General features: G+C 39.3%; 8 protein-coding genes, 1 long non-coding RNA gene and 4 other non-coding genes across 23 annotated transcripts in view; 8 read left to right on the top strand and 5 right to left on the bottom strand.

Moving 5' to 3' along the window:
* The first annotated feature begins 16160 nt into the window (after positions 1-16160).
* On the top strand, positions 16161-48052 carry LOC101167292 (Na(+)/H(+) exchange regulatory cofactor NHE-RF2). Its single transcript, XM_011478281.3, has 6 exons — positions 16161-16821; positions 18351-18632; positions 38678-38893; positions 45060-45213; positions 45400-45518; positions 45615-48052. Exons 1-6 carry the CDS (start codon positions 16615-16617, stop codon positions 45777-45779), a joined length of 1143 nt encoding a protein of 380 aa, XP_011476583.1. The 5' UTR covers positions 16161-16614; the 3' UTR covers positions 45780-48052.
* Positions 48053-63473: 15421 nt separating this feature from the next.
* Positions 63474-63570, top strand: mir23a-1 (microRNA 23a-1). Its single transcript, NR_107126.1, has one exon. It is a non-coding gene; the product is annotated as a microRNA 23a-1 (primary transcript).
* Positions 63571-63694: 124 nt separating this feature from the next.
* Positions 63695-63801, top strand: mir27c (microRNA 27c). Its single transcript, NR_107125.1, has one exon. It is a non-coding gene; the product is annotated as a microRNA 27c (primary transcript).
* A 763-nt stretch (positions 63802-64564) lies between these two features.
* Positions 64565-64653, top strand: mir24a-2 (microRNA 24a-2). The gene has a single exon (NR_107124.1). It is a non-coding gene; the product is annotated as a microRNA 24a-2 (primary transcript).
* Positions 64654-66101: 1448 nt separating this feature from the next.
* LOC110015485 lies at positions 66102-68862 on the top strand. The gene is made up of 2 exons (XR_002290693.1): positions 66102-66912; positions 67027-68862. It is a non-coding gene; the product is annotated as an uncharacterized LOC110015485 (long non-coding RNA).
* A 1133-nt stretch (positions 68863-69995) lies between these two features.
* Positions 69996-74281, bottom strand: dhps (deoxyhypusine synthase). The gene is made up of 10 exons (XM_004071493.4): positions 74150-74281; positions 73545-73744; positions 73156-73302; positions 72952-73073; positions 72522-72618; positions 72325-72411; positions 72096-72201; positions 71920-72023; positions 71119-71244; positions 69996-70714 (listed from the first exon to the last, which is right to left on the bottom strand). Exons 2-10 carry the CDS (start codon positions 73737-73739, stop codon positions 70619-70621), a joined length of 1080 nt encoding a protein of 359 aa, XP_004071541.1. The 5' UTR covers positions 73740-73744; positions 74150-74281; the 3' UTR covers positions 69996-70618.
* Positions 74282-75044: 763 nt separating this feature from the next.
* Positions 75045-76687, top strand: LOC110015484 (guanine nucleotide-binding protein G(I)/G(S)/G(O) subunit gamma-12-like). The gene is made up of 2 exons (XM_023957616.1): positions 75045-75415; positions 75623-76687. The coding sequence occupies exons 1-2, from the start codon at positions 75317-75319 to the stop codon at positions 75746-75748; spliced, it is 225 nt and encodes a 74-aa protein (XP_023813384.1). The 5' UTR covers positions 75045-75316; the 3' UTR covers positions 75749-76687.
* Positions 76688-77708: 1021 nt separating this feature from the next.
* LOC101170763 (transportin-2-like) lies at positions 77709-90237 on the bottom strand. Of its 4 annotated transcripts, none has more exons than XM_023957612.1 (25): positions 90123-90237; positions 88809-88908; positions 88594-88669; positions 87300-87449; positions 87002-87108; positions 85694-85827; positions 85131-85212; positions 84919-85041; positions 84563-84681; positions 84360-84420; positions 84076-84247; positions 83761-83913; positions 83437-83662; positions 83085-83256; positions 82771-82857; positions 82555-82662; positions 82308-82466; positions 82115-82202; positions 81882-81980; positions 81602-81697; positions 81439-81514; positions 81174-81273; positions 81021-81095; positions 80654-80795; positions 77709-80450 (listed from the first exon to the last, which is right to left on the bottom strand). In XM_023957612.1, exons 2-24 carry the CDS (start codon positions 88905-88907, stop codon positions 80688-80690), a joined length of 2670 nt encoding a protein of 889 aa, XP_023813380.1. In that variant the 5' UTR covers position 88908; positions 90123-90237; the 3' UTR covers positions 77709-80450; positions 80654-80687. The 4 variants fall into 4 exon arrangements, with proteins under 4 accessions (XP_023813380.1, XP_023813381.1, XP_023813382.1 ...); XM_023957613.1 differs by having other exon boundaries at positions 90113-90200; XM_023957614.1 differs by having other exon boundaries at positions 88809-88959; positions 90123-90179.
* On the bottom strand, positions 88996-89063 carry LOC111947845. The gene has a single exon (XR_002873795.1). It is a non-coding gene; the product is annotated as a small nucleolar RNA SNORD41 (small nucleolar RNA).
* A 2225-nt stretch (positions 90238-92462) lies between the features above and the next one.
* LOC101167043 (interleukin-12 receptor subunit beta-2) lies at positions 92463-100722 on the bottom strand. Of its 5 annotated transcripts, none has more exons than XM_023957607.1 (14): positions 100608-100722; positions 100375-100473; positions 97673-97817; positions 97428-97573; positions 96985-97278; positions 96582-96658; positions 96272-96509; positions 95625-95813; positions 95433-95534; positions 95190-95324; positions 94732-94893; positions 93379-93451; positions 93181-93277; positions 92463-93006 (listed from the first exon to the last, which is right to left on the bottom strand). In XM_023957607.1, the coding sequence occupies exons 2-14, from the start codon at positions 100445-100447 to the stop codon at positions 92671-92673; spliced, it is 2067 nt and encodes a 688-aa protein (XP_023813375.1). In that variant the 5' UTR covers positions 100448-100473; positions 100608-100722; the 3' UTR covers positions 92463-92670. The 5 variants fall into 5 exon arrangements, with proteins under 5 accessions (XP_023813375.1, XP_023813376.1, XP_023813379.1 ...); XM_023957608.1 differs by having other exon boundaries at positions 93379-93448; XM_023957611.1 differs by lacking the exon at positions 100608-100722 and adding an exon at positions 100145-100242.
* A 1508-nt stretch (positions 100723-102230) lies between these two features.
* rln3a (relaxin 3b) lies at positions 102231-103049 on the bottom strand. Its single transcript, NM_001104818.1, is given in 2 exon segments — positions 102231-102526; positions 102859-103049. Coding segments are annotated over 2 exon segments (444 nt in total). The 5' UTR covers positions 103019-103049; the 3' UTR covers positions 102231-102242.
* A 1602-nt stretch (positions 103050-104651) lies between these two features.
* On the top strand, positions 104652-116173 carry LOC101166798 (MHC class II regulatory factor RFX1). 4 transcript variants are annotated; one of them, XM_023957604.1, is made up of 20 exons: positions 104652-104809; positions 106995-107369; positions 108354-108463; positions 108544-108639; positions 108794-108916; positions 109097-109194; positions 109305-109375; positions 109439-109731; positions 110370-110551; positions 111452-111571; positions 111748-111881; positions 111985-112103; positions 112857-112963; positions 113098-113249; positions 113797-113894; positions 114172-114321; positions 114724-114932; positions 115582-115735; positions 115818-115863; positions 115946-116173. In XM_023957604.1, exons 2-20 carry the CDS (start codon positions 107015-107017, stop codon positions 116104-116106), a joined length of 2778 nt encoding a protein of 925 aa, XP_023813372.1. In that variant the 5' UTR covers positions 104652-104809; positions 106995-107014; the 3' UTR covers positions 116107-116173. The 4 variants fall into 4 exon arrangements, with proteins under 4 accessions (XP_023813372.1, XP_023813371.1, XP_023813370.1 ...); XM_023957603.1 differs by having other exon boundaries at positions 109305-109680; positions 110376-110551; XM_023957602.1 differs by having other exon boundaries at positions 109305-109680.
* An 8629-nt stretch (positions 116174-124802) lies between these two features.
* The window catches only part of LOC101166554 (ATPase family AAA domain-containing protein 5), a 10896-nt gene continuing 5289 nt past the window's right edge, over positions 124803-130409 (top strand). The window contains exons 1-11 of the mRNA XM_011478275.3: positions 124803-125114; positions 125536-125599; positions 125974-127550; positions 127673-127757; positions 127832-127990; positions 128302-128443; positions 128522-128782; positions 128895-129043; positions 129167-129317; positions 129506-129814; positions 129983-130076. Coding sequence (XP_011476577.1) covers positions 125549-125599; positions 125974-127550; positions 127673-127757; positions 127832-127990; positions 128302-128443; positions 128522-128782; positions 128895-129043; positions 129167-129317; positions 129506-129814; positions 129983-130076 — 2978 coding nt within the window. The 5' untranslated portion in view covers positions 124803-125114; positions 125536-125548. The remainder of the gene's footprint in view (positions 125115-125535; positions 125600-125973; positions 127551-127672; positions 127758-127831; positions 127991-128301; positions 128444-128521; positions 128783-128894; positions 129044-129166; positions 129318-129505; positions 129815-129982; positions 130077-130409) is intronic.

Here is a 130409-nt window from a genome sequence, read left to right as displayed (position 1 = left end):
ACCCTTTTCACATAAAAAGATTTTTTTTTTTAGTGGTTTTTTTTTTAACTTGAGCACAGTGACAAGTACTAATTCTATTTTTATTTTAACAAAAATATATTTCACATTTGAATGTCACAGTATAAAGCTGTTCACTTATTCTTATTGTTTTTCGGCACACCCCATCTGGGGTCGCCATGGCGAATCAGTGGTTTGGCAGATATTTTTACTCTAGATGCCCTTCCTGACACAACCCTGTATTCCTTTAATTGTGCTTTTTTAAAGATAAAAAACAGCTTTTTAATAGAGTAAAAAGTGCTTAAAAATAAACAGTGATGCAACATGACATGGTGCAGAACCCCTTGAAGACCTGTGACTGATTTATTTACTTTAGTATTTTATTGTGCGGAAGGTGTCCAGGTGTCTGTCTTCCGTCCTTATCAGCTTGTTAATTTTCTTTGACAGACCGCCTGCATATAAAACTGCACTCACCACGGGTCTGTAGAAGAAAAGCAAACATCTCACTTCAAGCAATTAGCTTTTCTCAACAAGAGCGCTCTGCTCTGTCCTTTTTAGGAAACAGCTGTAGGGTCGTGGGTTTAGTGTTCCGTCTAGCCGAGCGACCAGGTATTTATTGTCTTCCTCCACGTCTTCCCCCAGGAAGGAAGATGAGTGTAATAGATGCTCTTAAATCTGTTATTGTCTTGTTCACCAGTTCTGTGCTCAGCATCCCATCCAACTCTGATGCAACAAATGCAGACTAACCTTCATATTTCTGCTGAAGAAAAACATCGGATCCAGTTGTTGTTCTTCAGGTGAAATACATTTTCTTCTGATCCCGACCATTAACCCTTGTGCTATCTTAGATGACCCCACCCTTACATTGACGTGTTCTCCCTACCATGACAAAGGTGGATAAAGGTGGAAAGATTTCATGTAATTCATGGACACCAGTGAAGATCACAAATCATTGAAGAAAAAAGATACAGCGCACTGTCTAATGGGTCTAGATGACCCAACTCCCAATGTTAAAGTGCCTAGGATAGCACAAGGGTTAAGTCTTTCAGTCTTCAGAAAAACTGCAGTTTGACAGGTGTCAATTAATACATTCAGTAGAAGCATTTATAATGTTTGCCTCTGGTATGTTAGTGCTGGATCATGTTTAAAGGACTTACCAAAAATATTGACACAAAATAGTTGGGATAGGCTTTAGTGATCCCCATGATCCCTCACAAGAGACAGCGACTTAAGACAACGAATGGAAAGGTGAGCCTCAAAGTTCTGGACGTTTGTTCAAATTAAATGAGGCTTTACTTAAAACTTTAAGCAGCAGCTAAATTAAACCCCGTCCAGAGGGGTTTTACTTTCTCCCATGTGTAAACTCTCTAAGTTCCTCCAGGACCTTTATGATATGGGATGCATATGTGATTGAGTGATTTTTATTTTAAAATACAGCTCAAATCATCCTTTCTAAACTGTAAAACTTATAAATTCTTAAGAAAAAATAGAGGACAAAAGGTACCTGACAAGACTATTTCTAATTGTGTCAGCCCTATTAAAAGTGATGTGAGGTGACGCTATCTTTGACAAACTGTGATAGAGAGATTCCAGTGGAATCATAGCATCTGGACTTTATGTCTTCTTTCTTCCAATCATCCAAGTGGCTTCATCAGTACATCAAACCTCTGCGATTTTGGGTAAAACATTTCACTGCACGTCACACTGCATTTGTCTATGAATGTGACTGAGAACATCTGAATTTAAATTTGTATCATCAATTTTAATGGCAAATGGAATTGAAACTTATATTTGAATTTGAACGTTATTTTCAATTTCATTGGAAGTTGAAATTTAAATTTGATTTTAAATTTTTGAGTGGGAATCAGCATAGAAATTTGAAATTGCATGTAAATTTTATTTTCAATTTCAAAGGAATCTGAATTTGAATTTGAATTTCAGTGCCCCAACTACTGAAAAAAACATAACTGAGGTTGTCACTGAAGGAGAAACATCTTCAACCTAAGAGGATGTGAATAGGCCAAAGATCAACTGAATAATATGCAGAAACAGTTTTATTAAAAAAATAAATTAAAAAAATATAGTAACAATATGTTAGGACCCACACAAAAACAGAAAATTAATAGCGTAACTTAATGAATTAAATATTGACTGGAAGTATTCATCGTTCTTTTATTTTAAAAAATTATTATGCTTGAGTGTATGACCCACATTCCAAACCTAAATCAGTTTTGTTGGCAATCTTAAAGTAATGTTAAGTGTCACGTGTTTAAAAGACAACTTCATCTGGACAATGGCGTAGCTGACATCTGCACAACACTAACCCCCCCCCTTGCTGTAATCTGACAAAGCGGGTCTGGTGTTACTCACTTCACTCTGCCAGCCCCCAAACACTAAAGTTGGGTTCATGAGCTAACAAAACATGACGATGTAACTCACAGTTGGATTTGAAAAGAGTAATCCCCAGAGTAATCCTCAATTAGCTCAAGAGTAGGAATAATGTCCTTAATGTCATTTTTGACCATTTTCTTGTTTCGTTCCCTTCATGTATTTCCATTTTTCTGGCCCACAACAATCATTGTGGTTGATGGATAGTGTCAAATCTTTCCATTAATTTCACTTCCTGTGGGACAGAACGGTCAAGCAATTTTGACAAATACAAAGCACAGCTTATCATTGCTGCTTCTGTCAGCTTGACCGTGTTTATTTTTAATTGTCTTGGGAATTTAGCAAACACATGAGACAGCTGCAGCCCACAGATAAAGACAAGTAATTTTAATTCCTCTACATAAGGGCTGAAGATAAGAGTTTGGGGCCCATTAGTGGCTATGGAGCGCCAGCGTTCTCAACATTTAGAGGCCTGCAGCCTCGTTCCTGTTCAGTTTCTCCAGCAGCCTTTTCACTTCAATGTGGACAAGCTGGAGAGGGGTCTATTTTTACAGCTTTGAAAGGGGAGCAGACAATTAAAGGTATTTTTAAAATCCTTGACCAAGATGCAAAATGAGGCCCGAAGGGAGTCCTGCTGGCTCCAACGGCTGGAGGCTCCAATGTTCATCCCCTTTGACCACACATCCTTTGCACTTTTCCGATGGAGTTTTTGTTCCAGCTGGCTTTCTTTAGATTTTCCCAAACCTCTTTCTGCACATTTATTAGAAACATAAGACAGCTTATTGGGAAAAAAAGTGATGGAAAAACGTTTTTTAAGTGGATTTTTACTTTCTCAGTGGGGAATTGAGCAACAGTGCTGTGGATTTTGTTTTTTTATTCATTTTCATCAACCTTTGTCCAGAAAAGGATGGAACAGAAAATATTTTTACTGGTTTTTGACAAACTCAAGAAGAAACAATGGAACCATTAATAACACCAGTGAATAAAGAGTAAAATCAATTAAAAGGCCTATATCATGCTTTTCTTAAGGTTTTCAGAGTAAACTATATCCATGTGTATGATAATATATTACCTTTGGTACACTAAAGAACAGTCATTTAAATGAAATACCCTGTATAAATTGTTAACGCAGCCCTTTTTCAACGTGGAAGTGAGACGACTGGATCTCTTAGACACTGGCACATTTTAATGTCTTTACCCTAGAGTCGGGTGAAGCAGCATGTCTATGTTTCGCCCACGAAAGCAAACAACATCCAAACTTTTGCAAAGACAGATGAGAATATTTTGGAGCCTTACAAAAGTGTTTTTAACCCTTATGCTATCTTAGGCACTTTGACATTGCGAGTGAGGTCATCTAGACCCACTAGACAGTGCGCTGAACTTTTTGCTTCATGATTTATGATTTTGACTGGTTTCCATGGATTACATGAAATGCTCTCCACCTTTGTCATGGCAGGACTTGTCAATGGTCATCTTGACCCTATAGGATAGCACAAGGGTTACAATCGATCACCTCTAGCTCCATGGAGAAAGTGGGTGTGTGTGTTAGCCTGGGGGCAGAGCTCACAACTCAGACTCTTCCTGGAAGGGGCTGTTTCTCACTTATCTACGTCACAATGTGAGGACCGCTCGTTTTCATGGGTTGGGAGGGGCTGCTGCTCAGAGCACAGGTTTTGAGAGGAATACTCAGAAATGCATGAATGGATCAAAATACCTCCTTGGGCTTGTTTATAGTGAGGAATTAACATTATAACTACATTGAACCATTTGAAAAATCTGGAAATCCCTGAATATATTTGAACTTTCTTATTTCTGCCTCTAAGATAAAAACCAAACTGTACCAAATACTTTTTTGAAGAGATTTTAAAAGTGACACGCCCTTCCTTCATCTTCTTTACTGCTCCAGAAACATTTACATCTTTTTTTTTTTAAATCTTAAGTGCCTTGTTCATGCGTGTTGCAAAACAAAGAAAGCATGTTGGATCAAGTCCTCTTGATTAAACCTTCATGTCACATGCACCCCTACAAGGGTTGACCCGTAAAGGTGCAAAGGCTTTTTGGGTTGTCCCGTCCCATAGAGGGTTGTATAGAGGAGGGGCTCATCATAAGTGGAGGCATACCTTCCAGTTCCTTTGAGGCTCATTTTTGCCTCATGAGCTCTTTGAGTGGTCTACGACCTTGATGTTTTGTGTTGGCTGCCTGCGTGCCCCATAAAAGGTTTGCCCATTTTTCGCCTATATGAGTTTGCATTTCAAAGACGGGTTGAAGAACAGTGTTCCCAGGATGTAGCTACCAAAAACGTTTCAACAACAGATTTCAAAATGTAGAATTATTTTTTCTAGTCTGTAGTTCAACTCAAATTTAATTCATTTTTAGTTGTTAATGTATTTGTGTTTTGATTTTCCCCTTATTGGGAAATTTTACCTCAGAGTGTAAAATAAAAACATAGTAAAAATCTGAAATATTTGAATGCCATCATTGTTTTCTTCACTTTATTTCAACAGATTTGTGCGATATGTGAAAATAATAACAACACACTTGTGTTTCTTTTTCACCAGGCTCCTGTCATGCCTTCTTCAGGCATTTCTCAACAGTTGTGTATTATTCTCCCTTGTTCAGCCCTTATTGCGAACATGTTTACTGAAAACCTGTTTTTTGCGTTGGCTTGTATAGGTGAAAACACACACTGCGCATTCTACAGGGTCTCCTTGCCTTGTTTTGTTTGTGGTCATGCCACTGTTGTTCCATCAACCTCAATGTCAAAAGGAAAGAGAAAACAGTACAGAACAGAAGACAGATCAAGTTAGACCAGAGTTTAGGCTCCGTTCTCAGAACGGATGGTTCTAGGAAGATCAGTCATGTGGCAAATGTAGGGTTTTCAAAGTATTTGTTTAAGAGGAAATAAAAACACTTTGGTTGCTTTTGGAATAAAACGGTGTGTGCACAGATGCGGCTGTTCTGGCATTTACCTGCTTAGAGAGAAAAAAATGATATAACTAAGTACATAAATCATAAATTAGTCAAAATTTAGGAACTGTTTTGCGCTTCACAGAATCTCATTTGTGTCACACAAACTTCTTCTTTCATCTGAAAGTGTAGCTGGAGACAAACTGCTTCCAGCCATAAAGGTATTATGGGAAACTCTGTCTGGGTCAGCTTCTGGTGACCTTGTGAGCTTTGATGTTTGAGTTAGAGAGAAGGTTGAGCAGATGCAAAAGTACACAACACACCTGTTCCTAGAAAATAATAAAAGTCTCCAAAGCAAAGAGAGATATGCAGTAAAAGCTTGTTAATTAACCTGTCACAAGTGGATTAGGGGTTTCAGTCCGGCCCTGAGGGCTTTCCAAAGAAAGTCAGTTCCTTTTTTTTTATTCCCAAACTGTAAAGTGTTTTCCAAAATCCAATGACAAGTCCATTCCAAAGGAAAAAAAATAAAAATGGTACAGGGTGTAGCTCTGAATTTTGCCTTCATCCTGATCATTTTTGCTATTTTTTTATTTAATTTTTTGGTAGGCTTCAACATGATTACACAGGCTGATGCATTTCAGTAGAATCCTTATACATAGTACTAAACACACAGCTTCTAATGTTTAACTTTTTCTGCAAACCTGGTCCAGGGTCCCTGTTCTTCAGTTTTGATGACACACGCTCTATGGACCCTAAATTGTTATATACCCACAACAAATCATCGACAATCTATGTTTTTTTCCCCTAAAAAGGACTATTTTACTCTCCACACTCAAAACTCATTTGTTTCCTCTCCCACATCTGAAATTCCAATAATGATAAGTTTCTTAATATTAAATGTGACATTCTTTCCTCCTTGTCTCATGCTCGTATCGTCAGAGAATTGTGTTCCATGGCCAAACAACAGCAACAGTTGGGTTAATTATTATAAAGGTCATGCATCTATTAAAGGCTGCTGCGGCTGTGAGGTTAGTCAGGACATTTTTCCAGGTTTATCATAGATGGATCTGATTGTAAACATGCTTGTGACTAGTTGATATGATATTAAAAATCAGCTATTTTAAATGTTCTCATGCTTTTTGTGCGTGGTTAACCTGACACCCCTCAGAAGTCATTTTTACAAGTCAGGTCTCAGACAGAAAGTACAACTCAAGGTCAAAGTAACAGTCTCAAACAACTGAAAGGGGAAAAAGATTTGTTTTATGTGCCAAAAATGTACAGTGAGGGGACGAAAACATGACCACATTAGGATGTTTTAGTCTAAAAGCAAGAAAACTTGTTTGAATAACTAACAGGGGCTTTTTGTGTGTCTCCTTTTCAAAAATTTTGTGCATTTTTGGCTGTTCTCCAGTAACTTTCTCTCACAGAAACACAGGGCTAAGTTGACTGGCAGTCCCAAGTTGCTACTGAGTGATTGCGTCGCTCTCTAAGTCTCTGTTAGTGTGTCCGGGTCAACATCTCCCCACGCCTAAAAAACTGAATATGTTGAGTTTAGATAATTTATAGAAAAAAACAGTCCATTAATTTAGCCTAAAAGAACAACCAAGTGACAGATCAAAAACCTTGGAGTCGCACGTGTGCACGTTCAGCCCTGTTAACTTTGGAATAGAAGTGCTGTTTTAGCCAAAAATCACAGTCAGCACCCTGACCTGCTGACACTGCTGTCATACAGGTATGTAGCAGGGAGACTGTTTACAGTATTCACCCTTTCTCTGTCCATCATGTGAAAATGAAAAATGTGGGAAAATATGGCAGACATCTTAGCAGACAGTAAACATGATGTTTTTGAGATGTTCAAGTTCTCATTGGTTGGACAATTAAAGTTCTCAGAGATGTCAACTGGTAGTAAGGGCTTATATTGTCCCTTCTACTACTAAAATACAGAAGACAGAGCTCAAAAATATCTGATTATTAATGACTTGATGGTTAACTTAAAATGAGAAGACAACAACCCTGTTTATTTGCAAATTAAATATCTAATACAAAAAAATATATGATGAGGATTGTAAAAGTTCACCTTCAGTTCAATTGCTATGCATGCAGTAAAAAAAAAGGTTTCTCCACTATAATGGAAATGGGCGACCTTGGTCGCTTTTCAGGCAGATTACTCAGCAGTGTTTTATGCAGTTACTCCCCTAGGGCGGTCCAGTTAATCAACTCACCTGTTCGGCGTCCTATTTAAGTCCAGGTGTGTAAGTTGTTCATTCTCTTTCTTTACCGCAGCGCTGCGTTCATCACCCCACCCTCCTCCACCTGTGAGCTCCATTAGGGGTAGTTATTACCCTAAAGATTTATGGAAAAAAATTTCCAAGGAATTGTACGGAGCCTTATGCCAAACTAAAAGAATGTGAAATAAAAGAATGGGAATGCAAAGCTAAAGAGTAGGAATGCCAAGTTAAAGTATGGGAATGCCAAGCTAATGAAAGTGAATGCCAAGCTAAAAGATGTAAATGCCAAACTAAAAGAATGTGAAAATAAATATATTTACTGCATGAGTTGTCTGACTGATATATGCTTATTTCTGTTAGAATGTTGGACTGCTAAACATGGGAGTTAATGGAGATTACCTTGCTTGACTAACAACGTCCCCTCCCTACTGGGTGAACTGTACCCTTTTTTATAAAATGTTTTAAGCAGGAATACAAAAGCAATGTCTGGAAAGATAAAAAAATAAAAAAACAAAAACACTGATAGAGGGGGATTACAAACAAAAAACAGCCTTTTATCTCATTCCACCTTTTTTTTACTCATGTATTATGAGGTTTTTTTTAAACGAAATTTTTATTTTCCCTAAAGTAAAAATGGAAGTCAGAAAGGAGCGTAAAGTTAGCCGAATATGAAGAGCACCAGTTATTATTCTTTCATTCCAAGAAATTCATCAATATGTGTGTCAAAGCCAGACGTTTCTAATTCCAACTAAAAGCTCAAGACTTCAAAAAATGTCACAATTTTGATTTGGAACACATCAGAGACATGGCAGCTTAATAAATTTAGCCAGGACCACATGCTGGTGTGATTTCCAAAATGAAAACTCATGATTGCTGTGTAAAAATATGTTGTTTTTATTGTAACTCGTTGGTAAATGGCTCAAACGTTTTTTTTAAGTCTAAAATTTGGAGTATATTCAGGATTATTGAAATTATTATTGTTGAATTTAAGATGCATTACTAAGCTTTTGCGATGGTCTACTGCAAAATGAACATCCAACCCCAGAGTTTGGGCTGTTTTGGATATCATTTGAGTTCTTTGTCGAGTTAGGCTGTCGGTTACTTTTAACTTTAGACATTCTCTTATCCCGGGTCCTCTTACAAAGAAAAGTGTTTAATTCCTTCCTCCATCAGTGCACTTGAATAAATCCCATCCCTGCGCATCTCTAAGAATAACACGCCAACAAGTGACTGACATCCAAATGGCTGCAGCATCGCCACAGCTGACATTTTCCAGCTGTCACTCTTTAAATCACATGCAGCTTACTCCTCAGGCTGCAGTCACAGGCTGCCTCAAGTTGATTAGTCTCATATTAATAACACTATGTAACAAATTTTCACTTTTGTTCTGTTCCTGGGTTGAAAGTGTGTTTTCCTAAACCTCTATGTCTAGAACAGAAAGGAAATCGCTGTTATTCCAGAAAAACTTTGCTTCTCTGACGGGGACAGTGACATTTTGAAAATCGCGTGTCTTCGAGAAAATTCTCGATTTGCTTTCAATCCCGAGCTTCCTCCTAGAATATCCCTTAACTGCTAGTTGTACATATGTTTCTGCAATTCTCCTGAACACTCTAGAACGTTCAAGAAACTTCCAGAACTTTCGAAAAACTCTCAGAAATTTCTAGAACGTTCTCGAACGTTCCAAAAGTAGCTATACAAGTATAAAAGCACAGGTGTCTCGAACCAAGATTCCAATTCGTGTTATTGCTGACTGAAAGGATAACGATTCTTAGTTGAAGAGAAGTTATTTATTTGATATGGCATCAAGAGGTTGTTTGCATCCAGCTGATTCATTCTGCTATGTGTGCGGACAATTCCTAAAGACAAGAGACAGTACCACACAGCCCCGATCTGCCTGTTCAGACTCCTCCTGGGCAGCATCGGCCATCTTCAGGAGACAGCAGCAAGTCAGATAGTGAGGCAGATACTGGAGAGATGGACTACGACTCCGCAGATGAAGTTGGAGAGAGAAAGCTTCCCTAACCAGAAAGACGTGAACGATTTAATTAGAGACCTCGGGCTTACGAAATCGAATTCTGAGCTTCTGATATCCAGGCTCAAACAGTGGAACTTGGTTGATGATAGTGTACATGTCACGGATCAGAGGAAGCGGCATCAAATATTCTCAAACTTCTTCAGTCACCGTGATGGGCTGTGCTTCTGCAACGATGTACGATAGAACTTCCGGTTAACTTCCTTGTTTCGAGTGTAAGGCCGACAACTTCCTGTTGGTCGTGTTATTGTTGTGGGGAGTTTTGTTGAGTTGCTAGTTTTGAGTAAATAGGAGGGGATTTCGGGTAAAAGACAGGCGTTTGCTGTTTCAACGCATGACAAAGACATCACAACATTGTTGTGTACCCGTGTGCGAATTTGTCAAAGTACAACAGTACTAAAAGCTTTCATAGCTTTCCAGTATATGTGTCGGTGAGAGCCGAATGGATGGTGAACACGGCGGGAGGACCGCCCCAAGCAAGACGAGTCGTGTTTCGTATTTGCAGCAATCGGAAAGAACATGCGTCATGTAAACACACCGTTCGGAATACTCTGCCCCGGTCAGACTCGTTCGGATCAAAATTTCTTTCCGATCGAGATAGCTGGGTTATACCGATCGTTGTTCATGTAAACGGTCATTCCGATCGTGTGTCACTACTGCTCTGGTTTACGTCATGCATAGACGGTGTTTCGCTGAGAGAAAGCTTTGGAGCGCATACGGGACCAACCAGCCGCTCTGTTCTCGCCCCGCTGGCTCTCCCCTCTCTTTCACCCCTCACGAGGGAGATGCGGGGGGGATCCGTGCCCACTGACGTCTGGACCCGGCATCAACCGAGCTCTGCATTCGGGCTCCGGTGCCAGTGGACCGAGTGAACCTCTCTGAGCAGAGCAGCTGGATTTATTAATGTGTTTGAGGGGAGGGTGCTTTGTTACGTGTGCGTTTTGTTGTTTTGTTATGTGTGAGAATTCGGACTGCGAGCCGAACCGCCGCTCTGGGTTAGCGGCTGCCGGACTCGCGAGGATAGAGCAGAGCATACAGTGTGTGAGCTTTTCCGGGCAGAAATGCCGCTCAGTCCTTAGAAACTGTTCAAAAAATCACACGGAACTGTGTTTCCAGTTGTGCCCCGACAAAATAAAGGCTGATGTTATTCCCAGACATTTACGTGCAGCCAGGATGCAGATTGCAGCGTTTCCCACATGGTTTGTCCTGGATTTTTTGTCCATCAAAAGGCTAATGTTGTTAGCCTATCCTAATACTGGGTTCTTCTTCCAGCTCCGTACTTCTTCCACAAAAAAAGCACTGACCACTAGGATTAAATATAAAATGATGAGCGAACATGCACTTCACAATATTCATAACATTAATAAAAGCACGTTTGGAAGATCGCCTCGTATATTACCGAGCTGCTGCATAAATATATGTCACAGCAAAGGTTTGTTTACAACGGGACACATTTCCCTTCCGGTATTTTCGACACTATATTTTTTCGACACGATATTTTGCCCATGTAACCACGCACTGGTCGACAATCCTGTAGATGTCGTTCACGTCGATTTTCGGGAGACCTTGCAGACAACGGGTGAAATATGCCATCTTTCGCAAACAAAATCTGCCGTGTCGCTGCTATAGAAGTCGCAAACCGGAAATGGTCGGCCTCACACTCAAGGCGGTGGAAGTAGAACTCCTTAGTTACGTGCACGGAGCCTATTCCAGGCTATAGGTATCACACGTAATCCTATTGAATGGGGCCTATTCATAGACAGTTCATCCCAGAGCCTCATAGCCTTGATGCTTCACAATGGAAACAACTATCCGTCTCTCCCGATGGCCCACTCTGTGCATCTCAAAGAGGACTACACCAGTGTCAAGATGTTGCTGAATGCATTAAAGTGTGACGACTATGGATGGGAGGTCATCGGTGACATCAAAATGGTATCATTCCTCATGGGTCTTCAAGGAGGTTTCACGAAATTTCCTTGTTTCCTCTGTCCCTGGGACAGCCGTGACACTAAGGCGCATTATTGCAAAAAGGACTGGCCACCGAGTTTTCTGTTGGGAAGAGCAATGTGAAGAACCTCATAAAGCGCTTATGCCACCGCTGCACATCAAGTTAGGCCTCCTTAACCAATTTGTCACTGCTCTTGACAAGGAGTCAGCAGCATTTAAATACCTCCAAGATCTTTTTCCAAAACTGTCCGAGGCTAAGGTCAGGGCTGGTATCTTCGTCGGACCACAGATCAAGAAGATCATAGAATGTGAGGATTTCGCAAAGATGTTGAAGAAGACGGAGAGAGCGGCTTGGAGCAGTTTCGTTGCAGTTGTTCATGGCTTCCTAGGAAATCACAAAGCTGAAAACTATGTGGAGTTGGTGCAGACTCTCATAAAGAATTACGCCAAAATGGGATGCAGAATGTCTCTGAAAGTCCAAATCCTTGATTCGCATCTCGACAAATTCAAGGAGAACATGGGAGCTTACTCTGACGAGCAAGGAGAGCGCTTTCATCAAGATATATTGGACCTTGAACGTCGTTACCAAGGACAGTATAATGAAAACATGATGGGGGACTACATTTGGGGGCTACTTCAAGAAAGTGATTCACAGTACAATGGTAAATCAAGAAAATCGACACGTTTCTAAACCTTGTTGAGTGGTTTCCAACTGTGTTTGTCTATTCCTTGTGCAATTTTTGTTGTTACCTGATCATAATGACCAAATTTTAAAAAAATCGTCTTATTTTCACAAATTTCTAGTTTTCTTCGTGCTGTTGTCATGAAAGCAAAGTTTGTGCTTATTTGTGCTCATTTTTTCACATACTTTCGACATACGCTATTGAATTTAACACTTAGAAGCCAGGTACAAAAATTATGTTACGTAGTGAATGGACGGCTACTTAGTTTAGATTTTTGAAACGTAATCTTTATTGTTTTGTTAGTGAATGGTTTCCTTTGCTGCCAAATACTTGTGCTATGATGTCAAGGAAAAAGATAAACACGCCTTTTGCAAAACATATTTTTTAAGGTTCAGCTAATCATAAGAAGTCTTTTCTTAGCTATAAACCAAGTGTCATTCAATGTTTTCTGTAAAAAAAAAGTATTTTGTTGTTGCTGTGTGGTTTTAAAACAGCACATTTGAGAAAAGGAAGCATCTTTGTCCTCTTTTTTTTGTTTGCAGTCAATTTCTACAAGGTTCAGTAAAATGAAAAGTCTCAAAACTGTGGTTTTATTTTTTTCCTATAAGGATAAATCAAACTGTTTCAAAAAACAGTAAATGTCTCAGAATCAAATAATGCAAAACAAGAGGTCTGTCCCTGTGTTCCCTCTGCTGCAATTAAATCCATTGAATTGCCTCCTGAAAACCACTACACCAGCAGGCCTGATTGACAGGAAAACTGTGTATTAAACAGAACGGTCATGGAGCTCACATGATCCATGAATGAGTAGGCGTTCGGTTGAAACAGAAATGAACAACGGAGGATCATTTTGTGTGTTTGGATCTTCTAGTGTGTTCTCCTGTGGGAGCTGGGAAGGGGAAAGGATGTTCAGAGTCACTGGAACCATCGTGGAGAGCAGGAAGATGTGTGGCTCCGTGTAACAACTCAGACACATTTATACAAATGGCAGCAGCAAACGGCCATCTGTTTTTCCATGCATGGGGTTTGGCGCTCTAACTAGATCTTACTGGGTGAATGTTGATGTTTATGGTCTGACACAGATGAGGATTTAAAAAAATACTAATAACCAACATCAGATGGTCAAAAACAGACAAAAAAACAACTTTCACTAAAACAACATTAATTTAAAAAATCTGTTTGAATTTGAAGATTTTCTAGTGAGCAGTCAAACCTGTTCCTGCTCCAGAGTCAGGGTATAAATAATTGTGCGCAAACAGTTCCTGTGAATGCATTCACAATAAATGTGGGCTGTCAAATTAAAACAGTTCCTAGAAGGACCAGGAGTTCACAAAGCCACAGTCGTGGTCTCTTCACAGTGATAAAAACTGCACTCAGTACAATTTATTTCACATTTACACATCTTAAGCAATAAATTACCTATCATAGAAAGGCAATCAAAGATGATAGGAAAAAATATAACTACCTAATCCAAAATAAAGTGAACTACAAAGAGATTAAATGAAAAGGTTTTAAATGGGTATTTACATACGCCTATTTGTTAAATATTTACATGTTTATATATGTAAATATCCTGATTTATGTCCAATTTGATCATTTATGTAGCTTTACTTTAAAAGCAAATTATAAAATAAGGGTGTTTTCTGCCCTCCAGTGGTATGAAAATGAGAACTACAACGTAGGGATTAGTGAAACTTTCAACAAATTAATTTACCGTAACATAGAGTTGGTACATATTATTTATTTATTTATTTAATCGTAGACAAGAAACGTTTATTTTTTTTACTCTGGTAATTCCTTTAAACACTTAATAACAACCACTTCTAACTCTTTCATACTAGTGTTGAAGCATTTTTTGTATGCCATAAAATTGAATTTTTAGAAAATGTATGCTTTTTGGTATTTCGTGATATTTGGGAGTTGCTCGAATTCATAGAAGACTGTCAGGCATTAACCTCTTAAGACCCGAGCTCATCTGATCTAACCAGGCACATTAAAAACTGTAGTCACAAGGCCCCTGTCACAAAAGCAGGCAGACGGACGGTTCCAATTGCAGCAGGTTTATTAGATCAGCTAAAGGTCTACAAAGCTAAATCAGGGTCAGGCAGGCAGAGGTCAATAATGAGCATGGGAGCATCAGAGAAGAGACGTGAATAGTCATGATCCAGGAGAGATTCGGGGCAGGCGGCAGGCAAACAGAGTCAAACATAATATTTTTCCAAAAATAATTTTTATTTTTATTTCCCATAATGTGATGTCACAAAAAAAAGCTTCAGATGGAAAGCTCAACAAGCTCAACAGGGTCTTTTTTCCCCGCTGATTCTGCCAAACCCGTTCCCTTGGCTGTGGTTTCGCTAGATAGGAGGTAGGGACAGTGGGAATCTCGTTCATCCATTCATGCGCGTCACTAATTAGATGACGAGGCATTTGACTACCTTAAAAGAATGAGTTACTCCCGCTGTTTAGCCGCGCTTCATTGAATTTCTTCACTTTGACATTCAGAGCACTGTGTAGAAAAAAAAACTCCTAGTTTCCACAGAGTCATTTCACTTCTCACTTATAGTGTCCCTTATGGTGATGTCACAAAAAAAGTTTCAGATGTATCTGATGTGTAATTTCAAAATAAAACCCAACAGAAATTTGGTATAAATATGTAATTGCCATATTCACACCAGATTTCAATTGGTTTTTATTTTGAAATTCCACATCATATCCGTCTGAAACTTATTTTGTGACATCACCAAGTGGGACCTAATCAGTGAAATAAATGACGCTGTGGAAACTAGGAGGGTTTTTTTCTACACCTTTGTCAACATAAAATTTAATTGGGTCTTGTTTTGAAATTTCACATTAGTGATAAATATATAACTATAATCATATATCGGGGGGGGGGCGGTTTATACATATAAATTGAATGACAGTTCTTACACTTTGCTTTCAATTGAAAAATAAGTCCGTCTTGCTGTTTCCGCATGGAAATCAGAAGATCAAGACTGAATGTAACACTCTGTAATGCAGGCAGAGTGGCACAAACAATACGTCGCATTGAGTGAGGTTCAATGCAGTGTTTAAGTATGATGTAAGTGATTGCAAATGAAAGTCAGTTGTGTGGCATCCAGAAAATGTTCGCTGGGGTTGCTGGGTGATGAAATGTGTCTAGAACTCTGGAGACGGTTCCGGCTGGTGATCAGAGGGGGAGACCGAGCTCTGACTTCTGACTGCCCCAATTAAGGAAAATATAACCCAAAATGTGATGTCCAGGTGTGCGATCACCTGCTGCTTAAGGTTAAGACTGAGGTGATTTAGATATCCAGTAAATCTTTGTAGTCTATAGTCCGTTAATACTAAGGATAAAGTAGACCTCAGGACATCCTGATTCAATGAGGCATAGAAAAACAGTGTTGGAAAATTCCTCTAAGATCTTGGAGCATTGAAGTGTTCCATGGTTCAGACCAAATGGAAAGAGGCAAATGGATGAGTCCATCATTTTTTTGTTATGGAAAATAAAACGATCAGGATGTTCCAGCAGAAAATCAGACTTTTTTTATACACATTTAGGTATGGTCATGGTGATCCATGTGATCCAGGTGCTGAATTTCTAGATAATGTAAAATTGTTTAAATTAGCTGATTGCTGACTTTTGACATTAAATAAATGTATAGAAGTGTTTTTGTTGAAATCCCAACTCCAAACATCAGGGAGGGACCGTTAATCTATCAAATAATTAATGAGTTTTAACAGTTAATTGATTATTTAACGCATACCAATCCTCTTACTGAAAACGTGTGCGCTTTGGATGTTATTTTATTTATCAGAAAACATAAACGTCACGGTCCACTTGCATCTTGGCTTCGAAATTGCTCTTGAACCAATGTCTGCCGCGAGGTGGCGATATTGCCTGCTGTTTCACGTCCAATTTCTTGATCGGACTTTCAGTTTTCCTACAGGTAGACTGTCGGAAGGAAGGTGGTGCTGTTGCGCACACGTTCCAGACTCTGCACCAGCGACAGCTCTTTGATTCGTCGCTCTTTGGGGAGTTTTTAATGGATAAATGTGCAGAGACAAAGAGCATGCTGATTATCCTTACTTGAAAGAAAACTTATGGAGCAGCTTTAAAGTCGCCCTGTTGCGGTTGCGCACTGCCACGGATCCGTTTTGGAGTTGCCAGCCGCGCGCCCCAGTTTGGACACTCGATCTGCTGGACTGGCTGCATTATTTTGGCCATGAAGTATCTTTTCTGCGTCTCTGTTGGGTTTCTTCTATAACTGTGCATTTGGACCTACTGTCTGGATGCATTGCGCACTGCTCTGAAGGGATTACATTTTCTGCAGATATGGTTTCTCAAACTGGAAGTTTGGTCCCGCAGCTGCGCTTCTAAACTCCCATCATCAAGTAACTGAACATTACAGGGGCTTTGGTGCAGCAGGAAGACATGGCCAAGGAGCTGAAGCCGCGGCTGTGCGTCATGGCAAAAAGCCAGGGCGGCTACGGATTTCACTTGCACGGGGAGAAGGGCAAAAGTGGGCAATACATCCGAAAAGTGGAGCCAGGTTCCCCCGCAGAGGCGTCGGGGCTGCGGGCTGGGGACCGAGTGGTGGCCGTGAATGGAGTGAACGTGGAGAGAGAAACGCACCACCAGGCAAGTTGGAGAGGTGCATTCATATATTTATGATTTGAACTTATGTTACAGGACAAGCTGCCCGCAAAGGTGCATCAACAGGTCACACCGGCTGGGTATGATGTGAACTGCAACCCCCATGCCATAACGCTTCCTGTGGAACTAGTAGATTTTTGGATTGATAGTCGTTATTCAGACACCAAAAACATTTTTAATCCTTTTCTTTTGTTTTGTGTCTTTTCTGAGACTTTAAGTGTCATGATCCATTAAATGACTTAAAGGGGATTTAAAGAAATGATTAAAACTTCACTCAGAAACATCTTTTGTTGTCAGTTTTAGTGTGTACCAGGGCATCATTTCAGTTTGGACAGCAAGCTGTCATTGTGAACAACAACAAAAGTTTCTCCAGCTTTGTCTGCTTTGTGTTGTTTCATTTTAAAAACTGTCAAGTTGTCAGACATTGTCATCATGAAGTTTTCCCCCACAGCTAATCTGAACCATTACAGGCTCTCAGGTAGAACTTGTCATTTTATGGATCAAATGAAAGCTGGTAAAATGATGCCTGATTATGTCTAGACTAATATTGCTACAAAACGGGTGGAAAAGTACAAAAATATATGTTTATTTACATTCAAAAACATAAAAAGGACCAATAAACACATGCTGCTTTCCATTCCTCATGTTCATTTTGATCATTTCTCAGAGCAAAAACAACCGTTCGTTATAAAATGATGACAACGTAAAGAAAAACTCAAGATTCGATTCAACAAATAAGTCAAAAATGCAGAGAGCAGCTTTGTTATGATATCATTGCAGTATGTGTCTTACCGGTTTAAAAAAGTCAATCAGGTCTTACTTATAACTCTACTCTTATTTAAAGGCCCACACTAATAAAAAATAGTGTTTTTGCTGTTTTTAACATGTTCTTGTGGCCTTTTTCTTATGATGGGGACATATGTAAAAAAAAGAATAAGCTTAAAATGACATTTCTGACAATTTCTTTATTCAGATTGCTGTGAATCAGGAGCAGACGGAAAAAAGATTGTATTTCTGACATAGGTGCTACAAGCTCTCTGCTCCGCTCCATTCTGCTGCATCCACTTGCAGACAAATAGATCCATGTATGTCTTTGTTTTCCTTGTCTGAGCTGGAATCTGGTTCATAACTGAACAGCTGGATAGCTCCAATCTTGCTTTTTTTGTTGCATCACTAATGTTAGGTTGGGGTTGTGAGGGTCTGTAAGCTAGCAGCAGAGAATGTAAACAAATGGATGACAGGAAGTGGGGGTGGACTTACTCCACACCAACAGTCCGGACCACAACTCAGGGGTGAATTGCTAATGAACTACTGCCGCTCTGCAGAAACTGTCCTTGAAAACGACTCTTTTTCCCCCCAATTTTACCTAAATTAAAAGACCACTGGGAAGTTTTTTTAAATCAATCAAAGGATGATCAGAAAGGGACCTTAAGGCAAATTTCAGGGTTTTCTAAACCCATCAGAGTTTATTTTATTGTTTAAAACTTGTGTCTGCTTTAATTGCTTTCTCCTAGGTGGTGCAGCGGATCAAAGCAGTGGACCACGAGACCAGGCTGCTGGTGGTCGACAACGAAACACACGAAAATCTCCGCAGCTTGCGCCTCACGGCCACAGAGGAGATGGCCATTCTAGGGAGCAGTGCTCCCACCTCCTCCACTCCTCAAGCCTCCCCCTCCCCAGCACCATCATCAACCCCTTCGTCCCCCGCAAAAAAACGAGAGAATGGCTCAGTGTCTAAGCAGAGCGGCCAGGTGCAGAAGCCCACCAGGAGGTCGCCATCAAAGGCTGCAAAGAAGGTAAGCTGGATATTGGATTCAGATGGAGCGCTGGCTGGCAGTGGGTCACCTGCCTTCACGCATTCTCTCCTCAGAGACATGTTATCAGGCTGCTGTGCCTGTTTCAGATTAGGAATCATGCAGGTTTTAATGCATGTGAGCTGTGCATTTCACAAGTGTGTGCTAACAGATAACTTATAGTTGGAAGCATTTTTAATGTGTTGAAGGTGCAAAAAGGAACTTGAAATTCAGAAGAATCATATTTGTGCACTAATAGTATTAGGGAAAAATTGACTGGTACCAATATCCTATACTGATAAAGTCTAAACAAATCACATATCTTTGTGTGGTTTGTTTGTTTTATTCAGTTATTCCATGATGACATGGAAAACAGGATGTGTTTCCATCCACTCTGTGATCGGATTCGGTTTCACGCGGCCTCAATCTCAAAGTTGAGACTGCTCAACTTCCACTTTCTGCTTTTAAAGGACACGTGTTTTCACTTAGGTTTATTCTGCCAGTGTGCAAACAGCACTCTGGGACTTTTCCTCCACCAGCAGTGAAAATGTGTGTGTCCTTGTGCAGCTCTTAGATTGGGTCCTGTGGAGAGCCAAAGCATTGCCTAAAATGAGCTGATTGCCTGACAAAGGCTAGAATGCACTCATATTAAAAAAAAAACAGTCTGTTTTGTCTGCAAAGACAGTGTGACTGAACACCAGCTGCCTTTAGTTTGAACTAGTGAAATAAATGTGCCTAGTCAGCAGTGACACAGCACACAAGTCAATTTTCCATGAAAATTAAACTAAAGAAAATTTGTCTGCTCTGAAAAAAAATGCCTGACTTCTTCTGCAAAATGCTGGGTTCAGCAGATTTCCTGTCGTACCTTTTTTTTATAAGAGAAGATGTATGGGGGTGGGGGGGTGCAGAGATAGCCCATGTAATTTAGGCTGGAGAACCAGAAAGTGGGAGCAGATTTGCTAGAGGTTTCAGGAAGTAGGCCACCAGTGGGGGTGTGGGAGAAGTGGAGGTCTGCAGAGTGTAAGGGAGGGCTGTGGAAACCCACCATCATCCAGCTGTCAAGTAGCACAAATGAGCAGCATTTGTTGTGTCTGTTGTCATATTAGACTAGAAAAGTATATCAAGGTAGCAATGGTTGCAGGGAAAAAAGCAGTGTCTGACTCTGCAACCTATGAGTGAGATGCTGCTGGAAACTGTATCAGAAAGTCTCCTTAACCCTGTTCAACTAGATCACATTTAGATAATATATTATTAAAAACTTTAATTGTGTGCATTACTCCCCTATGGACAATATGCATCAGAAAAGGCTTGGCTGGGTTGTTTAAGGGTTAATTTTTGTTATTTTTTTTCCGTCTAAATCTTTCCTTGCAACCAGTGGAAAACTAAAATGAATGTATACTTTTAGCTGGAAGACAAACAGCTGACATCCTCGAAAAAAAACAAGAATTAATACTTTCATTTGATGCTATTAGGAAGGGACAAAGTCACTTGCAAAAAATAAAAAATTCTGACCTAAAATGTCATTTATGAAGTAAAAGAATGAAAATAAAAGCAGCTTAGCCATATTTCTAAACTCATGTCAACTGCAGTGTTGCCTGGCATACTGAGAACAATTGTTCCTTATGCGAAACACAATATCCCACAGACTCCTATTGGAGATCATTAATTCTTCACGTGAAAAATTAAAGCTGCAAGTTGTCTCCAGACACTTAACACAGCCATTGGCTGAGTGGCTGCTACACGCCCCTTATTCTCTCTCTTTCTCCCCTAGCCACCCTGGCCAGAGTTGCGGAACAAATTCATAAAAATAAAATAAAAACAATGGAAGTCTACAGATTTTTGGCTTTTTGGTGCCAACCGGTACTTCCTGTTTGGAACACAAGGGAGGAGGGATCACTCTGTCAGGAGTCAATGGTTTTATCTCCATAGCAACCATTTTATTTCTTTAGTCAATTGGCAAACAGGTTGATGTAATTTTCCAAAGAATTTGCAAAAGTAAGTTTTTGGATTTCATTGGCAACTATGGTTTTCTGTTAACCACAGCCACATTCCAAATATGTTCATATCATATGTCATATTGTTTGGTACTGCTTTGTACCAACATTCCAGTAAAAAATATCTGAGCAAAAGGGGAACGTCACTTCTGTGAGCTCGTTATGCCAACTACAAACTTTATTTCTGACAGTTTCTCTCAAGTAGCTTCTAAATGATGTTAGAGAAGTGAGAAGCCAAATGATCAAAGTCCCTATCGAAGAAGTTTAAATTTGTAACTGGCACTACAGGGGATTTTTTTCTGTTGTACACTTAAGAGGGTGGTATGTGTGTAATAACTTTGCGAAGATTGCTCAAACAAGTTTTTTTCCCATTTGTTTAAAATGTGAAAATTAGAAAAACTTAGCTATTTCCTGGAAAATGGCTGCCAAGCCATGGGTCCTGTGACCATCCCGTAATCAGTTTTGACATCCTTTGGATATTGTCAACATGTTTGGTTTAGTTTCGTTACTTGATTTTTAGTTTTTTGGGGGGTTTTTTTGAGTCCAATGAGATTTTAGCCCTATTCATTTTTTGACAGTTTCTCTTGCTGTGAGGTCATCATCTTCCTACTCTTAAACATTAACAGTTTTGTTCATTTTTCCAATCAAACAACTGCATAACTGCGGCTGTAATTTTAATTTTGGCTTTTCATGGGACCCACAGACTTTACACACAGGCGGGTTTTTGTTCCGCCACAACCGCCTGCACACTAATCTAATAAAACTTCACATTTCAGATTGAATGAATTTCTGTTTCCCCAAAGCGACACAACACTTTTTCTTCTGTTTTACAGCCGTTTTGTTTGTCACATGTTTAGGAAGGATTTATATTCCCTTCATGACTGCCTGTTTGAGGCTGAATGTGCACATTTATCCACACCAGTGTTCTTGATCCAACCCCAGATGTGGACTTGGACCTCCTAACAGAGACATATGGAACATATTATAGAGGCGAACCCCCATTTTTGTCAGCAAAGTGAGATCTAATTTGAAATTCTTTCTCTATTTTTTTAAGAAACCAGTTTTTTTTAGCCCAAGGCCCAGTGACAAACAGATAAAAGACATCCAAGGAAAAGACTGATGTTTGAGCTAAAGTGTGCCAGCCCTGCTATTCCCCCTCGTTCACACACACATCCATGCCAAAGCGTATTACAGTAATGCATCATTAACACGCTTCAGATAAGGTGTCAGGTGCCACTTTCTCACCAGAATCTTTTTTGAACTCACACAGGTACAAGCGCACACACACTTAGCTGTGTATGTCCACACACACACACACACCTCCCTCAGCAAAAGGTCGACTTGCTTCACTGGCTGCATCACATATCTGCAGCATAATTGCAGTTTTTCATAATTTTCCTATCCTGGAAACCTGATTGAGGAAAGTACAGTATGATGACCTGAGGTATTCTGAGTTAATTCAGCTTTTCACGACCACCTGGCTACAGACATCAAAATCCAGAACCAGAAGTCCCCAATATCGCTTAAAAAACATAATTTTAACTGGCAACCTTTACAGGTACCGTTTTTCCCGCTTTCCGTTTCAATAAACGTTTTTTCGTACAATTCTCATGACTTTTTGGTTAGGATTAGGGTAAATTGTATAAGTTCTGCTTCTGGACAGTAATGTCAGGTGCCATCTTGTCTGCAAATTTTACCTAGTTTAAAGACAGTTTGCCCTGCCTATCATCTGTAGATGGGGACAAACCTTACACATTTAGGCAAACTTTTTTATTTGTTATTTTCTTGTGTGTGCTTAACTTTCTCAGTTTCTCTTTTGGAATGAGGTGCAAGTGTTTTAACCTTTACAAGCACATTATAAATATGCATGAATTAGCTCAGAGGCTTTCATTTAAGATTGTCTAATAAGTTTAGAGTCAGGCATATGCCAAATCTTTTCCACTTCTCAGGCACAAACTGCCATATTCTCCCTTAATTTATGTAAAATGTTGTTTTTTAACAGGAATTTTTGTTTGTTTGTTTCTCTCCTTCCATTGTGGTCCTGATCAGAAATTTCATTTTTTTGTTTGTTTTTGACTCGTCCGCACATAACAGACAGAGATGATTTTTTTTTTGTTCTTTATGCTGTTGTTCTTTCCCGCGCTGCTCCTCACAAGCTCTGGCTGCTTTAGCGCAGAGCCTGTGAGGAGGAACACAGAAAGTCATCACTATGGTTACAGCAAGGATTGGGACTGAGTGACCACTTTGTGTTTTAGGAAAAAAAATCTTGACAAAATGATTGAAAAAACCTCACAATGAGGTTAAGTGCATCTTTTTTCTCCACAAAAATTTCTAGTACTTGAATTCCAGATGGATAATTCTGTTACCTGCATATTTTGGAGTTGTAATATGTCTACATAAACGTCTTTTTGTGAGGATGCACATGAGATAGAAGCGTTCTAATCCTGATGGATTATGAACACGTGTAAAAGTACTTACAGAAGAGGGGATGGAGCTAGAAGCCTGCAAAAAAGTTTTTGAGTTTAACCCAAACTAATCGATTTTTTTACAGATTATTTTATAACTGACATAAAAACAAATATTTGTGACAGTGTTTATAGTCTCTATTTATTAACAAAGTCTTTCCTATGTCTCATTTAGTACTCCTTTTGCATGCGGCTTTGATGCTGTCTCCTAGAAGAAGAAAAAAACGATCCTCTCTGTTTATTGGTTTGTGATTGTAAAAAAAAAGGTATGTCAGGACTCTGACTCTGTGGGAGTCCCGTGTTGTTTTCTTCCTGTTCCCCGGCTCAGTTTCTTGTTTTCCCTGGGATAATCGAGAAAAGATGTTGACTGTCAGCTCAAATGCGGAACACACTTCCCAGGAAGTGTCTGGAAAGAGTCAGAACTCCAGTCAGCTTGATCGGTCATAAAGGAGGTGGCTTTTTGTTAAAGATAAAAGCATTTTACCTGTTTGTTTTTTCAGACTTATGTCTGTTTATTCATTTGATCTCATTTGAAATTTGACTAATGAGTAAAAAGCTCATTGTTTATTGTGGACAAATATCTTCTAATATAGAAAGTTTTCAAACATTTGAATGAAAGGAAAAAATATGTGAGAGTATAGCTCTGTAATGACTGATGGGGGTGAGAAAACACTCCTTTTAAAAAACATCTGGAGTTGTACTAGAATTTTTACTCTACACCCCCCAGCTTTGAATACCAATGCTGTGACATCAGGGGGCTTTCATTCAGTTTGTGTGTGAGGCAGGAAGAGTCAACCACATTCCTGATGGGAAAACATGGAGGATGTGGAAAGGGTCAAATCTTGGAGAATGTGTGTTCTACAAATTAATGTATGTGGACTTTGGTGGAGATAATACGATGCAAAAAACAGGAACAACTGCATGTATTGTGCTAATGGTGTGTGGGTTGGTATGTGAGAGCGAGCACAGCTGAACATTTATGTATTATCTCCCCGTGCAGAGCTTGAATGTATTTAAATGTTACCCTTGGTAACCCAGAGGAAGCTGACCTCACTGGTTCTCTGCAGACATTCAAAATACTAAATCAGAAGAAATATTATTGTAGGAGGGCTCCAGTCGTGGTCACTGGCACGCTGCAATTTCATGATGATTCAGAAATACTCCAGAAGTACTTATAAGTTAGCTGTCTTGGGTAATCAGGAGATGTAGTCATAAAAAGATAGAAAAACAGAAGGGAAGAAAAAATATGAAGAAAAGCAGGTTTGACGTCCAGCTCATTTGCATGCAAGCCACATATCCAATCATAATCAAGGTTCTCAAGTTATCAAATTATTCAAGTGACCTTGTAAATAGAATAACTGTTACTGATTATTAAACTATTTTATCAAACAAAAACCAAGTCACAGTTGGGTTTAACTTTTTAGTGCATAAAAGGACAAAAATTGGTGGATGTATGACACAAAATGTAATTCCTAGTTTACATTTCCTTGTTAAAGTTGTCATCACTATGTAATAATGTTCTTTGGATGAGAAACATTCATTAAGAGCCCTTTTTGTAATTAATTTAGAGACATTTTAACAGGTTTGGGTGTTTATAGATGTTCTAAAAGGATAATGAAGAACGAAACAGCTCATATGCAGAAAAAATACTGACGTTTTTATCCGTGTTGTTGCTTAAGAGCATCATTACGGAATATCAAGGAGATCTAAACAAAATTGTTATACATTTTTTTGAAGAAATAAAAAAATATGTTTTAGTAAAAAAACAATCATATAAATTCAGAATAACCAATAATTCTGAGTGTTAATGTGGTCATTCTGAGGAGAAACGTTTGAGTTTATGCCCCACTTTTTAATGTAGACTTCTGAAATGTTGCTCTTGTTCAGTCTTCATGCACCAAACTAACATCGCCTCATTTTATGGTTGCAACAGCAACTATGTGCTTTCTTAAATTTCAGCTTTGCCAAAAACAACTTCACCTTTGGTTTTGCTCTTTTGCTACTTGCATAAAGAACAAAATCTAGAATTATATCAGTTGAAAGGAGATAAATATTTACATAAATATTTCTCCTGAACAATTTTGACCACTTTCTATTATTTATTTTCCGTTTTAATTTGACTTTATTTTTATATTTTTTAAACTGTCATAATCCTGCTTGTTAGGTGGGATTTGGATGACAGCAGAAGCATCTTTAACATCTCAAATGCTTGACCCAAATGACAGCAATATTTATAGTTTGCACTACTTTTGTGGAGCCTTTACTGGGTCAGAAAAACTTCTGCCTTTCAGTCATCAAGAAGTCTATCAGTTCCTTGGTAAAAAGCTTTGAGGTTTATTCTTGTAAATAGAATCTTTCTCTTTGATTTTCTTGGTCTGGTTTTCTGAATGTCACTTGTTAGATATGGAAATAGCCGAGGAGTGTGGGTCGGCTTCAGCCAAACTGAGGATTGATCGATGTGCTGCCCACGCAGAAGCTCTGCCAGCGAATCTGTAAAACCGGGAAAGAAAAAGAGAAACTCTAAACACATAAACAACAACATAAGTTGTACAAAAATGCATTAGAACAAGGCAAAACTGCGTAAACTAAACCCCTGCAGTCTGCGGGTTGTGATCATGGGGTGGCGTGCTGAAGCACTCGCCACTTCAGCTTGCTTTTGAAAATGCGTAGTTACACTCAGTCACTTGTTCCCCTCCAAGACTCACCATACTCAGCCCCTTTGGTGCCTGCTACTCTCACACTCAACGAGTCGTTTTCTTCCAAAAAAACGTCAACCTACATGAATTAGATCTGTCCCTGAAGGTGATGGGAGGGGCTTTTAATCAGTTAGTTTTCTTTATTTTCTGGTAAATCCTCCCAAATCCCCCAAATAAGTTTTTTTGTTTGTTTTTTATAATTGTGTTTCCATATGGGGCCTGACCTTTTGTGGGGGGGGGGTTTTGTTACCATGACATGCTCCTATTTTTTAAGACATTGGTTGTGTCCGAATTCCCACCCTAACCCCTAACTATTAAAAAACGATATAGTGCGGCACTATGTAGTGCCGTGAATTTTAGAATCAATTCGGACACCGTTCTCACTACATCTTTTTTTTTTTTTTTACGGCAGATATGACGTCAACGATTTCACAGAGTTAAAATAAAAGTAAAATGAGCCTTTTGCGACGATTATTTATGAGTCCACTGTCTTCTGAAGATAAAAACGTTGATAGTTTATCAAAAAAAATACATTTAAATACATGTTTTTGGTCAAAGTTTGTTCCAACGCAATGCATCGTGGTCTATATTTCGCCGATCTGGTGAGCATCGATGCACCTCTGGAAAATTTCCAGAGCACTGGATTTTGGAATTGTAGATTCGGACAGCACTACAAAATGGCGAAAGCACTATAAAGTGCACTATATAGAGGTTAGACTGGGAATTCAGACATACCTATTTTCTTTCATTTTAATAAATATTTTTGCTGCCTTTAATTATTATAGTCTAGATTTTTTCCCGACTACTTTACAGAGGATTGCAACTATATTTAGACACCTAAATCTTATTTAAAATCTTTGAGCACAATTGATACGCAGGAGAGAGCTGAAATATCTAACATTTCTACCATTTCTTTTTTACATTTCAGTCAAACTATAAAAAACTTGTTTTGGTGAAATAATTTGATGAATGAAAAATAATTGGTTTCCAATGCGTCTGGGCAAAGATGCAAAAGGCCGTTCTGCATCCTGAACAAAATGAGAACTTTTGCCAGTTCTCCACCACGTGTACCAGAGGATATCTGCCACTCACTGATAACACGGGTGTGGACGCACACACACCCAGAACATGGTATCACCGTCATCTGCCAGGTTTCCCATCCCTTATGAAAAACAGGCAGCATATTAAAAAAAAAAACAGACATACTTTTCTCTAGGGAGTAGTTAGGCTGCACAACAGCCTGCTCAGAAAGTAATCAGTGCAGACAGGTTAGCAGGCCTTCAAATGCAAATGAACTAATGTGTTTTTGAGCCATTGAAAGACTAAAAAGAAGTGAAAAAATAAGGGGCGGGGAGTGTAAAGGCTCGGATGAACGTTGGCCGTATGGCTTTAAATCACCTGTCTGCTTTTCTTTTTCTGTTTTTGCATGATATCACTAATACTAAAACCGGAAAACCGGCAGCGTACTGATGTGGCTGCTTCTAAGTGACACCCATCATGCACTCTGAGGAAACAATGCTGCTGTCGACAGACAGATGTGTCAGCACAAAAAGCTGTCCACTAAAAGCTGTTTTTTAGGCAATCTGAACTTTGAAGGACTGAATGGAGCACTGATGTCCTGGTTAGCACCAGATCTGGAGTTCATACAAAAGGAAAAATTTTAAAACTTAAGCACACTTTTAAAACTCTCAAGTGGCATATGAACCTCTTTTAATTTGACTTTTGGCTTAGTTACAGCAGCATTTTTAGTAAAAGAGAGAGTGACACAATCATCTGTGTAGCTAATTAAAAATGTATTTTCTTTACTCAGTGATGGTTTGGTCTCTAGATCAGTGGTCCCAAACCCCTGGGTCACCGACCTGTGCAGGTCCTTGGGTCGTTTGGTACTGGGCTGCAGATAAAAAAATAAACATGTCACTCTTTTTTACCGGTCCACGGTTTGGGACCACTGCTCTCTAGACTACACAGATCTCGTTAGAAATGAAATGGTGCAGGAATCTTAACCGTGCATGAAATGACAACCAAAATCTGCTTTAGCAACTCCTCCAACACACATTCAGGTCATGCAAGCTGCCTGTGACTTTTTCTTTATCCTATTTGCAAGATGACATGTGTTTTTGTTTTAATTGTTTGTTATCCATTTTAATTTGAATTTACCATGACTATTTGTTGTCCACTAGCATGCATTTATCCGTTTTAGAAAATGAGACAATTACTAATAGACATTCAAACAAAAAACTACGATATTTGAAGTTCTGTTGAGGTTTCTGTAGCTCAAGAACGAGGAAGCATTTGTTTGAACACAAACTCAAAACCAAGAGACTTTGTTCGTTAATGATAAGCTTTTTTGTTACCCAAATATCTGCATTCAATCAATAATCAAAAGACATGCAGCCTGGTTTTGAATGCCGTTTATCTGGACTCCACAGATCCAGGGATAAACCACAAACAGCTTTTAGAGGCAAACCTGTTATGTTGGAGCAGTCTTCCTTTTAGCAGAAGATCTATATGTCATCTTAGCTCAGAGCATGTTTACCCTTACCTAAACATTGCAACTGAGTGTTCAAATGCAGCACAGCTAGCATAATACTACCTCATTTATTCAAATATTCAAAAGCATCACGTGTTGTTCACAAAAAAACACAAGTATGCCTTTTTTTAATGAACTTTTCAGCAAATCTGGTCAGCTTTCAGAGATAAAATTCAAACAAATGTTTTTTTAGGCACAATTGTAAGTATTGTAAGAATTTATAAGATACTTTGTGAACTTGTCAAGATATTGTTTTTGCAGGATTCCTTTTTTTATGCCTTCTTATTGTATGACAATGGAGCAAACACAGCTGTCCAAAATTTGAAACTTAAGTTCAAGTCTTAATTCTATAACTTTCTGGATCCATCATGCTCAAATTCTTGGTTTGAGTTCATGTAATAACCTCAAAAAACCATTAAGCAAACATTTATAAGAGCTGTTGTGCATCTGTTTTGGCTCCTGCTTCGTCTTTCCATCTTTTGTTCTGGTACATCCATTTACTCTGCTTTTTTTCTTTCTACTTCAGCATTCCTTCCTCTGACCCGGCAGGTAGATGCACACATGCTGCAGAGGAGCATGGGACTTTGTTAACAGATCCCCACTTTAGCTCTGTCCTGGTAGAGCAGTACTCAAGCAGCTGTTTGTCTTATCACAAAGCTGTTATGCAATGCAGAACAACACACGTGGGAAAAAGTGCTGGTTTTTGGGATCTGTACCCAGACTTTGGTGTTCTATTAATTCTGCCATATTTTTTTGTACCTGGTACACCCTTCTCCTCTCTAAAGAGTTTTAAACCCTTTTTTTTTTCAAATCTCACTTTTCTTATATTTGTTTTTCTGCCTCTGTCCAGCTGTTTGTCAATTCCTCTCTGTGTCTTTCTCGCTCACTGTGAGATCTGAGTTTTTCCCTCCTTCAGATTGAGAAATAATGAAGCAGCTGCATGTAGGATCGAGACTTACCGTTTAGGTTCAAGGTCAGAAATCTTAAGATATCAATTTTCTAAATTTGATAAAGCTGTTTTGAACCATCTGCTTTTGGGTTCTGCACTTTTTGAAGACGGATAGTGTATCTAATAGGGTTGAAAATAAAGAAATTAGTCTTTACACACACATTATTTTATTTAATAACTATGACTCAATGTAAAACGACAGTGAAGCCCTAAATATGAATCCCAATGCTGAGACTATGAAAACCGCCTCTCTCAAGTAAAAGGTTCATCTATAAAAAGGGAAAGCCTATTTTATTAATTATTTATTATTAACTTTATTTTAAGTTTTTTTTTTTTTTTAAGTTATGGCCTAGGTATATATTTAGTAATCACACTGCTGAAGATCGGAAAATGGTCGTAATTTTAACATTAATGCTGTTTTTCAACTTTTTTTATATATTTTGCAGTTTCTCCATCATAAACTCAGTTGGAAAACAAGTCGTTTTTGTAGCCAGCCAGGGTGTTTTCCTGTCACAGTCCTGATTACGGCTGGGATAGGCTCCAGCACCCACATGAGCCTGTACAGGAAGACGGTAGCAAAGAAAAAAGATTATGTTAGTTTTCAGAGCTAAGTTTTTACATGCAGAACAACTTTGCTTTATTATGAATTGATTGAAGTTATAGTCAAATTTGCCAAATGATCGACTCATCTTTTATATTTGATACATTATAAGTCTTTTCTTTAGCTATTATTTACATTTTTGACATTTTATCTTTTATTTGCCTCATAAAGTAATAAAGTAAAAATCAAAGGGGTTCAGCAGACTTTTTCCTGTGTCTTCTTAGAAAATCAAGGGTAGGCATCAGAGGAACACACATGCTCTCATGCATGGTCAAGCAAACTTCATGGCATGGTGAGCCAATAGTGAGTGAGTGATCCTTGGCTGTGAAAGGGTTAACAGCGGTCACGATCTATCCATCACAGTAGGCCACCGTTTAATTATTCAGCCACCTGAGATCTGGTTTCATCACCTGTCAAAGCTCCTGGCAGCAGCTGCTTTCAGGAGAGGAAATGAAAACATTGCATGAGTGCAGACACACAAACTAACTTCAATGCTTTTTGTTTTATTTTGTTGTCCTTTTATTAAACTTTTTACTGATGGAGTTTTAAAACTACACATTGTTCTCTTGCAGGCAAACAGATTTACAGTTACGCAAATTACTGTTTGACTTTAGACACATCAGTCTGTTTACAGAAAGTCTGTAGAAGAAGGCAGAGACTCTGACCCACCTGAACACATAGAGGTTTCTGAGCTGCTCTTTGTTGACTTTAGTTTTGCAGTCAGTACCATCCTCTCTAAGGCTGGTATCTCACTTGACTGCGTTACCCATCCATCCATTTTCCAAACCGGCTCTAACCCTTTCAGGGTCACAGGGTTGCTGGAGCCTATTCCAGCTACTGTTGGGTACACCCTGAATAGGTAGCCAGTCTGTCGCAGGGCCACATGCTCACATTCACATCCAGGGACAATTTAGAATAACTAGTTAACCTATGCAGTATGTTTTTGGACTGTGGGAGGAAGCTGGAGTGCCAGGAAAAAAAACACAAAAATATCCCAGCTGGGATTCAACCCTTTGTGGCTGCGAAGCAAGACGGCTAACCACTACACTACTGTGCATCCCTACAATAAATTAGAAAAGACAACTTTATTACTATATATGCTGAGTTTGTTTTGTTAAAAATGTTACATTGACTCTCAGATTTGACCTTATTGTGCAAGACTAAGCGTCAAATTCTCCTTTTTTTTATCTCCAACTTGTCACAAACAACCCTTTACAAACCTATAATATGCTTTCACACTGGTCTAAAAGTTCATCCGACCTGTGACACAAGCCAAACAGGCACAGTTCGATTCAGATTGCGGACCTCCCGAACCAAAGGTCTTGTTGAGAAAACTAAGCCTGGTTCAGTTCAGTAAACGAAATGGTCTTCATAAAGCAAAGCAAACTAAGGTGATGAGGTGATTCAAATTCATGATTAGGAAGAAAAGAACAGTGCACAATGTGAATTCAATAAACTATTAAATAAGAAAAAGTCAGAAAATATCTAACTGGCAGTTTTGGTGAAAATGTTTATTAAATGATGGTCAGAGGACTACCAGGACTAACTGGTTTTTCTTCTTCAAGCTGTTTTACTTGTTTTCAATCCCAACCGAGCAGCTGTTGCAGCTGCATGACGTTTCAATTTGGTTTTTATTTGCCAAAGATGTCCTCTTTTCAGCATCACCTCAACACTTCATACTCCTGTGTTTCAGCCTTGTCATGTTTACTGATTACATAGATGTAAATGGATCAGTCCGTCTATCTGGACAAGAAGCTGATTTTTACAACCATCAAGGCTAACAAGCTGTTCGTCGATGACAAGACCAATAAAACATTTATTCCAGTTTTAGTAGCGCTAAAACAGTAGAAAAGTTCTCATCTGCTTCCCGTGTGTGCACATAGGAGAGGCTGCACCATATGTCTTGTACCAAAGCCACTGAGGATCCCCATGAATAACCCTCTTTTCCAGAAACCACTTGATTCCTTCCAAAAAATGCTCCATGGAGAACACACCGGCCTCCAGGATCTGAGTTTTTTTCCAGCTGCATTTCAGACAAAAGGAAACATCCTTAAAAACAACTTCTTAAGATAAAAAGATTATCAACTGACCTCTCCCTAATGTGGAAGCACAGCTCCCATTGCCTCTACACAGCTCACTTTTCACTCAACAGTTTTTATTTAAGAGCCAAATGTTAAACAAAGAGCCCTCATTGTTTCGTCTAGTTTCTACACCTGCTTCATTCTGTTCAGTTCCACATGTCCAACAACAGCAAAAAAAAAAGCAGTAATGACACTTAAAATCAAAACTGCAGTTTTTTGTAAATAATTTCAAATCTCCTTAAGGTAGCAGTTTATTCTGCAAATATCCTAAATTCTCTGCATTCATTAAAAGATCCACTCCAATGAAAGTGATGATTTTGGTGTTTTTAACGTGTTCGTGTTGCCATTTTTCTGATGATGGAGATGATGTAAAGATAGTTACGCTTAAAATTTATTTTCTGAGCATTTCTTCATTTAGATTATAGACAGGCTCTGTTCCAACAGTCCCGCACACAATTCAGAGGCAAATCTCTAATTTACCACTGCCATTCTGCAGAAACTATGTCCAAGAAAACCACGCAGGTTTGTTGATATTGGCTAAAAATGGCAGAATCGTAATTGAAAAACCACTGGGAACACTTTTAAAATAAATAAAAAGATGATTGGAGTGGGACTTTAAACATTTTATTCCAAAAGTGAAGGTATCTGGCCATCTGGGATGGATATTTCTGTTTAAAAACAAGTTTTACGTTAATACAAAGTAAAATAAGAGCTTTGGTTTGATTTTGAACATTTTTCTTCATCATATGTACACTAACAGTGAACAAAATAGAAGCAACACTTTCTTATGGAATAAGGTCACTGTGGTCAGAACATGCATAGATTTACAGCTGAAAATAAAATGTTTTGTTGTGGTGGAGAAACATTCCATATGTTTTGTTTTGTTTCTTCTCCTCTAAGTCTGATTTGTGGGTGAATTTTCCACATGAGCAAGCAAAAAATGAAGTTTTTGTTTTCATTGGTTTCCAGCTGTTCCTGCTACTTCTCCCCACATGTGGCTCTCAGTTTTTGTAAAAATAAAAAAAAGCAAAAAACAAAGCATCCTCTGCTGATAACTGAAAATGTTCCTGGTGACAAGTCATTTTGCTGACAGAAGGGGAAAACATTGCAACCCCCTTGATTTTTTTTTTTTTTGTCCCCCCACTTGTCAAAACTCTCCCCTGGAGCCCCATGGAGTTTTCAACACATGGTTCAAACAAACAAGGCGGTTGGGTTTCATTCCAGCCCATACTGTTTTTGAGCATTTGTGTGGTAACTTCAGGACCTCAGAGTCTGTTTGATTGACACTACCATAGTTTCAGATGTGGAGTCTGTATGGTCACCGACAGCAGATGCTTTAGTGCCAAAAAAACAAAAAACAAAAACATAATAGAGTAAATGTGCACTAAACGCATTCTCAGTCAAGCAGGCAGAGTTTATGCCCTGGGGGGTGATTAGTAGAGAGTAGACAGGCATTGAAAGGCATTCGGAGGTTAGGCTGGCAGACACTTGCGTCTCCCCTGCATAATGACTGCCAGCTGTGTTGCTCTCTGTGTTTATGTTAAAGCTTTTCTACTGCAGACTTTTCTGCACAAGCATCACTTACTGGAAGCTTGTCACCTCAATTTGTCTTTGTACTCTAACTTTATTTATCAATTGATCAACCAGTTACAAGGTCTTTTTTTTTAAACCCAAATCTTTTTCTTCAGATCCAATTTTCTAATCCACCTCCACACACCCTCCCAGTTCTTGCCTGTCAGTTTCTGCGCTCCTTTGCTTATTCCCACAGTGACACAGAGCCAAAAATACAGATTTTAAATCTCTTCTGCCCCCCTGGAAGATCTACCATTGCTGCCAAAACCAGGAGTTTCTTCTCTCCAGCATTGAAAGGCTGATCTGCAGTGTTTTGAGGATGATTAGTCTGATTATTTGCTGTTTGTCTCCAATGTGTTAAGAATATGCTCAAATCACTGTTTAATGAACAAGTTTGATTCCTTTAAGACCCACTCTAATGAAAGATGTGTTTTTTGTGTTTGTAACATGTTCTTGTGTCATTTTTGTGATGGAGGACACATATAAAAAAGATTAAGCTTAAAATAACATTTCTAAGCATTTTTTAATTCAATTTCTTGTGAATCGGGACCAGACAATTAATGCTGTTTGAAAAAGGTTGGGTTTGTGATGTAGACGCTAAAGTGGGTGGGCCACAACCTCCCTCCTCTGCTCCATTCTGATCCATCCACTTGCTGACAAATAGATTAGTGTACGTCTTCATTTTCCACGTCTGAGCTGGCATCTGGAACATAACTGTACAGCTGGATAGCTGCAATATTGCTCGCCATTTTGTTGCACCGGTAATGTTAGGTGGGGATTTTGAGGGGCTGGAAGCTAACAGGAGAGCGTGTAAACAGATGGATGACGGGCTTACTCTGCGCCAGACGTCCCGCCCACAACTTGGAGGCAAATTTGTAATGAACTCCTGCTGCTCTGCATAAACTATGTCCTAAAAAATAATAAACAAACATCTTTACAATACATCAGGAGAGGATTGGAGTTGGACCTTGAATAAAATGTGCTTTCTTTTTAACCTCTTTGAAATGAAGAATTGTTAGAAGAGGATTCACAGGACTGAAACTCGGCTGTGCAATTGCAAGAGCTGTGATAAAAGTTCAAATTGATGATAGTCATCAACCATCACATTGCCTTTGTCTTTACTTTTTTGTCTCTCCTTGACAGTGGGATTTTCAGCAGGCACAAGCCAGACCCTGCTTTAAGCACAACATATGCTGCAGAAATTATTCTTACATAACATGACTGGATATTGGCGCATCGTCCTATTTGCTTGGCATGTTGCATGTCACTTAATGCATTCTCTACCTGTCTGTGATGATATCAGACAAGGCTGCTGCACAGTTCTTTGGGGCTGTGTGGGTGGTGAGTCACTGTTATCACACAAGGCTCAATTATGCAGGTTTTATAAATGTCTGTCAGGCTGGAAAATCTATTGAAATAGCAATTTAATGAAAATACCACTGATAAAAGAAGTACCGGCTGTGGACCAAATCTTGTTTTGAGATCTTTTTTTTTCTTCTTCTTTTTTTTTAAATGAGTTGTTTCAGTTTTGCGGTTTATAGACAGCTAAAGTCATGGCGCATCACAACAATTTGAAAAAAATTAGCTAGGGTAACATCTGACATCAGAGATAACAGTATTTCCTTGTTAAATATATTCCTACATGTGTTACAGTCATACTTCTTTTTTTATGCTTTTTGATTTAAGCTGATCTAAAGTCATAAAACCTCAGAGATTCACTTACCCTCATTATACTGGAACACATTGTACTGGCCAACAGCACCACTGCGATGAGCTGTCGGGTCAAATTCATTCAGAACCTTTTATCTTGTGTATTGAACATGTCACAAGAACAGACTTTAGTTTTGTTTGTTTTTTAAATATTAGAAACATTTCAACCCAAAAGGGATGTTGAAACATAGATTCTAGCATTTTTTTCTTCCAGATGTCTGTTTCCTTTGTCATTTAAACAAGAGGTCCACATAAATCTCCTATTCCTCTCCTGTAGATCCAGCTGCCAGATTGGGTTAAAAATGCTGAAAATGTGTGAGCTGCACGGTGGGGCAGTGGTTAGCGCTCTTGCCTCACAGCAAGAAGGCCCCCGTTTCAAGTCCCGGCTGGGGGACCTGAACTAGAACATCAATGGGGGACCTTTCTGTGTGGAGTTTGCATGTTCTCCCCATGCATGCGTGGGTTTTCTCTGGGGACTCTGGCTTCATCCCAACGTCCAAAAACATGCTTCATAGGTTAATTGGTTACTCTAAATTGTCCCTAGCTGTGAATGTGAGAGTGCGTGGGTGTGTGATTGTGGACACTCTACCCTGCAACTTCGCCCACAAGTGGCCGGGATGGGCTCCGGCAGCCCCGTGACCCCGAAAGGGAATAAACAGAAGATGAATGAATGCTGTGAAACTATCTCCAACCTTAAAGTTTAGAGTGAAATATTTCTTATTGGCTTTAATCTTGACATGTATTCAATGATTTTTTAACTCTACGACTATATAGAGTGGGGTAAAAAAAAGTATTTAGTTAGCCAGCAATGTGCAAGTTCACTTACTAAAGAAGATGAGAGAGACCTGTAATTTTCATCATAGGTATACTTAGACTATGAGAGACAAAATGAGAAAAAAAAAATCCAGAACACCACGTTGTCTGATTTTAAAAGTATTTATTTTTAAATTATGGTGGAAAATAAGTTTTTGGTCAATAACAAAAGTTTAACTCAATAGTCGATACTAGGGCTGTGACGATAACCGCATCACCGCGGTGATGACCTCATCACCGCATCACCGCACTTTTTTTACGCACTTTTTTTTTTTTTACGTTTTGCATATGGTGCGTGTTTGGAACTATAATAAACACATTCATCTTTGCTGATAATTTCCTTTTTCTGCTAGTCCTGTGTTCGGACTTTCTTTCAGACTGTTGTCTCCTTTTCTCCCACCGCGCATGCTCTCAGTGTCTGCCTTCGCGCTGCACGTGGCACGCGGCTCCCTTTACACAAACAGGCGCGCGCTTTCAGAAGCACACATCCTTATTCTACAACAGAAGTTTCCGTCTCGTGAGAAAATACGACAAATTTACTGCTTTCTAATTATTAATTTCCATTGTATTCATTTCCATTACAAGCTGCGTGCGTTCCTAAGTGCGCGACACGGCCGCCCACCGGAGGATTTTGTGTTGGAGGGGGGGGGGGGGGTCTTACTGTCCTCCTTCAATCCGTAACACCAAACATGAACGCGCGCTGTTAGATTTCCATGAAAATCACTACATGTTTTGTTTGGGAACTATTTTTTGCAGCGTAACGTTACGTTACGTGTCTGTATAAACAAAGGCGGAGCCTCCTGCCCCGTGTTCTTCATGGGTGTCAGGCTTCACTGCTACCGGAAAGGTGACAGTGTCTGCAGTCTGTTTATTACTGGGCAATAAATAATATTCTGAGAAAATGTCTGTACCAGAGAGCACAGGTGAAACTTGCGTGCAGCTCCAGAGCGGTCCGCTGCAGAAGAATCAACACGCACCCCTAACACACGTGTGCGCACCTTCCTCCTATGTCACGCTCCGCGCTCACACACACAGTCAATCTACAACACCTATAGTTAGTTCACAAGTTAGATATGTAGTTGTTAGTTGTTGTCATTTTTAACAAAGAATAGTACGTTGTAACTGTATTTATTTCCGATGCGGCCGCCGGGGGATTTTGTGTTTTTTTTTTTTTTTGGGGGGGGGGGGGGGGGGGGGCGGTTAACCGCGACACCGCGCCCCCTGGTGGTTCATCACCGCGGTGATGAAAAATTCGACACCGTCACAGCTGTAGTCGATACTGTTATATCCTTTAGTTGGCAATGACAGCATTCAAATGTTTTCTGTAAGTATTCAATGGTTTTTCACTCTAAATCGTACGATACACGGCCCCATTCATTCTTTCCTTTACATGGATCAGTCGTCCTGTTCCCTTTGCTGAAAATCAGCCTCAAAGCATGATGCTTCCACCCCCGTGCTTTAGAGTAGGTATGGTATTCTTTGGATACAACTCTGTATTCTTTCTGCTCCAAACACGATGAGTAATTTGTTCCATTTTGGCTTAATCTGACCACAGGACATTCTCCTAATCATCCAAATGCTCTCTAGCAAACTTTAGACGGGCCTGCACATGTACTGGCTTTAGCAAGGGGACACGTCTGGCACTGCAGGATTTGAGTCTGTAGAGTGTTACTGATGGTAGTCTTTTTGTTACTTTGGTCCCAGCTCTCTGCAGGTCATTCACTAAGTCCCCCTGTGAGGTTCTGGGATTTAAGTTCACCATTTTTGTGATCATTTTGACCCCACAGGGTGAGATCTTGTGGGAACCCCTAGATGGAGGGAGATTATCAGTGGTCTTGTGTGTCTTCCATTTCCTAAAAATTACTCTCACAGTTGATTTCTTCACACCAAGCTGCTTACCTATTGCAGATTCAGTCCTCCCAGCCTGGTGCAGGTCAACAATTTGGTTTCTGGAGTCCTTAGACAGCTCTTTGTTCTTGGCCATAGTGGAGTTTGGAGTGTGACTGTTTAAAGCTGTGAACAGGTGTCTTTTATATAGATAATGAGTTCAAACATGTGCCATTAATACAGATATGGAGGATCCTCTTACAGAAGAAGTTACAGGTCTGTGAGAGCCAGAAATCTACTTGTTTGTTGGTGATCAAATACTTATTTTCTACAATCTTTCTACAAATAGATTCTTTAAAAATCAGACTTTCGGCATGTAATTTTATGGATTTTTTTTGTCTTTTTATCCCTCACTTCTTTAAGTGAGAGAACTTGCACAATTGGAGGCTGACTAAATACTATTTTGCCCCAGTGTAAACCCTGTAATTTAATATTTCTGTGTTATAAATGTTTGTATAGATGCAGTGTACATTTGTTTTAATAAAACATTATTTTTTGCATTCACATTTAATTTTGAGTTATTGCTCTTGCCGAAAGTGTTAATTATTCAGTAAAGTGTGACTTAACTTAATACAATTACAAATAAAAGTCTTAAATTTATATTTTATTGCCAGAAAACAAAAAATGTAAATGAAGCACAAGCAAAAAAAATCAAGTTGGGTAATACAGTTTGTAGAAAAGATTATTTGTTTGTTTATTTGTCATTTTTATGGAAAAACTAAACAAGAACACTTTCTGGTCCTGACGCAGGAGGCAGACACTCACTCCGAGGCCCAGGTCCAGTCTCTTCCCCACACTGACCCATCCAAGCTCAATCCGCGTCTGTGCCACCTCGTCCGATCTGAAACCGGTTATGGCTTCAACCTCCACAGTGATCGCTCCCGGCCCGGCCAATACATCCGCTCCTTGGATCCTGGATCGCCTGCCGATCGTGCCGGGCTTCGACCACAAGACAGGCTTATTGAGGTAGGAATGTGGAACCTAAATGATCAGTAAGACAGTTATTTGATTTTAACCCCCAAGACTAATGTGGTCTCTTGAATCTAATCTGGTTTAATGTGACCCGACACTGCTAGTAATTAACCTGTTTTAGATTCATAAGTTAGATTTTTGTGTGAAATGCAAAAAAAAATTAACTCACTTATTCAGCTTTCAGGAAGTTTTTTTCTCATTATGGTTTTCTTTCTGAAATCCAAATAAAAGTAAGTTGAAAAAAATAGGTTTTACTCCCAAAAAAAGTGGAGGTAAACACTCTTCTTCAGTTATTGACACATGAAAACAATTCCTAACTCTACAACAAGTCAGTAGACTGGACATTGACAGCTTTTTGATTGAGTAGGATTGGGAAGTTTAGAAAATGTTAAAAAGTTTTTGCTGTGGTTTCAGCTCTACTGTATCCGCGATGAGTTATACTGGATTGAACTGCCTTTTATAAATACTAATTGATGTTTCTTCAAGTGGAAAATTTGAGCTTGAGTGTTCAGTGACCTTTTTCACTTGATAAACAAATACATAAAACCCTACGTTCACAATTATTACTAGCAGTTTTCATTTGAGGAAATGCACGCATTTGTCACCCTTCATTCCCAAGACCTTTGACATTGCCGGCTGTGCACCCGGGTCCCGGCCACTCAGCAGGGCTGAGAAAACTGGAGACTGATGAGCAAAATGTTATCAGAGACATATGACATTAAAATGACCAGAGAGAATAATGTACTCTCTACTGAATCCATTTTTAGAACAGGACTGAGTTACTGATGGTTGTTCTTTGAGATTTTACTGAAACATTAGAACAAGCAAAAACACTGAAGCGGAATGATAAAACAGGTATACCTGGGTAAAAGGCTTGAATCTGGTTTTCAGAATTGTTTTGGGTTAAAGTTATAGTCGATGGTGGATATAGTGGATAGTGGATACTAATGTCGTGTTTCCACTGAGCAGTACGGTCCAGTCCAGTCCAGTATGGTATTTGGAGCGTTTGCATGGTAAAATGCACCCATTAAGCTAGACTGAACCGTACCATTTTTGGGCCCTTGTTGGTTGTAGGTCCATAGAAGAATGAAACGGAATGGTTAAGAAGAAGCTACCTTTAAAACCCAATGATTCTCTGAAGGTCATTAAAACAAAAGAAAGCGTTAAGAAAGTGGTTGTATTTCTCTTTGCCGCCCACAATCTGCTCTCTAACAACATTAAATGCTTTTTATATGCGAAGTACCAAAAGCCAAGCCAAAAAAAAAGAGCTGCTAGATGACCTTCATTGTTGTTGTTGTTGTTAGTTTCCCCCTGCATACGACGTGACGGTCCAACTTTGAGTGGAATCGCTGACCTGAATTGCTTGGACCATTCCGAACTGGACCGGACCACTCAGTGGAAACAAGGCTATCTGTAGTGAACTAACCTAGACCCAGTTTTATGCATTTTTAAATATGTCTGATACAGAAACTATAGGCTTGATTTAGGAACCCAAACCTATAAACCCCTGAAAATAATGACTGGTGCAGTTCCTCAAATGACTACTGAATGCTGGTTTCAGATGAGACTCATTTCCCATTGACTCCCAGGTTAAACTGTTCAACTTCATACCAAACTTTAATAATGTACAGTACTGTGATAGAACTGTATCAATATTTAGAACTCTATCTTCTATTTTTGACAACTTTGAAAGAGGAGGGAAGATTAAATGGTTGTGGTAAATGGCGTATACTTATATAGCGCTTTCTACCCTCTTTTGAAGGCCCAAAGCGCTTTACAGTCACAGTCCCATTCACCCATGCACACACACATTCACACACTGATGGCGGCTCTGCTGCCGAACACTGGCGCCAGCCTCCCACCATAGGCAAGGTGGGGTTCAGTGTCTTGCCCAAGGACACTTTGACTCATGGGCGTGCAAGGCGGGAATCGAACTTGCAATATTATGATCATGGGTCGACCGCCCTACCGTTGCACCACGGCCGCCAGTGGTTAAATATAATTCAATTCAGTTTTATTCACATAGCCCAATATTACACCACAGTAGTCATAAGGAGCTTCTCACCGGTAATTGTTCAAAACGCAAAATCAGTCATAAAATACAATGGCTGATTCTTAAACTAAACTAGACCCTTCTTCTTGGAGGGACTAAATAAGCAGGTTAAATCATTTGAGAGCTCAGATTTATGCATGCGGAGATATCTTTATTGATGGCAGGCGAGTTGACTCAACAAAACTTTAAGTTTATTGTGTGTCTTCTAATCAGCCGTTAATGGAACCATAATGAGATGGGTGGAGTAAACTCAAGTCAATGTGCCCAGCCCAATTTGGGTTTGATTTATGCTGTGTGTATTCAGTATGGCTATAACTGGACTTGACAGTCATTCCCTCAATCTTCTTGTTTTAGTGTTGGCCAACAACTAAAGTTGGCTTTAAATAATAGACCTGTTGAGCCACTTGTCCATTACATGGTTTCACTCTAAGAGCCACAGCAACGTTTGGTTTTAGATGAATGTTGATTACTGTCAAAATATCTTAAAAGTATCAGAAAATTATGATGACACTTTTCTTTTAATTTTTTCAATGCGTCTCATCACAACAATAGAAGAAACTGAGGTAGATAAGCAGGTCTCATTTTTTCAGCTTTGCAGTAAAGCGGTGAATTAAAAAAATCTATTTTAAAGTCATTATATGTAAGAAGAGTCCAGGGGTCTCGATTTTTTTTTTTCCTTGGTTGTCATTCCACAGACAATAAACAGCAGACACATTTCTAACACATTTCACTTTCTGGCCAATCAGTGGCCTAGAGTTTGGTAGCCCTACAATCCAGCTCTAGTCAGCATGGTTGGAACCACAGCCTTAAACATTCCAGAAAAATTACACCAGAGCACAAAACGGCACAAAATACCGTAATTCATACCATGAGTCGGAGCTTCGCAAAGTTGGAAAAGTTTATGAATACGTATATGATAGTTGCACACAGATCGCTGCAGTGCTTTCACTAAAATGTTACAACTTCCTTGTACATACATTCAGCTCAAGTTTTACTGTAAAATGCAGTCTATTGGGGTTTTATATGGGCCTCCTTGGATAAATGTTTTTATTTAGAGAATAGAATTTTTAACGTGCATGTCTAGCACTGAATTCTGCCTGAAATCTCTCTGTACTTTTGTATCTTCTATGTTTGAGCTTTTTGGCTAATAAGTGTGTGCACTAATGTACATTTTTTAACCAATAGTCTAACTATACTTTTGCAGTGGTTCATTATTTATACCTGGAGTGGGAACGTTAATTTTGACTTATTCGCAATAACAGTGTTCTGAAAGCTAGGTCACTTGGTTGGGCTCACCTATTGGTAACCCCCCCCCCCCCCCCCACACACACACACACACACACACACATACACACACACCCCTAAAAATACATGTCCTTAAATATAAGAAAATGTGTTTTAACAAAAATAACCCATAATTGTCATTAATAATGAATAAGGCAATAAACTCCATAAAGCCTCAGAAACCAGAATGTTTTCAAGTTTATTGCTTAGCGTGTTCTTGAATGCACATCACATGCACGGTGTGAACGTAGCATTAGTTTTGGTCAATACATGCTCTGCACCAAATTGTTAAGATGCTTTGTCTCAATGGGCAAAACCATGCTGTTTTCTTATGTTTTTAACAATGATTACAGTTGCATCTATCATGCATCATGCATGTATCAAGCATCCATCATGACATCGCTTGTGTTTCTGTCAGCAGCTTGTTTGAAAAGGGTAAACACCCATGACATGGCTCTATGTCCCACCATCTTTTCCCCTTCCTACGCCCTATTGCACCTGAGGTGTATCAGCAGCAAGAGTTGTTAAGGCCATAATGAGAGCTCAGCTTTCTGCTGATGGTTGGCAGAATCCCTGACAGCAGTGAACGCTTCATCAGTCGCTGCATTCAACAGAGCAACCATTTAAACTTTCACGACGAACACAAACATGCACTAATCTGACCTGCTGAGCAGGAGAAATGTCAGGAAAACCTTCGTGACTGCCTCAAATAGAGATCCACTTCATCCAAACAGTCTCAAACCTGCCAAAACACAGGTGGAAGTTGTGACCAGGTCTGAATGTCAGTTGGTATAAGATCAGGTGGAGGTGCGCCGTACCGGCTGGAAGATCATCTGTGTGGCCGCTCTTTGCTGCTTTAACACTCATACAAAGGCAGCTGCAGGCTGATGCCGCCAAAACGGTGAACCAGGCAGCACTTTATCTCATCATTTTAGCATCTCTGTGGTTTTTAGTATCTTATCATCGCTACAAATTGTAATTTATGTCCCTCTCTTTACTTTCACTTTATCCACTAATTCTCTCACTTCCCTAAACAACGTGAGAGAAACAAGAATTAATAGCAAATCCATTCACATTTTAGTTCCATAAAGTTCAGCCCACTGTTGTTTTCTCACATCAAAATAATTTGGTATGGAACATTATTAGAACATTCTTCTACACTGTGTGTTTCCACACATTGGACTGGATCCTTTTTCCTGTCATCACATGTGTGTTGTCCGCTGTGATGCACTTGGTCATTTTCACGTTACAGTAAAATAAACCTAAAGTGCCTCAATCCAAACTGTATTTCCAATATCAATTATAATCACTTATTTAATTTTGAAGTGATTTTATTATGGTATAGTTTGATTTGACTTAATTAACAACTTGCATCAGACAGATCAATCTGGTTGGATAAATCAATTCATCAATTGACCTTTACACCCCTAATATACATTTACTGTTATTTAAAAGATTTACGTAATTTGTTATAGTACTAGCAGATACAAAAATCTACTTTCACGCCTGGTTGTCACCAAATACTGATAAGTTTCCTGCGTCATATTCACAGATGGAGTTGAAATAAGTTGAAAAAGATTGATCCATGCATCAAACATCACACAGTAACTTCAAATGCTTTAAATCTACATGACGTGCACTCCACACACAACACAAAGAGGTTCCCTGGGGACCCCTCCCGTGAGAAATGAGCTTCTGCACAGTTCCTACAGCGTGTATTAATTAGACAGAGAACAGTATTGGCTTGTTTGGGTTGAATTGTTAAGGAAGTCTGTGAAATATGACACAACACCTGCTGCTTGGTACAATGAAAAGATGTTTCCTCTGCCTGGATTAATCTGTCTGAGCCTCTGCCCTGTTCTGTCTTGATTTCTGAGATAAAGCAGATGCACTCAAGCACTTCCCATTTTCCATCTGTTCTGTAGGAGTTCTCATTATTCCATTGCTTTTGCCACAATGTTGTCTTTCATTCTCTCTTTGTCGTTTCCCTTCATTTCTCCTTTCCCTCATAATCTGTCTCATACCAGATACATTCAGTCCGCTTGTCTCATTTTACTATCCAAATACACTTTTTCTATTTGTACATACAACACAGACAATTTTCAAACAAATTCCCTCTCTGCACATTGACACCTGAGACCTGTACTATAGCTGGAGCCCAGGAGCGCTATCAATAATTAAATGTGTTTCAACACCGGCTTGGCGTGTTGTGTCCTACCAAGCAAGGTCTAGACTTGGTGGAAAAATAACATCTAAAAGAATTCAAAAGGTGTAACCTTGTCTGAGCACAGATCAAGACTAAAACTACGGCAGGATTCCAATAAATGCGGCAGAAAATATCCAAAAAAAACTCAAATGTAGCTGCTGCAGAATGTTTTTCTTATCTGTTAATATTAAAAAAAAAACTTTAAAGTTTTGCTTTTTCTCTGTTATGGTTTTATAAGTTTCCCATTAATTTAATTTAGGGATTTTAACAAGTTTGAGAAAAGCCCTTAAGGTGATGACATGACCTAAAAACACGTGGGCGACTGCAAAATTATTTGTGTGTTGTGGCTCCCTCTGCAGGATGGATGCAGGAACAACCGCAAAATTTATTTCAAATGAGAATCAGAATTGTTGATTAATATTAGTATTGAGTTCAATTTTATGAGCAAAATTTCTCCAACTCTTATGCCCCTGTTATGCCGTAAGACCAACTGATTGTTTTTATGAGTTTTATAGCCACATAACTCACTTGAGGAACATTGACAAAGAACTATCCAGTGTTTTGGAGAGGTTGTTTTTTGACTTAGATTTTAAAAAATGTTGTTTTTTCTTCATCAGGTTAATGGTGTTAACATCGAGGGCATGCGTCACGCGGAGGTCGTGGCTTTCATAAAGAAAGGAGGAGATCAAACCTGGTTGTTGGTGGTGGATCCAGACACAGATGAACACTTTAAGAGGATGGGAGTGGTTCCAACACTAAGTCACGTCAAAGGTGGGACACATTTAAACATGGACGTGTGCTATAAATTAAAGTAAGCTATGTTTTTTTGGCTACAGAGACAACCACCCCTGCTGACCTTTAGTTCTTGATTCCATCATTTGGTTCCAAAGACTGCAACATCAAGTTGAGACGATACGTCTTGATGTGAGCTTCACTCCGAACCTTTTGCTTCTACAGATTACGATGGTCCATCCATACCCAACGGACCATCTAACGCTCAAATTAACGGCAGCTCCACCACACAGTCCATAAGGTCCACGCGCTCTGACCTTAGCAGCCAGGGCAACAGCACACAGGTGAGCATGAAATGATGTGATCGTCTCTGAAGTCTTTGACATAAAAATGCAATCTGTTATGTCATTTTTCCCACGACTTTCTTGTCACGCATCCAGCTGGCAGATGATGATGGCAGCCTCCACATGGACCCTTTCGCTGAGATGGGCTTGAGCCTGAGCGCAACAGCAGCGGAGGAAAAGATGAAGGTTCATGCCAAGGAAAAGAGGAAGGCTCCACAGATGGACTGGATGAAGAAATATGAGCTCTTTAGTAATTTCTAGAACAATGGAATCCACAACTTAAGCTGAGAGACCAAAAGACCGACCTCTGCTCCTAAGGGGGTTTGCCACTTATTCCTAAAACAGACGATCACCAGTTTATGGTATTAAGAGGATGAAGGTGACCAAATGGCTTTAATTGAAGCAACTTTAAAAAAAATTCAACATCTACTCTTCCCTCGCCATGAATTTAAAAGCTTAACGACTGCAGAAACTCTTTTATAAAACTTGCTTCAGACGTTTTGAGCTTGGAGAAAGGATTTCCAACGAAGGTGAACTGAAGCCTTTTCCTCTGCTCCTATCGATGCCATTTTTCCAAAAGACTTATTCAGCAGCTTTTTGTATATTTAAAATGTATAAACAATTTAAAAAAAAACAACAGAGGACTGCCTTCAATCAATTCCCTGGACACTGTGACATCAGTGATTTTGGATTACAAAAAAGTTTTTTCCTCCAGTCAGAAGCTGACAGACAGTCCACTGTGAAAGAGTCAAGGACAATCCACCCCTGTTTGGAGAAGTATCCTTGTGTACTTTGTGTCCTACATCTGATTTTGCATTGACTCATAAAGATATCATCTGTGTACACTTTAACGCCTTTATCAGAAAGAATTTTATACTCATTTAGCTATTCACTAACACTCATTAGTAAATCACTAAGCCAAAAACGGAAGGAGCTTTACTGCTAAATGGCATAAAAAACAGGAAATTGTAAAGGAAATAATAGACACCAGCATAGTGAAAGATACAGTGGCCCTGAAGGGCAAATCCCACCAAGAAATCACTCGGTGCAAAAATGTATTAAGCATCCCAAAGACTTTTCAAAAAGCCAAAACAAATAATAAAAACTTAACATAGAAAGTAAAACTAAATTCCAGGGGAAAAAAAGAAACCAGAAAATGCAGGTACTATGGGACATCACTGATTGGATGATGAAGTGTGTCCATCATTTCAGCCAAAAGTTATTTGGTATTAAGCGATCCTGGATATAATCATAAAGCTTTTATTAGTATTTATTCAGGCATTGAAGACACATTTAAAAAAAACAATTAAACGTCAGCATTTAATTAGGGGTGACCCATAGACATACCTTTTCTAGTTTCTAGTTTTGATTTCTTAAATGTAATGTTATGTTTTATCATTTGTTTTATCTTTTTTAATTTTTGTTGTGATCGTTAATATGTTTTTGCCTTGAGTGATTTGTCTGTGGGATGTGCACTTCAGGGCCACCATAGAAAGAAGAATTTTTAAGCATTTCTAGATGAGAAAAAAATAAGAATATTATTGATGTGAGCAGCAGGTGGCAGGCTTGACCCACAAATGTAGAAGCAGTTTAGCTTAACCTACTGTATTGTATTTTCCCCCCCAAGTGAAAATGCTGTGCACCCATCTGTTACTTAGACAAAACGAAGAGGCATTGATTTGAAAGTAGGCTGAATCATATTTATGTGGTCGGAGTTTGATTTCAATTTTACAGCTACTCATTAAATATGATGGTATGTTATAATTTCAGCAGCCACAGAGGAAGGAAAACTGAATTGTAGTGTACTTTTCAGAAGTCAGTATTAAGTTTGGTCTTTCTTTTGTGTCAGATTTATGAGATCAGAGATTGTAAAAGCAGCAGTTGGCTGCTCATTGCAAAATAACTGGAAGGAATTTAAAGGGAATTTTTCAGAGGACGCATGTTCAGTTAGTGTGTGGTCTCTTTTAGTGGAATGTTTAAAAAAAAAAAGGGAACTGAAACTGCTCTGGCGTTAGATGCAGACTGAGTCCTTTAAGAAACCATTCATTTCAATCAACGGATGTAAGGGAAGTGAAGATAAACCACAGATGTGAAGGTATGGGATGATCTACGGCGAGGGCAGCGTGTGTGGCAGGTTGGAGACACTCTCAGCGAGGTCAAAGATGCTCGAGAGGATATTGTGAAAGAGACTGTGGGAGCCATGGAGATTACCGAGGATTATTTCACATATAGAACAGCTGTCATACACATGCTTACGCATGTTTGTGCGCAGAGAAGGTATACATGTCACATTCCCATCGATGTTAATGTAGCGTATTAGAGTGGAATGAAGTCTGCTCTCTTTTGTACTCATTTACACCCTGTGTTTTCCATTCAGCCTCTTGATTTATATGTGAACCCCAGACTGCTAGCAGCAGGCTCACTGCTACTTCTGTTGACATGGCTTGATGTACATTAAAGCTGACAGGAAACTGTATATGTCAAGTTGAATTTTTCAATAAAGTGTGACAATAGCAATTTTTTTTTGCACCATTTTTATGCTTCCTCTGTTCTCACACTCATTTTTTTCCTCACACATGCAGCACTTTTTATTGGGACTTCTCTGGGCCCACTTTTTGTTACAGTATCCCTTTTTTGCTCTTGTTTCCCCTCTTTCCCTGTCAGTGCCCTCTCTGTCCCCCTCTGGCCGAGGATTATGTTGGCGTTTAGTTTCATCCTGTTCTCAGCGTTCCCCATCAGCCAGCTGCTGGGAGCTTTTTGGACACACAAAGGTTAAACATGGGTCAAAAGTGGGGTTGTGTGCATGTAGGAGTGCATGATTTGGCCTTTTATTTCAAGTTGGTCTTCAATGTCCAAACAAAGGCCACAGTATTTAGTCTATCTCAGCCTATTTCCTGCATGTTTTATCATAAACCTAATCACTGCTTCTTTTTCATAAATGTTGCAGAACAGTTCTGAAGTAAGATCATTTTGTAATGAAACTTTTTAATATTTTTTTATATTTTTAAAATACAGGTTGATAAAAATACAAATTCAGAAGTAGTCTTTAATTACTAAAGAGTAGTCTTCAATTACTTGTTTTAATTACTTGTTTTTTTGCAGTAATAAACATAGATTTATCAGTTACATTCATATTGTTTCTTCCTGATCACTTGTTTAACGTAATTTACTCTCAGTCTGTGCAGAACATTTATCGGTGGTTAGGAATCTTGACAGTAATCAAACCACAGAGGCCGCTCAAACAAAATGTGACGAAAATAGGACAAAATTCAAGGCATTTTTGTATTACTTTGATTTTTGTTTTGTTTTTTTTCTAAAAGGACACAAATACGTAATTGTACTTTAGTGATTTTCTGAACGACAATAATAAACTTTTGTTTCGTCACAAAATTCGTCAGTCAACATATTCCTCTTTTATTGAGAGAATAAGTGTGATAATGTTCAAAATGTTATTTAAAGTAACAATGGAAAACTTTATTAATAGACTTTAATGTTTAAGTGAATGCACGGTGATCCTTTGTTCGTCCACTAGGGGGACGAGCAACATTTGCCATACAGGAAGTGGGACAAGCCTTTTGTGTAGTAGAGTAGTGGATACATTCAGTTCCCCTACCTGGGCTTTTGTCATACTGCAACACCACACGTGGCTGCCGTGTTACAAAGCTCCTCTGAGGTTATGAGAGGGCCAAGTTGTGACGCCAGCACATCAAAAGACAGAAGCAGTTCAAAGGAGTTTACAATTTCAGAGCAGTAAAAGCAAAAGTACAGAAACAGAGAATAGAACCACAGGTGGGCATTTTCTGTTTAGCCTGACTCAGTCAATGCACAAACCTCTACTTTTTACTGATGATAGATGATTGCTTCGCACGCTACATTTTCTATTCTTGCGGTGTTTTAGACTTTTTTTTTAATTCTTAACCAGCTTTTGTAGGTTTATTTTGGTGCTTTATTTTGTTTTTTTGTGTTTCCAGATCTTCAGCCCTATGATAACCTCACTGTCATTATTCCTTTCAGGAGTGACACAAATTTAACAGTGCCAGGGCTGCCTGGGATGCCTGCAAGGAGAAAGAGGGAAACCAGAGACTGGCAAAGGGTGGAGGGGGCGGAGGGAAATTGGAGGGAGATGGAGTAGTTTGGGTGAGGGGAGGAGGGGTAGAAGTTCCCATGGCAACTGTGTTTTTGTTAGCACTCGTGAGTCAGACTAGCAGTGAGTCACAGTCAGGAGGAAACGCAATCACACAGTCACATTTATACTCTAAGTCTGCCCCCCATTCAAAGAGAAGCCAAATAAGGACAACTTCAGAGCAGGGGCACAGAAAAACACACAACCGAGGAGGGATGCAGTCTAAAATTTACTCAAACGCAGACGAAAGTCCAGGTTAGAACATGTAGAAGGAAGTGGGCATAAATAGTGTTGGGACAGGGGGGGGTGAGTGGACCTAAATGAAGGAAAACTACAGAAGCTGAAGCCAAGAGTGTGGGAGCTCCCCCAGGAGCACCCCTCTCAACAGTGGGGGGAGAGGAAATGTAGACACACCCAGTTTGGGCACACCTTGGCTTACCTCGGTGAACTAACCACTTATTGTCTGACGCCTACACACGCAGACAAGCCATCAGATTGTGAGCAACAGACAGCAACAATTCCTACAAGTCAGTTGATATTTTAACCCCCTCTCCTATTTCAACATAGGACAGTCAGGTCACACATGCATGGTTGGCAACCAGTATTGTACCAAAATGCCCAAAGTTGGAGGTAATGACCAAGCGATTGTTCTCGCGTTCATCGTCTGACGCATGCGAACTGCCCCGGCAAGTTGCTTGTTGTTTCAGTGGACTGGAGTGTTTGACATGCTGGAAATGACTAACTGTATTTAAACAAAGAAGTCTGTAAGTTTATGTTTGTGTAGGCTGATTTACATGCAGTTACAGATCAGAGCTCATCCCACACAAAACCTGGCTTTTGACTGCTGTTGGCTCCAACTGGTAGAGGCAGAAAATAAACCACCATGGAGGCCCCCCTCCCCCCCTCCTCACCCCTCCATGTTTTTACTGTATCGTAAAAGTTGACATACTGCGCGTTGTCATCACCTCAAAGTACTGACTACTAACTTCCATTCAGAGATTTCAGGGCTGACTTTTTTCCTTGTAATCATCTGTTTCTTTGATTTTGTGAACTATATATCTGCAGAATAGAATAATTGACTATGAGAACTGGACTGAGTGACCCCCTCCTCCCTGGGGTTCCAAACAGGAAGTACCCACTGATCCCACAAAGCCAAAATCCCATAGACTTCTAATGAGAAATACACAGCTATTACTCCGTCATTCTATTTGTCAGAATACCCTTTTTTCTTATCTGATGTCTGTTTTTAACATGTTCTTCAATTTTTTCATGATATTCATTCTGTAGTTCAAGTTATGAACTGACCAATCAGATACCTCAATAAAAGAATGTGGTCTTGCATCGATTGTTCAAAGCGTTTGATTGACAGATTCACCCGAGTCCGCTTTGAAATGGTAAGAGTGTGGACTTCCAACAAGCTCACTCCTCGTTGGCCAGAGTGGTTGCCATGTGCCAAATGCTGACTCGGACAAATCACTGCTTGCTGACTATTTCTGGTTCCAACATGGCGACATTCATATCTCAAAAAAAAGAGTAACTGAGATGACTGAATTGATTTTGTTGGAACCGAACATCTGTGATGGCTGAAGTTCAGCTTAGAAGATCCAAAGTCTCCAATTAAGAAACGTTGGGAGTTTATGTCAGGTTACAGTAGAACATTACCCGTCCTCCAACAGCTGCGGGCTGTTGAAGCTTTTCTCTTCTGTTCTTTTTCAAGAAGCAGATAAAACCAGCAAACACTCTGGGATGTGGGAAACAAATGATCAGGAAACCATTCTTCCTGACGAAAAATAAACTTAAGTTACAGCAGAAATGTACATTTTAACTTTTATTGTTCGAATCGTTTTGACCGGGATGAGGGGGTCAGAGGTCGTTAAAGAGGGAGAGCAGAACATAGCGCATGGATGGAAACACTGCAGGAATTGAGGAGTGTGTGCCTGTTAACACATGAGTGATTAATGAGACAAGGAAGTTGCTCTGAACTTGTCAGCGTATGAGGTCAACTGTCAAATGTAGTAAAAGAAACGACATGTGGTTTCAGACAGACTTCCTCTCTAGATGATCCTCAAAAATGAAAAAGTTGGGTGACATAAGTGTTGTTTAAGCGTTCCCATAGACACAGCAGAACTTTACATACAAGCATGTTTGAAAATTTTTTTTTTTTTTTGGGAAACAACTTTTTTTTTTTGTTCTTAGAGTTTTAGAATGAAGTCACTGTGAGAACTGTTCTCCCACGCTCTCGTCGACTTACATGTCTTGATGGTAATCTAAACAAAGAAATGGGCCTTCTTGTTTCCACAAGTAAAGCTGTTTGACTGCATGGCAAGAGCAAAAAAGTGGTCAAACCTAGGGGATGTTTGCAATTGCAAAAGACACAAAGTGTCTGCTCAATCTACATTTAATCGTCACCCACGTCATCTGCTCAAAGGGAGCAAAACATCATGACAGTATGCATGGCAACAGTTGATGTAAAGTTAAGTTTTAAAACCATCCCTTTTTGTTGTTTGTTTTTTTCTAAGAAGCTATGAATCTTGATTTCCTCCTGTCTACAAACATCACAGCTTTTAACAAAACCGTGTGAAAGCTAATATAGGCCTGCATGCCAGACCTGTGGCCCACTGAATTCCTTATTGTGTTGTTAGGGACGTGTTGATGCAACACACTGGTAAACAAGCCCTACCTCACTTGATGTTCGAATGAAAAACGGTACCACAATTAGCACCCTTTTTTTAATCTAGAACCATATCCATTTTTATTGTAAATCAGGTTCTATTTTTGCATCATTGTTGTAGTGGATGTTTTCATTTTGAGGTGAGAAAAAGGAAAAATCAAATTAATATTTGGTGTGTGGGAGCACTGGTGTGGGGCTTGTGTGTTTGTCTGAAGAAGCCACAAACTCTAGATTAAAAAAAAACAGTCCTGTCACTTAGTTTTGGGGCCAATGAGGTCTTAAAATATGTCATTCAAAGAGCCATTAAGGTTTGCAGCGTGCTGTCATGTAATAATGCAACTTGTTATTTTGACATATCTACTCCAAAATATATACAGTAGTTAAAGAAAATTTCAATTTTTTTGCAACTGAATTGAACAGAATTAATCACACCAACGTGTTTTCTACTTGAAGACACTTTTTTTTCCAAAAATTTGCTCCTCGAGAGATTTTGGATTCAGTTTGCAAGAAATGTGTTGAATGTATTTGAATGAAAAATGGGACATATGTTTATATAGGAGCTCTGAAAATGTGTATTAAGATTTAAAACAAAGGACAATAAAGTTTTAATAAAATAGTTTTATTTTGCAACTTACTTTTGTAAACAATTTGGTTATAAAAGTATTACACGTGATGGGAAGCTTCACATTTTACAGAAACTGCTCATGTTTGTTTGTTAACTGCTAATTTAATTCATTTATAATTTGGATAGCCTTAAAATTGTTCATTTTGTTTGTGTTATATCTATGTTTCTACAGCTTCTCTTGAAAAAACTTTTCTGGAAAAATCTATTTAAGTCTGCCTGAAATCAAAAACCGTCCATAAAATAAACCAAAAACCGAGTAAAAACACCAAACCTAAAAGCGCTAACCCACAAAAGAGCGTTGTTCTTTGAATGTTTCCTTCTCCAACTTCAAAGAAGTGTTCTGGGAATCCATCTGTTCAACAGGTTTCCCAGCCACTCAGACCCAAATGTAACTCTGCATTTGGCCGTCAAAGGTCAGAGAGGACTGGTGAGGAGGACGTCTGTTCAGTTTCCTGGATGGATGGCAGAACGGGTCGGGTTATGTCAGCAGGAATAGCGCACAGTCTCATGAGGACTGGAGTCGGCCCCTCTATCACACAAAGAGCCTGATAGGAGCAGCGTGGAGAGAAGCTAAACATCACACAGATAATAAACTGGTGTTGAGTGCGATGAGGGAACAAGTGAGAAGGCCAGCCATCAGCTGAGGTGGAGAGAGGACCTCAGAAAAGCCAATGACGAGGTGGGGGTGGAAAAGGTGGTCTTGGCAGGATATTTTTAGTACTCTGGGTGGAGGAGGGCAGTATCTTTTCAAGGTTTTTTTCCAGAGGAGTATATTTAGAGGCGGGATGTGCAAAAAAAACTCAGAATAGGAGGGATGTGCACTGTACTCTGTCTGTCTGATGTAAGCGCCTGCAATAGGACCACACACATTCTTTTTATTCTGTGTCCGCCTTTCCCAGTCACTTGTTGAATCGCTCCATCATGTGCAAAGCACAGGAATATTTGAAGCTCTGTGTCCTGTAAACACACAACTCCCAAACAGACAGCGGCACTGACACTTGCCCCAGTTTTGAGGGAGCTTCTTTGCAGGGAACGCCCAGCAGACAGGTCTGATCGCTAAAAACAGTTCATGCCTAACAGTTTTTTAGCACATCAGCTTAACACCCCGCCATTCCAGACACCGCAAATCAGACAGCGATTTTCCAAGGACGAAAGCAGAGGGAGCCACAGCTGAAAAAGCCATGCTGATGATAATGAGAGAAATGAGAGAAAGACAGAGTGCTGTGGTCTCCATACGGCTTCTAAGGATAACAGCATGCAGGCTGGCTGTGGCAGGCAGAGACAGTGAGAGTAGCGCGAGTGCAGAGCCGCAGTGACGCCATTGTGGTTCCACGGCACTTCCTGTCTACTGCTGTGTTTGTGTGTCCTGTCTCCACGGCAACTGCCAATACATAAATACCAGAGAGGTAAGAGGGAAAAAAGAGGAGAAAAGGGAGAGTAGGAAAAAGAGAATAAGGACAGAGTTTTCAAAGTCAAGTGGATTCATTCAAAGCCTGTAGTCCTGCTCTATTGGGCAGAGTTTAGAAGCCCTGGTTCTTTTCTCAGTTAATGATGGAGTCGTGGACAAGTTTCCAGAGAAACGGTCCAGGGTGGATGAGGTTTTGAAAAGTTATGACCTCAAATGTCCCAGCTCACGGTCAGAGGTGGTTTAGGAACAAATGTATATTTAAAAAAAAGCTCAGGGGCAATTGGAAAAATGCCAAAGGGATCAAGCACGGGGTGGAGATGAGCATAATTGAAAGAGACGAATAGCTGGCAACTTGATTAGCAAAGCTGTCTAGCTGTCAGCCTTTTAAATCACCATCATTCCCCTAAGCAAAACATATACATTAGAAAATGAAGACCATGAACCAGCATGTTTGAAGAAATAAAAACCAAACTTTAGATCAAACTCTGAAAGGCCTCATGTCCAAACTAGCTGTAAAATTGCTGAAAACTGAATCCTGCCTGAAGAACGTTCCACAAGATCACAAAGCAAAACAGAGAACTTTTTTATGTGCTGTTCCTACTTCATAAAAAGTCAGGAGATTTCCACCATAGATCCTCTGCTAGGAGCAACAAAAAGCTATTAAACCATTTAATGGAAATTCATTTACAACTTATTTTAGTGTGCGGTTCACACATTGTATAACCTCAGGAACCGGCTGGATTTTCTCACGATCACTGCATCTAGCTATTAATACAGAAACTGCATGTGACACTTGTCAGGTTATGATACATAATACCTACAAAACCTACCAAGAAACTTTTATTTAACAAGTTATTTTTGGATTTATTGGCCTAAATCCTCAGAAACATGCAAGTTATGTGTTTTGTCCATTAGATTTATCATCAAACTTGATTTGTTCATGTTCTTAATCTGCCGCACTCAATCAGGAAAGTAGCAAGATGCTGATCAAAGTAAAGCAGACAGAACACCATTCTTTGGGCATCAATGCACAATACCTTTAATGTATATGGAAAAAAAAGATTAGAAAGCTCCACTGGTTCTTTAAAATGTTTGGAGTTCTTGTCAACCCTAAGTTTATAGAGAAAACCCATTTGTACTAAACCTTATTTTGATTTGAAATCTTTTCCCGTTCATGTATTAGATCATCAGGCAGTTCTGGAACAATGAACAATGAAAATATTAAGCAGTGAAAGAGAAGTCAGGAGAACAAAAATCAATATACAAGTAAAGAATAGACAGGAAATTGAGCATTTTTGAAACAAAAACAATGTTTGTGTTCTTATGGCTGTGCACGGAGGATTTCAAAGTACAGAAATCAAGTTCTTTTTATCTCCCATGTACTCATCAATCACATCAATCACAAAGATTTTATTGATAAAGAGGAAGATATAGTTTGTTCCTACAATTAAACTCGACATTCTGCATGCACTGAATGGCTGCCTAGATTTTTTTTTTAACTTTAGGACAAGCAGTAAAAAAGGGTGGACTGATAAAAAGGCGTCAAAACTCCATGTGCATCTTCCCTCGGGGAGCAACGCAAACTGCTGACATTCATGAGAATGTGCTCAAAGGCAACATGTCTGGTTAAACAAGGAAACCCTGATGCTTTTCAGACCAGCCATAACAGCTCGCAGCTCCTTTTCAATCGCCTGCAACTCTCTCTTAAACCTGTTTTCCACCATCAGCCACATAATTGAATGTGACTCACCACGACAACCAAATGGAAGATTATGCCTTTTTTCCAGAAAGTGAGGCCCAGCTAAGTGCTTGGCTACCGACTCATTGTTTAAAGATGGTCACTCGGCTGAACATCCCTTAGGAGTGGTTGAGACACTCACGTACAGAGCATTCATTGTGCAGAAACACATTTGCGCGGATGAAAGGTCTCCAGATAACAGATCAGACTGTACTATATGTGCATGCATTGAATGGAGCGGGCCTGTACTTTGACACCACAACAAAAGAACAACTCACGCAAGGGAAATACTGTAACCGTAAAGAAGATTCAACTCCGATAATAATCTTCAGACCTTCAAGTATGGCCTTGAGAAAAAAATAAAATAAAAAAAAGCGGCAAAGATCATTCACTTAACGCTGTTTTCCATCATCTTAAAGGCTGGTACGGAAAACCTCAGAACACTGTGAACTGCAGTTTTCTGTCAATAAACTGGAATGGGTGGAAATTTCAAATAAAGTTTTTTAATAGTTTGATTTGGTTCAGACTGAAAGTATTGGGTTGAGCTGAAAGCCAACACATCAGTTCTTGTGTTGAGTAGCACCTCCGTTTCATATTTGTTTGATCTCAGTCATAATGTTCTTGGAGTTGCGTTTGCCGGCTCTCATTACGGTGTTTCGCAGCAGTTTTCATCATTGGTGAGGTTTTAAAGTAAAGACAACCTCACTGCACATCAGCAGATATTACACAGAGATGGAGGGTTTACTAGATGAACTCAGAAACTTTGGAAGAAACCAATCAGTTAAGGAAGGATGCGTGTCTCTGCAGAGCTGTCGTAACCAAGTTCACACATACCACATACTGTCTAACAACTTGAAGTCTTCATTAAACTTTGGCTGCTAGGGAGCTGTAAATCCCCCGGAGAAGACAACATGGAAACGCAAGTCCACAAACAAAACATTATCCCATCAAACTATGTGTCGCAGTCATGTGTTTAACTGGCACAGTCATTTCACTCAGCTTGACTGTACGTTGCTAAGATACGCATATATGTGTGTGAGTGTGTGTGTGGGTCTGGAATGTGTGACGTCCGCTCTCACACAGAGGCGTGGTCGTCTGAGCAGGACTTTACCGCTCGCACGCACTCGCGCCCAGAGGCTTTGGGTGAAGAAGGGGAAGTTGTAATGCTTCTAATATTACACCGCCGTCCCTCCGCGGTGAAGCTGGGGGTGGTCTCGATAAGCACAGACCAGGCACTGCAACACGGCAAAGCTGTGTGGGACCTGAAGCACCACCTGACCAAAGCACTGTTGTGCTGATTGAAACAGCCTATAGCAGTGGTGTAGGCACTACAGTTAACAGGCCACAAGCTCCCTGCTCCGCTCCGTTCTGATGCATTCACTGGCAGACAACTACATAAGCATGAACGTCTTCATTTTCCTCGTCTGAGCTGGCATCTGGTTAAAAACTGAACGGCTGGAGTCATCTCCAACATTGCTCAACGTTTTTATTGCACCGCTAATGTGAATGTATGGGAAATGAAGGCAGGCCTACTCATGTCAACAGTCCTATCCAACTCAGATGCAAATTCCCATTGAAATACTGCCGCTCTGCAGAAACTACGTCTCAAGGCCTGTTCACACCGGGACGAATTTCGCCGGCGATTTTCGCCGACGTTTAACGCCTCGTGACTAAACAAAGGGCACCAATGAGAGTGTGCACACCGACGCGTAAAAACGCCACGCGTCAAAAAAAAAACGCCTCGGGTTCGTTTTTTTTTTTCGACGCGTCGCGTCGAAATCTACTCGACCAATGAGAATGGCGCTTTTGCTCACGTGTCTGGAGCTTCTGAAGTTACAGTAAAACACAACTTGGGGGCGCTCAAACACAAAACTGCCTTGCTGAGCACACATACCAGCGAAGAAGATAGACGCCAAGTAGCGTCTACACAGCCGCGAAGCAATAATGACGGACATTCTAAAACATCCCCGAACCAAGTACCAGTTGGAGCTACTGGTGCTTGAAATATTCATGTTTTCTTTGTTTGATTCTGACAAGCGTGTAAATACTTGCTCTCTTCTTCTGAGTGAAAAGCGACTTTAAGAAGCGTAAAGTTGCGCAGCGCCACCTTGTGTACAGGAGTATTTCTGTTTTACATTAAGCGCCATCTAATGTCAGGGAATGAAATTGCATGTTCACTCCACTCATCGTCAGCGAAAATCGCCTGGGTGTGAACACAAAAAACGTGGCGAAAAACGCTGGCGAATAACGCCTGGCGAATATTCGTCCCGGTGTGTACGGGCCTTACAAAAAGATAGTTTTTTTGCTATTGGCTAAAATCTGCATAATTGGAGTTAAGAGATCACATGAAATGGTTTTATCATAGGTCTAAAGATGATCTGAGTGTCTATAAAAAAAAAGTTACCAACTGAATTATTGAAATCTACGGTGATCAAGATCTGGATCTGGATCCTTCTGGTGCTCTAAAAATACCAAAACATCAAGTTTGGTTTGATTTCTAGAAATTAATATGTCATTACATCAAATTTGGGTTTGTTTACATTTCTGCACTCCTTTAATGATGAGGGCTCTCCGGAAATGGACCACAAAGTCAAGTAGAAAGAACAATCTTGTATTTCCAAAGAAAGACGGAGTTTGTCCTGCTTCCATTTAACTCGATGCTCTTCCTGCCTGTTATTGACTCAAACAGCCCTTGCTCATTTATTAGCAGCTGTGCAGCTAATTATTTCCCTGCCCCCTTTCCTGTGCTGTGCTGTGCGGCAGTGGTCTGGGCCGTGCTCAGCTCAGGGGAAGGAGAGGCAGGCCAGGAGGAGAAGGGGAGGGTTCCTGTTCTCTGACATCGTCATAAAGGAATCCCCTGCACTGGGCTCTGCCCGCCCACTCGCTACTCTCACCCTGTCTGGCTCCCAGACACACTTGCGTTCACACACACTCCTGTCTGCACAGCCGAAGGAGAAACAGGTCGACCAGAAAGAAAGAGTCACGAGACTGTGAAGTTCAACTTTGTAGCGTTGCGCTCAGGAGCAAAGTGAATTTGAGACCTGAAAGGAGTTAAAATTCTATAACTCAGGTAGGTGCAGCATGACATCTGTCTCATCTACAGGAAGGGTTGCTGACTTTTTACAGTTTTATGGCTTCACAGAAACTGGCCTTTTTTCTTTTTTTTTTTACCTTTTTTTGTCTGCTCTTCCATGGAGAAGCACTTGGAAGAAACTCCAACAACCTGTTGTTCAAGACATGCTTTAAAAGCGAGAGTAAAAATCTGCCTTCTTCTCAAATGTACTTTGAAGTTAGCACTGAAATACTGCGTCGTTGTGAGCTTTGTCACTGTGGACTAACTCCATTACAAAGGTCAGATGTAAATAGTTGCTTTGAATGTGATGGTTTATGGCTTACTTTCTGCTTGTGCGAGTGTGAGAGTTGTGTATGTGTCCTGTGACTGCAGATCGCCACAAATGTGTTAGTTGACTAACTGTGTCATTGTTTGGCTTTGCCTTCCAAACTGCCACTGTCTCCTTAAGTCACCTTTCTGTCTAAATGTCTTTACGTCACTCCGTCTGTGTGCCTCTCCGCAGGGAGTTGCTGCCTGTACAGTGCGAACAGAGGTCATAAAAAGTTCTAGTAAAGCACTCGAGAGGCGTAATAGAAGTGCTGAAGCGGCGCCGGAGCCGCTCAAACATTCCTCTCATTGTTCAGAGGCCCTGTAAGTGTGCAAGCTCCCAAACCTCCATGAAAGGAAGGGAATCCAGCAGCTACTGTATCTAACAAACAGCACTCCGCTGTACTTTTCTGCTTTCCCCTCTGGGGGTGGTGGTAATAACAAAGTTGAGAGGTGGATTCCTGTGAGGGAGGTTCACACAAGGCTGACTCTCCAAAAGAAGACGGGATAAGAATAAGTTAATTTGCTGCACAAGCAGGATCCGATGGTTTTTTTTCTCTCCCTGCAACACACTGTTTGGATAGCTTGATTAAAAAAGTACATGGAAAGAACGTTTCTGGTTTTTACAGTGAGGCTGCAAACAAAAAAAGGCCAAAGTGATGATAGAAAAAGAAAGCGGACAGAAAGCGTAAATCCAGCGGTCAAACTCTGCCTTTGGTGGGGTTGACTGGGTGGGTGTGCCCGACAGCGATTTGTACAAATGGGCCCAGGTTCAGGAAATGGTGGCGTAGTGGAATAAAAGTTTCTGCACCCATCTGTGAATGTGTGGTTCAGTGGCAGGAGTGCAGCTGTACACTAAGTACAGGGCTGCTGATGGTGAGGGTGTTTGGCTACGAATCAGGTTGTGGATAGGGTTACACACACTGTGCTACAGGAACTGGACCATAGAACTGGGATGGGCTCTTCATTGCTGAGGCTAGCTTCACAGCTCAAAGCAACTCAGGGTTCTCTTTTTTCTGTGATTAAAAAAAATCCTGTTTCTGGAAGTACTTTACATCCTTAAATTATTGCCCCACGTGTGGTTCAGTTGATTCCAAGCCAGCCTGTGATTGTCCGCCTTTAATTCAGGGAAACTGCTGCAGAGGAGGCCGGCTGTATACCCAGAGTTCTTGACTGAACGCCTGAATATCTGAATGTCACTGAATGTCACGGCCTGAGCAATAATTACGCCCTCACACGCAACATGAAACAAATGTCACTCACATGCGTGCACATACTGAGACAGACTCTGTCTGCTGGCAAGTGAGCAAAGGTGTGGCTGGGTGTGTGCGTCCACAAACATTCTCTAAAATATCTAAAGAGTACAATTTGGCTTTTTTGTTCATCATGTGATCAGAAGATCAAGAAAAATAGAAGCCCTCTGATATATTTTTGTGGTTACAGTTGCGTTGGCGTCTCTGCCTCAGGCTTAGTCAGAGTACCAACCAGGAATGTTTTGATTTTGTGAAAAAATATTCTGCCAGTGCTAAAAAAAGATTGTTTTTCTTCAATGATCCGGTCCGTTCAGCTAATTCTCCACATTTCAGGCCTTTTTGAACTCTCACATCACAAGTGGGTTTAATGGGAGTAATGGATACATCGACAATTACAAAAAGCAAACAAAGCCTATTTACACTCCAAGACGGGAATTCAGATGTTATTGTAACCTTTCAACTCCAGTGTTGACTTAACGTCTTGAACCATTTAGAATTCGACATTGATGAAGTTGTCATGGAAGCAAACTATCAAACTGCAAAGTACTGCAATACAGTGGAAAGGTACCCGAATGGCACATGCTTCCCATGATCCAGGGTTATTATTGAAATGCACAATATCAAGCCTTCCTGCTCAGTGCTGACTCTGAGTTCACAGCCTCAAGGTGCGAATCATGTCAGGCCACGTATTTGGACTATTCCTGGTTTATTAGACAATGAAATCCCAGCTCACGCACGTACCATGTTTGCCCAGCAGCAGACTGACATAACCCTGTTTGTTTATTGATAGAGAGCATATTGTGTGTGTGGAGAGCAAGATTTCACCTGGCCTGTGAGCATTATGTTAGTCCGTGTGCGCACACAAAGGTACAGAAAAAAGAGAAGACATGTGTTGAAACAACCAAGGGGCTGAGATTCAGCTGTCTCAACAGAGGCTTTTCCACTGAACCGTGCACCCAAGTGTAAACTGCACTGTCAGTTCTGAGCCCGCGTTGAAGGGTGGACAGATATTCTGAAGAAGCAGCCAGTGGCCACGTCTACACTTGGAGCTCCATGCGTCCTGTATATGAATAGAAGAACACACACATAGTGTAAACTATACACTCGAAAACCATCAAAGAACCCACACACCAGACCCCAAAGTCTATGAAAACAAAAAACATCTGACATTACCAGACTGCTGCGTCTAAGAACTCTCGGTACAAGTATTCCTACTCAACGCCCTCGTCGGGATGCAACAGACTGACACATATCTGAACCACCAGTGTGTTGAAAACTAGCTGATCACTTGATATAATGTAAGATAAATGGAAAAAAAATGGAAAATTGAACAAGTGAGCCTCCAGCAAGTGTTTGATTGCTGGACGCTGCATGTATACCATTATTAAAGGGGAAGGGAAAGAATGAGGTCATAGACACAAACGGCTGCGGGTTCGACAGGCAAACGCAAGGAGAAAAACCAATGGAAAAGATGAAAAAGCAGAGAAAATAACACGAGATGAGCCAGAGGCACATGAAAGGATGGTGGGATGGAGGGTTTTAGGTTGATGGAGGAGAGGAGTTAAAGGAGAGTTAACGTGATGTCTTTGATGGGTGCTGAGACCTGAAGTGACTCTCAGTACTTTATATCGTGTGCATGTGGAGAAGTACCAGCATGGAAAATACATTAAAGAAAATGACACAGGGAGATGTTTTGAACTGAAATGCAACTTTTTTTTAATGTTGTACTATTAAATACCTCCTGAGGGGGGGAAACAAAGGAGTGAAGGACCTTTTCTAAAAGTTACATCAATCTAAAGAGGCATTTTTTTTTGTTTCCTGCTAAACAATTAAAAAAAAAGACAACCTTTGAAGTATTTTGAGGAAGGAGGCAAGGGTTTTAGTTTATCTCCAAGTCATACCGACATTAATGAGTTTGTAGAACTTTGTAATCCTGTTGATCGGATCAATGGGGCTAAGAAAAAAAATTGGAAAATATCTGCTCATGAGCTGTCGTTTGAAGGTTTTCCACAAGTTTGCTGATCTGGGTACAAAATTTCTATTCTGCAGCGGCAAATCTGTGAAAAGCACCATCACGATTAGTGTGCGAGCACATGCTGTTGCATTGCTCCAAAATGTCCACTTTGATTACATGAGTGCTGCTATATTTTTAGGACTAGAGCTATCTAACAGTGTAATATTGAAACATACGTTGAGCACAAGTTCATATAAACGGGCTTAAATTGAAAAACAATTTACAGACGACCACAAATCAAGGGAGTAAATCACACCAGGGAACATCTAACAAGGAGGACTTTTAGCTTTTCAGGAAAAAATATGAAGAAATTGTCATTTTTACAGAGAGATGTCGTTTGCACAACTTGATAAGATTTGGCTGCAGCTTAATGCCAAGAACCAAAACTTTCCAAAGCCTTTTTTTTTTTTTACACAAAAGTCCTAGAGAAAAGGACTGAGCAGAAAAGGGCAAATGTTCTTAAAGGGAGTGCCACTTCGTGCTGGCCCAATTCTCCATTCTGTCATTGAAAAGTTATTTTTATAAGAGGCCACAGGAAGTCTGTGAGTGGACAAAACCCACGTATTTACAAACCCGGAGGACTGTGTCCCAGGAACATGCAGCAAAGCAGAACACCTTGATAGCAGACAAGGTTTTAAAATCTAGGGATGAGAGTCACTAGTTTTACCAAGGAGGTCAATTATTGTGTTTATCATGAGTGTTTGTGCATGCTTTGAAGACTTCCTCTCGCCCCTAAACCCCACCATTTGAGTCTGTCGGCCAGGGGAATTCCTGGCAGAGTGATTTTTGAGACTACAGGACTGAATCACATTGCCAGGGATTTCCAATGGCTGCCATGAATAAAACAGCCAACCTTCTCACGCACACATTCGCTACTTTGCTAAGTCATACAGAGACACACCTTTCCCATTTGCATATTTACACACAAACACACCCTATTCTCTTTGTGTCACCAACCGATGCACATTCTAGCCTGGCTGTGCGGCAGCAGGACTTAGCCCACATGTGAACAGTGAGTGTATGCCATGTTCACAGTGGTTAAGTTCTGCCGCCACAGGGCTGCAGCCAGCATGGGGGAGAGGAAAGGTCAGGGAAGGGCTATGCAGCAACAAATCCAGGGATCCTCGCATCCCCAGAACTCCCAAATGATCAAACTCTCAAAAAAAAGTTATTCTCTCAAATTGCTTCTATAATGAATAGAAAACATTCAAATGTGTCCCTTTTTTTTAATAATAGTATAAATAAATGGAAAAGTTGTGAATAAACTTTACATTTTATTTTTTACAAACAGTTGCTATGACTAATAGAATAAATTAAAATATTTAACTGTGCTACTCATTTTTCAAAAGGGGAAATGGCCATATGTTGATAATGAAGAGGCAAAAGTGAGCCGCCTCTCTCAGATTTTCTAAACTTAGTCGCACACTTTGTCATTTCTAAATTAACAGCACGTGTTTGAGGGCTGAGTGTGTGTGTGTGCGTGTGATTCACTAAAAGACTCACCGCAGTGCTGCAGTACAGTGGTATGGGGGGATTTATAGGAAAAGGTGTCACAGTCTTTAGGTTTTGGAGGAAAATTATTATTGAATTAGCAGCATGTCTGGAATCATGTGTCTTTGGTGGATCTGTGAAATGTCAGCCGCATCATTACAGGAGTAGAACGTCCCTGTTTGTTGGTTGTTGGTTTTTTTTGTGGAGCTGCCAGCCAGTTCTACTCACAACACGTGTGTGTTTGGTGTGTTTACGCTTCCACCTGTTCATTTCTGCCTGTGTGTCCGTGTGTGTGCGCGCGCTTGAGTTGGTGTGTGTGTCACCTCTGCCCCCTCCTCACCTCCTGCTGGGTCAGTCTCCTGTGCCTGCTGTGCTGATAATCAGTGTGTGACGTCGGCTGGCTCAGTTCAGCAGGAACAGGGGACTGTTCTCATCTCCTTACAGATCCACTTTTTACAACAGCAGAAAATAATGTATAGGTAGCATTTAAGTGACATGCTATTATTTGTATATGTGATCTTTTATTACACACACGGTCAGCTAGTTTGTATAGTGACAAAAATGACAAATTTTGATTTGTTTGATCTGCAAAATTGCATTTTGTGTTTTTCTTGAAGTTCTATATTTGTTGCTCCTTAAAGTATGTATTTATGTCATGAAAAATGAAAATAAACATATCATTTTGTTTTATTTCTGTCTACTTTCAACCCCTGTGGCTTTGTGTAAATAAAATACATTAATAAATATTCTTTTTTCACATCAGAATGTGTTGTATTTTTGCCTATCATTTGAAGAAATTCATGTTTTACTTTAATTTTTCTTAAAGTCAAGGATGTCACTGTAAAAACAGAATCTTTAGGATGCCAAAAAAAATCCTTATTTTTTATCCCACAAGAAAAACAGTTTTCTCAAGAAATTTGTTTCAATATCAAAATAATTTAAGTTTAAGAAAACAGATTTTAGTGACTAAATGTTTTTTCTCAAAATAAGAAATATTATCTCTTACCCAACTGGCACTTTTTTTCTATCAAACAAAAATCTGCAAACGGGGTAAGAATTTTTGACTTATTCCTAAGCGGCCTGTTTTTGCAGTAAGGAAAGCTGACTGAGGCAGAAAACAAGCAACCTGCTGATGTAAGAGCGGCTGCAGGTGGCTGTTAGGGCACATCGGCCATTCAGATAGCCTCATTCAAAGGAGCTTGTTACTCAACATGAACCTTTTACTTTCTAATAAAACAGCACATTCTGGCACTCTTCCAGCGCGTCTGAATGGCTGAATGTCTTTGTGAGCCACAAAGTTCAAAGGTGCAAACGTTAACAAACGTTGAGACCAAATCTGTAGAGATCAAGTTTCCTCTAGTACAAAAGCAGAACATTGACAAAAGCTGAAAATTGTGAAAAAGATGAAATCTCCACACAAAAAACATACATTTATGGTTCATCTCTCAGTGCTGCCCTTTTTCACGCATTACAATATTTAGGTAAAGCAGCTTTTCAAAGTTGCATGTGTGGAGCTGTCTCCCATAAATTTGTTTTAATAATATAGCACCTAAACTCCATCTGGCACTGCAAGCAAATACATAGTTATTAGTAAAAATTAAATATTTAAAAGGTTGTATTTTTTCAGGGCTTTGTGTAAAACACTCTCTGATCAAATTTTGTCTTCTAAATAGTCACTTATTTCTTTGTGAATTTATCAGAAAGGGGGAAAATTAAACAAATCATTAAATCTATGTATTTGATAATAAAAATTAAAATAAATAATTATTATGCTTGTACTATATTGTTTTATATCCTCAGTCTAATTTTTTTTTATTTTTTTTTTACCTGGGATGCTATGCCTGTCTTCAAAAATAACCTTTTTTTTTCTCTTTCAGTTTTTGTTACATTTACTTTTGACCATTTTTGAAAATTATTTTTAAGCAACTCATAAATTTTGCTACATATAACAGAAATTTAAATAGAAACCAACCATCAATATCGTAAAACAGTGAAACAATCTTAAATATTGTGTCGGAGAAGATTTTTGTATACGTGCTGGTACATATGTTTTATTTATATAGGAAGAAAAAACTTTTAAAGCATTTTTTTTATGAAAGCCAAGTTCAGCTCAATTTCGTAAACATATTTGAATATACAATTTTTCATATTTTCAATATTTGTTTGTATTTTAGTTTTATAGTCTTTATTACGCCAATATATGCATTTAATATGATAAATGGAGAGGACTTGCATTTGTAAACCTTCCACAAATAACATTTTGGATTGATTATTAATTTTCTATACTATTTTTCTTGTAAAACTATGATATTTCCTATAATGTTCCATTACTTTTTATCGCTTAGGAGATGCATAAACCTTACAAAATGACATATGATGCGTGCAAAACAAACTAATTCATCACCTCTGAAGTTATGAGTCATTTCAATTTAAAATGATCAGGAATCTTTTGTTTCTTGTTTATTTGGTGTCATCTTCTGCACAAATTACACTCATATGTTACAGAACAGCCCACTGAATTTTTCGGCTTTGCAAATTTCGACGAAAAATCGAAACCTAGGCAGATTCCATCCGGATGTGTGCCTTTGTAGAGGGGTTACTATAGCGACAGAGACGCAAGTCCGTCATCAGCCTCAGCCAGCTGCGTCAGAGGAGGAGATGGCGGTTCCTGTTTCTGAGAAAGCAGCGCGAGGTGTGGAGCTCGGCCGCCTTTTAGCCTACTTCTCTCCATTAACCGCAGCCCTCCTATACATTTATTGCGCCATTGTTTGCCGCGTATAACACAGTGTTTATCTTTCCGTGGCAGCCGCGCCGCTCCTCGCTCTGCAAATCCTGCCTCTTTACGCCCACGCGCTCCACTCCTTCACCTGTCGCTGCCTACCTGCGCCACGGTTACAGTTGCCATGGCTACACAACAGGTAAACAAGGGTGGAGATAAGGCGGGGTGATGGGACGGGCTCTCCTTTATAGCAGCGATTAGTTACGAAGCGAAAAAACAAACAAAGATGCAACATTTAAAGGAAAAGAAAAGAAACTGTACGTAAATGGGGAAAAGATTGCAGTTCGAGTATTCTGTCAATTTTCTTTATACGTTGTTATAATGTATATTTGTGCCATTAAGACAGGAACATAAAACTGTGATTGAATGTTTACATTGTTGTGAAAAAACATTTCCCGGTATGGCCCTTCTCAGCCACCGTAGAACTATGTAAAACAGACCCACACAAATGAAACTTTATGGGTAATGGTCAGAAATATTGATGCAGCTACAAATTACTTAATATACTTCATGGGTCATTCCAGAAGTGGAGGACATTTAACGTCCCACTGTCATTTTTCAAATACACCACATAAGTCAAAACTAAAACATGTCGGTTTTGAACACATTTACTTCACAAGAGACCAAATCTGCAAAAACTAAGCAAAAAGAGTGCTTGAAAATATTTTTAAAGACCAAATAAGTATGGAATATCCCCTAAAATGCGATTATTCCCTTGTCCCACCTCCCTAATGTCCTAATTAATTCATAAATAAAAGTTCAAATTAAATCACAATGCCATTTTTTGTATCATTTTGATCATTGTGTATCATTAATGTCTCTTGTAACTGTGGGAACATTTTCTTTAATAAGCAAAATATGTCCAATAATTATTATCAATGGAACGTGTGTCCCAAAACATGCACCCACCCGTTGCCATAACCTTTTAGCGCGGTAGCAAAAGAATCTAGCAGAGAAACATATGATATGCTGGACATGACATCATCAAACAGTTTTCCAAAACAACATGTGGAGCAAAAGAATCCCCTCTTTTCTATTTTTTATGTTATAGTTAGCCAAAATCGAATGTCTGACCCTACCCTGTGGTGCATATATTTAGTGTAAGACAATTGTTTATTCAATTATTTATTCTTATGTACATAAGTCCGTTTGTCCTCTTGGTTTTCAGTAACAGCAGTCTAAACAGTTAGTGTTTGTTACAGATTTGAAACCCTGTACCTGAAAAAATTGGTAACTTAATTCTGTAATCATTAAAGATATAATGTATTCTACAATTGATCTGTAAGTTGAGCTAATCAAGGGTTTGATGGTTTATTACCTATTATTGATAAATATGTAGCAGAAAATCATGAATTTTTGGAGCCCAAATGTCCTTCAATTCTAAAATGACCTTAATGAATTTAAAGTTTGGGGGGAAATTAGCTTTGGAACGACTGTCTACAATGGAAACCAACGTAATTATGTAATATGCAGAGATCCATCTGCTGTGTGGTTCTCTTCGTCCACTTCCCTCAGATCTGCCCCACCCTGCAGCTGTGCAGCCGGTCAGCGCTCCCCACCTCCTCCCAGTCCTGGGTTCTCACCATAAAAAGCTGCCAATCTGGCTGGGGGAAGACATAATTGCCATTATGACTGCTGCAGGCCAGCACATCACAGAGAGCGCTGCTTGTTCTACGGAGGAGGGGAGGAGTGGGGGACACTGTCTGCACTGTGCAGGCGCCACTCAATATTATCGTAGCGTGACTTCAGCTCATTCACATACAAACACACAGGGTGCCGTTTTCATCCCACTCCGTCTTTCTGTAATCTTTCAGTCATGCATGAAGCAAACATCGATTTTCTATAGGGCTAAAAAAAAAAAAATCAACAAAACTACAACGTAAAGACAAATCATTGTCACTGTTGAGCTCTGAGTAAACATGCAATTGTGCAGCACGGCCACCAGCAGGTACGGATGGAGGAATTAGGGTTTGTAGTAGCACAAACAGCCATCTCTTCAAAGTGTGTGCATTTGGGAAGCAGAGAGCTTTCCACAACCCAAAACATTTTAAAGCAGAAAGAGAAATGATCAAAACTGCCCTGACGTCACCGATTAAAAAGGCTTAAATAATTCAAGACGTATACAAATAGGTATAAACTGTGACAAATATCCATTCTGACTTTGCTGCAAAGAGAAATGTGTGTCATCATTGATGGATTACTCGGTAGACTGTGTTGCGTGTCAAAGGAACAAGATGAAACTCCTACCTACGCATCTTGCCCTCTAGTTGGGCTTTTGAGAACTTTGCATTTGAGCAAGCACTAACCACATGCAAAAAGCTGTCATGCTCCCGCGTGCCCCTCCTAAAAACAGCTAGGACGATGTCAGAAAGTTCATTAGGCTGGTCTAAGGGGATCCACCCACTAACTCTGGACTTAAAGTTTCACATTTGGTGGGAAAAAAAGTGACTTCAGCAGCATTTTCATCATATATATGGATGTCCCCCCACCTCCCCTTTGTCCTCTTTAAACCCCCCAAAAATGTCCAGTGTCTCACATTTATGTAAATTTCATGTATTATATTTTCTTGTTACGCATGAAAACTTTTAATCTGGACAAAAACAATCTTCCATTAAAGACATGCATCTCAACTTTTTTTCTACTTGACTGTGCAGACGGTGTTTTTTAACGATCTACTCCGTGTTTGCAACACATTCATGACTGTTCCTCTTTATGAATGTGAGGTTACGCCAAAGAAAAATGACAAAAGAACACTTTGAAAGAAAGAAAAAAGCCACAGCAACTCATGCAGGCTGTTTTAACAGGAGGTGCAGTTGTAATTTAAAGCAAATTAAAGTGTTTCTACAAATATTTTAAAGAAACATGATCTTTACATTGGGACATTTGATTATTACGAAACTCAAGACACGCAGTGATGAAATGAACTTTTCTGCTGTCTGAGGTACCACCAAATAAAAAAAATACAATAAAGGAAAAGCATTTAAGAAGCTGATATGTTTTTTTTAAAGGAAAAGAAAGTACTTTAATTTTTTAAAACAGCAGAAATCACAATTATGACAGTTTTGGGGCAAAGAATTGTGATACAACAATTCTGACACTTCTTTTTAAATCATTTTTTAAACAGGATTGCAAGGTCCTTAAAATTTTTTTTTTTTTAAATCTTAGAATTAATCTCAGTTAAACACTTTTCACTAACTTTTTGCTTAATAGCATTTTTATTTACCTATACAGCTATACAAATATACCTAAAGACATGCCACATGTAACTCGAAATTCTTCCTAAAAAATATATGAAAATAAAAGGTGATGCTTGCATCTACTAAAGACGTGAAATCAAATGTCGGGATCAACACCAAAAAGAATTTCAGACTGTGACAAAAGTTTCACAGTTTCTTAACTTACAGGGAAACCAGCAAATTGAAAATAATGAGAAAAGGGTTACCTAAATATTTATAAATACACAGAATAAATGTCATACCAAATGTTGAGTGCAAAGCAGTGTTGAAGAGGCTTTCAACATCTTTTCAAGGCCCAAAGTGTAACTTTTTTTTAATGAAAAAGGGGATTTAAATGCATAAATTAAATTGGGAGGGAAGGAAAACTTGAAAGAAAACCACCATTAATCTGCTTTCTTTTCAGCAGTCAGCTTCTTGAAGTGAAGAGCGAAGGTCTCGGCCACAATCAGAGGAAAAACCAAAGAGGCATCTGCGTACACCTGTGGAGCCAAACGAGTGCTGTGAGAATCTAAAAAACTCATTTATGGTCTGTGCGACAGACGAACAGGGCAAATGGCACCACCTTGTGGCCAAAATAGGAATCACAGGTAAAACGAAAATTATTAAAAATACGAGTATAAAACTCTTAAATGATGGTTTAAATAAACCAAACTTTCAACATGTCATGGTTGAAAATGCAAAAATAAACAAACCACATAGATGTTAAGCCTTGAGCACCAGACCAGAAACCCTTATCAAGAAGAGTTTAACTAAAGTCATTTAAGGTGGAGAGGAAATCAAGTTAAAAAAAACTAAATTCTTAAAAGGATTTTACTGTAATGACTACTCAATAAAGAGCATCTTAGTCTTAAAAATCATTGTGTGAGGAATTCTTTGATCGCACCTTTACAGGCGTGGCATCCGCTCTGATCTTTCCCCACGATATGGCTTCATCAGGTCGAGCCCCAGAGTCAGAGCCATCAAACTCCTGGCCTGTGTTCACGTAAACCGCATAGTCTGCTCCATTCCTCTACAGTGGATCCACAAAAAGAGAACGCGTCAAGAGAGGGGAAAATAAAACAGCTGTGTCTGTCTATCTATCTCTATCTCTATCTCTATCTCTATCTCTATCTCTATCTCTATCTCTATATAGAGAGATAGAGAGATAGAGAGATAGAGAGATAGAGAGATAGAGAGATAGAGAGATAGAGAGATAGAGAGATAGATAGATAGATAGATAGATAGATAGATAGATAGATAGATAGATAGATAGATAGATAGATAGATAGATAGATAGATAGATAGATAGATAGATACACATGTTTTTGTGCTTCATAAAAGGAGGTCAGAAAAAGAAAACTAAATTAGCACTCTATTTAGTCAAAGAAAGTGCATCTAAAATTAAAAACTACATTAATTTCTGAATAAAATGACTGTTTTCTTTCTAAGCACATTTACATCCCATGCTGTTAGAAATGGCGTAAAAGCTTTGCAGTATTTTTAAAGGACACAATAAAACTATATATAGCAGTTAACAAAAATTGAAACCACTGCTCTTTTAATATGTGTTGAAAGCAACATTTGACATAAAAAAGTGTAATTTCAGAGAAATTCCCCTTAAATTTCCCCCTGCACAAAGGTTATTTTCTGTGCTAAGTGCCACGTAAATGAGAAAAAGGGAAAACTAACGAACTAGGTCAATTACCATAAGGTTAGCATTGGCTATATGATGCTTCACCAGCCCTCCTCCCAGGATGATCATTCCGGTCTTCTTGGCAAAAACTGCCAGACCGTTCAGTCTGCGAATATCTGCAACAAACACCACATTCATGAGACGACTTAGCCCTAACTTTACTATAGAAAAGGGATTTTTGCTTTCACCTTCTACAATGTCCAAAACCAGGCCAGGATTTTTAAATGAGTGAAAGTAAATCATGTCACCCAGAGAGCCATCGGTGAGAGCAGGACTGAACACGGGGATGTTATTCTGAAACAACACGGCACAAAAAATTCAGTTGAGCAAATAAAATGAGGACAAATTCTACTTAAAAAAAGCTAAGAAATGACAACACATTCAATCATTTCAGTTACCGACTGCTATTTTGCTAACCTTATAGGCCCAGTAGTACACAGAGTCAGTATTATTGATCTCTTTGCCCAATCGATGGATCATTTTGGAGGGAGTCCAACGCACACCCTAGTGGGAGAAATGGAATGAATTTGCAGTTGCAAATCTTTTTAAAAAGTGACTGTTAAAGCATCACTGCTGTTTCAGACGTTGGTAATTGATCAGAAAAAAAACCTTACCTCTGTGTTCTGCTCCAGCAGCATCTGGTCCAGAATGGGCATCAGCCAGTCTTCAAATTTACAGTAGTTATCATTGGGAACCAGCAGATTCCCAATCCTATAGTCATGGCAGACAGAAGGAGAAGGAGTTCAGAGAAGGAGTGATGTTTTTGTATCTTAACTGATGTGTTCCTGATGAAGCTGCTGTGAGGCGCGATTGCAGCTTAAATATGACTATAGATACTGAATGCAAACTCACAGTCAACAATAAAAATAGTTCCAAAAATAACAGATTTATCTAGAAAATTTAGTGTGACAACAGCACCCAAAGGAGCAGCTGTTGATGAGCTGTGTGGAGTAAATGCCAGTCAAAATGCCCATCCCTCATTTTTGTCATTTTAAATCCAACAAGTGATGTCAGAAATTAGCATATTAAATCTACAATAACAACCTGTTGATTCCTTTCAGCCGGAGTTCCTTCCCAGACAAACTAAAATCTCCTAAATAGGTGTGAGCCAGACATTTAATCAAGTCCTCTTCAATTCCTCCAGCTGTGGTTACAATCGCATCCACCTAAAACAAAGTAAGAGAATGTAAGAAACGGCTCTGTCTGTTAGCGTTGACAGTTTCGGACAAGCATGACAACCAACTGTACCATTTTGTGCTCTACGAGGTACCGGATGCTTTCTCTCACTCCAGAGCTGATCAGATTGGAGGTGTAACCCAGAAAGATAGTGCAGCCCGAGTGTTGCTTTAACTCATCTCCATCGTCTGCTTCCATTGGCTCGAGGCGTTTCTCAATCTGTAAGGTGTTAAGTAGTTCATAATAGCCACTGGGACATACATTTAATCAAAATAATCCCACAAAAGCAATGCCAAATAAATATAATCTAAAGTCTGACGTGAAGTACAATCAGTAGATAAGGTAGAAAAAAATACTGAACATTTTAAATTTATATTTAAGGAAGATGCAAACAAACTTTTCTGGAGATAAGGAATGGCACAGCTGTGTACAGGGAATTATTCTCTATTCGGCTCACATACCATGTTGTTGATCTGTTGAATGGCCAAACTTAGGCTGCTGGCCTGAAAGCCTGTGGTGAGGTAGGACTTCAGCACCGCCTGCAGATCGACTCCGTGGTTGAAGTCATAGCCTCGGATTTTTGGCATGTCGTCAGGGAGGTCATCGCTGGGCTTCAAGACAGCCTCCATGGCTACAGAGGGGGCGTGGTCTGACATTGTTCCTGCAACCAAAAAAATCCACAACAATAAAAAAAACTGTCATTGTGTTTCTGAGTTGGATTATTTAAAACAAAAAACAAGGGGGGTGGGGGGTCACTTTAGAAACTAAAGTACATTTTCCTCCAAGCACATTTTTACAAGAACAAAACTTGATGCACTATAATTCATTTTAATTTAACACATTTTAATTAATATAAAGTTGACAAAAAAGCCATTAAGCTGAAAAACACATTTACTAATAGCATTGCTTTTTTTAAAATCATAATATTAACTATCTGAATATATAGCAAAACAAAAACCAGAACAATTTGGATCATAAACACAGATGAGAAACACAGATGCTAACTAAAAGAGTCTTCTAAACAAGGTGAAAATGAAAACAGATACATGAAAACTTTAAAACATACCTGTTATCAAAGAGAGACTAAGTTATAATGGGATTAGGGGCCAGGTGACGGCAAATGCGCAGATGGAACATAGCCAGTAACCATCGCATGGGCTACATGTAGCATGAAGCTAGCTAGCTACGGAAAGCGTGAAGGTACAAACAATGCCAACCGCACAAACTTTTTTCCTTTTAAAAGCAAACCTTCACTCTCCCGGTTTTTTTTTTTCCATCATCTTTGTCATTGCTTTTAAAAAAATAAAAAAGTACATGCTTGTGTTTAAAAGTTTTATTTGACTATTACGCTATCAATTGCTATTCTAAATAATGCTTTAATTTGAACATTAACTTTAATCAATTTAGAAACATTGCTTATTTTTATTTTGCAGGAATTAAATAAATTAATAATAAAGTTTTTTAAAGCATGTTTGAATAAAGCGCAAAACAAATCTAAAATTTTGCCCACTTTTGTAACATTTTTACCCCAAATTATAACACATTTAGTTGTATAACAGAAATCTGTGATCACTTTTAGATGAGCAGTTCAAAAATTGAAGAGACTTTCTTTTAAATGCACCTTTAAGGTAAGGGCTTCACTTAAAAACATCCTCAAAGACATGTCAGACCCTGGAGATGATCTGTTTGAACATCTGTATTTCTATCAGGGAAGGGTTACAGGATAATCAGGGTCAGGGTCAAACAAACTCAAGAAGCGCTTCTTTGCAACAGCCTCTCAATATTCAGTTTTCATTAGATAGAGAATTCAATTTGTATAATCTTTTAATTTGATATATTATTAATTTAATGAATATGTAATTGAATATACATAGGCTTGCTGCCACTTTAGTTGGCACTTTAATTTTGCTGCAAATGGTAAAATGAAAATGAACTTGATTCTATTTCTCTTCTACTGCAGCACTCTTATAGAAAAAAGCATGTGTTCCTGTTTTTCATCAGCTATGCCTGTGAAGTAAAATGTATGATGTTGCTGACATTTTGGTCGGTTGACCTTCTCTTATCACAGGGTCTTTGAACTGCCCACACCTTTGAATAAAAAGAGGGCACAGGTCAGACCAGCCTCTCTGGGCAAAGTGTCCACAACGGGAGGTCACCCTGGGTCAGTTTAAAAACTGCTCCAGCGCCCTTTTCCTGCAGAGACTGTTGAAACAGAACTCTTGCACTGAAAGGGATGTCTGGAAAAACTCCCAGCTGCAGCAACAACAGTGTTATTCAGGCACAAAAGTTGGTGGAGCAACTCCGGCTGGAGGCAAGCATGGTGAGATTTAAGGTACGTGAAAACCACTCACTTCAAAATTTATTTTACATCTGTATTTTAAACATTATTTTTGTTGCTTTGATTGGGGGGAAAAAAACAGATGGAACAAACTAATAAGAAAGAATCCAAAAGTCCAAGTGTGTGTGTGTGTGTGTGTGTGTGTGTGTGTGTGTGTGTGTAAAATTGTAATATTCTTTGTAATGTCCTTTGCTCAAGCAGATCTCCTTGACTGCAGCAGACTTGGTCCAGTACTGTCAAGAGCACAGATGCAGCGACCCTCTGCTCATGGGCATAGCTGCCTCCTCCAACCCCTTCAAGGAAAAGAAAACCTGTGTGCTGCTTTGAACACTGAAGAGCTGAAGATAACCAAAGAATAACAGATGTTCAAAATGTTTACTACAACATAGCTGTTATAAAACATAAAAATATTAGAAATGATCAAAAAATATGTAAATATTTATACCTATTGCTGTTACATGTTTTTTGGCTTCTGAGCCTTTTTTTGTAAGCATGACATGTTTTACACAACAGAAATACATGTATATTGCATTTATTTACATTTATCTAGTTGTGAACTCATTTGAAAAACACTTGAAAATTCTTGTATTTTTTCTTTATTTATTTTGGTTAAGTTAAACCAGTCATGCTTTTGATTAGCCATTTCACATCTTCCACAGCTGTGACTTTTGTTTTTTTGTTTGTATTTTCCTTTAATTGGTATAGAAGTATTACATGTAAAAACTGCCAAATAACTAAATGTTATAAGGCGAATCAGGAAAAAAAAAGGAAATTATGAACATCAAATCCAGAAGTGTTTTTGCTTTTTATTTTGACTTGACCTTTGTTATTGACTTTCACATTTATAATGTCTGAATCTCAGCATCAGATCCACAGCTGTCCTATTTCAACAAATGACCTGTAGATTATACCCATTTCATTTTCTGCATCCCCAGATGTAAACATCATTTGTAATAACTCCAGCCTTTTTACACAGCTGGGAAAAATTCTGAAGGGAATATTTATCATTAAAATGTATCGATAACATTTTCGTGATATTTAGCTGTGCAATAAGCATTTCTCAAAAGACGGCATAATTTGTCATTGATGGTTACCTTAACTGTGCTAAAACAATCTTGTGATTTTCCCTCATATGGTGCAGCCCGATCAGCCACTGATTTTATGAGTGGTCCTGTTATAGATACACCGCAACTGTGAGAGACAGAATGTGCCTGTTATAAGTAGGATTTTTTTATTATTTGTATTTATATAAATATATTGATTTCCCTTTCTATCTTTTAATTTAGACAGTGCTTTCTCAAACTTTTGGCCACAGCACTTTCAATCGTCCTTTTTAGTCTGTTGTGCTTTATGACTTCATTGTTTTAACCTGTTTATATTTATGATTAATTCAAATGACCAAGCTCCATCACAGCGGAAAACAAAAAAATGATCAAGCCAACGGGTGGAAACACTGACCATACAGTGTGCAAGAATGTGTTTAATAATGTTCCCTTTGGGTTATTTTGATGTGGAAAAACAGAAGTGGGGTGAACTTCATGCAACTCAATTGTGAATAGATTTGCCTTTATTCCTTGTTTACTGTTCAATCCTCAGGTATTTATGTCTGAGTCACACTGGTTCAATTTTTGGCTAAAGATGTCCTGGATCGATTTTACGTCAGTGAATCGGATCGTTCAAAATGAACCAATACTGACTATGAAATGCATCAACGAATTAGGATACGAATTGAATCCTTAAAATCAATTCTGTCTCCAAGTAAACACACCTGTCATTATTTAAAGAGGGACAACTTGTTGTTATAGTTTCAATAGCACTTTGAACATCATGCCAAATAAAACAATGGTATGCCAACTTATTCATTTAACCCAAAAAAAGCTACTCTAATAGTTTCTCCCCAATGTATTACCTTAATATTTTGTAATAGTAAGACTTGCTACCTTTAAGGAAGATTTTACCCACCTCTGCATTTGGCTAAAAAAAAAGAGGTCCATGTGTGTTTGCGAGATTTACATCCAAATTTTCATAAGTAGATCCACGTCTTTTTCCATATTGCAAAAGGATCCTTTTTTTTAAAAGCTTTATCCTCACATCAGAAAGGAGTAAGGAGGCGATTCACGGCTTCATGGGGCAGAATGTCTCCACGTTTGCAAGATAGAATGAGCCCATTTACAACCTGAATCAGGTGTGTCCAAACAAGCAGCCCTGGTCTCCACGTCTTCAATGAGGTCAGGCCCTTTGCTATTAATTATAAAAAACGTATATACAAATATAGCAAACGCACAAGTTGATGGAAAAAAAACTTTTATTTCCCCTTATACACAAAATTAAATAAAAAGGGATACACAAGATCATATCCCAACCTTCACCACAGTTTAGCCAAAGATACGTTAATTTGAATTGCCTGCCTTATTTTAAGATCAAAACAAATTATGAATTTGCGTTCAAATTTGTTTCCCAAAAAGGTGTGCGCCCAGGACTGGCTGTTATTCCATCCACGTGAGGTTTGATACTTAGATTGTACGCTGTAAAACAACGAAATAAAACTGTTCTTTAAATAAAAAGAATAAAGAAAAGGAAGAAAAAAAAAACTTTTAAAGTCTTAAATCATTTGTGCAGCAGAGCACAAAAATAAAAATATAAAAAACAACTCAAAAAACAAAATAAATTAAATCATCACATAAATCTTAAAAACAAAAAAAGTAAACAAAATGATTAAAAAAAATAAAAATAAATACAAAAACTTATGGACAACTAGTCTTAACATCAATTTTGTGCACGTTTTTGCATTTCAACATAGTGAGGAGTGGTAAAGCCTCGAGGGATTTAATACCAATTGTTAGTGGCACGGGAGCTGCTTGCACTTTCACCACCCTCCTTTTGACCGCCCAGTCCTCAATTTAAACAGTTAAAAATGTTGAAAGAACCTCACCGCGGGGCGTTGCAGCTCTTATTTTGACGATTCAAAACACTGTTACATCAAGTCAGGTGAAATAAGAAAAAGTAAACACTGAAAACAAAATAAAAAAGCAACAAAAAAATAAAAAAAACTTCCACTTCCTTTGTTGATGCGAATTTTGTTTTGTAAAAAACTAATCCTACCAGAGAAAATGAATAGAAGCTGATATTTGTGCTTCTTTAACCCCTCCCACCCCAAATTATCTTCATTTTAGGAGACGAGAAACAAGACAACCCGGCAGGCAAGCACACTTGTTGGTTACATCGACAGATTATGACTCACTTTCTTCCCTAATAATCTACTTTAATGAGAGGGGCTGGTGTAAAATTATATGTCCCAGGATTTTATGACTTAACACCACTAAGCAGACAGCCATGCACACTTCGGTTACAAATCGACCACTCCGGACTAGAACTAAAAGACAAAAAAAAGATGAGTAGCGGCCACAAATCTGCCACATCAGCTAACCAGTGTCGAGGGACTAAAAAGTTTTCCCTGGCATACCCTACACAGTGTCAGCGGGTGAAAATATATGGCAACAACAATCACTAGTAAGATCAGAAGCTGCTCTTCCAGCAGCAAGTTGAATTGTCATCAAGATTTTACAAAGGTAGGTCCCTCCAAACGGGACTGAAAGAAACTCTTGGGAACATATCTAAACAATAATCCATTTACGTAACACGGATGGCGATAGGGGCCATCGCTCAGCACGGCGCTTCTAAGAGAAAGGCAGGAACATCCTGTGAGAAATGGATGAGATTCATTCCACCTTAATCCTATTATATCCACGTTAGGAGCTACATTATAAAACTACATAAGGAGGCCTCAAGTCTTTCCAAGTCATTTACCATTGCCTAACATTGTCATTATGCTCACAATAGTCCTAAAATCACTTATCAGAAACAAAACAAAAAAAGAACCATCAAGTTCAATATATCGTTACTGTACGCCTTAAAGATAAATTTTAGATTTCTTACAACAGAAAAAAGTGCATTTATACCAGTGAGAGGAAATTCATTTGGGTGAAACTTGTATAAGTTTGTTTTGCAAGTATTCTAAAAACAAAGCAACAGCAGCAAATAGGTTTCTTCATCTGCCTTACAGTATGTGAACTTTTGTTGCATACACAACTAGAAACGAGTCAATTCCTGAATTAATTTACCTATAGCGGGACTTAACCCCCACCGACTGCGTTAAACTACAGGGACATCATTTAGACACTACATAGGAGCAATAACCGAGCACCTCATAATCCTCCCCATTTGAACAAAAACTAATGCATTAAATCAAGAGAGACGTTCACTCAAACATGCAACTTAGTGTGGTAACCGTACGCCATGCAATATAGTTTGGTGCAGCGAAGATATAAACCTTTGACGACTCATGTACTGCATCTTTATTGCCTCGGACTAAAAGAACTAGAATCCTAAAAGATTGAAAGGAATTCGGCGAGCCAGACAGGAAAAATGAAATTCAGCTAAATGTGCACGTGATCAAAGGCCTGTGTGTGTGTGCACATTCAAAAACAAATCGATGCAATTCTGCAGTAAAAGGTGCAAAATGTTTTGTGCACGTTGTAAAAGCATCTTGCTTCTCCGTTGAGCCCCCGTTTTAACATCTACGAGCCATTCTACATGCATTGTAGAAGCTGGAACTGTGGCGCCCACTGCTGGTTCAGATTATTATTGTGTACCTTTTTCTCTCCTCGTCCTCCCCCTCCTTGCCTCCCCCAGTTTTCTCCCTCGTAACAATAATGCAGTTGATGAGTCAGAGGGGGAGGCCAAACGTCGTCACTATTTTGCCCTCATTTCCCTGCTGTGTTTTTTGGCGAGTTGCTTTTGAGTGTGTCGGATTTAGTGAGGCGTTCTATCGGAGGTATATGTATATTCCCTGGTTACCCCCCCACACCACCCTCCTCCCACCCTCCCTCACAAAGACAAACAGGGCGCGGGGAAAAGGAGGCCGTCCATAGAGCGGAAGGTCAAGGCCAGTCACACCCCTCCAGCTCTAGTTTCTCCCCACGATCTGGGCAGTGCAATGAGTTCCCCCGTTACCCTCCCCTTCATTAGCCTGCAAGCAGAAAAAAACAACAAGTCACATGATCAATGCGGCTGCTTCACGGCTCACAGGGCAATTTCAACTGGTGCAATTCTTGATCAGAAAAATGTGTTTGGGAACAAAGTGTATCATTGTTTCTCAATGAGCTGGGTGTTTCATCACATCAAGGAAACAGTCGACGAGTAAAATAAACCCAGACAAACACACAGGCGTACCTAACAGGTCAGTGGACCACAGGAAGGCTTCAGGTTAGACGCCATAGCAGGCTGACAGGCGCTCCTTCAAAAGAGGGGGGAACTGCTCGGAAAACTGATGCCAGTTTTCTTCTCCAACCTGGTCCTTGAAGCCGTGCAGAATCTTAAAAAGCAAAAATATTTAGCATCAAATTTGCAGCCTTTTACAGTAAAAACCCCCACACACTTAATTTTGTGTCTTGAGGTGGAGATAAAAGAGAAGAGGTATCCACACCTCTCAGATCTAAACATTGTCCACACTGTTAAATCAGTTTTCGAATGTCTGAAAGTTGATCATCACAGTGTGTGGAAAGCCTCCGTCAAACCATGTTTCTGATGCACGACTCACCTTGTAAAACATGTCTCTCAAGTCGTCCTTAGGACTGACCCATGAAGCCACAGCATCGCAGAAGAAGATGAAGTCCTGAACAGAGATCATGTGTTGATTTCAATTTCTAGGAAGACGGGGCATTTTGAACGCGTCAGAAAATGGTCATCGGACCTGCACCACCCCTGCTGGGTTAACGCCGATCATCACACAGATGCCCCGGAAGGCAGAGTCCTTCTCCTCGTTGTCCCTGATGTTCCTCAGCGATGAGCACCTGGAAAAAGATAGGCTCATCACAAGGTGTCGTATGTTTCGCTGTATAACATTTAATGAGCATTTTAGGAGAAAGCAATTTATATTAAAAAAAAAAAGAAGAAAAAAAAGGTCAACCTTCTTTTAAAAATAAGCTAAATTTGAGTTGTAAAGCAGTCAAACTCACCAGGGTCTTATGAAATGCTGCAGCTGCGGTGCGACTTCCTGAGGACAGACATAGCCCAGTCTGCCAATCGTTATGGCTACACGAAAAGAAACGGGAAAACCTGTTTAAACAATGACACAACAGCACTTATGTGGCATGATGATGACTGCGAATCCTCCTGAACCTGTGTTTTCAAGCAGAGTCTTTGGCGTGTTTGGTCTGTTGATGATCTCCACCAGGTGGGGGAGCACCATGCCCACATAAGGCTGCATTTCTGCGCCTAGAAAGACACAGCAGAGGCTGAGCACGTCCTTAACAAACAACCACAAAGGACTACACTTCTCCATGTTTGGATCAGACAAGAATATGGGAACAAAATGTATCATTGTGTGTCAATGAGCTGGGTGTTTCATCATGTCCAGATAGCGAAAACAAATTTAAAAGGAGGTCTTTGACATCCTTACCCATTTGCATGGAAATCTCGCCAATAGCCCAGGTGGCGTTGTTACACACGGAAATAAACTCTGGGTTCAGGTTGAGCCCCAGGATGGGCATGAATTCAGCTGCAGTGAAAAGAATAAATACAAAGAAAACAATCAAATGTAATCATTTTTAAGGACGGACTTAAAAATGATTTGAAAAATGGAAGGTTGTTTGCAAAATAAGCCAGAATTCTGCAGCCTTTTAGCTAACTCACCAATGCAAGGCTTCACGTGGAGGAAGCAAGCTTTAGTTAGATCACCAAGGAGGGCAAAGGAGCTTTGCCTCACCTCAGGCATTGTGTCCTGCAAAAACCAAAAAGAAAAACACTCTGAAGTCCATTAAAAGAAAAAAAGAGAGACTTGTGATATGTTTTAGAGACTAAATATCCAGAAAGCTCCCTGTCACACCTGCATGCACTGGAAAAGAAGAGTCATAATGTTTGAGCGAGCCACTAGCTGTTCCACATGACCCCCCAGACCTTCAGCCAGTCCACTCAGCAGGTCCAAAGCCACGATCATGAAATCCTTGTCTGGCGCTTCGTACTGGTCTGGATGCTGGTTGTACATCTGTGTCAATCAATATAGGACACACAATGAGCATCTTTGTGATCAAGGAGGACTCCTACGCTGCGTGTGGTGTTGGCGTCCTGCTCACCATGGCCTGGGCCAGCGTCTTCTGGACAAGGGTGACGCAGCGCTGATAAACAGGCTCACAGTAAGGCAGAAACCCACTCTGCAGTGCTGTGGCTACTGATGACAGGCACTAAGAAAACACAACAAAAAGTTAAATCAATCTTACATAATATTTACAAAGGGAAACTTTATTACACAGCTTTCATATCTCCGAGTGAGATCTGCTCAAAACACTGACCTCCAACAGCGGGAAAAGATCCTTGTCTTCATCTTTAAGCTCGTTCCACTTGGCAATCAGTGGAGGCATCAATTTCTGAATGTACTCCTACAAAACATTATCAACAGTCAAGAGTTTACACACGAGGACTTTATCATTTTCATATAAATTCAACTTTTTTTTTTTTTTAAATAGAAAACCAAACAGATTTGGGTTTTTATGTATTGATCCACATCAGGAGCAATTTGAGATTTAATATTAGAAGGACCAAAATTATTTCACCCATCTTTGTGTTCAACAATCCTCCAAAAATACCGACCGTCTCAAACACTTACGGGCTGGTTGAGGTGGTGACCCACAGAATCTGCCAGAGTTCCTATGGCATCATACAGGATGAGGAGATTCTTGTGCTGATACTTCCCAAAGGCAAAGACCAGCGTGTCCAGGATGAAACTCAGGTATGGTACTAGCTCTGTGCACGCCTCCTCCTCTAGTGTTGCAAATGCACTGAGGACAAAAAAGGAGAAACAATCACCATTTTCATCTGCATGGCATTCATATGCCCATGAATTAAAAACGCTGGTTGTGGATCAGAGAAAATATGGGAACAAAGCGTATCATTGGAATCAATGAGCTGGGATTTTCTTCACCTCCACATTCATGGAAATGCAATATTAAGCTGCACACCTGCAAGCGGCCTCCTGCACCCTCTTGTTGCTGTCCAGGATTCGCTTTAGAAGTTCTGTCATTAGAGGTTTGAGGTAGGAATCAGGAGGCTGGGAGACCACCCAGTGTGCATAGCGGCTCAGAGTCCAGCAGGCGATGGAGCGGACCAGAGCCTTCTTGTCACACAGACACTGGATGAGGTGAGGGATCAACTCTGGCAGGTAGGGCACCATCCCCTGCATGCAACCTGGAACAGGTCCATAACAAGTTAACCTAAGCACGTTATTATTATACGGCAGCAATTCTTATGTGGCAAAGAATGCAAAAGGTGCGCCACAGTTTTACCTTCCGCTATCGCCCCCAACACCAAGATTCCAGATTCCTTGATGACCCAGTCTGGGTGAAAGAGCAGCCCCTTTAGGAGCGGCAGGAGGTGGGGGAGGAGGTCGTCGCGGAACACGTTGGCCAGAACGTCCAGAGCTGCAGCAGAACACTTTCCTGTAACGGAAAAAATTATTCACTCTCCGTTTCTAGCTCTGTATACGTCCATCCATGACCTTCATGACTAACACTAACTTACAAAAAAGCATCAACTCGATTAGTGTAACATCAGGGAAGTTCACTGGGACCTACAGCAAAACCCCACAGGTCCTCACTTACGCAGATTCCAGTCAGATAGCGTGTCATCGTCATCATCTTCATCGTCGTCGTCGTCCTCGCCCTCCTCTCCCTCCCCTCCTTCATGCTGCAACGTGACGGTGCGAGATTTATGGAAGCGGGGCTTGATGTCCTGCTCGTTGTCTGGCACCGCCTCATCCTCCTCCACATCTCCCTGTGAGGAAAAAAAGCAACCGTCAGAAAAAAAATCCAGTCTCCAGATCGGCACGAGAAACATTTAAACAAAAATGAGTAAAGAGATGCAGGGAAAGGATGAAAGGTTTCACCTTCAGTAGTATGATGTCTATCTCTGAATACTTCATTCCATTCACTAAAATAGGGATCAGTCTGTTTTTTTAGGGCGATAGAAGAAAAAAAAGAATTTTATTATGCGATAGAAAAATTTAATTGTTTTTAGATTTATTTATCAATTTGACAATGAAACCACAACTTATGGGCTATTTTTGACATTGAAGTCTGTGTAACTCACTGCATCAGGTGTCCAGACAGCATCTCTTTACAAATGGGCTGTTCGGCTAGAGTCAGCCAGAACTCGCACGCCTCCAGGGCCACGTTCTCGTCGGGGTCCTGAGTCCTCTGCAGCATGTACTGAAAAATGCAGAGCAGGTGTGAGGATGAGGTGTGTTACAGAACACCATACAAAAGAAATGGGAGCTTTTAAGGCAAAGATACTGTGGCATTACTGTGGCACAGCGTTTTGGCAGATCTGGATCAGAAACCATAGGAACTTTATGTATCACAATGCATCAATGAGCTGGGTTTCTCATCATGTCCAGACACGACGACGCCATCTTGAAAACAAACGGCTTCCTGGCTTTTCCTTACCTGGATGATGCTGTGCATGTGAGGGATGAGGCGATCGATCCGGACCTCCAGTAACATGACCAGGGCCCGGCATACATTCTTTCTGACCTCGGGGTCTTCGTCTGCAGCCAGAGCAAAAAGGCTCTGACAAAGGAAATAAGAGAAAAAGAGTTGAAACAATAAAGGCGCATGCAAATAGAAAGCAGCAGACTCCTTTAAGACACATGGCCCACCTCTATGAAGGTGTCTATATTGTCCATCAGGGCCTGGGCTCTGCCGATGATGAACTGGTTCACACAGGCTATAGCATGGGATCTGCAGGGAATGAGTTCAGGTTCAACACAGAGCCGCTAGTTTTTGCTTTAAAAATGCTTGGAATTGAAAATCAAAAAAACAACAACGACAACCTACAAATCATACACTTGAAGTGCAAAGCAACACACACAAAAATTGAAAATGCAACAGGCCTTTGAGAGATCCTGCCGCAAGCAGTGGCAATCATTTACTGTTGGTAACAAGAAGAGCATCTTGTATTTTAGTGATTTAAAAAACTAAAACAAAAAACATCTGCAAACAGCTCCACTGATAAGGTGCAGCTGACTAACTTGCTAAATTCCCAACAAGATTAGAATTTAACCAATATATCTAACAGAACGAGTGCAAATTATTTCACTTCATTCTATTTCAGGGAGAAGCTATGTGTCACGAGTGCATCAGTGTGAAGAAAGTAAACACGAATACAAGTTAGATGTTAGCAAAAGCCCTAAAAAAACAAGACTTCTCCTCTCTCCTGTACCTAATCTTGGGGCTGCAATGCTTGAAGAACTGAAGGAATTTAGGTATCATAATGTTGAGAGGTCTATTCAGAGCGTCACTGTCCAGCAGCTCCGACGAGTCCTCGCAGATCTTCTGCAGTGCGCCAAATGAGCCCTGAGACACGGACATACATAGAAAGGCTGTCAAATCAAACAGAAACGTACACGGACACAGAGGAGAGAACAAGACGACATCAGAAGATAAGACTTACGCAAAAGTAGTGAATATAATGTAGGGGTGCAGCGGATCACGGATGATCCGTACGGATCACTAGCCACGGTTCGGCACACACGTGTAGGACGGATCACCCCCCCCCCCCCCCCCCCCGTGTGCGCACCTCACGCGCACATCATTTAAATCAACTGTCCGCTCACACCGAAAACTGATTTGTGTGTCAAATTCATGTACACCGTCTTTGTTTTAACATGATATAAAGTTGCTGCTTGATGTTTGCGTGTTAACCTGCAGCTCCAGCCGCGTGTGGGAGGAGCTTCCGTCAGAAGCTTTTCTTGACCTCTATACGGAGGATGCGGATGATGAGAGATCCACTTTATTCATTTTGCTCAACTGTAAAAGAGTATTGGTAAATGTCTATGAAATCCTTCAGAAATTAGTCCGTGAGGAGCAGCAGGCGTCCCGCACTGTGGCGGGAGAAAACACGCTGCTCCTCTGGAACCAGTGGGAGGGGCTTTAGAGCAGTAGGGGCCACAGGGAAAGAATGAAAAGTAGTAAATTCTAACTTTCTCTGAATCTTTCTTTACTTCATTTTCTTTAAGCTGCAATGTCTCAAAGTACATTTGTTTATTTGGGGATCTTTTACATAGATGAATATCTTGAGTTCAAAGACCTTATTGATGTTTGTTTTTACAAATAGGCCTTACTGAGCAAATATTCAATGTTATAATACATCTTTGTGTGTATTTGTTTTGAAGTACTTTATATATGCTTTATTAAATCTATGTTTTGAAGCATTAAATAATAATTGTATTATTTTTTTCATTTTACTTATCCGAACCGTGAGTTTTGTCATCCGTTGCACCCCTAATATAATGCAAAGAGTTGACTATAAAATTCCTTTTTTATTTAGTAAAGGTCACAAGTACATGTTTTTTTGGCCAGTACAGCCGTTTGCCACACTTATCCTATATTTGTGAGTTCAGGTTAACCATATTCATCAGTCAGTAATTTATATACATCTTTAGTTAAGGAGGAAGCTGTCGTTTAGGTATTGAAGATCATTTTTAAAGTGTTAACATTGTAATGAATTCAGATCCAGATAGGTGCTAACCTCGCAGGTGTTATAGTCCTCAGAGTTGAGCAGGTTGCAGAGCTGGGGCAGCAGTTCTGGCCATGTCTGCAGCTCACCTTTGGAGGCAATAGTAGTAATGAGGATGCCTAGGAAGGAAGGACAAACAGAAATGTAAGTGCGCGTTTCATCAGCCGGATAGTTTCAGTTCTCTCTACAGCTTTGGATCAGACAGTATGAATACCAAACACCTTCACTGACAATCTGGGTTTGTTTTTTATGCATCAGTTCCAGAACATCACAGGTAAGACGGAGGCTTCAGATGGAACTCCAGACTCACCGATGGTTGCACGGATGAGCGGCGACGGATCCCCGATGCTGTTGAGGCACTCCTGCTTGATGAAGTCTGCAACGGCTGGGGGGAAGTTCTGGTAGTGGGCCTTGACATTGTTCTTCAGGATCAGACCACTTAGAGAGCGAGTTGGCTCATCTGAAAGAAGCAGTTGATTCTTAAAAATGTAAAACTTTAACAAAAATATTGTGATTACTCCCCTGATTGCCGATCTGAGACCTAATTAGTGAGTAAAATGATGCCACACTGTTATGTGTTTTCCTGATTTAGATAAATGTAGAATTGACTAAGATCACCAACAGGTTGTCACAGAAAATCCTTTTACCAATGTTGACTAATAAAAAAATTTAAAAAAAGATTTTCAGTGTTTGCAAATGAACAGCTCTGAGTTTATCCAACCACTTCAACATGGGTCACGTGGTCAGCTCTAACGTACTGCTTTGGCAACAAACAACTTTTAGAGTTTGTCGGTTACGGTCAGAGTGTGTGTTCATCATGACGCAACTTTTAAAGACGTGCTCCAATGAAAATTGTGTTTTTAGCATGTTCTTGTGGCCTTTTTTCCAAGATGGAGGACATATCAAGAAATGTTCGATTTTGGTTAAAAATGGTATAATCATGGTTAAGACCACTGGGACGATGGGAGTGGGACTTCAAACTTCCAGTACATGAAACTTTGGTTACCCTGCTTTATGTAAACATGGCAGTGCAGACGAGATGCAAAACTAGAAAATACTTTAAACGTATTAATGTGTCTGGAAATACTTAGTCTTACGGTCAGAAATTAACATGCAGGATCATATTATAGGATAGTTGTCATTTTTGGCAAAAGAAAGTAGCTCAAAAATATTGCATAATGGCTAATTTGGTATCCGTGTAAACCAGCTGGCTCGGTCATCCATTTTGTATTAATTAATAATTGGCAGATGATTCATCGCTTTATCAACTATTTCAATCCTAAACTCACTCATCAGCACTTTCCCTCTGAATTGCCCACAAAACAAACTAAAAATATCTACATTAAACATAACAATTCCTTTAAGAAAATTCATCCTTTTAAGCAGAGGCTGAACTTAAAAGTTGCACACAGGGCGTTCAGGTTTTGTATTTTTTCTTAAGTCACAGACTATAGGGGCAAAAGATTTCTATTAAAAATCTGGAGATGCACTGCTTTAAACATTTTCCCATTAGAAAATCTTATCATGTTAGAGGTTGCTCAAAACAACGCAGATCAATAGTCTGTGTGATGCTATAGGCTCAGAGTAGAACAACCACAGCTTACCCTCAGTTTTGAGTCGTGTGAGGACAAAGATCAGATAGTTGTTGAAGTCGGGAAACTGGTTGAGCTGTTCCAGTTTCTAGCATGATGGTTAAGGACATTTGACTGGCTAATGTTTTCATCTACAGTACAAGCTAACCAATGCAAACAAATAAGGCAATATAAAAAATACAAATGGGCTTTAAAGGGGAAAAAAAGAGGACGCTGGAACAGGATACTTGTTGAACTGCTCTCTGTGTGACAGTGTTAGGCGACTGGGAGTCTTTGAGCAACTGGAGGACCTGCTGAAGTCCCTGCTCATCCGGCTGCCACTCCATCCTGCACACATACACACAAACATAAAACTGCTTTCTCCCAAAAGCTGGTTGACTGCAACACCAAAAAAGAAACATGAAAACATGGTCACTGGATCAGACAGTATGAATACAAACACCATCAGTGTCAGTCAGGTTATTTAGATGCATCATATCCAGCTCCACAAGCATCAATGGACGCTGAAAATATCCTTGTAAACAAGTACAACTGCAAAGCAGTAACTATGTGCTTATTTGTAAGTAAAACGCATCCAAACACTTAAAATTACACTTAAATACTGATATCATTGAGGTTTAGGCAGCACCACGTGGCTTTTGTATTTCTGGAAGGGTAAGTTTGAACAGAAGGTTTAAAGTTCATGGTGGACATAGTGTTCCATAGCAACTATGTAAACGCACAGCTAGATAAAGGTGGTACTTTTAAAAGGAAGTGAGGAAAACTCCTACCAGGACCGAACGATTCGAAAAAAAGAAGAAAAGAAACAAGGACGTTAGAGTCGCACGAACAGCTAAAATCTCTGTGACCCGGCTTAACTGCCTTTGGCTAATCCTACCCCCACCTCGCCAGCCGACCGACTGCTGCGCTCCGTCGAAAACTTTTTGTCCTCCAATCCCAACACCCTGGTTAATTTACCACAGATATACTGTATAGCTAATACCGATTAGCTAAACCATACTCAACTACGTCAGATCAAAGATCATGTGGTTACAGTCTCTTATATTTTATTTTAATAATTACAATCAAACCCTATTTTCTATCATTATCGATTTATAGAGCGATCGCACTCCACACACTGGCTCGCTGTTAACTTAATGTAATCAGTCGTTTCGACTCCGGCCTGTTAAAAAATAGGATGGCCATGTTGTGCCCGGCACATAAAACAGAAAATCGCGTCTTCCGTTAAGCCACAGAAAGCCTAAACGGGTATATTTGAACTCAATAAATCATTCAGCCACACATGATTTCGCTAAAACGTGGTAAAATTCAACAATTGTCAAAAACTTCCTGAACACGTTTTTGAGGCTGAACGCTAAAGCTCCTGCGCATGGAGCTTTACTTCGTGTGCTAATGCTACTAGCTGAGCCAAATCTATTCCTATTCCCGCTCTGTCGTCATTGTTCGTTTCGTTCAATTTAACTAGCAAAAAGTGTATAGTCAACACGACGAAGTGACTAAATATACTATCAAAAATAACAGTATATCGCACCTGTACGTACAATAATGATTTAAAAGCTGGACAGTGAGCGTTGGGCCGCTCTTCGTAGCGCGTCTTCTGGTTCAAATGAGCACGCCGATTTGACCTGCGACGGCTTCCGTTCGGTATTTTCTGGGTAGTCACGCGAGACAACAGATTAGTTTACGTACAGGGTCGTATTCATGTGTGATTTTAATGTAGTTTAACTCTAAATTGAAGACCAAGGCAGAGATTATCCTTTTACGAAATGTTCACAATTGATATTCCCCCCTCATGAAGTTCTATCTAAATTATTTCAGTTTAGAGAGTTCCTCTGACCACGGGGATCCATCTCGTGGCACACGGAACTCACTGTAACTGTTTCCTTTCAAAATAAAACAAAACTAGTGACAAAAGAACAACATGTATGGCCCGCAGCAGCAGTCACTAATTTTCTTATTCTTCTATTTTTGCTGCCCAACTCTTAAATACAAAACACATAATCTGTGCATTATCAAAAATTGCATATATTGTTTGATTTTAAGCCTCTATATAGAAACGGCCTAGATTTAATATGTCTGAAAGAATGTCCTAGTAGTTTCACTTGCTGTTTCCTTAGCAAAATACATTACGCAAGACGTTTATTTAAAGTATACTTGCACCATGTACGTGTTGTCTAGGAACGAACTGAATACTTCTTCAGACTAAATTGGACCATTTTAGGTCTATCATAGTATGTAAAAGTGAACTTTAAGTATCGAAGCCCATCGAGACGACTGTTGTGATTTTGGGCTATACAAATAAAATTGAAATGAAATATACAGTACTGCCTTACTTTTAGTACAGTCTAAAATACATGTAGTCCACTTAAATAGACTACTATTGTTTGCTAAGGTTTTACTACAAGTATTGCAGCTTGACAATGACCGATGTTTGCAAATTGCCACTTCTTTAAATTTTAAGTCAAGTAGATCTGGGTCATTAAAGCAACATCTTTTTTTTCTGTTAATTAAACCACTTTTGACAGCTTTCAATTTGGGCATTTAAGTAAACTGTCTGAATGTCTTCGGTAGGTTTGGTGCATCCCTATTGGTGTATTAAGGAAAGAGTGTCTGAGAAAACGTGTATGAGAAGCAGTGCTAAAGAGTTAGTTAGAATCCGCCCCAGAAATGCAGACTGTACAAAATATTATAATAATAATATACATAATTATGCGAATTTGAGGTTGGATTGCCTTAACTCTAAATCTGACCTCACAAGGTTCCCACAAGCCTTTAAAAAATGGCTGGACGAATGTCTACCAAGGCTGCATCAACGCTTTTTCTTTGAACGACAAATGTTATGGCAACTACATCCTTTACAGTCGGAAAGAAACTGTTAACTATATCTAATGAAACACATGAGTCACATGACCGTTTTCACCTTTCCCCACTTAAGTCATTGGTTGATACACAGTTATCTGCAACAGAACAGGAACTGATACCGGCTTCTCAGCTCAATTGCTGTTTGCCTTTTTTTTATATATAAATTTGTTAGAAGCAAGAAAAGGTAAGAATTTGAGCTAATTTGAGAAAATCCAAGTTGAGATGGCTAGATGACTGCAGAGCATCTCTAGAACTGTAGATGCCAGTCTGCTGTGGTCTATATGTGCCAAAAGGGAGCCAAGGAAAGAGGAGTGGTGAACTGGGGGCAAAGTCAAGCACATTTGAAGTTAACAACAGATTTTATAGAAAAGTAAGTAAACTTTATTCATACAGCACAGTTAGTGGAATCACAAAGTGCTTCACACTGTAACAATGCAAAAACATTGGATAGAAAAATCACAACACTACAAAACTTTAAAAATAAAAAAAATAATAAAAATAAAACACTTTAAAAACAAACCAGTCAAACAAAAGGAAGGGTCAAGATAAACAAAGATGTTGTGGGGTATCTGGTTCCATGCCTATAAGTCAGAGCTCACCATTTAGGTTTTCTAAAACTCCAGAAAACCATCTGTGTGGTGTGATAAGTAACCCGTTGTAATCCACAAAGGCTCTTCAGGTTAAGTGTTGGGCCAGATGCAACAGTACACTATCAGAGATCTGATGGAGTTCATGTTTTGGCAGGAAAGGGAGATTTACATACTATTAGGGACATTGATTTAGTATCCTTATCTTTTACACATTTATTTGTGATTTTACTTTTTGTGTTATTACAGTTTCCTTGATAGTTTTTCCTTGAAAAACAGTATAGAAGTTAAGCAGTTTTTGATAGGCTAAACAAAATACTGACCATATTTTACAGTCATCTCTGATATTTTTAACTAATATGGTCATTTGGGTTCTTCTCTGAACTCAGTCATTTTGCAGCATTTCAAGAACATGTTACAGTGGTGGATGTATTTTTGGTTTGGAAATGAACCAGCAGCAGCAGCAGTATGACACTGTAGACTGAGGATTCAACAAAAGCCTAGCTTATTGTTTTTTCTAAAGGAACAAAGTCCACCTGGAGAAGTCCCCCCCCCCCCCACAACAATCCAAATACTAAAATGGTTCAAAAGACTAAACGAGATAGCTGTGGTTGAAATCAACATTCACAATGTTGATTTTTTAATCTCCACGGATTTCTATGGCAGTGGGCATGAAGTGCGTTTCATAACCTGATGAGATTTGTTCGTCTTCGTATGAACTGGAGGAGTCCCCTTTATCTTCATCAGAGTCGACCATTTTACTGTACGCCTCCCGAGCTTTAGAGTCTGTCTTACAGCAGTCCTCTGGAGTAACATCATCCCTCTGATCAAACTGTGTACTCTCATTTTCCATCATTGGACTGGTTATTCCATTAGAGTCCAGAGCTTCAGAAGATTTTTCCACTATTTCCAACTTAGAAATCTTTGGATTGGGGTCATATATGCTCTTGCAAATCCAAGAGAGGGGTTCATTTATCTACAGAGAAAGCAAACAAGAGGTTACTTCAGAATTTGTATAAACAGTATGTGTGATTGTAAAGATCAGAATAATGTTATCAAACTGGATCAACAATCAGTTCCGTTTACTTGTTTTAAGTTTAGTGTGTTCCTTGCTAGCATGAATGGGCCTTTTCAGTTCATTCGGACTCACCTGGAACTGTTTGAAGATTTTACTGTTGCTTGGATCGGGCTCCTTCTCAAAAAGACACAGAGGCAAAAGTGGGCACACCGTGTTCCTTTTAAAGCAGCTGCAGGAACAAAATGGTCAGGAGACGGAAGGGAGATGCTAATTTATTAACAAAAACAAATTAAGAAGAAAAGTTTTCCACATTTAAGATGATTATCTTACCAGAATAAAGCAACAGAAGTGACCACCAGGACCACAACAATACCAAGGAAAATACGGACCCAAACCAAATCTGCTGAAAAAGAATGAGACACTCAAGATGAGAACAGTGTTCCATCAGCTTTCCACAATCTTTTTCTTTTTTAATATATATATATATATATATATATTTATTAACTTTTATGCAAAACAAGACAAGTACATGAAAAAATATAAGACTGTTATATAACAAACAGAACAAAAGAATAGCAGTAAATAAAGATATTAACAGATACACAAACAAAAGACAAACAATATTTAAAACAAAGATACAATGTAAAACTTTTCCATAAGCATATATAATAATCAATGAATAAGTCATTATCACATCAAAACTGTCGACTATATTAGAGCAAACCTCTGTAAATAATAACAAACACATCATCGGTTACATTGTCCAGAAAAGGCTTTCATGTCTGAAAGAAATTGTCAGTTGTGGAGTGTATGACACATGCGGTCTATGGGGACAAGGATCATTATTACTTTGAGCTACCCTCCTATTGTTGGGGGCTTCTTAGAGATCCAGTTGAGCAGAATATGTTTTCTAGCACAAAAGGTTAGGATATTAAATAACTTTCTGTGAGTTGTGTTCCTTATTTGTGTATTATGGAGACCAAGGAAGAATGTACCTGACTATAGTTTAATATTTTTTAAAACATTTGCAACAGTTCATAGGCTATCGATATCCAATACTTTTGTATTTCCGGGCAGGAACAGTAGCAATGTGTTAGTTAACCAGAAGTGATCTTACACAATGCTGTAGGAAAGGACTCAAATTTAGAAATACGGTTTGGTTAAAAATGAGTTCTATGGCAGATCTTAAGTTGTAGAGCTCTGGTTCGATTTTAGACTGAAATCTTTTGAGTGTTATGTCATATTTTTTTCCACATATCCTCTGGGATTTCCACTCCAAGTTCACCCTCCCAAATCCATCCTAAGTCCTTAGGACCAACAGCTGGAGAGTTTTTGAGGATATTATACAGACTCTTTATCGACACATTTCTTGTAGTACAAAATATCTTTTTTTTTAATATTAGAAACATTGAAATCAGTTAACAGAAAAGTTATTTTAATTATAAAGTCTCTTTTCTGAAAAAAATGAAAAAGAGTCTTTTTTGGTATCCCATATTTTTACACAATCATGGAAGAGTAATGAATTATTTTAAGTGTGAAAAGGATAGAAATCCTTCTCATTGGATCAAGTAGACGATGAGCTTTCCACAATCTTTTAGTCACACATTTTCATCTAAGAACAGGTTACTTTACAAAGCACACAATCTACTGTACTTGAAGGTTGGAGGCAGAATGAAGACTCACCAGAGTTTTCATTGTTTTTTGTTTTGAATGTTGTGGTGACATTTTTGCCGGAGCCACCAGCAGACACAGCTGCTATCCACACCGTGTACTCCTGATCCGGATTAAGACCCAACAGCGTGAACGTCTGGTTTCCATGGTCTGGGCTCACACTCACATTGTAGACTGGAAGAAGCAGGATGTTTGGAGTACATGATTATGGGTTTTTATCACAGTTGATCCAGTTTTTAGTATGTTTTCAAAAGAAAAGGCAAGGGAAACATTTTAGGCAAATTGTTATTTATGTAAAAATGTGTAACTTTTTTCTTTTTCAGAAATATACAGAAAAAGTACAATCAACTATTTTTTCTCTCCTTAGAAATATATTGTGAGCCAACAGCCCGGCCTTGTTACTGGTACAGAATGTTGCAAGATGCATTGCAATAAGTCTGTTATTTCCTGCACAAAAAGTTGTTGCTTACCCTTTTGTGTGTCTGTTCTTATTTGGTAGTACAAGATCACTCCATTCTGCTTGGAACAAGGAACAGGCTCCCAAAACAGAGTCACTTCACTTACAGCAATAGAAGAAACCTTAAATGATGGTACTTTAGAGGGGGCTGAAGGAGAGCAACAAATCAGAATTTCATTAAAGATACTAAGCATAAATCTTTACAGTATTAGAATCCAGTATTTTGAAAATGTAAATAACTATACATGATACTGACCTCCCTGAACAGAATATCCAATGCTAGTTGAAAGTTGAAGAACTTTTTTGTTTGTCACAGCGAACAAAGACACATGGTGTGCTGTGTATTTTTTGAATTCACCTGTAGGTGGAGACAAGCGTCATTTTAGACCGCTTTTCCGGAGATGTCCTTCAAACTCCTCATATTGTTCCACATATGGACTGCACAGACCTTTGAAAACAGCTGAACTCAGGTTTTTATCCACTTTTATCCAATCAAACCCAGGGCCGGGTGGACACATTCTGTACTCAACCACATATTGCATCAAACCATCGAAGGACTCAGAGGACAGATCCCATGACACCGTGAGGTTCTCTTGCGTCACCTCAACATGTATCTTTTGAGCCTTTTCTTTCACACCTTAGCGAGAGATAAACACCTTTTAGCACAGAAGAGCAATGGAATAAAAAAAAGTCTAATTAAGCAGCAGAAAGAGATTCTAATTAGAGAGTGGTTCATTTAAACAAGTAAAATATGATCTTTGAATTTATGTAAATGTGGTTTTGGCAGATAAAAATCAAATCAAGCAAGAACTCATTTATTGCTGTTAAATATATATCAGTTATTTTCTCCTATACAAAACTGGACTATAGAGATTTGGCAAGTCCATTTGATTTGTGGGATTAAAAGAATGCCCACTTTGAACTAATTAGGCTCTGCCAGGTCAGTGGCCTAGCGGGAGAGTGTCTGTCCTTAAACCAGACAATTGTGGATCCGATATCAAACACTCACTGACTAAATTTCACAAGGATATCTTGTAAAGAGGGTCCCTAACATCACACTTCGTGTGTATTTGTGGCATTTGATGCAAACGATACCCAGTGCTTGCAGAACCAGGTGAGAAGGATCTGTGGCTCCAAGAGCATTGTAGGCTGATATGGTAACCGATGACACATCTTTCAGAGAGGACGTGAGCCGCCATATCCTCCCATCATGCACCCAGAGGGGGCTGGATGTCTTTGTGGACACATTCGTCTGCTTTTCTGTGCCATTAGCGTATACCCGTGTGGCAACGTATCCTAAAATGACACCTCGTGCCTGAGAATTAGAAAGATTCTGGAAGCAGAGAAAAGAAGAAGTTGAGAGAATTCCTTAGGTCTGTACTATCTGCATTTATCTGTCACTTACCTTCCAAGTCAGAAAACATTCAGAGCTTGCGTGGGATTTGACACAGTCTCTCCACATGTCCACTTCTCCTATTGGGGCTGAAAAATAAGAGGTAAGTTTTAAAAAAAAAAATAACCAAGAAACATGAGAAGCTTAAAGGTTGTGCTAATTATTTATCATTATCTTATATTTTCATTAAAATTACTGATAAAGAAATTATAAATTAGCTTAGAAATATTGGAATAGTTTATGTGCTGACTGAAGGAAACTCCCCAAACATCTGTTCACACCTAAAAGTTCACAAATTAACAGGTTTTATTGAGTCTTTGTCTAAGATACTACATTGCTGCAGCCCCAGTCTAGTGTTTACTATCTACAAAGTCTTGTCCAAACTCATCTATGATGTTCTGAGAAAAAGACTTACTTGATTCTACACTTGTTTCATTATAGATTTCACTCCAATCACTCATCAGGCTATGGCTGCACATGCATCGAACTTGAAACTGGTAGATAGTGAAGAACTGCGGATCCATCACTGCGTATCTGAGATCTGATGTCTGGTTCTCATACTGGGAGGCGGGCCAGCCTCGGTCTCCCTCTGTTCGATATCTCACATCACAGTGTTTGACATCCCAATCCTCCAGAGTACAGCTGTTGCTCCAGGTGATCTCTAATGGGTCCTGACTGACTTTTGTTATTTTAGGAGGAGGTAGTTTGACTAAAGAGAGAAGAGGGCGACAAGAAGGAAATCCAGGAAATACTCAAAAACCATTGCAGACCTGAAATGTCAGCAATTATTGATAATAAAGAAAGTTTATTTGGGGTATTTGTGTTGTTTCTAGGGGGAAAATATGTACGTGAACTCACCGATATGTTCCACATGGTAAACAGCCTCCTCAGATCGGACAGAACTGTTTACAACCTCAACCCAGACCCGAAGTTTGCCATGGCTGGGAAATTGTTGACGATGAATAATCCCCTCCGAACTGCTTTCCTCAGTCATGTCCCCATCCCTGGAGGAGAATACAAGATGGGACAAGACAGAATGAGAGGAGATTTTGCCACTTCAGGCTGTCAGACCGTTAAGGACGACAAACATTTTAAGGGATTACTCGATATTTTCTGGTTTCCAGTGCAGGCGGTAGGGAGAGGGATTCTCAGGGTCTCCCTGTGGATTCCAAATGCACTTTATATATGAGCAGATTTCCCCGTTATAGGGTCTATAGCACTCAGGAACAGAAGGAGTAGCAGGGACCTCTAGAAACAGACAAAGACATAAAGGAAAATGATAGAGAAGGAGAAAATGAAATGTAAAAACAAATTGTAAAAAAGGTCATTGTTACAACTCTGAATTAAAAAAAAAACACTCAGCAAAAACAAATTCAGTCTCCCTCAAAAATAAATAAACATTTCACGACTTTGAATTTCAGAATAACAGCGTAAAATCACTGTGGAATGATCTACATTTGATAGAAAAACAATTTCCAAACATTAGTTGGTTTCCAAATAAATACAAAGAAAGGATTTTCAATCTTTACACCAAAACTCACTAGATAATTGTTATGTGGTTGTTTGTTGGATCTGAGCCCCATGATGGTTGTAATGAATTCCTGGTACTTATATTGTGATTGCAATATACTATTTGTGTCTAAGTTGAATGAGTATTAAAGAGTCTGTGCCCATCTCCTTACCAAACATGTTATTTTTCTTAATTTCTGTCAAATTGGACTCTTTTTTCCGCCCCTTAACTGATATGGATTATCTCTTTAACAGTGAAGATGTTGATGTATTTGTTCTTGCTTTTATAATATGTTTGAAATAAATAAATCAATAAGATAAACTAAACTAAGGGTCTGCAACCGTTAACACTAAAAAGAGTCATTTGGTCCAGTTTCTTACAAACCCCAACTCAGTGAGAGCTGCAAAGTCCAACTGACCATTAAGACCGTTTAGTTATTCATTTATGTAAAGAAGATTTTAAATACTTACAATAGTTAAATTAGAACAGTGTTAGGTTTTTCCAGCTTTCATTTTTGACAGCAGCTCATACAAGTTTCTTTTAAACTAAAAGGCACCCTGTGTTCAAATGATTCTCTGGCTGCAGCAGAATTAAGAATGCAGGAAAGCCAAAATAAACATGGGATTTCCTTTCATTATGACTTTAGTGCACCCTCATCCCTTTACCTATCAAATATAAACATGATTATATAGTTAAAGAATCCATTTTATTTAACCCTTAATGACTGAAAGAATTGCTTTCAAGTAGATGCAACATTAAGGTCATTTTGTAGCCAAAGTGGTTTGATGCATATTTGAAGCAATAGTCGTCAAGAGTTTCAACAAAATCTGTAAATGTTGATGAAATTCTATACTTTAAGATTGAACTTAACTTTTGAACAACTAGACACTGTGTGCAGCAGAAGATAATATTTGATTTAAGCTTATTCTAAAAATAAACTGCTACAAAGGTTAATAAATTATTGACATTTATTTTTCTTTAAATCCAAAGAGCCACAATGGATGGATGAAAGGTGGCTCCAGGGTCTCCGGTTGCAGACCCCTGAACTAAATTAAACTAAAGAAATCTTTTTTTTTTTATATAACTGCATCCTCTTGACCAAAGGTCTGCAACCTGAGGCTCCAGAGCCACATGTGGCTCTTTTAATTTAACCCTCAACTGTGGATCTCCAGCGAAAGTAAAATAGGTTTTTTTTCTGTTTTTAAGTGGACTAACTCAAACTCATTCACAAACAGTTGAAGGGCAGCACGCATCACTCCACAAGGTTCCTGACAATGGCTGTAATTCTTCAACAATCAATCCTTTGAGTGACATTGACAAACGTTTGAGCTCCATCTATCACAGAAAATCAGTTGGAGGTCAGTAAGCACAACCAGAATTCAGGCACCACATTATAAAGCGTTTTTCTTTTATTATTATTTTTGAACAAATTCAAGGATTGTAAATGCACCTCATGGTTCAAAAAAATACAGTTAGGCTTACTTAAATGGCTGTGGTTTAATTTTAGCTAATTAGTTAATTGAATTTCTAGATGAGTAACACCTCAAATTCTAAAATACTGTTTTTATTGTTATTATTATCATTAGTGCTGACATATCACTACCTAATACTACATTTACTGCATTGAGATGATCCAATGTGGCACAGGATGTTTTATGTTTAAAGGCAGTCGTCTGAACCTCTGTCAAATCAATATTTTTATTCAAGCAGAAAAGACAATAGTTAAAATAGTAGCATTGACATAAATACAAATAAGTGTTTTCTTTTTCTAAAAGGCGAAATAAGACTTTGTGACTCCTACTGGGTTGTTACTGAGATATCAACCCACATGGCTGCTATAAGTGTTGAAGGTCTGTGCAGATTTGCCACATTTCTCGTAAGCCCACACACCTTCACCAGTAACAAATCCAATGCTAGACTTTGAAAGAAGGCAAAGAAGCTGAAATGTTAACAGGAAATGAATAACTTGGTTGAATGACTGTACTCATCCTTAAGACCACTTCCTTCTCAGCACGCTGTGGGTCTACAATAAAACTCAGGGCTGTCACTAAACCAGTTTACTCACCAAGTTGCATTGATCAAAGTGGTGTATGGAAAAAATGAATGCATGTTTGCAGCTTTTTCTGTATCAACAGCCCAGTCTGTGTAACAGTGGAGAGCAGCCTACTAAGACAAAACAGATCAGGTCATTTTTTAAGGAGGTTCGTGCAATAGTAATGAGGCTAAACACTAGTTGGACTAAATGACCTACGTGGCGTGTTTAAATGTTCAAAACAAAACTTTCAAGAAGCCTACCGGCTGCAGCAGCACGCTTTAAGAGGAGTGTCAGTAAGACGGGAAAAAGACATTTCGTCCTGGAAACGGCCATTACAATGAAAGCAAGCCCCTAAAAGTCTGTGGGGGTCAAACACAAAACATAGATAGACAGAACGTTAATTGATAAAGTGTACTAAGTAAAAGTCCAAGACATACTAAAGACTTTTGGATAATTATCCAAAGTATACGTACATAAAAATGAGATAATTTACCTCATAATGAGACACACTGAGACACCTCTGCGCAAAACCGACTTTAAAGCCTTAGAAGTTGTTGTGAGAGGTGTTTTTGACTGAAAACGGAAGCTCCGCCCTTTCTGGAATTGCCAGTGACGTACTACCGCACCTCGACTACATGCAGTGCGCCTGCGCAGCTTCACAACGCGACTAGCTGTAAACTAGAACGCCCGACCGCTGCTCCAGGGCCGCCCTACTTTATTCTAAAGTTATCGATAGATAGTCAAGATTGTGTTTCTATTATTTCTACGAAATCACGTAAACAAGAAATAGGTTATAGAAGTAGATCTGTATTTATTATCTGTAGTAATTGATGTTGAAGTTATTTATTTGCACGTTTTTGCGTGCCACTAAGCATAAAACATTGATGGAATATTTAACTCCCACTAGAAGTTTAGTCTTGCTCAACATAGAAATGAATCATGTGCACATTTCAGTTCAAAAATGTCAATTTTCACAATTTTATTCATTTGGATCGTGATTTACATTTTAAATTTTCAGCGTTTGTTAACACTGCTAGACACTCCAACAAACACAACTGGTTCAGGTCTTTACATGTATGATTTTGAACCACAGTCCCCTTGAATTAAGTGTGTCGGATCAGGGAAATAAGTTAAAACATGCAAGAAATTTAAACTAGAGAACCAGACTGAGAGACTGTTCTGCATTGCTTTTTAGTCAAGATTGCTTAAAAATCAAAATTTTTCAAAATCCTTTCTCCACCAGAAGGATAGTTTCCCTTTTACTTAGTGTTTATTTGTACATCTTGACACCACATTATGAACTATGCCGAGCCTTATATTACGATGTCATTAACAAGTTGTGTAACAATTATGTAGCCCACAAGTAATGATGGGTAAAACAAAAAAGGCTATTTTTACAACAACAAGGTTTGATGTCGTTTAGTTATTGCCCTCAGAGACATGGATCATTTGCTAAATCATATCAAAAATTGTTTTTAAGTCTAAACCAGTACAACTTTTTTGGCAAACTCTTGTTTTTCTTTTTTGGTGTTTTTCTAAAGATAAGAAAAATTTGATATTAACAATTTTCTTCAATACCATATATTACTAATATTTTTACTTTGTTGGTCTGTCTATCACAGATAATAAGAATTTTATTGATTTCATACTTTTACTCCTGTAAATAATTATCTCCAAATAAAGTGGTGCTGTTTCTTACAACAAAAATCTGGGCATTTGTTTCCTATGCTTCCAAAACTCATTGCAAGCTTTCAAGTGAGGAAAGACAACATCACCAAATTTACCGGGAAAGCAGTTTTATGTTTTTTGTCACACAGTTTTAAACATCAGTGGTCACACAAATACAAAAATAAATGATAAAACTGCATCAAACATGAATGTTACATTTCTACAAACTCTAACTACGTAGGATCTTCAGTTGCTGGTAATGAAAAAAAAATTTAGACTTTTTTCAGTGGTCACCCAAGAGCGTAAAGCATCTACTACGTAAATAAACTGAACCCAAAGTCTTACAGGGGTGTGAAATAACAAAGTCATGACAACTTGAGAGGGGGAAAGTGCAACAGAAAAAATGCATATTTAAGTGATCGTGTATCAGAGTAAAAAGAACATCTTGTTTATGCCCACATCAGCAAAGGGAGCTGATCTCACTCTTGCTGCAGCCCCATTTGCAGCAAGCGTTAGACAGACCCACCACCACATCCCGACCTTTGCGGTCAGCTTTGCGAAGAGCCTCCAGGATCTCATCGGTGATGAAGGAACGTGTGGGCCTGCTGAACATTCCGTCTTGGTTGTCTCTGGACACAAAGCTAAGATCTTTGTTCCTCTGGAAGAGACGCTCCACCACAAAGTTCTGTTTTAAACCCTCTGAAGATTCTTCTGGATAGATACCAAATGGATCTTCTGAACCATCTGCAGGGGTTAAATGCGCAAGTGAAATATCTCTGACACAGTAAAAGTATTACATTTAAAAAGAATTGTTGCCTTTTTTACTTACATTGTTAAATGCAGGACAAATAAACAATGATTTTACTAAAATAACACCCATCTTTATTTTAGACAATAATTGAGCAGCCCCATAAAAATATTTGTAAAACCAGGAATGAAACAATGAATGTTTTGGACAAGAAAAAATTCCTTTAAATTTTTTGAACAAATCCCACATTCCGGAACTCACAATCTTTTAACTCCAACAGAGATTATAGATGAGAAATACTAAGTGAAGGGTCAACATAAGGCCTGACCTGCACTCCCCAGTGAACGTTTCCATCTTGAACCTCCACATGTGAAGATAACTGCCCGGATGAATTCTCGGCCACAGAGCTTCACCCCATACGCAGGGTTCTCCATTGGTTGAGCTCCAGCCAGAACTAGGCACAAAGCCAATACCACAGCTGTCCACATGGTACCAGGAGCAGCTATAACAAGAAAGTGCCTCCTTGATGGAAAAAAATATGTTTCCTTATTCACCTCTATCCTTTCAGTCTTCTCGTCTGCATGAGGTGAGCATTTGCAGGTGACCCAGGCATGGTTTATAAAGAGTTTTGGAGCCATACAATTGGAGCCACGCTCTCTGCGCATGCAGGCCCTTCTCTAGAGAAACAGATCTGAAAGGGAGATACAGAGGGAGACCTTTATGGAAACAAAAAGGAGAGCAAAGGTACCATAAAATGTGTGTGAGGCCCCTCCAAACTATGTGCTTTAGTTTGTGATGCACATTTGTGTTCAGATCTAATTTTCCAGCATTTTTAAACAGCTGATAAAACACAAAATAATTAATACATGTCTAAGGATTAAAGCAACACTGCAAACAATGTTCTACTTCTATTTAAGGGAAAACATCATGGTTATTCAGGAAGGGTATATTTTGCATGCATGCAAAGATTAAAGTGTGTGACTTCTTTATTTAGATATAATTAAGAAAATAAATAGACAAAAAAAAACATCTGTAATTTTTTTACTGTATGCATTAACTTGGCCTTCATTAAAGAAAATGTAAGTGACTTAAATATGTTCACTGGAGGGATTTTCCAGAACATTGATGGCATTCTGCCTACTGACAGATGCTGGCAGTGTTACCTAGATAATGCTTCATCCTAGCGCATTAGTTTTGCCATTTTCAATCCCCCTATGACCTTGAATAACTCTGTACTGTATTGTTTTTCTTCTTCTTTGAAAACCACCTATTGTGCCTATCTTTGGCAAAAAGGTGAACAGAAAAAAATGGACACAAAACCACTGACATTTTCACAGACAGATAACACAGAAACTGCATCATGACTCTGACAAATACCAAACACATTTTTATCTATGTATCCGCAGTCAAAGGTTACCTGTTTAGGAAATTACAATGAAGATGATGAATCTGTAATTATCGGGATAATAAAAAGCAGTGGCATTTTGGCATGGTGCCCTTCTGACACTCATTAACACATGGTCATGTGGCAATTATTGGAGCTATTGCAAAAGGCTATGTCCTAAAATGCTTTAATGCTCAATAATCGTAAACGATCATTAGTTAATTTTTTTTATTGTACACGGCATTAAGTGTTGAGATTTAAACTGATTGCTGGATGTTATTTTACACACAAATCTGAGACTATCTTTGTGTGGCATTGCATTTCTTTAAAAAAAAAAAAAAAGATCCTAAGGTATCTTATGTGTGGATGAGGCTTTCCTCTCACAGAAGACATTCGATCCCACTTGATTGATATCTGTGGAATGTGTGGAGTCAGAAAGGATAAACCTTTGTTGTGTAATTTCTTCCTCCCCAATTCCAATTCTCATGTCGAAATTGGAAAACAACCTGACAAAAATGTGCAGGTACAAATATATATTTGTTTTAATTACTTTGGGAAAACTCTTTGTTGTGTTGCTAATTGAATCATTTTAAAGATAGAGTTAAACATGCAATAATTTCTTGCACGCGGGCGTGGAAGGCTGTAGATAAGGCAGAAACGACTTTGGCCCTTTAAGACAAATCTGAAGTCTTCAGCCAATCAGAGCAAAGAAGGGGGAGGGCAGGGACTGGGTGGGTAGCAACAGTTGCCCTGGTGAAGACGAGGCGCCATAGACACGGTAGCCCTGGCGACAAGAACCCAGCAACGAGAATCAACAACAACAACACCTGAATCCGCCATAAAAAAATTAAAGAAGATATTTTGACCTGTGGGGAATTCACACGTAAAACCGGAGGTGAATATTTTACTATATTAAAATATTTTTGGCGTCGTAATGCTTCAGCTGGGCTGTTCTGTTGCTTTTCCCCCTTGTCTCAGTAGCCATAACTGGCAACTGCCTCACATCGTTGTTAGCCTGCGAGCTAGTTGGCGTTTAGAAAAGGATTTGCCTCCGTTTCTTAATGTTGCCGTTTTCGTATAGCACAAAGTCGAGTGACACCGACTCTTTCCTGCCATGACGACGCAGCCACAGATGCATAGACAAGCAGGCCGTTGTTATGGCGATGTCAAAAGCAAAGGTACAAAATGGCGGTTGTTGTAGAGACCAGTTAGCCTGCTGCTCAAGTTACATTGCTCCACTGCTAGCGTCAGTTCTGTCACGACAAACCTGTTCTTATTACTACTTCTTGGAGCTAATTTATCTGACTTTTAAATAAACATGGCCTTTTGGTAGAGAAGTTGTGCTGAGGGTGTGTTAGCACATGGCGTTTCCCGAACCGAGCGAGGCGCAACAGACGAAGTGTTTAACCTTTAGAATTAAAAATAGAGCATTACTCGAGAAAAGCTACGACTAGTTTGTTTTAAGAGTGTACAAAAAAATAGAAAATAGAACAAGAGAAGACAAAAATAAGTGAAAGTAGAGACGGCTGTGGCAGGTGGAGGACATTAAACGTGGAAGGGGCGTGGCGAAGACGCTCTTCAGTCAGATGAACCTTTGAAGGGTGAAACAATATCCTGCAACTTATGTAATTGCTGGTTTTGACTGAGAAATTGATAAATAAAATAAAAAATAGCCTCATGTAAAGACTAATAAATAAGAAGCCTTATTCAAGTCTCAGCCTCTGAAGGAAACAAGTGTCAGGTCAGAAGAATGTTTATTATTACAAACACACAAAAAAACAAATAAAAGACTTAAGAATTAAAAATAAAAAGAATTCTGTTAAATGAATAAAAACGTATTTTAGTCCTTTTGCTTAACATAAATCGTTTGCAGTAATTCTTTTAAAGTAGATTGAAGAAAAACAGAGGAACCTTGCAGGCATTTCCTAAAGCAAAATGTTAAGTCATCTGCAGTTTGGCTCTTTGCAGAAGTGATTGTTTTTTGATTTTTGTTTTTTTGTAATTTAGTTGACTAACAGCAAACATGGTTAAAATAAGTTTCAGACGAAACGGCTGTTTAGATTGGATCTCTTAAGAATAAATGAATGTTGTGTGTTTTTTTTCCTCTTGTTTTTTTTTTATATTTTTGAATCGGATTGATTTAAGAAATTAAAATTAAAATAGGAAGGTTATGTTCAGATTACATGCTTTTATAAATATGTCTTTAACATCTCACTCCAATCATCTTTTGATCCATTTTAAAAGTGTTCCCAGTGGTCTTTTAATTATGATTATGCCATATTTAGTAAAAAATGACAAAACCTGTCGTTTTCTTATGGTTTCTGCAGAGCGGCAGGAGTTTATAAGAAATTCGCCTCTGAGACAACCTTAACTTTTAGTAAAATTAGATTTGCAAAACCCAAAAATCGGCTCATTTTAAGTTTTCCTTTTTCACAATTATATTTTGAAATCTTAACAAAAAGTTATTTTATCTTCTCATTTAAGCTGTTTTTTTTCATAAATACTTATAATCAAGACCTTCCTCATTTCTATAACTGCTTCCTCTACGTTGGCCTATTATTTCAGAGAAAGTAATGAAATTGTGTATACATGCAGCAAGATGGATGACAAGGTTAAAGCCATGTGTTGTATGGATTGCATAGGAATGATCACGTGTGTTTGCTGATCAGATTGCAGTAATGATACACTAACAGACGCTTCCTCTTGGCCCTTCCAACATTTTCTTATCAGTGGCACCGCAAACATCTCATCACCACCAGTGCTTTTGGACAAATGAACTGCTTCTCACTTTAAACATTTTTTTGCTGCTTTACCCTCACATTTTGTTTTGCACTTTCTCTTTTTTAGGTATTTTTATGAGGTAGCCGCTCATACTTTCTTAGTTATGGCTTGTCTTTTTTAAGCAGGATTCCTAATTTTTTTAATTGATTTGGTGGTTGTATCTTCAATGTTGGTCTGTTATAGGGTAGTTTAGAAACATTGTATTAACTTAAGATGAATGGCTTTTTACAATTAATACATTTAACATGTTTTTATTTAGGAAAACAGTAACTGTAGAAACTGTTTTTCCTTTTTTCTAGGGTGAATCCCAGTTCTTGTAATGGCCACCTCCGGCTATGTAAGTGAGATCCAGCCAGCAGCTCCAACCCAGGGAGCTGCTGTTACCATCACAGCGGGTCAACCTGACACCACCTCCACCCCCACTCCCCAGTTTTTGGCAGAGATTCAAACAACCGTGGCCACTCCCACTATTGTCACGCCTGCTGACCAAGCCGCTGCCGCAGAGCAATCCACCGTTGTGACGACTCAAAAGGCGGCAAATGGAAGTCAAAACCAATCTGCGGCACCAGCCCCAACGGCTCAGACGCAGTATGTGACTGCAGAGATCCAGGGCTCTCCCACCCAGTCTGGAAATGCTCAAAGCACTCCCCAGTTCATTGTTGTTACAGTCACAGGTAAACTGTATATATTATTACAGCTTTTGCAGTCACAAATGACATGCCATTGCAAATCTGTTGTTATATTTGAAGCCATCAGAACCAATTTGTTCTTAAAAATAAAATGATGTGTATTTTACCACAAACCAAGTGGACCACAGAATCCATTTCTGATATTTTTCTGTCACACCGATGTCACCGTGGGTTCTAATGGGTCAAAATGTATTTGTCTCTTTTAGGGCTGCACGATATGAGGAAAACTCGCGATTTGCGATGTTAGTGATTAATATTGCGATGACAATATAACTTGCGATACATAAACAAATAGCAAAACAAAACATCATTTCCATTTCACTGTAACAGTTTAATTTAAATAAGAGTCAGCATAACTTAAATCATACTCCGACTGACCCTCGTCTCCATCTGATCGGTCATCAACATGAAGGGGTCCATCCGATTGGTCAAATGCACAAAGAGATTTATTTGATTTGTTAATTGGCAAATAGCGTACATTTGTAAAGCACTTTTCTAGCTTCCTTTAAGGCCCAAGGTGCTTTACAATCACAGTCCCATTCACCCGTTCATAAAAGGACACTTTAAGGTGGGAATTGAGCCTGCAATCTTTGAATCAGAGGTCAACCGCCCTACCGCTGCACCAAAGTAGCCCCCTTGGCAGCCTAAATACTTCAAGCTGCCATAAGATGGTTTTAGCACATTTAAGGTAACCATTTATCGCAATTTTTGTCAACTTTTGCGATATGTCTATTGCACAGCTTGATGCTGGGATAATGATACATTTGTGATTAATTGTGCAGGCCTAGTCTCTTTTCTTCTTTTTAAATCTTAAAGATAAATACTTGAACGATTATAAAATGACTGTGTGGAACCTAGTTATTTATTCCCCAATTTGTTTTGTATTATTAGAAAAATCGATGAACAGAAGAACTGATAGGATCTCGACAAGTGCTAAAAACAAACTGCTTCTTACTCTGAATTTTTCAGAGGGTTCCCTCAACTCAAGTGACAGTGTGTCGGATTCCAGTCCCCCTCCTGCTGTGGTCCAGACGGGGGTTCCCACACAGGTCGTACAGCAGGTCCAAACTGCCCAGCAGGTAAAACACACATACAGCAGGGAAATCTCCTTTTACTTTCTTATAAAACTTTTTGTTCTGATAGTATTTCCATTCAACAGAGGTCAGTTGTGCAGGCCACATCCCAGATTCCCAAAACTGAGCCAGGCACTCAGCTCAGTGTCACCAGCCTACAGCCTGTGCACATCACTCAAGAAGTAAGTGGGGCTCAGCGCCACGGAGGTGCCATGAATCCATCGCATAGTTCCACATCAAACCATGTTTAATCACGCTGACCTGTTTTTCTGTGTTTCATTTTGGGTCCATTTGTTTAGCCAGCTTGTCTTTATGTTCTAACTTTCCACATTTCAGCTTCTTCTTTGCATCAAGACGGCACAAATAGAGAGTTATAGAAAAGAAGAAGAGCGGCAGCTTTTTCGAGTGACAGAAGAGCCATACAGTTTAGGCAGGACCGAGTCCCCTTTCCTTTTTCAAGTAGGTTAGGGACACAAGGGAGCCTGCCAGGGTGAAATAAAGGGAAAGAGAGAATTGTGTAGCATATGTGTGTTTTCAGCTTTCATTGCACAAATTCTTTACAAGAATGGTCAGACTGAAACATTTGATATGACGTGATGAGTTATGCAGTGCTCTGAGTGTTGATTTTTGTGTGTTTAGGTCCAACAGCAGCTCGCATCGGTGCCGGTGCAGCATGTATACGCCAATCAAGTGCAGTATGTCGAAGGAGGAGACGCCAACTACACAGCCAGCACAATGTTAGAATAAAACTGATGAATTTGCTACAAATATAGTTGTTTTGGTTTACTGATGCAGTTCAGCTGAATGCTTGTTTTTAAAAACCGTGTTTGTTGTCGTTTTTCTTCAGTCGTTCCAGCAACTTTCCTTACACTGAAACCCCACTGTACACGCAGACCACAGCTGCCCAGTATTACGAAGGTCAGCCGACTTCAGGCTCGCAGGCCTCCACCCCTGGCACTTCTCTAACTGTCTCTGTAACAGCTGGCACCACCGGGGGGGTGTCCATGTTTGTGGCACAGCCCACCAGTGCAGCAGCAGGAGGGGCCACTGTAGTGACAGCAGGGGGTCCCGCCAACGGAGCGGAGGATGGAACCGGCACGAACGGTAGCGCAGCAGGCAGCTACGTCATCCAAGGGGGTTACATGCTGGGCAGCAGCAGTGGCGCCGGGGCAGCTGGCAACAGCCAGAGCTTCTCGCACACTGCCCGCGCCTCCCCAGCCACTGTGAGTATTACAGAAGGCGAGGAGACTAGCGTGCCGTCGGCAGACAAGAAGGTATGCAGAGGTGCCAAGCGCAGGAATTTCGTCTCCTTCCGTTCTCATTCACTCAACCCTTTGGTGGCGCACACTGATGATGTCATTGTTATGTTTTGGCAAGTTAAAAAAAAAAAAGGACCTGAGACGTGTACATAATAATATAATATGACAAAACTAAGACGTAAACGAAATTATATTTCTAAAAACAAAACCATGACCTCATCATTTCCATGTCATTGCGGTGCATGTGATGAAGGGCATTTATAATCTGCTTGAAATGCTCTAACACTATAACGTTCATCCCAAATTCATCCTATTAAATCCCATATCAGAATGATAAACTAAAATGTGTTTGGCAGACATCCCATCAATTTTCCAGTTCATATGTTCATTGCATACCAAAACTGTATGCCACGGCACGCAAACAGGTGTTTTTGTCCTCATTCCTCAGTGGTTAACAAGACTGTAACATGGATGGATTGTGACGTTTCAGTTTCAGAAAAATGCATGTATTGTTATTTAATTTCAAATATGTTTATGACTTTGCATGTGTGTGTGTTTTTTCTTTTTACATGTTAAGGTTTTCAGTTGATGGCATTCTGTTGTTTTTCTAATCACATCAGCTTTTTTCTCTCTTTCACTTGGCTGCGTGTCAGGTACAGTGGTTGCTGGACAACTATGAGACAGCTGAAGGAGTTAGTCTGCCGCGCTCCACCCTTTACTGCCACTACCTGCTGCACTGTCAGGAGCAGAAACTCGAGCCCGTTAATGCTGCTTCTTTCGGAAAGCTTATTCGATCTGTGTTCATGGGGCTGCGCACACGGCGCCTGGGAACTCGGTAAGATTGCCTAAAATTGAAAATGTGGGTCACTTATAGTAAGTCTAACCTCCTCCTTTTCACCCATTAATTAAAATTCCCTAAAACAAAACAAGTTTTCTTTATGCCTTTACGAGAAAAACATTGGTCCTCTTTTCTAAATCATTTATTAAAAAATAATTATTAGAGGGAATTTTTCAACAAATGTGCTCAATGTCAAAACAAAATGGGTAAAGATGAAGGCGGATGAGTCAAAAGTGGGTGGAGTCCGCAAACCAAATATTTTGAAGACCCACTATAATGAAAATGTAGGGTTTTGGGTGTTTTTAACATGTTCTATTAGCATTTTTCTCACAATGGAAGACATAATTTAAGATAAAAACTGCATTTCTGAGTATTTCTTTATTCAAATCGTGACAAATCAGGAGGAGATGAAAAAATGTCTCTGGAAAAAGCTTGTAGCTGTGGCGTAAAAGCTTCAGTGTGCCGAGCAGAAGCTCCCTGCTCTGCCCCATTGTAATGCATCCACTTGCAGACAATTAGATACATTAACGTCTTCATTTTCCTCATCTGAGCTCGGACGTGGCTCAAAACTGTACAGCTGGATTGCTCCAATATTACTCGCCATTTTTGTGGCGTCCGTAATGTTAGCTTAGGGTTGTGCTGGGCTGTAAGCCAGTGAGGGATAGTATAAACAAAGGGATGATGGGATATTAGCGTAAGGTTACTTCCGCGCTAACAGAGTAGGACTATAAATAACTTTGGATTAAGAATACTTTGAGTTTTAATTAAGGAAGATACACAGAAAAAGCTTTTTTTTTATTTCAACACATAAATAAACATGTTAGGAACATGTGTTTATAACTGAATCTCCTTTCCCTCAGTGATGTTTTATTAAAAAACACTGTTTTATTCTGGTAGAGGTAATTCTAAATACCACTATTATGGACTGAGAATTAAGGCGGGCTCCTCTCTACTCCGTTTGATGGAAGATCAACAACATTTGGCCATGAGACAACAACCCTTTTCACAGAAACAAAGGTATGTACAGAGTCCATGCACACACACACAAGCACTACCCATCAGAATCTGTCTTTTTCAGTGATTTCTCTGATTCTTTTTTCTATCCATTTTTTGTGTACTAGTGTTATACATAAACCCTTTTCTGCACAATTCCATAATCTTTTACCGGAATCGAGTGTTTAATTTCTCCTCAGGTTGAAGCCCGTGCATAAAGTTGAAGGAATGACCAATGGCACAGCGGCAGGAGCAGGCCAGCAGCAGCAACAGCAGCAGGGCTCGGGCCATGTTGACATCAGCACACAGGTCCAGCAGTACCAACAATTCTTAGGTGATTACATTAAGTTGTAAATAAATGTCGGTAACAAATGTGTGCAACTGAATGAACCAAGTCACCTTACCAGATGAATGTATCTTGTGTTTGCTGTGTCCAGATGCATCCAGAGCTCTTCCAGAGTTTCCAGATATTGATCTCCAAGGCAAGTCGCTGCCAGAGGGAATTGAACTGGAGCACATAAAGAGCTTTCAGTTGCTGTACAGAGAACACTGTGAGGTAATGCTCTGATCCAATGCTAAATATTTATGATCACTCTTCCTAAATTAAACTAGACACCATATAAAACAGATTTTGTCATCTTCTGGGAGACTGGCATTGAACCTCCTTAATACTGCTGGCTCCAAACACAACAAACCAAGATCTATAACAGAAAAATAACTCGGAATGGCTCAGGTAGCTGAAATCACTTGTTTAATTTTGTCCTGCAGTAGCCCTGAAAGTATCAACTGACTTATTCTGTCATATCATCATTCCTCCCCATTATTGTTTGAGGTGAAGACAAAAAATATCAGAATGGATGGCTCAAAATGGTTTGTAGTGGTTAACTCTATACAACACTAATATTAGTTTGGTCAGTTTAAGGCACATTGCTTCAGGAGGGGTTTCTAAATGTTAATAGTATCTGAACATTTGGATGCCACTCTTTTTTTTATTTATGTATGGTACATCTTTCTTTGTTTATTTGAAAAAAAAAAAAATATATATATATATATATATGTATGTATATGTTATTTCCTTGGATTTGGTAGACAAGGCCACTTTGCTTGTGTTTTATTAAAATATTAAGAACCTCTATAGCTGAAAAGGAGTCAGTAAAAGTATCTTGATGATCTTTTGTTATAGGCAGAAAGGTACCCTTAAGAAAACAAGCCTAAATAATAAACCACATTTTGTTCTTGGTTTTTCTGTTTCTCTTTCTCCCGTTTGTTTTTTTCCGACATTCATTCTTTTGTCTCTGTGTTATTTCAGGCCATTCTGGATGTCATGATCAACCTGCAGTTCACATTGGTGGAGACTCTGTGGAAGACCTTCTGGAGGTTTAGCCAAAGTCAGGCTGGAGATGCCACAATTGCTGTGTGAGTTCTAGTGTTTGTGCAGGCTGCCAAAGATTCAGCAAGTATTTCAGCTAAAATATATATATTTAGAGAGAGAGAGAGAGAGAGAAAGTTGTTGATGCACTTTCATACATGCCTGCTGTTTGTGTCGACAGCCATGACGAGTCAGAGAAGCGTCTCCCCAAATCCTGCCTGGTGTTGCTGTGCAAGTATGAGCCGGTGCTACGATGGAGCTGTGACTGTGACAACAGCCTTTATCAGAGCCTGGTGGAGATTCTCATCCCCGATGTCCTCCGACCCATCCCCAGTGCGTCTCAGTCACAGCTATGACACCGTCAGGCTTAACTAAATCCTTACTGTTTTTAGTGGATAGCAAAGACAGTTTTACCCAAAATGTGTACATATTGAGGCGTCGAACAAAGTGGAAGAAGTGTTAGAAAACATCAGTCTTTTAGGCGAGTCAGCGTTTCCTTATGGGGATTTTTTTCTTCATTTGGACAAAAGTGCTTTGTCTGCAGAAAAACGATAGCACAGTCTGCTGTGCTGTCCTGAGATGTATCCAGATTTCTTCCTGTTTCACGGGCAAGTTTTAGCCAAACTTTAGGCTTAATTACTTTATGATGTCTGCTACTTTCTCTGATGACTTTTGTGTCACTTCCATCCTAGTGCAACCAAATAAAATGTTTTTCCCTGAAGGGAGCAGCCCCAAGGAAAAACCAAGGAGCATCATTTAGGCTGACTGAAAATAGCTACAATGCTTTTAGTCAAGAGACGTGTTTTTGTTTAGTTTTAGCAGCTCTTTAATCAAATGTTATCTTTGAGTTTAAATCCATTCACCTTTTTGCTGTCCCAAGGTGCCTTAACTCAAGCCATCCGTAACTTTGCCAAGAGCCTGGAGAGCTGGCTGACAAACGCCATGATGAACATCCCAGAGGAGATGGTTCGCATCAAGGTACAGCCACTTCCACCTCCTCGCAGGAAGTTAGGGATCAGGCTTTTTGAGAAAGGTGTCTAGCTGTCTCTGCAGCCTGGAGGATTTAACAAGGAGATACAGAAATACAAATTCTCTCTCAAAAATCCAAATAAAAAGATTTTTTTTAGATCAGGCTAATTTCATGGAAGCTAACTTTCTATTTAGATTAGGTAAACATTTGATCTTTATTCAAAATTCTTAAAATAATTGTCCTATTTTATAACTGTTTAGCTTGTTGTCATGTCTTTTTCCACAGGTAACATCCGCTAATGCATTTGCCCAGACTCTGCGTCGGTACACCAGTCTCAACCACCTTGCTCAGGCCGCCCGCGCTGTGCTGCAGAACACAGCTCAGATCAACCAAATGCTATCTGATCTGAACCGGGTCGACTTTGCAAACGTCCAGGTTGGTTTGTTCGTGGATTTTTTTTTTTTATTCCTGTGGTTTGAGAGGATCCTGTGTGATAAGATCACAGTTTTCAGAGTCAGCAGCAGAGTCCTTCATGGGTTAAAGTGTTCTGCACATGCAGCGTTTTTCGTGTAGCTTGTGGTTTCTCAGATGTATCATAACTTACCTATTTCTCAGTCACTTCTTTAACTTTTCTTACCAGGAAACCCATCCTGTATTTCTTTGAAACTGTTTACCTCTTTGCAGAGACACCAAATCTCAAAGTGTTCAGCTAATATTCTTACTGTATCCTGATGTCTGACTTCAATTTTCTTTCCAAAAAGGACTAATTCACGCCTTTTTCCTCTTTAATTTCATCTACTGTTCAAAAGTGATCATTTTCTTGTCGTCCTTCTGCAGGAGCAGGCTTCATGGGTTTGCCGGTGTGAAGACCGCGTTGTTCAGCGTCTGGAGCAGGACTTCAAGCTGACCCTCCAGCAGCAGAACTCCTTAGAGCAGTGGGCTGTGTGGCTTGACAGTGTGGTCTCCCAAGTCCTGAAACCCTACCAGCACAGCCCTGCCTTCCCCAAAGCTGCAAAACTATTTCTCCTCAAGTGGTCTTTTTACAGGTGTGACAGAGAAATCATTACAAAACAGAAGGAAAAAAGATTTAGTAGTATTTTCTTCTTTTTTTTGTTAATGTGGGTCAATGGAAGCAGGTTTGTTGATGGCAAACTGGGCAAAAACTGGGATCGAGCAACCAAATGTCTGTTTTAACAAAATAATTCTGTGCTTTACCATCTTCAAAAATGTTCAAATACTAAATCGGTATGTTTCAATTTGTAATAAACACTGTAATTCAAATGCTTGACGACACTTTAAAAATATTGGTAGAAACCAGACTTTTTTATGTGTTTTCTTCCACCTTTATCTTTTATGAATGAGTCTTTTTTGGAGGTTTGGCATCACCTGGCAGTTTAGTGAACTCTTGTCTCAAATACTAAACAGGCCAAGTGTGCCTGGCATAATTCAAAACAGAGGTGGGTTACTGCAACAGTTCATAAATAATTGAACTATTGACTAAAATAGCCTCAAGTGACTATGTCATTTTTAGTTAAGTGTTTTTCCTGGAGGATTTTCTCTCCGTCTCAGTCTTATGTTTGCATCTGTGGTGGGGGAAGCACGGATGGAAAACAAAGAATGTACGTTTTGGAAATGAAATATAGGACATGTTGCACTATTTTAATGTTGTTGTTGTTTTTTTCACGTGTTCTGCAGTTCCATGGTGATCAGAGATTTAACCTTGCGGAGCGCAGCCAGCTTCGGATCCTTCCACCTGATCCGTTTGCTGTACGATGAGTACATGTACTACCTTATAGAGCACAGAGTGGCTCAAGCGAAGGGAGAAACCCCCATTGCCGTCATGGGAGAGGTATTTAATACAAAAATCCAGAATTTAGAAAAACAACAGAAGCCAAATGCACTCACCAACTTGCCCCGATTTTTACCAACAGTTTGCCAGTTTGGGTCGGGGTCTGAACCAGCTGGATCCTGACAAAGGTTTGCCGCTTTTCTCCCTCATCAATCCCATCTACAGTAATGCTCCAAGCAAAACTCCCTCTGTAACACTTTCCAATTGCAGAGGAGGAAGAGGACGAGGAAGAGGAGAGTGAGGAGGAGGGTCAGGAGCTGTCCCTTCCATCTGACGGGGCTGGGCTGGGGGAGGAGTCACTGGAGCCACCCGCCAAACTGGCCAGAACTGATCAGGGGGTCCTCTTCACGACGGGGTCAGCCGAAAACTAACCAGAGCTGAGCTGAAGATCCCATACAGATGTACAAAGAAACACTAATTTATACGTTGGTTATATACTAGATCTCATCCGTGTCTGTAAACACGTGTTGCATATTGTTTTGGTTGTGTAATTTGTTCGCTCCAACCATATTTGTTTGCTGCTGCCTGGGGGAAGAGACCATTGGTTCTTTTTGGAGGTAACGTTTGGCTAAAGGCTGCACAACCAGAGGATGTCGCTGCAAAGAGTCAAACGGAACCAAATCAGACACATTCTCTGGCTCTCCTTGAATTCCAGCCTGTAGTAACTCAGAGAGACGTTTGCTGCCCCCAAGAACCCCACAAACCCGTCACTGCCATTTCAGAGTGGTCCTTTTTTAATTGTGCAAACTCTGTGTAAACGATGACTTCTCTGGAGAGAGAGAGTACTAGTAGGCTTTAAGTGGAGGTTTCTTTTATTTATTCGTCATGGATTTGTTTGGTGTCGAGTGAAAACTAAAGGAGCGATTTGTAAAAGACGCCCCGTTGTTTGGTATTTTGAGTGACTCCTTGTGTGAGCACTGTGCCCACCTGCCTACACTGTAGTACTCCTGTTGAACACACTTTTCCATGCTTGTCTGAATGTTGTATGACTGTGGGCTTTTGCCACATGTAACTGTAGATATTTTCCTATATCTTAACCATTGGGGTTTGGGAAGTCTTTGACTGTATTTGTCTGTAAAGGAAAACGAAACAAAAAAAAAAAGTCTCATGCTCTTGGAGTGCCTGTCGCAGCTGCTAAACACAACTGTAAAGAGAAAGCTATAGCTGTTGAACAGGGACTCGTTAGTTGCTGCAAAAATCCTCACCGTTTTTACGGAAATGTGGTCTCGCAAAGGGGAGGGGTGGTACCGTGTGTCATGTATGTTCAAAGTGCTGTCCTAGTGCATTCTTCTGTGGCCTCGTTTTCCTTTTGAGATCTTGTGTTCTTGCCTTATTTTAAGATACATTCCCCATATTTTTGCCAAACCTCTTTTTGTTTCACACCTGATTCCCTTTGTTTTTGTTTTAAGGAGGACTGTGCCTGAGTTCGTGTATTTATTCTTAACTTTGGTTTTTATTTGTCACTAAGTGAGCCTCTCGTGCAGTGTACGGTGCTGTGTTGTCACACATTGTGGGAAATCCTCCATGTGCTTTACTGGTTTGTGACTGTATGTTCAGGTTTCCAAAGCAACGATTCTGATCACAAACAGATGTAGACCCCTGCCTCTTTGCACACGCTGACTTTTTGTCTCTAAAAGCCACAGTAATCACAATTTTCTTTCCGTTTGCTTTGAAGCTTTACAGCTTAATGTTGAGATGGAGGTGTCAGATTACGTGCAGACGCTGCATGCAGCGCAGATCAAAGAATCTGGTGAGATCTGACGGATGCAGTCCTCCTCCAACACTCCTCCTTTGTGCATCGTTGTCCTTTATGTTTTTTTTGGTTTCACTCATCAATTTTTTTTTGTCAAAACTTGTCAATATATTTTCTTTCATTCTCTGGGTTTTTTGTTTTTTTGGAGCAACGGCATGTTTTCAACGAATATCAACAAGCTTCAGACCAGCACGCCATCCTTTCTACTGAGCCTCGTGCTACAGTCACTCAGTCCTTCGGTGATCAACAGAATGGTTTACCCAGTAAAAATGTTTAGTCATTTTTATAGTGCATTGTTACTCTGTACACAACACACTGAGAAAAAAAAAAAAACAAGATGTTCAGTGGCAGTGTTTTATGAATTTGGTCTGCTATAAGTATGACTGTGCCTTTGGAGGTGGTAGAATGAAATTCAGATGTTTTTAATTTTAAAGATACAAATTAAAGAACATGTAAACAAAAAAAACCACACACAACTTGTTTCTGTTTTTTTCTTCTCTTTTTTTTTTTTTTTAGAGGAAGTAGTGAGTCTGTAGCTGAATACCAGTAACCTGTTTGTAGTTAATCCTCAAACCTAACTGTCTTAAATGTAAGAAAAGTTTCACTGCAGTGAAATCATAAAAACAGTCCAAGAACATAGAATGTTGCTCTTTTGATAGGAGGGTTTGGATAATGTGTGATTTATATTACAAAAAAGTGATGACAAACTGAAACAGACTTTCTATTTTTAATTCAAAAAACCTTTACAAAGACTTATTGAATGATTACTTAATTGATCAAGTGATCAATCCAAGATCCAATTCTAGACTCATCTTCTTGTATCTTAAAAAAGCTTTTGGATCAATTTATGATCACGTATAGGCCTCTTTTTAAAAAAACTTTAGTAATAGAGTCACAACTGCAGATTTTTTAAAATCTCAACACTCTACTCTATAGTTTGTTTAAAAGTGTAATGACTTGTAAAGTGATGCATTGTTTACCAGCACTGCCTGAGTCATACTCGTGCTGTTTCAACCTCTGCAGCTGAGAACACATGACTTCTGTACCAAAGGAAACACTTTTGGCTTCATGTAAGACTAAACGAGAGCTTGCTTTCGCTTCAAAAGGAAAATTTCAAAATTTGCTCTTTGAAGACCTGAGTTTGTTACATAAAGTTGCATCAATTACAAGATTGAACAAAAAATGGAATCTGTTCTGTTCGGATCCCTTAATCAGCTGAATATCTGAATGAACAATGCATTGGAAGTCAAAACTTTAGAATCGTTTCAATTTTTTGAAGAAGAAAGAAACTTTTTTTTCGTCCTTCAATCACCAGTTTGATTAAGCAGAGTACAGTGACCCCTAGCGGTGCCTAAGAGTATTACAATCAGCCATCGACAGCAAAAATGCGTCTTTCAAAGCCATGATTCACAAAATATTCTGACTTCATTGTATTGATTACCATCTGGGATGGACAGGATATTAGTCTATGTTAAAAACAATCCCAATGTCCCTAAATTAGGAAATGATCGATATGAGGCTGTTCATACATGCATTTTCTATAAAATGAGCGTGCATGATGCAGAGATGAATAGATTGCAAACAGGAACAACCAGGGGAAAAGCGTGAGGCCTCGGGTCACACATGGAAGCACTGCAATGAACTTCCCGTTTGAGCCAGACAGGTGCTATTGTGTCTTTGCACCAGCCTCAACAACTGAAACTTTAACTCCATCAAAATTTCCGTGATGTTTCACAGAAACTCTGAGTTTTCTTTGGTCTTCATTTTCCTGCACAGAAAAAACAAACTAAAGATTAAGACACCCTTAGGTTTGTCTACAAACTAAGCTAAATCTGTACAGGTTAAACTATCGGATACCTTCTAAATTCAAGCTGTGTCCAATCCGTCTTCAAAATTTTCCATGAATAGAATCCAATTGCCTGCGATACTTTTTGCTGACCCTTTTTGACCCGACAGTACAACTGTGAGTGACTGTCTCTCCCATGTAAACAGATAATACATGTAATAATAAACTTTCAATATTTTTAAATGTATCCAATGAAGACTCATGATTTTACGTCACTTTTAAAGAGTTCTTTCGGTACTCTTGACTGTCTTTCAATGATCCTCTTCCTCGTTTTGGCTCTTTTATTTGCGTTCTCCATCAGACTCGTGATTTCTGCTGCTCGACTGTGGTCGACTTCATTATAAGAATCATTTCCTGCACCACATCTCTTCAATCTTCACCAGAAGCACCTTTACTTGTTCTCCATTTTTGCACTCCAGGTTGTCATGAGATCTGTTTTCACATTTGTTCACCAGCCACTGCAACCCTTTCTCGCTCTCTATCCGCTCCTCCACAGTCTGCCCTCCAAGCCAGTCTCCTCATGTTAACAGAAGGATTCCAAACATCCTCTCCAAACAGACTCATGTGCTCCTGAAAGTTGCGTTAAGTGCAATTGTCTATGAAGACTCTCATTCATCCATCATAGTAAAGGTTAAAGGTTAGTAAGGTTAAAGGTTGTCATCTGGAATCCAGATAACAACCTTTAAACCAAGTTCAATCACAAGGAGCACTGCATGAAGAGGGCACAAGCTATATTTCTAGTTTGTCCATCTCACTGGTGTCCAGGAGGATGTGGATGCAAAACCAGCCTGGAGAATCTACAACTGTGACTCCTCTGTCTGCAAAAAACACTGTGGTCTATTTCCCATTGTATTAACTCACATCTCACATCAAATGCATCTTTTCCTAGAATAATATTTCCCCACTGACCACCAGCTATGACCAACTTTATCTGATCGGGTGGGTTCTTGCCACCTGCAGGTATTGAAATAAAAAAAAGACCAAACATGTTGTTTCAACATTACACATAGTTACATTTAAATTACAAAACAGACGTTATATTTTGTATGTCGTATACTATTCGTAGTGGGTTTTTTTATCATGTCAGCAACCTCATATGAAAATGAAAGGTTTAAAATGAGGAAACCATGTATAACATTTTTCTGCACATTAATCTTGTTTTTCTATGTGAAAATATAATTGGAGTAAGACAAAGACAAAACTATGGAAATTCTTTTTTTGAAATGAAGACATTTGTAACATACCTTTAATCAAAGCTCTGAGTTTTTGCACTTTGCTGCCTCTTCTTGACGGATTTTCCACAAAACCTTGAAGTTTCTCAGTAGACAAAATTCTTTGAGCTTCACCTCCGCTAAGCAGGGATTGTTAAGGTCGTTTGCAACCATTCTTCCATTTTCCTGAACAGCTCCAAGACTTGGGTTCTGTCAGCACTATCACTGATATGAAGAAAACGTTTCACGTTTCCACATTGTTGAAGAATCTGCTGTAGTGTTGGCTTTCCATTGGTAAATGTTGAACGTTTTCTTCTCTGTATGGGAAAATACATAATGAACAGCACGATTGTGTGTTTGAGCGCATCTCCATTAAAGATGTCGAAGTGGTCTTTCAGAGATGATTCATGCCAAAAGGAACGACCAGAAGAAAGGCATGAGGACAAGTGTGGACACTGTTCTGAATTTCTATCTGGTTCAATTCTGGAGTGTCTTCTCATGGATTTGTCCACCAGCATCCAGGAGTATCACCCACAGTCCCTCGTCTGCCGTGGACCTCCTGCTGTCTCGCTGTACTCTGAACAGTTCTACTTCTGGTGTCCAAAACATTTTGACCAAGTTTGAAGTTTACTTCCCTATCTTCCTGTTCTTGCCCCTATTGAAACAACTCTTAATTCTGGACAGAAAACACCTTTCTCCACTAGAAAAACAGATACATTATTTCACAACAACAATATCTGCTAAATTGACTGACTAATAAATAATAAACAGTTTATGTTTTTAAAAAAAGAGTTTGAAAATCAGTGTACAGACAAGTAAAGATTTAAGGGAAAAAAAGGTCCGGAAGTTTGTAAACCACTAGATAGTCTAATGCAGGTTTATTTTAATTCGATAACAAAGAATGTAGACTGTGACAAAATTCCATATATAGAGCGAAGCCTACTCTGTGTCCTGTTCTTTAATCTGCTGTGGTGTAAATCACTTATTCTAAATCGGGTATTAAAGTTGTTCAGTAAGATATTACATTATCTGAAATGTGTCTACGTGTAAAGACAATCAAACAGTAATTTAGGAAGTAGCCAACAATAGATTTGATCTCAGAAACCCATGAGCAAAACAGATGTTCAGGTGTTACTAGAATAAAAAAAAAAATAATTGAATTTTGTTTGGATGCAAAAAACATGAAGTTTTCTACAGGAGATTTTTTTTAATATTCATTAATTCATTCCTTCATTCATTTTTTCTATTAAATTTAATTATTACAAACTCTCACAGACACAACTTTTTTCTTTCAAAATTTTATTGACAATTGAGGTATCAAACATAAAATAACGAGCAGTAACTATATACATAACATTACCTCGAATATCAATCACCATTGCCGAACTTAACATAAACATAAGAAATAAAGAAAAAAACGAATGAACATTACACACAGAAAATAAAATAAATATATAAAACAAAATAGAACATAGATCCATCCAAATAATTTAATACTGGTTACTCATTAAGTTTGTATTTCTGAACAAAACTAAGCAATTTCAAGCCATTCTTCTTTTTCATCCCACAGACACAACTACACAATAATGCAAGGCACAGCTCTCCACAGGAAAAAAACAAAACAAAAACACATGTATACATATAAAATATATAAATCTTTAAGCATTAAATACATTTCCAGGCCCTTACCAATCTGGACCCAAGATTAGTAATCATTCTATGGCAGACGCACAAATGTTATTTATAAAAGGATTTGGGTTTTGAATATCTCCTTGAATCTCCTGTGCCACAGTGATCATAGTGATCATTTTTAAAGCACAGAAAATTTGGGCCATTTTTTTCCATTTATTTATGAACAAGATATTTTCCCAAAATCAGGAGGATTTTTACTAATTTCGTCGTCTCTTTTGACAAATTACTGTTGTAAAACAAAAAACCTTCTTTTGTGAATTGTATGAGGTTAATTTTCTTGAAACTTTGGATCACTGGACATGAAAAAAAAAACAGGTGTTGGATTGTTTCTAAGGATGTATTACAGAAAATCACACGGATCAACCTCAAAGCCAAATGTACTTTTACTGGGTTTGAGAAGATTTCTTTTTCCAGACAAGAATACAGGGTGTGAATTCACATTTTTGTAAATTGAGTCAAAGCGTAGGAGAAAATGGAAATACTTTGCAGGGCTTTAGTCACCATGTTTTTGTCCTTCAGAAAAAAGACTGTCATCTATAAACTGGCCAAGGCGGAACTCATAATAAAAAAAAAATTGAAGGCCTTGATAGTTAGGATTGTTTAGAATTAGATATGGGAGTTGAGTATATGAAATGAAAATATTTGGTGATATTGGACATCCTTGCCTTATTCCTCATGTTACATCTATTATATTGGGTGTTATTTACAGTGATGTAACTGTAAATTTCAGTATAGAACATTTTTATAACTGAGCAACATTTTTTTTCCAAATACAAAATGCTCCAGAATTTGGAATAAAAAGTTTTGTTCTACAGAATCAAAGGCTTTAAAATGGTCTATAAAGAAAATGAGACTTGCTGTTTTCAGCACAGATTGATCCAGAATCGATCTAATATTATTATATATGTTTCTTTTTTATATAAAGGCAGATTGAAATTCATCTTTTACTTTGTCTAGAAGCCTTTTTATCCTGTTCACATACACCAGTGCCAATAGTTTATAATCATTACACAGCAGTGTGATGGGCCTCCTATTATCTAATTTTGTCAAGTTCTTATTTGGTTCAGGGAGTAAGTTTTCATAGATGGAGTTAGACAACCTTCCTGGATACAATCATTGAAAGCATTAATCATTAATCGTTTATTTGTTTTGTAGCACTAATACAATATGTTTGCTGCCATCATGGGACCCAATAGAACGTGGCAAACGCTGACGTCACATCTGTGTCATGATTTGATTGGCTGGGTTTCCCTATCTTCTTATTTTTTCTTAAACTTTATTTTTCAAAACAAATAGAACAAATATCTATGACAAGAACAATAGTCATAACAACAGGAATGCCAGGGGAGGGTACATGTGCTACAAAAGAAATATTACAGAAACAGATTGCTATGCATTAAAAATGTTCAAAGACAGACAGTTTTCATAAATATGTATGGCTTTTTTTAAGCTATTAGAAATAGCATGTAGATAAGATTCTAATTCTTTAATTATTACAGGGGGTAAAAGTTGTGATAAGGAAAACTTTGATTTGTGAATATGAAATTTACCAAATATAAGTAGATTAATTGCCAATTTTACATTTGATCTTGTGTTTTTTTCGTGTAGGCCAAATATGATATGTTCAAATTTCATCTGATATTGTGAATCTAATTTGTAATTTAAAAAACGTGCACACTCTTTCCAAAGTTTTTTATTACAGTTCCAAAATAGGTGACTGATTGTTTCTGGGTGTTCTTAACAAAAGGTAGAGTTGGGGTCAATATAGTCTTCTTATATCTGAGCATGTATTGATTAGTGGGATAGATTCTATGTAGGAGTTTGTAGGAGACGTCTCTCATGTTGTTATTTATTAATAATTTCTGATGCAGGGTCCAAACATTTTTCCAGGGCAAGTCAGGAATAAATTTTCTCCATTAAAAAACAGCAGAGGGAACAGAAAAAACATTTTGCTGAAACAGGACACGTATGATCTTGTTATTTTTTTCGGGCACAGTTGAAACAAGATTTTCCAATAGTGGTGTCACTTAGAGATATGAAGGAAATATTTGCATCAAGTACAGTATTTTTAAAGAGTTCACAGATTTCAGTGGTAACGGCGTCAAAAAAAATGGCATGCTCTCTTGGAGGAACAGCAAGGTTATATTTAAGGTTAAATTCATCATGACCCACCAGTAGGATATTATTGGTATCTTCTTATTGACTAATTATTTTAGTGAGCAAAGTTTTTTTCCATCGATTTTTTACAACGAATTTCTAGGACATTGAAATGTTGTGCCTCGAAATTAAAAATATTGAAACATTTGAGAGAGAAAATAACAGGGCATAACATTTTGCTGTTTGAAAATCAAGGGTTAAAAAAAAATTCAGAGGTTTAAAAAATTCCGAATCTGATGGAGCAGAAAAACCCATATGAACATTGCGACAGTGTTGTCTTTAGAGGGCGCTCTAAATGTTTCAGTATCAGTAAATTGCAAGTCCGCACGCCATCTTTGTTTGGGGTAAACTACGTCACAATATGACGAAATCGATCTCCGTCTTGTGATTGGTGGACGAGTGTCCTGTCAAAGGTCACATTTATTTGGCGCTTTTCACTCTCGGTCAGTCTGGCGCGTTTTTGAATGGACTGTTTATGTCAAGAGAATATATATACACATATTTTTTTCTAATTGGGGCGCTTACTATTTTATAGACCGTGAGTAGAACACGGTGGCCTTTTGCTTCTCATAAGGCGGTAAAATATTTGAAGCTTTCGCGGGAACTATGAAACTATTATTCGCCGAAATCTGCTAGCTTGTTGTTTTACAGTGAAACCGATGACAATGGTGGAGTGGTCTTGGAGCAGAACAATATAAAGAAGCTTAAACAACCTCACAGGTAAAACAAGTGGCGGATTCGACATCAATGAATGGGCTAGTATTGCTAGCATTTATTTACAATGTTTCAGTTTTGGGCATATTATGTTACTGATGATATATTTTCAAAAATATATTTTTTATGAACGTCCAAAAACCCCACCTTACAATTCTGTGAAACATGATAAACGGTTGCTAAAAAAATGAAACCTAACAATGGGCCAAAATTTTGCCTAAACAGATAAGTTTAAGCATTAGCTTCCTTTTTACTGTATGTCCAAGTCAAGTGACACTTTTAGGCTAAGGCTTGCCTGTTTCTACTAGGGAAAAACGTCCAAAAGATTTGATTTAAATTAAAAATAAAAAAACAGCAGTTTTTTTTTTTGTATCTTTGTATGTGTATATTTGCTCTAATTCAGTTTTTATGTTTTGCTTTGCTTCAGGTCCTGTCAGATTATGGCTGGTGTTGTGGCTATGGCCTCTGTCATTGAGGACTTTGACACCCAGGTAGAGAAACAACAGCAAGCTGGTTTTTCTTTCCATAAACTCTTAGTCATACGTCAGCGGGTGTCCTGTGAATCCATGTTATGTATTTTATGTATGTAGTTGATTCATGGAGGCACGTCTGTCTCACATGTTCTTAACATCTGTCAAATTGTTTATTTTGTTTTTGCTTTGAATTTTAAATAATTATTTTTATGAACTCTGTCATGCTTGGCCCTAAGTTATGCAGTTATATTTCATATAAATCTAAAACTATTGTTGAGACCTGTGCATTAAGGCTATGATAGGCAGTTGTGGTGTTTAGGCTGTTTTGTTGTGTTTGTTTCCACTGAAATCTATACCGTAAAAAAATAATCACTTTGTCTTTCCTTCAACAGCCTGGCAAGAAGTCTCGCAAAGATAGTGGTGGTCCTGCTGCCAAGCCAATCACAAACTATTTCTCTCCTGTGCCTAAGCCGGTGGAGAAACCCTTTTCTCCTCCTCACTCCAATAATATTATGAGCTATTTTTGTCGAAAAGCTTCCTCGTCTAAAGAACAGACATGCCCGCCCGAGCCGTCTTTAGAAAAGTGTCAGGAGTCTCAAGAGGAGGAAAAACAAAGAAAGTCAGAAGGAAAGAGAGCGCCGTCTCAGAAACGTGGTAAAAAGAGTGGGAGAGGTGCCAGGCAGCTCGTACCCGCTGAAAGTATCGGTGATGTGGACTGCATGATAGTTGAAGAAGCCCCTGAAAACACAGACTCTGCAGCAGATCTACAGTCTACTGTTGATTCGTCAGAAAGCGATCAACCTCAGAAAAAGGATATAAAGTCTGAATCAGCACTTCAAACTTCTGAATTGACTCCAAGAAATGAATCAAAATCTACTAAAGCTTCACAAAAACAAAGGAAGAAGAAGCAAAATCCTTCCGAGCCAGAGAAAGAAGCAGAGTGTGATGTTAGTTTGAAGGCCAGTGATGAAGAGGCCGCATGTATTAAAGACAGCACGGTCAAAATCTCATTCGAGGAGTTTCTGCGCAGTCAAAGCAAGAATGAAGACAACAAAAGCGATGATGAAGGCATTAAAACGATGTCAGAAGAGAAGACAAAGGCTGAGCAGTTGGATATCCCCACAGCTGAACAACACGTAGATTTGTTGGCGTCTCCTCTGCAGATCTCGCCTCGAACTGTCACCATACAAGCAGAAGTGCACGCAATCTCACCCGACAGGGAAGACGTCAAAAGAGTTGGAAAACTGGCTTCAATCTTCAACCAGAAACGAAGCTCTAATAGTCCCGTAGAGACCAGCACATCTCCCCACACTGATTCAGGACCCAAGCTTTCTTCTCCCACCGTGAAGCGGAAATCCAACGTGGTTCTTCAGGAGGAAGATCTCGAGCTCTCTGTGCTTGAAAGCGAATCCGCTCCAAAGTGCAGTGAAGCGGAGAGAAAACAGTTCATGGCAGCTTTCAAGCAGCCCGGCGTGGATGGGCCCAAAAGTAAACCTGTCAGGAGCCAAGGTAAACAGAAAGAAGCCGCAGAGAAAACGCCGAATGCTGCAGGCAAAACGGCTGATGGTGAGGATCTGATCATGCAGCCTACGGTCGAGGAAACCCAACGAGAGAAGAAAGAAGCCACAAAGAAACGGCCGAAAAAGGGAAGGATTGAAGCTACAGAGAAAAACGAGGCGGCCAATACTTTGCCTGCAGGTCCAGATGTGACAGACGCCGCAGCTGCTCCACCTGTGCCAGTCACGAGGAGATCCAAACGAGAGGCCGTCATTCGACAAACGTCTCAGAGCACGCCAACGACTCCTGTCAGAAAAACAAGGAGACAACAGGCGTCTAATGAGGCCGTGACTCCTTCCATATCACAGGAAAGCCCTCTAAAGCTGGTGCCTTCCAAGACACGCAAGTCCAAGTACTGTGTGTTTGTGGCAGAGATCATAAGCTCACCAGATACCAAGCAAAGTCCAATCAGGTGATGCATCCATTTAAACTGTCCTTAAGTAAAGGTGCTTTTGGGCATTTTTTTTTCTGTTCACACTTGCAGTATTTGCATCCCCCTAATTTTGTTTTTCTTTTCTCCTAAAAAAAAAAAAGAATTAAATTTAGTAGAGTTAATAAAAATAGATCTGCGGCAGAGGATGACGGGGAAGTGGACAAAGCCTCCTCTCAAAAATCTAGAGTAAGTTTGTGGAATCCCAGTTCAATTTGTTTAAATGTAGCTTAAAGGTAATACAGTTCTGGTTTGTTTTTTAGGCCACTCATGAGTCTCACAAAAGAAAACAAGCAAAGAAATTGGTGGAAAAAGCAAAACAAGTCATTGAGCAAAACAAGAAGTCTGCAGTGAAACAGGAACCTGTGAGGCGATCGGGGCGAAATAAAGCAGTTATTAAGCGGAGCTACTGTGAAGATGAGGTTAGACGAAGCAAAAAACGTTATTTTCACCAGATAAATACAGTGAAAGTTCTATTGTAAAGTTATTTTTCATAAAGAAGGTTCTTTCTGAGTTTGACATCACCTAGTTTGTAGAAATAATTTAGATGCATTTAAAACAATAATAACAAATTTGGTCAAATATTATTACTTCAGATTATTGCATTTACTCTCACAATCTATACGATTAAGAAGAATAAGTAAAATGGGATTATTTTCTACACAAACTGATTTGTCTGTAACTAATATCTTCTTAAATTTTTTTTTTTTTGGTTCATTTGTTTTGTTTTTAGGATTCTGTCATCTGCCTGGAGGACCAGAGCACTTCCTCCCAGAATGCACCTGAAAAGAAAAAGCCCCCAAAAGCTTTACGAAGCCTGAATGATGTTCTGGGAAAAGCTGCACCGGCTAAAATAGACTTCAGGGCTGCACCAGGTAGTCTATTCACCACCACGAATACCTGTATTGTTTTTGACCACCTCGTGAATCAAGAGTCTGTTTTCTTCACGACAGGCTCCAAATCTGCCTCTCCGGGTCAGGAGAAGTCTGCTCAGAGGCCATCGGCAGTGATTTCCATCTTTGACGACAGCAGTTGTGAAGGCTCTGAAAATTCCAAGGACGACGGTCAGTTTAGGGCCCGCAGGGAGTTCCTGAAAAGCGGCTTGCCCGAGTCCTTTAAAAAACAGATCGCCAGAACGTTGGCCTCCAAGGAAGCCTACTCTGTGTCCTGTTCGTCCTTCCAGCCAGTCAGTCACACGACACAACCACCAGACGGTAAGCTGCTGTGTTGCGCCTGCTGCCCTCCTCTTTTGTAAAGTAGTGGTTAAGGGACTCGGTGGACTTTTGGGTTTAAATAAGACAGCGGAATGTGCTTTTGCATTGACAGATTGTCCTCTTTGGAATCTACCGTGGCCCGAGTCTTCACTGCTGAGTCATCTGAAGGAGCCGTGGGGCCAAACTCTGAATCCACTCCCAGCCATCAGTGGCTCTCTTGGTGTGAAGACAAAGTCATCCTGCAGAAACGCTGCCCAAACAGTACGATGACACATTTAGTTATTATTTGAGTTTACTTTCCTAAAAAAACAAACCTCCTTAAACCTCTGTTTCATTTATTTTCTTTTTCACCCAAACTTTGATTTTCACTGTTAACTTTTCCAGAGATGGGATTGGAGACCTGGGTTCTCTGAAAGTGTCCGTCAGCTGCTGGTGGAGGAGTTCAGGACCTCCAACCCTAACTTTCCTGCAGAGATGTGTATAACTCGTTTAGTGAAGAGACGTGCCGACCACCAGCTGCTGTCCACACCTTCAGGTCAGGATCAGATTTTTTCTTTGTTTGGCCGCTCTTCCACTGTGCCAAGCGTCAGATTTGGTTTTCTCTTCGAAACAAAAGTACAGAGCCTAGATTTTAATCATTGTTTGAAAATTATTTAAATTCATTTTTAAAACAAAATATATTTTTTTATTTTATGTCACTAAACAGTTGTTTTTGTTCACTAGAACCCAAAGCTGGGATTAAAGATAATTCAAGCTCCACACAGCCTGTTGGAGGAAAGAGAAAGAGGAGGAGTGACGAAGGAGAAACGACAGCAAAGGTGGCAAAGAAGCAGAAATCCAGCCAGTCGGAAGAGAACCTTTCCACCGCTGCTCCAGAGTCACCAAGGAGAGAAACTAGACGGTCTCAGAGGTCCAGGCTACAGGATGGAGAAGGGGGGAAGAAGAAGGCCACGTCTGCTGCCACCTTGAATGAAGATGACTGTGTGGTTGTACCAGACCATGTGGTTGTGGTGGAAGACACTAGGAAAAAAGGTGCGGATCCACATACTAAGTTAGGACTTTGAATCAGAAATTAAAAACTCCCAGTTGAGATGAAAATAAGGTATTGAAAGGGAAATAAGGTTTGTTTATGCTGGTAAAAATGTTCATTCTAAAAATCAGAAACACAGACTTACTTTTGTTTTTCGTCATGCTCTTTAGATCTGGTGGAGGACTTGCTGTGGACAGACAAGTACCAGCCGCAGCTCTGCAGTGAAATCATAGACAACCCAGCCTCTGTGAAGAGGCTGTACAGGTGAGAGAAACACACAAGACCCACAACAATGACAAATTGTGTTATTAACATGTTCTACTGGCATTTTCCTCATGATGATGTAAACAGAAAATTAAGCTCAAAATTAAATTTCTGAGTATTTCTTTATTCAAATCGTTGTGCATCAGAAGAAGACAAAAAAAATGCTGTTTGAAAATTATCATATTTGTTACATAGAAAATACAAGCTCCCTGCTCCGCTCCATTCTGATGCCTTTACTGGTAGACGACTAGATCCATGAACGTCTTTGTTTTCCTCGTCTGAGCTGACATCTGGCTGAAATCCGTACAGCTGCAGCTCTAACATTGCTATCTA

This window comes from Oryzias latipes, chromosome 8 (assembly GCF_002234675.1).
Source record: "Oryzias latipes chromosome 8, ASM223467v1".
In the NCBI taxonomy this organism is placed as follows: domain Eukaryota; kingdom Metazoa; phylum Chordata; class Actinopteri; order Beloniformes; family Adrianichthyidae; genus Oryzias; species Oryzias latipes.
Note: the sequence above shows the minus strand (reverse complement) of the source record. Positions and strands in the feature narration are given on the sequence as shown.

Bases quoted from the DNA above. Each gene is read 5' to 3' on its own strand.
- LOC101167292 (XM_011478281.3), top strand. From the start codon at position 16,615: ATGGCCAAGGAGCTGAAGCCGCGGCTGTGCGTCATGGCAAAAAGCCAG. The intron at 16,822-18,350 runs GCAAGTTGGAGA...GCTTTCTCCTAG, and splicing joins AGAGAGAAACGCACCACCAG to GTGGTGCAGCGGATCAAAGC. The intron at 38,894-45,059 runs GTAGGAATGTGG...TTTCTTCATCAG, and splicing joins CACAAGACAGGCTTATTGAG to GTTAATGGTGTTAACATCGA.
- dhps (XM_004071493.4), bottom strand. From the start codon at position 73,739: ATGTCAGACCACGCCCCCTCTGTAGCCATGGAGGCTGTCTTGAAGCCC. The intron at 73,303-73,544 runs GTATGTGAGCCG...AACACCTTACAG, and splicing joins TTCAACAGATCAACAACATG to ATTGAGAAACGCCTCGAGCC. The intron at 70,715-71,118 runs GTGCGATCAAAG...TTGGCTCCACAG, and splicing joins CGGATGCCACGCCTGTAAAG to GTGTACGCAGATGCCTCTTT.
- LOC110015484 (XM_023957616.1), top strand. From the start codon at position 75,317: ATGTCTGGAAAAACTCCCAGCTGCAGCAACAACAGTGTTATTCAGGCA. The intron at 75,416-75,622 runs GTACGTGAAAAC...TTGCTCAAGCAG, and splicing joins CAAGCATGGTGAGATTTAAG to ATCTCCTTGACTGCAGCAGA.
- LOC101170763 (XM_023957612.1), bottom strand. From the start codon at position 88,907: ATGGAGTGGCAGCCGGATGAGCAGGGACTTCAGCAGGTCCTCCAGTTG. The intron at 83,663-83,760 runs GTAAAACTGTGG...GACCTGTTCCAG, and splicing joins GTTGGGGGCGATAGCGGAAG to GTTGCATGCAGGGGATGGTG. The intron at 81,274-81,438 runs GTGAGTTTGACT...ATCTTTTTCCAG, and splicing joins CAGCATTTCATAAGACCCTG to GTGCTCATCGCTGAGGAACA.
- LOC101167043 (XM_023957607.1), bottom strand. From the start codon at position 100,447: ATGGCCGTTTCCAGGACGAAATGTCTTTTTCCCGTCTTACTGACACTC. The intron at 95,325-95,432 runs GTCAGTATCATG...GCTCTCCTTCAG, and splicing joins TGGATATTCTGTTCAGGGAG to CCCCCTCTAAAGTACCATCA. The intron at 93,278-93,378 runs GTAAGATAATCA...TTGTTCCTGCAG, and splicing joins ACTTCTGTTGCTTTATTCTG to CTGCTTTAAAAGGAACACGG.
- LOC101166798 (XM_023957602.1), top strand. From the start codon at position 107,015: ATGGCCACCTCCGGCTATGTAAGTGAGATCCAGCCAGCAGCTCCAACC. The intron at 108,917-109,096 runs GTAGGTTAGGGA...TTGTGTGTTTAG, and splicing joins AGTCCCCTTTCCTTTTTCAA to GTCCAACAGCAGCTCGCATC. The intron at 109,195-109,304 runs GTTAGAATAAAA...GTTTTTCTTCAG, and splicing joins AACTACACAGCCAGCACAAT to TCGTTCCAGCAACTTTCCTT.